This window comes from Capricornis sumatraensis, chromosome 3, assembly GCF_032405125.1.
Source record: "Capricornis sumatraensis isolate serow.1 chromosome 3, serow.2, whole genome shotgun sequence".
NCBI lineage: Eukaryota > Metazoa > Chordata > Mammalia > Artiodactyla > Bovidae > Capricornis > Capricornis sumatraensis.
Window position 1 is genome coordinate 14,694,763 of NC_091071.1, and position 126,436 is coordinate 14,821,198.

The 126,436-nt window shown below is 45.8% G+C and overlaps 2 protein-coding genes and 1 pseudogene across 2 annotated transcripts; 1 reads left to right on the top strand and 2 right to left on the bottom strand.

Moving 5' to 3' along the window:
* Nucleotides 1-16,251: 16,251 nt before the first annotated feature.
* LOC138077065 (large ribosomal subunit protein uL24 pseudogene) lies at nt 16,252-16,684 on the top strand (annotated as a pseudogene).
* Nucleotides 16,685-26,365: 9,681 nt separating this feature from the next.
* Nucleotides 26,366-45,333, bottom strand: ITGAX (integrin subunit alpha X). The gene is made up of 30 exons (XM_068968130.1): nt 45,297-45,333; nt 44,609-44,711; nt 43,734-43,837; nt 43,377-43,447; nt 43,110-43,224; nt 40,984-41,114; nt 40,711-40,856; nt 40,330-40,480; nt 39,874-40,024; nt 39,355-39,428; nt 39,063-39,192; nt 38,796-38,938; nt 38,497-38,637; nt 38,196-38,405; nt 35,847-35,977; nt 35,568-35,725; nt 35,270-35,424; nt 34,420-34,551; nt 34,257-34,330; nt 33,898-34,039; nt 30,792-30,908; nt 30,623-30,702; nt 30,449-30,532; nt 29,056-29,134; nt 28,839-28,946; nt 28,405-28,488; nt 28,077-28,190; nt 27,825-27,926; nt 27,441-27,551; nt 26,366-26,685 (listed from the first exon to the last, which is right to left on the bottom strand). Exons 1-30 carry the CDS (start codon nt 45,331-45,333, stop codon nt 26,587-26,589), a joined length of 3,477 nt encoding a protein of 1,158 aa, XP_068824231.1. The 3' UTR covers nt 26,366-26,586.
* A 15,302-nt stretch (nt 45,334-60,635) lies between these two features.
* ITGAM (integrin subunit alpha M) lies at nt 60,636-104,934 on the bottom strand. Its single transcript, XM_068967899.1, has 30 exons — nt 104,863-104,934; nt 102,249-102,354; nt 99,025-99,128; nt 98,471-98,541; nt 98,207-98,324; nt 96,804-96,934; nt 96,239-96,384; nt 95,072-95,225; nt 93,890-94,040; nt 92,387-92,460; nt 84,377-84,506; nt 83,713-83,855; nt 76,496-76,636; nt 76,195-76,404; nt 71,593-71,723; nt 71,347-71,510; nt 68,644-68,798; nt 68,416-68,547; nt 68,120-68,193; nt 67,765-67,906; nt 67,548-67,670; nt 66,051-66,130; nt 64,888-64,971; nt 64,487-64,562; nt 63,319-63,426; nt 63,054-63,137; nt 62,787-62,900; nt 62,597-62,698; nt 62,264-62,374; nt 60,636-61,627 (listed from the first exon to the last, which is right to left on the bottom strand). The coding sequence occupies exons 1-30, from the start codon at nt 104,888-104,890 to the stop codon at nt 61,556-61,558; spliced, it is 3,459 nt and encodes a 1,152-aa protein (XP_068824000.1). The 5' UTR covers nt 104,891-104,934; the 3' UTR covers nt 60,636-61,555.
* Between the last annotated feature and the right edge of the window lie 21,502 nt (nt 104,935-126,436).

The following is a 126,436-nucleotide window of genomic DNA, read 5'->3' on the forward strand; positions in this document are numbered from 1 at the left end:
ATCCTAACCACTAGGTCACCAGGGAACTCCCTGTGTGTGTCTTTAATATTCCACAATAAATGAATATCTCTCAAAAGGTACAATGTGTAAAAGCCCAGGAGGAGACCTAGAAGGTTAAAATATGTGACAAAAATCCCTAACTGGGGCATACTATCTCATGTATATATGTGACAGGCATTTGAAGCACTTAAAATGTAGACTGAATGTCGAGTACAGTAGTACATCCCTTACCTTTGGTTCGATTTCCAAGAAAATAGGAAATAAGAAATTTTAGAAATAATTCTTAGGTTTGAAATTGCACCCTTTTCTCCTACCATCTACCGCAACCCGCAAAGGACGTGAATCATCAGTGGTCCAGCGTATCTTGCCCATTAGTCACTTACTAATAGTAGCCAGCTCGGTTATCAGATTGATGAGGTATCCCAGGGCTTGGGTTCAAGTGACCTTTTTTTTTTACTAAAAATGGCCCCATTGTGCAAGAGGAGTGACACTGGCAATTCAGATGTGCCAAAGAGAAGCTGTAAAGTACTTTTTTAAGTGAAAAGGTGAACATTCTTGACTAAGTAAAGGAGGAAAAAAAATCATATGCTGAGGCTGCTAAAACCTACAACAAGTACACCTCTTCTACCTGTGAAATTGTGAAAAAAGAAAAAAAAAATCTGTGTTAGTTTTGTTGTTGCACCTCCAACTGCAAAAATTACGGCCATGGTGCATGGTAAGTCCCTAGTTAAGACAGAAAAGGCTTTTGAAAAACTCTGCAATTAGGGTCTTCCCTGGTGGTCCGGTGGCTAAGACTCCAATGCTCCCAATGCAAGTGGCCCGGGTTTAATCCCTGGTCAGGGAACTGGATCCCACATGCCACAACTAAAGACCTGGTGCAGCCAAATAAATTAAATAAATAAAAAGAATTTTAAAAATTGCTTTACCATTATGTTTTCTTTATAAAAGCTATGTTCCAAATAAAATGACTCCAAAAGACTTATAGGAAAGAAATTGGTAAGTGGAAACAAACAAATATAAGTTCTGTTACCGTAGGAGAAAGCATTGTGTGCCTAGTCCCTCAGTCGTGTCCAGCTCTTTGTGAGCCCGGGGACTGTAGCCCACCAGGCTTCTCTGTCCATGGGATTCTCCAGGCAAGACTACTGGAGTGGGTTGCCATTCCCTCTGCAGAGGATCTTCCTGACCCAGGGATCGAACCCAGGTCTCCTGCATTGCAAGCAGATTCTTTATCATGTGAACTGCAGGGAAGTTCTAAGACAAAGCATTAATATGGGACAAAAGTGATCATGAAGATGAAAAGTATAAGCCACAATAAAGAAGTTACACTCACCTTTGCAGGATAAGTGACATTGCAGTAAACGTTATCACTGGGAATATAAGGCATTAAATCTTAATAATAAGGTATTTTGAGAGAGGGAGGGAGACCATATTCACATAATTTTTATTACAGTAAAGTTAAAATTGTTCTGTTTTATTATTAGTTACTGTTGTTAACCTCTGTTTGGATGGCAATAAAATACAGTATTTCATTTGCATTGCATGACAAATGGTTAACATCCTCAGTCATAAGTGGGACTTATGGGACTTCTCTGGTGGTCCAGTGGTTAAGACTTTGCCTGCCAATGAAGGGGGTGAGGGTTCGATCCCTAGTCGGGGAGCTAAGATCCCACATGGCTCGCTGCCAAAAACCAAAGTATAAAACATAAATAATATTGTAACAAATCCAATAAAGACTTAGAAAATGATCCAAATAAAAAAAAATCTAAAAATAAATAAATGAGTTCTTAGAAACCAGTAACAAAGATATTGCTATTCCAAGAAAAATGGAAAAAAAAAAAAAACCAGAAGAAAATGAAATAACACAAATGACTAGTGTGGTTTAAGCATATGTGAAGATGCCTGAGCTCAACAATAACAGAAGAAAAGCAATTTCTTTGTAATATCATACTATCAAAGATTAAAAATCTAATGTTTGGACAGACCCCCATAAACACTGGGCACAAGACTGATGAGGTCCTGTCTATATAGTAGGGGAAACATTGTTAATCTCTTACTGGGCCTAATTTATAAATTAAACTCTATCGCAGGTACTAAAGTGAAAGTGAAAGTCTGTCAGCGTCTGACTCTTTGCGACCCCATGGACTGTAGTCTGCCAGGCTCCTCTGTCCATTGGATTCTCCAGGCAAGAATACTGGAGTGGGTAGTCGTTCCCTTCTCCAGGGAATCTTCCCAGCCCAGGGACAGAACCCAGGTCTCCCACATTGCAGGTGGATTCTTTACCATCTGAACTACCAGGGAAGCCCAACAAGTATGTAAGTGTAGGAAAAGCTTATAATAGAAGGTAACTCAGAACTCTACAAGATTGCAGGCAACCATGGGGGGGTCTTGGAACAGAACCCCCAGGGATATGAGGAATCCTGTAGAGACAATATCAAATAGTTTTTGAAACAAAATATTAGCTTTATTTACTTGAGCTGACATTTAACAGTCAGAAGAAATTAATTAGATGCTGAGAAGGGCATTGGTGATGCCCTTGTCGGGAATGGGGCTGAAGATCATGACTGCTGACTTGAGGCTTGACTTACTTACTTCCTACAAAGATGATCAAGGCCAAGTTGAGCAATAGCCTTCTCCCTCTTGTGCTGAGGGGTCAGTAATAAACAGCTCCCCGTCATCACTTCTGCAGATCTGGGAACTTCTCTCTGTGTTTGGAACCACAAAAATAATTTAATTTTTTTTTAAGTTTTTCAAATGAATTTATTTATTTATTTTTGCCTGTACTGAGTCTTCGTTGCTGCTTGAGGGTTTTTCTAGCTGCCGTGGGCAGGCTTTTCATTACAGTGACTTGCTGCACAGCATGTGCAGGCGCTGTCGTTTAGTTGCCCTGCACAGCATGTGAAGTCTTCTGGGACCAAGGATTGAACCTGCATCCTCTGCATGGGCAGGCAGATTCCTAACCACTGCACCACCAAGGAAGTCCAAAGATGATTTTTTGACAATTCTCCTCAATCCAAAAATCTAAAGTTCTCTTCATTTCCCCTGCCTTCACCACACCTCATGTTTTAGAAACATTCTTGAATGTATCACATTTTATATGTCACCTTTAATTTCAGACTTCTCTTCACAAGCAAGGCTTGAGGTTAATTGACTGTTCCAACAACTGTAAAATTTTCAATTTTGCTTCAATTGTATTCTCACTTGTATCAGCAGAAGCCTTTTGTTTTTCACTCAGTTTTAAACAACAATTAGGGCAACTGGCAAAAAGATAGTCAAGTATTTGTTTGAGTTGCCACCCACACGTTGCCATGGAAGTACTTTCTGCCAGGCCTGATGCTGTGGGTGCTAAGATAGTGAGAGATAAAGATAGTTATGTTAATGAGGCAACTTTTGGAAAGCAACTAAATATGGGGGCTGCTAGCCAGTGGAGCCAACCATGTGATTATAGGTTTGGAACTTCCAGCCCCATCCCTCAGTTTCAAGAGGGGAGAAGAGCTGGAGATTGAGTTCAATCACCAATGGTTAATGATTTAATCCATCATGTCTATGTAATGAGATGGTGAGGTGAAGTCGCTCAGTCGTGTCCGACTCTTTGCGAACCCATAGACTGTAGCCTACCAGGCTCCTCCGTCCATGGGATTCTCCAGGCAAGAATACTGGAGTGGGTTGCCATATCCTTCTCCAAGGGATCTTCCCGACCCAGGGATCAAACCCAGGTCTCCCGCATTGGAGGCAGATGCTTTAACCTCTGAGCCAACAGGGAAGTAATGAGATGGTGGCTCAGTGGTAAAGAATCTGCCTGCCAGTGCAGGGGACTCGAGAGACATGAGTTCCATCCCTGGGTGGGAAAGATCCCCTGGAGGAGAAAACAGCAACGCACTCCAGTATTCTTGCCTGGACAATCCCATGGACAGAGGAGCCTGGTGGGCTACAGTCCATGGGATTGCAAAGAATCAGACATGACTGAGCAACTGACCACACAAGTCAGCTGACCACATTAGCCTTCTGCTCAAGCAAGACTAGCTGCAAATGAGGGTAAAACTCCAGATACAGAGAACAAACTAATGGTTACCAGCGTGGGGGACATGGGAATGGCAATACAAGGGTGGCAGAGTGGGAGGTATAAACTACTAGCTATAAGGCTGCAAGAATGTATTTTACAACAGCAGGGAATAGAGTCAATATTTTGTAATAGCTGTAAATGGAGTGCAACCTTTAAAAATTGTGTTTTAAAAAAAGTAATAGTTCTTAAATCAAACAGAATATAATACCTATTTTAACTGGTATACAGACGCTCCCAGAAGAATACTTTGAAATCCTCAAATAGCTTCCTTGAAAGTTTTGTTGCAAGAAACTAATAAAATATTGAAGAAATGAGGTGTACTTAAAAGATTATGAGATGGATCCTACTGCTCCCCTTTCCCCTCCTTTAATTTTTTTTTTTTTCTTTGGGCCATGTGGGATCTTAGTTCCCTGACTAGTGATCTAACCCATGTTCCCTGCAGTGGAAGCATGGCGTCTCAAGCACTGGACCATCCAGGGGAGTCCCTTTCCTCCTTTAATTTGCTATCTCATTCTAATCCTCTATCTGAATTGTCTTTCCATTCTGAAGAGACTACAAGGCCATAAGCAAAAATCCACCAAGCTAATGGTGTTGAAGGAGGGCTCCTATCCAGAGTTGATGAGACCCTGAGATTTTTCTGCTACATTATTCTCTTAAACAGCCAAGTGGGAACTAAAATTAAAAGTAATATGTTTTCAAAATTGCCAGAGATTGGAAGCTGATATTCAGAAGCTGATAGGAATTTTTTTTAGGCCTTCTCCCCTAAACTAAAATAAAGCTATATAGCCAGAGGGGGTAGAGCAAGTTGGGGATAACGTAGTTGGGTGGGCTTATCAAGCTATGATGTCATTTAAGTGAAGTGAAGTGTTTGTCACTCAGTCGTATCTGACTCTTTGCGACCCCATGGACTGTAGCCCACCAGGCTCCTCTGTGCATGGAATTCTCCAGCCAAGAATACTGGAGTGGGTACCATTTCCTTCTCCAAGGGATCTTCCCAACCCAGGCATCGAACCCTGGTCTCCTGCATTGCAGGCAGACTCTTTACCGCCTGAGCTAAATCCTTGATAAAGTGAAAGAAGCTGTCTTTATCTTACACATCTTTATAAAACTGTGAATGCAACTCTAGAAAACTTTACCATCCCTCAAAGTCTTCTTTTTCATTTTTATTTATTTATTTTTAATTTTTTAGACCTTTTGGCAGTACTGAGTGGTCCATGGGATTTTAATTCCCGGGCCAGGGACTGAACGTGCACCCTCCGCAGTGAAAGTGTGGAGTCTTAATCACTGGACCATCAGGGAAGTCTGTCATCTTTAAATGCTTACAAATACTGTGAAAGATTGGGACACTGGAGACAGAATGTGTCCTACACTTAAGAAAAGAAGGAAAGTTTAAATAATAATTACTCTAGGACTTTGATAACAGGGAAATAAATCCCAAGATTTCTTGAAGAAAACTTGGACTTTTTTCTGTGCCTTTGTAATATAAATTTTCGGCCCCATTTTCTCTAGGACCAGATAGCCAATTCTTTGAAATAAAAACTGGGGAGAAACTTTTATCAGAAAGAGAACAGAAAGAAAAAGAGGTAATAAAAAAATCTTTTAAGTGTTTCTCCACAGATACTATTGAAAGGCTTTAGCCATCTCAGCTGGTAATCTTAACTTACTCTATCTGATAGAAAAATGACTTAGATCTCACTTGGTTTATAACTAGTACATTTTATATTCTTATGCCTGTTTCATGACTAAAATATTAAACTGAAACTGCAAGGTCTCTTTTTGCATGTCTGTGTGTTCATAAATATCTATGTATATGTGTTGTAAATATGTGCTATTTTTCGCCTGCAGTTGGTATTACTAAAATGAATTTGTAGAAGAGCTCTATTTAATTGGTTTAAAAACAAACAAGCACTAACTTGAGTTTAAATTTAACAGAAACTTGCCCAAATGACTTTCGAGTTTACATGATCTGGGATTAATCTTGAATAAATAAAAGCTGGTTTATGGTTTTTGGTTAAATTAAAACAAGCATGGCTTTAGAGTGATCAACAATGATCAACATGTATCATGTAGACATACAACTTTTATGACAACTGGATTCATTAATCAGAAAAGTTCATGTTTCTCTGTCACAAAATTTGTCAGCAAGAAAAATAACTTGGTACGACAATATTTACATAGATAATCTAAACAAATGAACTAAATGGTTGTCAGACAAAAAGTTTCTAGGTGAACTTTTAAAATAGTTTCCCCAAATCTTTTTGGTAACCTGAAACCTTAAAGATATGCTAAGTTAAATCAAATGATGGATGCATGCAAAATCACTTCAGTCGCGTCTGACTCTTTATAACCCTATGGACTATAGCCCACCAGGCTCCTCTGTCTATGGGATTCTCCAGGCAAGAACACTAGAGTGGGTTGCCTTGCCTTCTTCAAGAGGATCTTCCTAGTTCAAAGATGGAGCTCCTATGTCTCCTGAATTGGCAGGTGGGTTCTTAACACTAGTGCCACCTGAGAAACTCTAAGTGATGGCTAGTCATTGACTAGATCATTCTCAAATAAGATAAAATTCTGAAACACTGATTATCGAACACTGGTTTATATACTTTTGGCTTCCTTTTACATAAAAACTTATGATCTTTGGATGCCATGCTGAGAACTTTTCTATGAGAAAGCACCTGTTTCTAGAAATTATAAAAAGTATTTATAAGTCCTCCAATCCACAAAATGCTAACGGAGAAGACAGTTCACGATTGCTTACTTTTTCATTTTCAGTAAAAATTAAAGACTTGTAAAGGTTAGAAATTCTAATATATGTGATTAAAGCTAAAAGAAACAATAAAGAAAACATCTCTGTATGCAAGAAAAGTAGGATGTGTGTTTTGAGTAAAAAAAAAAGATTTATGAAAAAGAAATCTTTGAAAAGAGATTTTATGTGTGGTCAGGACTGGCTAAGATTGGAATGAAATAAAGTAAATGTGGCCCAGGTCCACCTCGCTTCTGCCCACTCCTCCTCCCCAGCCCCCACGCGGTCCTACTCCTTGGTGACCTCCTCCCATTTCTGCCTCCTCCCCAGATCACCTTCACGGTCACCTTTCACATCTCCCCCACGGCCACCCTGGGAGACAAGCTGCTTCTTGCCGCCAATGCGAGCAGGTGAGCTGGGCCAGGCCCAGGGCAGCGCCCGCTCCCTCTCAGTCTCCTCCCCTGGGGAACTTGCCAGCTGGGATCCTCGTCTTCTTCCAGTGAGAATAACAGCCCCAAGCCACCTTCAGCTGGAGCTACCCGTGAAGTATGCCGTCTACACCGTGATCAGTAGGTGCCACACCACGACCTCCAAGGGGTCCTTGCCCATGACGCTGTGGGGCGTGGGGAACTCTTTCTCTCCGTAGGAGCTGAACATCGGCCAAGTTTAAGTCTTATCGCCACCCTCTCAATTGGTAGAGGACACTACTAGGAGCACTTATCAATCGAGTGCTTATTGTGGGCTATTGATGATAATAATAATTGTGAAATTATTGTCAATAGAAAGTGAAAGTGAAGTCGCTCAGTTGTGTCTGACTCTTTGCGACCCGTGGACTGTAGCCCGCCAAGCTCCTCCGTCCATGGGATTTTCCAGGCAAGAATACTGCAGTGGGTTGCCATTTCCTTCTCCAGGGGATCTTCCCAACCCAGGAATCGAACCCAGGTCTCCCACATTGCAGGCAGATGCTTTAACTTCTGCACCACATCCTACATTTATTGGAGGCTGAAGTTCTCAGAAGCCTTTCTTAAAAGCCTCAAGATGAGACTTCCCTGGTGGTCCAGTGGCTAAGACACTGTGTCCCGACGCAGAGAACACGGGTTGGATCCCTGGTCAGGGAACTAGATCACACATGCCACAAAAAAAAGCTCACCTTCTGCAACATAGACCTGGTTCAGCCAAATTAATAGATCAGTGTTGTTTAAAAAGCCTCAAGATTGTCCCAGGTCCCCTAAGACACATGAGATGTGACCTCGTTTTCAAGGTTCTTATAGCCTTATTGGGGGAGCAGTGTTACCCTGATACAAGGCAGAATCTCATCAGGGGCTTCCCCGAGGTTCTGTGTCCTGAGGCTGTGTGAGTTTCCAAGGAGGCAGAGAGGGGGTCCCTGGGCCTCCTGTCACGGAGGTGGGGAGGCTTCAGCTACACATTGACAGGTCCGTGGCTTTGGGCTTAACCCTTGGCATCCGAGCAGGATGATTCCTCATCCCAAGAACAGATTGACACCCTGTGGGGCATTTATAACCACCAGAAGGAGATGACCTGCTCGTTGCAGAGGTTGGGGATCAGGGAAAAGTTGGATGAAAGGAAAAGGGCTTTTGTGCTGCCCAGGGAGGGGCGCACATGGTGTGTGAGGCTAAGGAGTCAAGTCAGAGGCTTGAGCAGACACCTTCCTTCAACAAATACCTTCCTAGCAGCTGCTATGTTCCAGGCAGGGTGCTGTGATGACTTTCTGTAAATTCACTTGTCATTCAGCTAAGAGTTATTGGGCCCCTATTTTGTGTCATCAACACTAGACGCAAACTCCTGCTTTTGTGAGATCTATGCACTCGTGACTTGAAACAGGCCCAGGTGGCTTAACCCGGCTCCCCCCACCCCCACCGCTGGTCCCACCCACAGGCCTCCTGGGTGACATCCTCCTGCCCAGGGTTTCACACTCTCCTTCAGTCCTGCACACCCCTTCAGCCCAGGCAGGTGCAAGCTGGGAGGCTGTTTGCTGGCGTGTGCGCTGGGGTTGTCACACTTGCTTGCAGGGGACCCACAAGCGGGACACACCATGCCTGTGACTCTGTGGCTCAGTGGTATTGTTCACTTGTGACTCTCTGGGTGGGGCCACTCAGGGGACAAGCTGAGGTGTCTGGGGGAGCCCTTCTGAGGGTCTAGAATTTGGATAATGCTGGCAAAGGAGTGAGTGGAGCAGAAGTGAGACCAGCCACCCAGGGAGGGGCCAGGCTGGTCACTGGGTCTCCAGATGGGCCTGGGCAGCCTCAGGTGGGGTTCCTACACTGACCCCAGCGATTTTCTTTCTCCTTCCTCCCTCAGCAGGCTGGCTTCTTCAAATGTCAGTGCAAGGAAATAACGAAGGGAGCAAACGGACAGACTGTCCTAGGAAATGAAACAGGAGACCACCAAGTTGTACAAAAAGAAACTATCTCCTGTTGTCATTTGGATCTGCTCTGCCCTGAGAGGTTCCCTGGCCTTCTTACTTTCATCCCAGGCAGGCCTGATGGGGAAGAAGCATTCCAAGCAAGGGGAGCTGGGATCAGCCACTTTCTGCCTTTGGGAGGATGAAGTGTATTTGCACAAATCACCTTGCCAGGGAGGGGGCATTGGTCTTATCAAGGCTCCAACTGGAAATCCCAGGACAGGATCCCTGCTGTGCAACCTGAGGACTTGACTTGGAATTTCTACCTAGAAATCCATGGACGAGAGCCTCAGTTTCCACTCTCCGTTTGTCTGCTAACCACTGATGACCTCTCTAAAATACAGTACTGAGCCAGGCGCACATCTTCATCCATCTTCAGTGGCTCCCTATCACTTGAAGTGTAACTTCTGAACTCGCCAGCTTGATGTTAGAAATCCAATTCCCTTTCTAAAAGTCTGGTTTGGAGCACACAGCATAAGCTTCTCTGTGCCTCTCTGTCACCTTCATTTCCACAGGTGAAAGGAAGCGGTACAGCTGAGAATCTGAGTCCAGATTTCCAGAATTGAGTTGAGAATGAAATGTCTGCATGTTGGAGCTCGTGAACATGAACTGGTCAGCGTTGGAAGGATGAGTGCCCCTCCCCCAAGAAGGGGCATGGCCTTGATGCCACTTGGGCGCAAACAGCTCCAGAATTTCCCAGAGATTAAAAGAGGCTCAGGGTTGGCCAGCCTGCAGTATCTTCTAAAGTTAGCCCTTCATTCTGACCTCAGACTCCATGCTGGGAACTGCTGGCAGTTTAGTCTTTTTTTTTTTTTGGCAGTTTAGTCTTTAGTTCCCCGTTTGTTTGGAATCTGTTTGCAGTCCCCATTCTTTGAAGACTGCTAGTTCAACCCTTTCCCCAGTCCCTATCTTTTTTTCTTTTTTTTTAAGAATCCTTCTTTAAAAATAAATGGCTATACTGGGTCTTCTAGTTGCAGCAAGCAGGCTTAGTTGCCCCTTGGAAGGTGGGATCTTAGTTCCCTGATCAGGGGTTGAACCCATGCTCCCTGCCTTGGAAGGCAGATTCTTAACCACTGGACCACCAGGAAAGTCCCCTCCACCAGTCCCTAATCTTTTGACTACTGGTGGTGTCCACAGTTCTAGGTCTTCAGTTACTGTCAGTTTCTGTTAGTGAGCACAAGAGATAAAGACTGCTGGGAATCTCAGAAGCCAAAAGTTGCAAAAAATGGTGGGAACGGATCAAGCAGTTTCCTGCCCCCTAACTCAAAGATCCCAGTGTCACAAGGAACACACATAAGATGGTCACAGAATGAGTTAATTTGACAGTAGGTCACCTGCCAAAACATCCAGAAAATTTTTATGCAGTAAGGCAAACTGTTAAATACTGTCTGATCTCCAACCAAGTGACATATCCTTTTAGGTACTCGTGTGGCTCTGAGACACCCAAAGGCTTAGCTAATAAATACGTACACTTGAGAGAGAGATGCATAGACTCAGCTGTGGCCCAGTATAGGCTCAGCTGTGACCCGATAGCTTGAAGGACTCCTTGGACTTTGTCTTGACCTTCCTGACCTCGAGAGTTTTTTAAAGTCCATTTGCGGTTCCTTATAAAATGTTCCAGCAAAGCAGTCTTAAACTTACATGATCAGTCACTACTGTTTTATTCATTCATTTTTGGCTGTGTTGGGTCTTCGTTGCTGCACCCCGGCTTTCTCTAGGTGTGGTACTCGGGCTTCTCACTCTGGTGGCTTCTCTTATTATGGAGGACCAGCGCTAGGGCATGTAGGCTCTGTAGCTGCGGCTCCCGGGCTCTAGAGCACAGGCTCAGTAGTTGTGGCGGGATCAAACCCGCATCTCCTGTATTGGCAGGCAGATTCTTTACCACTGAGCCTCTTGGGAAGCCCATGGATGCCAAACAAACACCCCCAAATGAAGCAGCTGATATATATGAATGTAACCCATGTGGGGTGGGCTTTGTGATGACTGAGATACCTACCTGATGAACATGCCCATTACCTAGGTCATGGTAAATGCTGTGGTTAGAAGGGACCCTTTCACATGGGCACCCCATATAATGCAATTATTGCAAAACCGAAAAACAGTGCAGGAAGCTTTATTGAATTTCCTGTCTCAGCTTTCCCTCATAGGTCTTACAGATGCAACCAAGTAAAGGGCTCAGGTACCCACAGCGCAGAAAGCCAAGCTGTGACAACAGGCATTTGCAGCAAGGTAAGGATTTATTGCTTGGGAATGACAGACAAGCCTCAGATCTACTCCAATCTGGCCTTTGAGTTAAAGGGTTTGGTTTTTTTTTATTTCCTAATGTAAGGAACAAAGAGGCTGGGATCAATCATTTCTTATGACATTTCTTTTTAAAAAAATAATTTAAAAAATTTATTTATTTTTGGCTGTGTTGGGTCTTGGTTGCTACACGCTCACTTTCTCTAGTTGTGTGTGAAGCCCTCTCATTTTGGTGGCTCCTCTTGTTTCAGAGCAGGCGCTCTAGAGTGCGGGTTTCAAGAACTGAGGCATACGGCTCCGCAGTTTCAGCTCCCAGGCTCTAAAGCACAGGCTCAGCAGTTGTGGCGCCCTGGCTTGATTGCCCCATGGCATGTGGGATCTTCTCAGACCAGGGATCGAACCCGGGTCTCCTGCGGTGGCAGGTTTCTTACCACTGAGCCCTTGCGACCCTTCTTAATCATAGCTTTGGAAGTTGGGATGTCTCTGGTGTAGGATTCTCTGGTCAGGAGGTCCATATGACTTGGGAGTCTGTTAGCTTATCTTGCCCTAGAGAAACAACCGGAGTTTGTACATTGATGATTTTATCTACAATAACAATTTAAGTACATGAACGACATTATCGATGGCAGCCAAATTTTAGTCATGTGACTCTGGCTGATTTGTGTTCAGTTAGCACAGAATTGAGGTTCTCTACTAAGTCCTAGAGGGCACGAAACGGGGAATAAAGTTTTGCATTAAGCGATTAATTGGTAAGGGAATTTGGAAGACTCAGTTTCACAGATGGTAATAAAAATATTAAGTTAATTAACAAGAGAATGAGAAGAGGCCAAGGGGAGATTCAAGGGACTTCCCAACAGAGTGAAAAATTTTAAATGGTTATTAAGAATTAAGATGAATAAGCAAATATTGATAGGAAACAAATGAAGAGGAAACAGAAAGGGGAGAGTCACGAGACTCGTGCCAGCAGAAGGAAATCCTTAGGAGATTTTGGAGAAATTGAAAAAGTCAGCAGCCATCTGGCCTAGAAACATTAAACATAAATTTTTCCATCTGTATTAAATATGTAAGGTCTTATCTACATGGATTTGATTATAGAAACTAACAAAGTATTCTCTAAATAATGAAAAGAGAAAAGAGGGAGAAAGGCAAAAGTCAGATTGCAGAAATGATGATGAGAAACCTGACCAACCGTTGCTTGGTACAGTGGTTAGATGGGTTTATCAGGTTAAAGACTGACAAAAGGGCCTTGGTTCAATCCCTCACCGATGACCAAAAGCCTTTGGCACAAGACTGGGCCAAGTGCTCAGAGGGTGGAGAAGTTTCCAGGGCTCCTTGAGAGGGAAGCCACATCCATTGGTGAAGCCCCTACACAGGCAGCAATTAGATGATGAAGATGTAAGCATGTAATGATTGATAGGATTATGAAAGTTGGAATGCTGAAACAGGCTTTACATAAAGAAGTTGTGTCTTCCTCTATGGCACTGGATACTATCTTTGGCAGGAGAGCACTTTCCCGATCTAATATTGTGGATGAAGTCCTAATGGAGGCTGCAGTTAGGAATGTAAGGCAGAGACACAAAGTGAGCAAATGCTGTTGGGAAAATGATGCCAATAAATGTATACCACACAGGGTTACCACAAACCTTCAATTTGTTAAAAAAACAACCAACCAAACCAAAAAAAAAAACCTTTCAATGTTTGCAATGCACAGTGAAGTACAATAATAATAAAACAAAAGGAAAGTAGGGTAAAAGTTTGTAGGAGAATTGGTGGGTTTGAACAGTCTTTATAGTGATTACTTTTTTCCCCCCATTTTTGGCTGTGATGGGTCTTTGTTGCTGCCCCCAGGCTTTTTCTAGTTGCAGTGAGTGGTGGCCACTCTCTAGTTGCGGCTCACACGGCTCCGTAGTTGTGACGCATGGACTTAGTTGTTTCACAGCATGGGGGATCCTCCCAGAGCAGGGATCAAACCCATGTTCCTGGCCTTAGCAGGTGGAGTCTTAATCGCTGGACCACCAGGGAAGTCTTCTTGTTTAAAAAAAAAAATGTATGTGTCTGGCTGTGTCAGGTCTTACTTGCAACAAATGAGATCTTTGTTGAAGTGTGCAGGCTTCTCTGATTGTGGCCTGTGGCCTCCAGAGTGTACAGGCCCTGTAGTTTTGGCTTGCAGGTTTAGTTGACCCGCATGTGGGATCTTAGTTCCTCTACCTGGGATTGAACTAACATCCCCCGAATCGAAGGTGGATCTTTAACCACTGGACCACCAGGGAACTTTCCAGTTGCATTTCTTATACTTGATTATATTCCAGGGTGGTATTCCCATGTTGAATCTCATGGGAGTATTTCCCCTACCTAGTATCATGTAAAATAGAAGACATGTAAATCTTCCCTTCAAGCAATGTTAATTGGACATGCTAAATGGAAACCGGGAAGATTCCCTGAGCCCAAACATCGTATAACAGAAGCCAGAGTGTGGGTGGGGACGGATTCTCCCTATGATAGCCCTGTGTGAGATAACCCTACATGGAAACTAGCTGGGGCTTATGGCAAAACGCTATGAGCAATGCCTACTGGGACTTAGGCCTAGAAAGTTAAAACAATCTGATGAACATGGCAGTGCCCAGGACAGTTTCCTCTGCTCAGTTCAGTAGCTCAGTCGTGTCTGACTCTTTGTGACCCCATGGACTGCAGCATGCCAGGCTTTCCTGTCCATCACCAACTCCCAGAGCTTGCTCAAACTCATGTCCACTGAGCCAGTGATACCATCCAACCATCTCGTTCTCTGTCGTTCCCTTCTCCTCCCGCCTTTAGTCTTTCCCAGCATCAGGGTCTTTTCCAATGAGTCACTTCTTCACATCAGGTGGCCAAAGTATTGGAGCTTCAGCTACAGCATCAGTCCTTCCAATAAATATTCAGGACTGATGTCCTTTAGGATGGGCTGGTTTGATCTCCTTGCAGTCCAAGGGACTCTCAAGAGTCTTCTCCAACACCACAGTTCAAAAGCATCAATTCTTCAGCACTGAGCTTTCTTTATGTCCAGCTCTTACATCCATACATGACCACTGGAAAAACCATAGCTTTGACTAGACGGACCTTTGTTGGCAAAGTAATGTCTCTGCTTTTTAATACGCTGTCTAGTTGGCCATAGCTTTTCATCCAAGGAGCAAGCGTCTTTTGATTTCATGGCTTCTGTCACTATCTGCAGTGATTTTGGAGCCGAAGAATATAAAGTCTGTCACTGTTTCCATTGTTACCCCATCTATTTGCCATGAAGTGATGGGACCAGAGGCCATGATCTTAGTTTTTTGAATGTTGAGTTTTAAGCCAGCTTTTTCCCTCTCCTCTTTCAATTTCATCAAGAGGCTCTTTAGTTCTTCTCTGCTTTCTTCCACAAGGGTGGTGTCTCTACATATCTGAGATTACTGATATTTTTTCTGGCAATCTTGATTTCAGCTTGTGCTTCATCCAGCCTGGCATTTCGCATGATGTACTCTGCATAAAAGTTAAATAAGCAAGGTGACAATATACAGCCTTGAGGTACTCCTTTCCCAATCTGGAATAGTTTCATAGTGAAATGGAAGTTGCTTATCCGGGGTCAGTTTGGGGGAGAATGCAAGGAAGAAATAGATACTCACCAGCAGGGAGACATTCCCCCACTCCGCCTGCTCCAGGATTGACTCTGGAACTGTGTGAGGAGCTGATGGATTCCACTGTCACTTGGTCAGTACCCCATACACAGCCCTCCACTGACAGACAAAGAGCTCTTTGGTTTGTGGGTGTCCATTCCGAGGTAAATGGACAAGATTCTTGTTGGAAGGCTACCAGTCTGACTGAAGAAGGTAAAAAGAGATCAGCGTGGTATGTTGAATTGCATGCTGTTTTCCAGGCAGTGATGGAGGAGTTGACCCATGTTAAAAGTCCCTATGTTTGGGTTTTTGTTTTGTTTTCTTAAATATTTATTTATTTATTTGGCTGTGCCAGGTCTTAGTTGTGGCCTGTGAGATCTAGTTCCCTGACCAGGGACTGAACCCAGGCCCCCTGCACTGGGAGCACAGAGTCTTAGCCACTGGACCATCGTTTGGGTTTTTAATGCCTCAAAGGCAGTGGTCAATGGCCTGTCCATTTGGTCAGGTGGTAGGTTAAAGGAAAGCTGGACTATTAAAGGGATGTTCCTAAGGGGTGGGGAGAAGGCAATGGCACCCCACTCCAGTACTCTTGCCTGCAACATCCCATGGACGGAGGAGCCTGGTAGGCTGCAGTCCATGAGGTCGTGAAGAGTCAGAAACGACTGAGCAACTTCACTTTCACTTTTCACTTTCATGCATTGGAGAAGGAAACGGTAACCCACTCCAGTGTTCTTGCCTGGAGAACCCCAGGGACGGGGGAGCCTGGTGGGCTGCCGTCTATGGGGTCGCACAGAGTCGGACACGACTGAAGCGACTTAGCGGCAGCAGCAGCAGCATAAGGGGTGTGATCCTATGAAAATTGGAGGAATGAATTAAATCAGGATATGTCTATGCCCACTGGAAGAACTACTTTCCAAGTCTGGAAAGTGACTGTAATTGACAAGCAGATATCCCCATGTGACCTCTTGATATGGCCACTGGGTCCAGAAATGAGGGGACGTGAGGGCACAGTATCAGTGCAGAGATGGGCTGGATCTAAACCTGTTTTTGCGCCTGTTCAATAACAAAAACTCCAACAAGTAAAATTTAAAGATCTAAATGACTTTATAAAGTGATTTATGAGTCTCTTCCCTCCTAAGTCCTCACTAAAATGGCCAAAATGAAGTTCAATCCCTTCGTGACTTCTGACAGAAGTAAGAACTGAAAAAGGCATTTCAGTGCACCTTCCCACATTCTCAGGAAGATGGTGTCTTCTCTCTCTAAGAGCTGAGACAGAAGTACAACGTTCAGTCCATACCCATCAGAAAGGATGATGAAGTTCAGGCTATAGAAGGGCGCTACAAAAGGCAGCAAATTGGCAAAGTAGTCCAGGTTTACAGGAAGAAATACAGCATCTGTACTGAACAAGTGCAGTGGGGGAAGGCCAGCGGCAGGACTGCCCATGTGGGCATTCAGCCCAGCAGGGTGGTTATCACCAGTCTAAAACTGCCAAGGACCACACAAAGATCCTTGAACATAAAGCCAAATCTTGCCAAGTGGCAAAAGAAAAGGGTAAATATAAGGAAGAAACAATTGAGAAGATGCGGGAATAAAGTCATCTTGTCTATAGCTTTCATTAAAAACGGTTAAAATGGAAAAAAATTCATGAATCAGTCAGCATCTCATCTAGCAATAGACAGGAGCTCCATCAAGCTGCAGATAAGAAAAGGTTTCAAAGTCAGAGAGGGAACAGAAGAAAGGAAATTATCATCAAAAAAAGCCTTGTTTTAGGCAAGGTCATCCTTCTAAAGGGGAACAGAAGGAGTTTATCAGCAGATTTATTCCTAATGCTGACCAGGAAATTCCAGTTTGGCTGGTTAAAGGTTAAATTCCTGGGGAAGATTGAAACTGTAATTAGTTATGTATTAAGTCTTGGTTTGCTGATGTGGGAACCTAACAAAGATGACTCCATTTGGGGACTCCTTTGTATCACACCTTCTAAGGCATAAAATGTCAAAAAGATTGTTCTGTCTACCAGCAAAGGAGACCAGAGACCGCAGATAGTGTTGCGACAACTTCCCTGGTGGGAAGGTGCTAAACATAGCCAGTAAATCAGATGAATGCTGGTAACCCTGGGGGCAGCAGGTGGGTCCTGACAAGAATAGACTCTGATTCTGGACTGGGCTTTGCTTACTCGGTGGTAGATGAAAATGCTTGCAGCATTATGAAAGAACTGGACGAGAAAGTATTGCATCAATATGGATGGCCAATTGTCATTTCCTCAGACCAAGGAACTCACTCTGGAGCCCATGATGTCCAACAATGAGCAGAGAGATACCCACCTTGGAGTACTAGTTTGACAGAGAATTGGAGCTGGCAATTAAAACATTGGTTATCAGAAATTTCCTGGTGGTCCATGGTTAAAACTTTGCTTTCCAATACAGGGGGCATGGGTTTAATCCCTGGTCAGGGAACTGAGATCCCACATGTCTTGCAACCAGAAAACCAAAATATAAAACAGAAGCAATATTGTAACAAATTCAATAAAGACTTTTAAAATGGCCCACATCCAAAAAAAAATCTTAAAAAAAAGTTGGTTGTCTAAAAACACCTGGTCTCGTCACTTCATGGCAAATAGAAGGGGAAAAGTGGAAGTAGTGAGATTTTCTCTTCTTGGGCTCCAAAATCATTGTGGACAATGACTGCAGCCATGAAACTAAAAGACACCTGCTCCTTGGGAGAAAAGCTATGACAAACCTAAACAGTATTAAAAAGCAGAGACATCGCTTTGCCAATGAAGGTCTGTATAGTCAAAGCTATGGCTTTTTCCAGTAGTCATGTACAGATGTGACAGTTGGGTCATAAAGAAGGCTGAGTGCCAAAGAACGGATGCTTTCACATTGTGGTGCTGGAGAAGACTCTTGAGAGTCCCTTGGATAGCAAGGAGATGAAACCAATCAGTCCTGAAGGAGATCAACCCTGAATATTCATTGGAAGGATTGATGCTGAAGCTCCAATACTTTGACCACCTGATATGAAGAACTGACTCGTTGGAAAAGATCTGATGTTGGGAAAGGCTGAGAGCAGGAGGAGAAGGGGACGACAGAGGATGAGATGTTTGGATGGTGTCACCGACTCAATGGACGTGAGCGAAACTCTGGGAGATAGTGAAGGACAGGGAAACCTGGCATGCTATAGTTCATGGGGTCGCAGAGGGTCAGACACAACTTAGCAACTGAACAACAACAAAACAGAGTGGAGGGTGGGGATAAAGGCATGAAAAGCTAGCTAACATGCCTTCACCAGTGTGTACTCACATTCAACACGAATATGAGTGGGGCTAAAGTTGTGTCCCCACTGGATAGATTTCTCTGCTCATCCAACACACAGCAAAGCCAGTCTGTTGACACTGCGTTGTGGTGGAGGGAAAGTACAGCATTTATTGCAGGGCATCAAGCAAGGAGAATGGACAGCTTGTGCTCAAAAGACCTGAACTCCCTAATGGCTTTCAGGCAAGGGTTTTAAAGGCAACAGCTGGGGCGACGGGTGCAGCTCCTGCACTTTCCTCCAACTGGTTGGTTATGAGGTAGCAGGGTGATGTTTCAGGAATCTTAATAATCAGCCTTCTGGTTGCAACCAGCTGGAATCTACATGCTTCTAGTCAGCATGTGGTCACCGTCCTCTACCTGAGTGGATGTCTTAGTTTCTGCAGAACAACTCAAAAGATATGTGTCAGACCATTAGGTATATTCCTTGAGGAGAGACAAGGATTTTCACTGAATGACTGTTTTACTGTTGTTGTTGATTTTTAAGATTTATTTATTTGGTTGTACCAGGTCTTAGTCGTGGCATGTGGAATCTTTTAATTGGGGCATGTGGGATCTAGTTCCCTGATCAGGGAGTGAACCCAGGCCCCTTGCATCGGGACCACAGAGTCTTAACCACTGGACCACTAGGAAACTCCCTAAAATGTGATATATATAATGGAATATTATTCAGCCTTTAAAAGGAAGGAAGTTCTGACAGTTGCTACAACATGGGTGAAGCTCAAGGATATTATCCTAAGTGAAATAAGCCCAGTCACGGAAAAGACAAACACTGCTGTGACTCCACTTATGGGAGATACCTACAGTAGTCAGAGCCACAGATACAGAAGGCAGAATGTTGGTTGCCAGGGTCTGGGGAGAGGGGGGTTATGGGGAGTTGTGGGTAAATGGGTATTGAGGTTTGATTTTACAAGATGAAAAGAGTTCTAGAGATGGATGGTGGTAACAGTTGCACAGCAAAGAGCGAGCACTTTGACACCGCTGAACTCTACGCTTAAAAACGGCTAGAGGGCAAAATTGACCTTCTGTGCACTTCACCACAACTTAAAATAAAAACAAGACTTCCTGGTGGTCCAGTGGTTAAGAGTCTGTCTGCTACTGTAGGGGACACAGATTTAGTCCCTGCTCTGGGAAGATTCCACTGGTCGAGGAGCAGCTAAGTCCGTGTGCCACAGCTTCTGGAGCCTGAGTGCCCTAGAGCCCGGGCTCCACGACGAAGGAAGCCACAGCAAAGAGGCAACTAGACAGTTGCCCCAGCTCACTGCAATAGAGAAAGTCCAGTCACAGCAACGAAGGCCCAGGGCAGCCAAAAATTAAAAAAATAAAATAAAATCTCAAATGACTATACTTCTCCCTGACGTCACTTTAATATGAAATACCCATCTCTCCTCGCAGCACTGCAAAGATGAACACAGTGGCCATGACTTGATCAGATTCACAATTCTCTTTCCTTCAGCACCAAATCAAGGTCGAAAGGTGTCTTGTTAACTTCATCCCCTCTCCGGCCTCCCCCCACCCCCGACTCTCTGCCAACCAAGTGCACATAGACCACCTGCTTCAGGCCAGCACTCCATCAGAAGTGATCCTACATTAATTAATGTTTTAAAGGAAACATTAATTAACAGGATGAATATTAGTTACAAACAAATGAATCTCATTTTCAGGTACTCAGGTTTTCAGTGATACAAATTTAGCAGGCACATCTCCCCCATAAATGCACTGCAGAAAAGCCCAGGGCTGATTCAGACTTTCCACATCAGTGACTTCATCCAAGTATAAAGTGATACGGTTCCTAGGTCACACACGAGTTAGTCATTGCTGCCTCACTGTACAGGCTTCCCACGTGGTGCAAGTGGTAAAGAACCCTCCTGCCAGTGCAGGAGAGGCAAGGGACTTGGGTTCAATTCCTGAGTCGGGAAGATTCCCTGGAGTAGGAAATGGCAACCCACTCCAGTATCCTTGCTTGGAAAATTCCGTGGACAGAGTTACTGGTGGGCTACAGTCCATGGGGTCACAAAGAATTGGACACAACTGAGTATACATGCAAGCACCACTGCATATAAAATAGATAAAAAAACAAGGATTTACTGTACAACTCAGGGAACTATATTCAATATATGGCAATAATCTATATGGGAAAGAATCTAAAAATATATGCTGCTGCTGCTAAGTCGCTTGAGTCGTGTTCGACTCTGTGCAACCCCATAGACGGCAGCCCACCAGGCTCCCCCGCCCCTGGGATTCTCCAGGCAAGAACACTGGAGTGGGTTACCATTTCCTTCTCCAATGCATGAAAGTGAAAAGCGAAAGTGAAGTCGCTCAGTAGTATCTGACTCTTTGCGACCCCGTGGACTGCAGCCTACCAGGCTCCTCCATCCGTGGGATGTTCCAGGCAAGAGTACTGGAGTGGGGTGCCATTGCCTTCTCCACTAAAAATATATATACCTACATAAATAACGTAATCACTTTGCTGTACATCAGAAGCTAACACAATGTTGTATATCAAATATACTTCCATAAAAAGGAACAGAAAAGAGTGCTAGTGCTGGCTTGTCCTTCCTTAATGAACTGCTTTCGGGCCTTCCAATCCCCTCCCTGGAGTGGTGATACTCACCATGCCAGTCTTGACAAGCTGAGAGGGGCAGCTGCCCACATATCCACCAAGCAGATTGATTCCTTTGCCAGGTATCAGGAGGGCCCACGGTAGAAAGGTATTTCCATCAGGTGCCCATCCCACGACCGGAAACCACAGGAGCAGCAGAAGACTAAAGTCAAGAAGACAGAAACATAGTAGGAACTGACGTGGGGAGGCCTTCCTCTTCTCTGAGAACTACACCTGTGGCCTGAGCCTGGGATGTTGATGTGGCTGCAGCTTTAGGAACTTGAGCAGGAGGAGGAACTTGCCAGGGGAGGCAGCACCGTCAGGTGTGAGGAGATGGATGGGCTGGGTGGGTAATGCCAGACCAGGACCCCACCTTCTTCCCTCCTTCCATGGTGTACATTCCATGCCAGGGAGGGCGCATTTCAACTGGTCCAGCTTGCAGCAGGACGACAAGATTCCAGCGGAGAAGCAATCCACCCATCCCAGTGGGGCATCCCATCACAAACTCTAGTAGATAACACCTCTCTCAGGAGCGATGCGGCTTGGTGGTCCCAGCAGCGCCCCATGATCCATGGTGAGAATCGAGGTGATGTCCATCTCTCATGACTCCCATACATTTAAGGCGTTGGGTGTCTCAGCAGGGTTCTTCAGTCTGGCAGATGGGGTGACAGTCCCTACTGGTTGTTATTCAAATGTATTAAAGGCTGGAACAGTCCTTTAATCACGTGACCAAGGTAGTTTTCAGTTCAGTTCAGTCGCTCAGTCGTGTCCGACTCTTTGTGATCCCATGAACCGTAGCACGCCAGGCCTCCTTGTCCATCACCAACTCCCGGAGTCCACCCAAACCCATGTCCATTGAGTCAGTGATGCTATCCAACCATCTCATCCTCTGTCGTCCCCTTCTCCTCCTGCCCTCAATCTTTCCCAGCATCAGGGTCTTTTCAAATGAGTCAGCTCTTTGCATCAGGTGGCCAAAGCTTCAACATCAGTCCTTCCAACGAACACCCAGGACTGATCTCCCTTAGGATGGACTGGTTGGATCTCCTTGCAGTCCAAGGGTACTTGTTAGTAATTTAGTCTGCTATTTTAATATTTCATTCTTCCATTTCTACCAACATTTCTGCCTGCAGTTTGTAAAGGAGACAGAACCTTCATTCAGTGTCATGTTCCTTCGCCCAGTCTTGCATTTCATGACCTTTGAAATGTGACCCCCATCCCTGCCTACTCAGTGAGGGTACCTGTCCCTGGTACTCAGCCTCTCTAATTCCGTAACTTTCTGGTTTATGCGGCCACCAGGGAAAGCTCGGGTCACATTAGATGCAGTGTCCACACAAACTAAGTCATGTTTGGACCTCACTCAGAGGGAGGGGCCAATATAATCAATTTGCCAATTCCTCACCAGCTGGGAGCTCCCTCCAGTGGATGGCCCCAGGATCCTTTGGTTATTTAAAACATACAAGAAGTGCTGTTTCTGCATTAACCAAGTCAGTGTATTTCAAGGGCAATCCAGCATCATTGACAACACACCATCCCACGCGGGCACCACAACTGATTGTGCGTTGCTAGGGCTCATATCCGGGCTATAGCATCAGCTTCCTGATTGCCAGGGGTGTCAACATCCTCTGAGCCGGGACGTGGAAGACAGTGAGAACTGACTCAGGCTCTTGCAGCCAAACCCAGATGTCTTTCCACATATCCTGACCCCACCAGTGCTTATTCATGATCATCCACCCTGCAGCTTCCCATTTTCTAAGCCGTAGGGTGAATTCCTTTAAAACAGTCCAACTGTCAGTGCAAAGTGTTAACATCCAGAGCTCACGAGCTCTCTGAGTTCAGCCCCCTGGTAGCTGTGGTTCATGCCTGTTTCCCTCCAGATGGTGTCAGTGTTGAGCTGAACTGTGACTGTAGACCGGTCACCCCAACCAGTACACCAGGCGTCAGAGGGAATCTCTCCCACTTCCTCCCTACAGGCCACAGGGGCAGAATTAGGGGCAGGGGAGTTTGGAGGGCAGGGTCTCCTCTGCTGCAGAGGGGTAAGACCCTTAGTCAAAGTGGGACTTAGTGCTACAGCAGACATGGGTAGGTGACACATAGTTATCAACCGGTCCCTCAATAGGAAGGGAGGGTCTTACCATGATTGCTGATCCTTCGTGAGAGACTTTACCTGGAGGAACGCTGTGTGCAGCGCTAGGAACTGCTGCTCTCTGCGGGTTTATGGGGTTTGTGCCTCCTTTCAGAACCGGGACCAAAAATCCTAGGGGTACTCCCTCTTGCTGTCTCTGTGACTGTCCCCACCTCATACCTTCCAGAGTCACAGAGGCATCTACCTCCCAGGAAGCCCTGCTTGGGGGATGCCCAGAGCTTTAATCTGCTTCACTAGTGTCTTGCCTTCTCAAAGGCGGCTCATCCCTCTGATCCCCAGTCCCATACGTGCCCTTACTTTCAGTTCAGTTGCTCAGTTGTGTCCGAATCTTTGCGACCCTGTGAACTGCAGCACGCCAGGCTTCCCTGTCCATCACCAACTCCTGGAGCTTGCTCAAATTCATGTCCTTTGAGTCAGTGATGCCATCCAACCATCTCGTCCTCTATTGTCCCCTTCTCCTCCTGCCTTCAATCCTTCCTTTACCAGGCAGTATAAGAGATGGAAGCACTGTGCCAGGTGGGGAATATAAGTCCTCCAAAACTCAAACCCCCACAAAATCTTGCACCTCCTTTGTATTCTTAGGGGTTGGAAAGGGTTGCTCCCCATCAATCACAGCTTCTGGGACAGTATGCACCTTACCTGACCGAAGTGAAAGTGAAAGTAACTCATTTGTGTCCTACTCTTTGCCACCCCATGGACTTTATAGTCCATGGCCCTGGAATTCTCCAGGCCAGAATGCTGAAGGCTTTCCCTCCTCCAGAGGATCTTCCCAACCCAAGGATCGAACCTAGGTCTCCCGTACTGCAGGGGTATTCTTTACCAGCTGAGCCACAAGAGAAGCTTACCTGACTAAAGGACTCCCCAGAACTACATGTTGATGCCTGGGCTTGACTTTTCTGTGGGTTCACCACCTATCGTCTTTCTCAAACATGTTCCAGCAGAATCTGCAGAGTGTCCTGAGCAGAGACAAGTCTTCCTCTGTTAATACTCTATCCTCGGTACTTCCCTGTTGGTCCAGTGGATAAGAATCTGCCTGCCAGTGCAGGGGACATGGGTTTGATCCCTAGTCTGGGAAGATCCCACATGCCTTGAGGCAACTAAGCCCATGCACCACAACTACTGAGCCCTCAAGCTGCAACGAGAGAAAGCTGTATGCAGCAATGAAGACCTAGCACAATCAAAAATTTTAAAAATAAGCAATAAAAAGATAGTCTATCATCAATGTAATGAGCCCATTTTACTAATGTAGGGAAGGAGAACAGGAACAGACCTTGGGCTACCAAAGACATACAGTGAGGCTGTGCAGGCAGCGCACTGTGGCCCCTCCCATGTGAAATCAAATTGATTTTGAGACTCAGTGGCCAGGGGTCTACTGGACCTCTTATGTGAAGTCCTTTTATCAGTATGTGCCTTTATGCACTTTGTGGGCTCCTGTTACTTGCAGCCAAAAGCAACTTTCTGATACAGACGTTAACCTCACAGGTTGGTTTTATAAGCTTCTTGGAAATTACGTTACTTGCACATGCTTTTGCTACATCAGCAACTTTGATTTATGCATCTGGGGTTTTTCTGTCTTCTGTATCTTCAGATGAAATTAATTGATCTTAGATGCGGCTTATGTTGCAGTCATTCTAAGAAATCTCTGTGGCTTTATGTGAGAGGCCATTATACTTTGTTTGAAAATGACACAACAGCTTTGATAAAATTATGGTACTACTATGGTGGATGACTGTCCAGCAGTCAAGACTTGGAGCTTCCAATTCAAGGGGTGCAGGTTCGATCCCTGGTCAGGGAACTAAGATCCTACGTGCCATTCAGGCAAAAAATAAAATTAGTAAATAAATAAAACTAATTCTTGGTTGCTTAAAAAATCCTTTAAAAATTATGGTATGACTGGACAAAGTTTCATAATGGACAACAACCTAGGAGCAAATAGATACCTGATCCAATAAAATCCAATTTTCAGATGTTATATTTCCTAGACACAATTTAATTTCTCAACTCACAATCACTCAACCCAGCATTCATACATGTCTATAGTAATGTGAAGTGCAATCTCGCTCAGTATTGATTTTGATGACATTGTTCTAGTTGCACCAATTCTTTTTTATTTTTTAATCACAATATTTATCCCTTGATGAATAATTTTTGAGCCATTGATCCATTTTTGTGATTTTGGGATATAACACAACACAATGGAAACCATGAAAATTGCACATATAATGAAGGGAAACAATCACACACACAGGAAAATTAAAGGAAAATAGCACCATTGCCTGAATGTTAAACTACCATCCTTGGAGCCCAGTGACAAGCTTTAGGAGCACAATTTTAAGGATATGGCAGGATTTCTGTGAAAGTCACTGGGATCAAATGTGTGAGATGCACGGGTTTAAAATTGTTTCTTGTCTTTTTTTTCCCCCCTCTAAAATAGCATTTAGGAAACCTTTGGAGGTTTGTGGAGCACATTTTGAAAAACAGCACTCTACAACCCAGTTCTCATAAGGTCTAAATTGGAGCCCAGCTTAATGAATTTCATCATAACTGGTCGTTCTGGAGATCCCCAAACTTCCAAATTCAAAAGGGTTTGGGACCCTATGGTGGATGGGGTGATAATCCGGGGTGGAGGTGAAGGAACGGCTTCCCCTCAAATCACATGGTCAACTGCCCCCCCCTTCTGTTTTTCTAATTGAAACATCCACGTGGCCCGAGCACCTTATTGGAGGCAGCAGTAGGATCTGTCCAGGGAATGGCCTGCTGTGTGTTGACCCCCAGCTCGGCACCAGGCACCACATTGACCGTTATGCTGAGATAGGTGGCATTATAATAAGAGTCACCTTATTTGGGGGCACAGGTGCCTGAGAGAGGACTTCAAAGTGCTCTCCAGTCACCAACGATATGCAAACGATGTCATCTTCAGGACATCCCAGGGTTTGTAAGAAGCATCTGTGTATTGCTTCACAAGCTGGGGAGTTCCGAAGTTACACTGTGAGTAAGGGGGAACCACCGAGGATGGATGAGGATGTGTGCCAGGTTTAGTACTGTATTTTAGGAAGATCGTCGGTGGTTAGTGGAGGAACAGAGACTGGAGCCTGAGGCTTTTGTCCATGGATTTCTAGGTAGAAATTCCAAGTCAAGTCCTCAGGTTGCACAGCAGGGATCCTGTCCTGGGATTTCCAGTTGGAGCCTTGACAAGACCAATGCCTCCTCCCAGGCAAGGTGATTTGTGCAAACACACTGCATCCTCCCAAGGACAGAAAGCAGTTGATCCCAGCTCCCCTCGCTTGCAATGCTTCTTCCCCATCAGGCCTGACTGGGGTGACAGTAACAAGTCTAGGACATCTCTTAGGGGAGAGCAGGTTCAAAGGAGAACAGGAGGTGGTTTCTTATCGGGCAAAAGTGAGAAGGCCAGGGAACCTCTCTAAGACAATGGGAGGCAGTATCTTATTGGGCAACTTGGGGGTCTCCTGTCTCATCTTCTGGGACAGTCTGTTTGTTTGCTCCTTCCATCATTTCCCTGTACTGACGTTTGAAGAAACCAACCTGTTAGGGAGGAAGGAGAAAAAATATCAGGAAGTCCAGTGGACGAGAAGAAAAGAGATGATGGAGGGGATCAGTGATCACCATCTCTGGAACCCTATGTCCCAGCACTGTACTAGGAACTTTCAATAAACAGTATCATTTAGACTCTGCCATAGTTCTGTGAGCTGGGTAGAACCACCTTCAAAATGAGAAACCAAGACCCATCATGAACCAAACATGCCGATGGCCAAGGAAAGAATCAGTGGTGGCATCAACATTAAATCCAGGGCTTTCACGTTCTAATTTGCCTTCCAGGGAAACATGTAAAGAGGTGAAGAAGAGCGGAAAAGAAATGGAGACAGATTAGAGGAGGCTTGAGAATCAGACAGAAAGACACGGAGTCCACTGGGGACAGGTGATGTCACCAGCGGCTTCCCTGGTGGCTCAGCAGTAAAGAATCCACCAGCAATGCAGGAGATATGGGTTCGATCCCTGGGTTGGGAGGATCCCCTGGGAGAAAAATTTGGCAACCCATCCCAGTATTCTTGCCTGGAAAATCCCGTGGACAGAGGAACCTGGTGAGCTGCAGTCCATGGGGTCGCAAAAGAGTCAAACACGACTTAGCAACTAAACAACAACAGATGTCACGGGGGGAAGGGATCTCTTTAGGAAGAATTGGGGGTCACAGGATTGACTCCACGGTGAGCTCTTTCTTACACTGTAGAAAGAGTGGGATCAAATGCTGGCGGTCTCAGGAGTAGGATAAAGACACTCACCTTGTACAGTAGGGCTGTGATGAGGGCCAGGAGCAGCAGTCCTCCCACAGAGCTGCCCACAACGAGGGGGATGGGGTTGTAGACCTCATACTTCTCCAGCACCAGTTCCGTCTGGAGTGGAGATGACCCCATCAGAAAGGCTCAGGACTCCTGAGGTCCCAGACTCCTCCCAGGTCCTCTTGAACTCCCTCCCCTCCTTCATCAGGCTCCGTTCCAAGGGGTGGGATACAGAAGGACTCATGGGCTTAGGAACAACCGTCCTGCCTGGGGCTCTCCATCCATCCTGCCTCTCTCCAGGCTTGCAAGCCCCCCCACTCAGCATCATGGATTTAGCATCAGGAACTGTTGGACCAGCCTGGCCACTCCCTGCCACATGGTCACTACCTGAGCTCTCAAAAATGTCTCCTGTCCTGGAAGCTGAGAATACACAAGTCTGTTGAAGGTGATTTCAGCCATGCTCACGACCAGCACCTTCTTCTGCTGTGTCTGCAAAAGAGAAGGGGAGAGCTGGGAACTAGCTGTAGTTGGATGGGCAGGAGGGCTCGGGGATAGAGAAACGCCCTGGCTTGAGGTAGGCACAGACACATCAGGCTCCACCTGAGTCTGGGAAGGGACTCTGCTCTTAGAATCACACACCTGGCTGACCCAGCGGAAGCTGAGGTTGCCCTTCAGGATGAAGTCAAGTTCCTCCTGGATGCCGAAGGAGGGGATGTCACAGCGGAACCTCAGGCAGTCAGCGATGGAGCAGTCCTGGAGACAGAGAAGTGGCGTCAGGCCAGGGAAAGATGGTTTGAAGGTAGAAGGCAGCGTTCAACTGTCTGATTTGAGAGGAGCTGCCACATTGGAGCTCAAGCAGGCTGTTCAGCAGACATCCATCTGATATAATATGTATTCCTGAATCAAATCCCTCTATGGAAGTGTGGAAGTGTGGCTTCCAGTGGGGGACCGCCCAGGGCCCTCTCACCAGGACAGGCTTCTTCTTAAAGTGGGTCAGGAAGTCAGACTCTGTGGGCACTGTTCTCTCTGAAGAGCACTGAATGGAGGGGTTCTAGGGAAAAGGCACAAGGAGAAAGCATGTGAGGGGTCATCAGGGACTCACGAAGACCGAGGAGTCCAGGCAGGGCCTCCCTGATGGCCCAGTGGTAAAGGGTCCGCCCGCCAATGAGGGAGATGCAGGTTCGATCCCTGCATCGGGAAAGATCCCCTGGAGGAGGAAATGGCAACCCACTCCAGGATTCTTGCCTGGAAAATCCCACGGACAGGGGAGCCCGGTGGGCTACAGTCTATGGGGTCGCAAAGAGTAGGACACAAGTGAGCCATTAAAGAACAACAACAAAGAAGCCACAGGGAGTCCAGGGAGAGGGCGTGAATGGAGCGCCCATAGAGCCTTCTGAGTACCTGGGGGTTGAGCACCTCTATGTCCTTCCACACGGCCACCTGGTTCAGCTCCATGGGCACTGAGATGGCGATGCTGACAGGCAGCTCCCTCTGCCCCAGGTTATTCACCTGCATGGAGGACAGTGAGGGCCAAGATCACGCTGAGCCCCCTGCCCTCCTGGATCTCTGGCTCCTGGGCCCCCCGCCCCAGGCCATGTTCCCAAGTCAGCACACGTGCCTGGTATCTGTGCTGGGCTTCCCTGCTGCCCTCCTCCCGTGAGGCCGAGAAGTTGAGGTACTTGGTGGATTGTTCGTGGCTGTGGGGAGAGGAGGCAGGGGCGGATGAGAAGTTCCGTTAGGGCCTCCTGAGGAGACTCGGGGTGGGAGTGTGACAGGACGGGTGGTCAGAGGGCCCCCGGGCTGGTCGGGAGTGACTTGGGGTAACGCGATGGTTCAGGGAGCCGGGCTGGGCTGCAGGCTGGGTGCAGGCTTCCTGCAGAGGCTGTCCAGAGAGGAGACCGCCAGGGCAGCCAGGCAGGGGGCTGGGGTCACAGGGACTGCTGAGAGCTCTGTCTGACCCGGGGGGAGGGGGCCAGGGCCTGCCCTCTCTGTGCCTGGGTCTTCCTTTCAGGCCTCTGTGGACTCGGAGGAGGCCAGATGGGCAGGTGGGACACGACGAAGGCGTAGGGAGATTCAGGCTGATGCTGCTGATGAACGTCTACCGGACCCACCCCTTCTGGCTCCCTGGGGCCTTCCCTGGTGCCCTTCTCTCAGTTTTTCTTTCTTTCTTCCTTCCTTCCTTTCTCCCTCCCTCCACCCCCACCCCCTCTTTCTTCCTTTCTGCTTGTGAGCTCTTAGTTCCTTGACCAGGGATCAAACCTGCAGCCTTGACAATGAAACCTCAGAGTCTTAGCCACAGGACCACCAGAGAATTCCCTCCTCAGCTTTTCTAGGCCTGGAGTTTGGAGGTGGTGGGGGTGAGCCCAACACGGACTGTCCACTGGGTATCAGTGTAACCACACCTCGAAGCTGCCCTTGGTCCCCAGCCTGGCCCCTCACCAGGGGGCTGCTCTCACTTCCCTGCCCCTCCCCTGCCCCACTCCACTCCTTACACACCTGCCCTTCACCTGCACCACAGAAATTCAAACCCCCACTCCTACTCTGAAGTGTCATCCTTCTCTAAGAAGGGCCCCTCCAAAACACCCCAGCTTGTCTTGGGGCCTCTATTAAATGTGGGCTATAATGATAATAACATCATAATTATTGTTATCAACAGCCACAAAAAGCACTCGATTGATTAGTAAGTGCTGCTAGTGGTGTCATCTACTTATTGAAAGGGTAGTGATAAAGTTTAAATTTGAGGGACTTCCCTGGTGGTCCAGTGGGTAAGAATCCACCTTCCAATGCAGGGGACACAGGGAACTAAGATCCCACATGCCATGGGGCCACTAAGCCCGTGAGCTGCACCTAGAGAGAGCCTGAACACTGCAATGAAGACCCAGCACGGTCAAAACAAAACAAAACAAACAAACAAACAAACTCAGCAGAGGTTCAGCTCCTACAGAAAGAGAGAATTCCCCACGCCCCACAGCGTGATGGGCAAGGACCCCTTGGAGGTCGTGGTGTGGCACCTGCTGATCACGGTGTAGACAGCATACTTCACGGGCAGCTCCAGCTGGAAGGCGGTCTTGCTTGTCTTGGGGCTGTTATTCTCACTGGAAAAAGAGGAGGATCCCAGCTGGCAAGTTCCCCAGGGGAGGAGACTGAAAGGGAGCGGGCGCTGCCCTGAGCCTGGCCCAGCTCACCTGCTCACATTGGCAGCAAGAAGCAGCTTGTCTCCCAGGGTGGCCGTGGGGGAGACGTGAAAGGTGACAGTGAAGGTGATCTGGGGAGGAGGCAGAAATGGGAGGAGGTCACCAAGGAGTGGGACTGCGTGGGGCCCGGGAAGGAACAGAGGGCAGAAGCGAGGCTGACCTGGGCGCCCTCACGGAAGATGAAGTGGTTGACGCTACAGCGGGTGCTTCGGGTGCCCTGGGTCCCGGCGGGGGCGCTGTCACAGGTCAGGCGCAGGGATCGCGACTGCAGATGGTTCTGGGGAAGCACGGATGAACCAAGGCAGCTGAGAACTTGTTAGTGTCCCGACAAAACTCTATACAGAAGTGACAGTTACCTGCAATTTACCTTAAGGTTATGTTTTGTTTTAAATTTTTGGGCTTCCCTGGTGGTCCAATGGTTGAGAATCTGCCTTGCAATGCAGGGGACATGGGTTTGATCCCTGGTCCTGGAAGATTCCATATGCCTCGGGGCAACTAAGCCCATGTAATACTGAGTCTGTGCTCCGGAGCCCAGGAGCCACAACTTCTGGGCCCTGGCGCCCTAGATCCCATGCTCCACAACAAGAAAAGCCACTGCAACGAGAAGCCCAAGCACCTCAACCAGAGAGTAGCCCCCGATCACCATAACAAGAGAAAAGCCCTCCCACAGCAATGAAGCCCCAGCACAGCCAAACATAAAGAAATCGGTGTGACTTAAAATATTTTTTTTAATCCTTAAACACTATCTGGTCAAACTTCATCCTAAGGTAGAAATCCCAGATTTATTGTTAATAGCATTTCCCCCTTTTTAAATTCACAGTTCTTTTTAAAAGATTTGTATTATGAAAATTTCAAATCTCCTCAAAAGTGGAAAGACAAAAATCCACCCCATATCCCCATCACTCAGATTAAATTACCAACATTTTTCTACTCTGTTTTGTTCACCTGTTTTCCACTTTTTCTCCCCTGAATTATTTAAAGCACATTCCTAAGATCACAGGGCTTCCCTGGTGGCTCAGAGGGTAAAGCGTCTGCCTGCAATGCAGGAGACCTGGGTTTAATCCCTGGGTCAGGAAGATCCCCTGGAGAAGGAAATGGCAACCCACTCCAGTACTCTTGCCTGGAAAATCCCATGGACAGAGAAGCCTAGTGGACTACAGTCCATGGGATCGCAAAGAGTCGGACACGACTGAGCGACTTCATTTTCTTTCTTTCACTTTCCTAATATCACATACTTTTGATCTGGAAAGACTTCACTGTATACCACCAACAGATAAGGGTGTTTTTTAACATAAGCACAAGACTCAACAAAATTAACAAAAACTCCTTAAGATCAGCTGATATCCAAGTCATGTTCTAAATTGTATCCAAAAATGTGAATGTTATAGCTCATTTTTAGAAGCAGTATCTGGTACTTCCCTGGTGGTCCAGTGATTGTGACTCTACACTCCCAACGCAGAGGGCCTGGATTCAATCTCTGGTCAGGGAAGTAGAGCCCATATGCCACTACTGAGAGTTCCCACGCGTCAACTAAGAGATCCCACATGCCACAAATGAGACCCAGCGTAGCCAAGTAAATAAATATTTTCAAAAAGCCAATAAAAGCCGGATCCAAAGAAGGTCCACACGTGGCATCCAGTTGGTATGTCTAGAAGTACCTCCAGTGACAGGGTGTTCACCCTCACAAGGCAGCCGGAGTTTGTCATTCCTAGACAAACTCCTAGACAAACATTCCTAGAAATACATTCATCATGTATTTCTTCATGCATTGATCAAAGTAAGCTTCCATTGGGAAGACTGGCTTAAGAGACACATGGGAGAACAACCAAGCATAAAATGTGGATCTAGTTTAAATGCTGGTTCAAATAAACCACTTAAAAGGATATATGTGAGACAATTAAGGAAATTTGATTATGGTCTAAATACCAAGAAATTATTTATTTCATTGGGTGTGATCAGGGCTATGGGGTCATGTAAGACAGTTCTACTGTCCAGAACAGTGAAACAGAAAGGTGTATGATGACAGGGTGTCTGGGATTCGTTTTAAAATATTTAAACCAAGAGAGGGTAAAAACAGGTGAAACAATGTAGCAAAATGCTGATGATCATTGAATCTGGGCAATAATTTAGGAGGAGGTTTGTTGAACCACTCTCTTCTTTTGTAAATGTTTAACACAATTTTTCATAATAAAACATTTGTTAAAAATCTCTCTTTGACTCCCTGTGGCCCTGGTTCTGTCTTCTAGAACAGGGATTACCATATGGCAGCCCAGCACCAATTTGTATAAACAAAGTTTTATTGGAGCACAGCCATGCTCATTTATATACATATTGTCAATGGCTGCTTTCACTTTAGATCAGCAAGAATGAAGACATTGTGTGGCCCACAAGACTGAAATATCTACTCTCTAGTCCTTTATGGATTGGAGAAGGCAATGGCACCCCACTCCAGTACTCTTGCGTGGAAAATCCCATGGACGGAGGAGCCTGGTGGGCTGCAGTCCATGGGGTCGCTAAGAGTCGGACATGGCTGAGCGACTTCACTTTCACTTTTCACTTTCATGCATTGGAGAATGAAATGGCAACCCACTCCAGTATTCTTGCCTGGAGAATCCCAGGGACGGGGGAGCCTGGTGGGTTGCCGTCTCTGGGGTCGTACAGAGTCGGACACCACTGAAGCGACTTAGCAGCCCTTTATGGATAAAGTGTGCCAAGCTCTCATCTACAGTAACCAATAAATCCAACTCACTCTTCCACAGGACGGTATTTTATTTAATTTTTTCTTTTCTATTTTATTTTCTGAGCCACAAGGCTTTTGGAATCTTAGTTTTCCTCGACCAGGGATTGAACTTGGGCCATGGCAGTGAAAATCCTGCATTGTAACCACTGAACCACCAGGGAATTCCCCAGAACAGTGTTTTAAAATATTTGAAGGCTGAGATATGTTCTCCTTTAAAAGAGAAATAGTTATACCATGCAGAATACAAAAAAATAGAAGGCAGGGTCCCTGCGGTTCTCACATTAGCATCCTCCTGGGAACTGATTCCTGACTGTCATTCTTAAAATGCCAAGCTCAGAGCTGAACACAGAATGAGTTGAGGCATGCCACAGCAAACACAACCACATCCATCTAACCATGATCAGTCCAGCCCTCTTGGCTTTCAAGAATGCTAAACAGATGAAGACCTGCCTGAGCACTGAACCCAACACAGGAGTTTCTGCTGGCCCCTTGCCATCAGCCTTTCCTTCCCCAGAGGGGACAGTACCTGGCCCCCGGTCACACGTCGGTAAGACAACCCTGGAGGGTAGAAGAAGGTGACTGCGGTTCCATAGGAGTCCTCGCCATCATTCCACACTCTCACTTTCAAGTTCAGCTCCAGGTTACTCCCCACCATCAGGGTCTTCAAGCTAGCATTGGGGCAGAGGCGAGAAGGTGATTCTGTGACTGAGGCTGAAAATGGAGTGGGGGTGAAATGCAGAGCGGGGAAGTGGGGCGAGAGACAGGGACAGTGTGTCTGGGTCCAGAGCCCTGGGTAGAGACATTAGGAAGAGCCAGGGACAGCAGCCCTGGGTTCCAGGAGGGGGCCTGGGGAACCAGGGTGGGTCTAAGGGGCTGGACACTCACTCTGAGACCCCAAAGGAGATGCTGAGGTCGTCCTGGCAGACGTGATCCGCGCCACAGTTCTTCTCAAAGGGGAGCTGAGAGGGAAGGCAAAGCAGGGTTTTCCCTCAAGATCTAGAGTCCACCCCCTCCAACCCCTCTGGAAAAGGCCAACCCCAGGACTCACAGAGGTTGTGAAGTATCTCTGGGCGTCCACTGCCAGCATAGGCTGGAGGTTTCTTAGGCTCGAGATGGGCTTGCCCACGAGGGAGAAGTTGAGACGCAAGATGATGGGGGTCACCGAGTCCTCCACACAGTCCTGGGGGATGGATACAGGAGGAAGCAAGAAACGCACCCTCGCAGCCACCAGCTGGGTCCTGTCTCCTCATTCGTAAAATGCAGTAACAATGGTACCAACCCACAGCCCCTCGTAAATGCTCATCGCCAGGATCTGCACGTGGAACTGCTGCTGTGATTGTCCTTTATGTTGAGTATCCTTCCCCCAGCCTCCCACGGGCTCCCTCACTCTACTCAGGGTCTCCCCAGACTGTTCTCCATAGCCCCCTGAAACCCTCTCTGTTCTCTCTCCAGCTTTATCTCTCTTTCATCACTATTATCTATTATGTAGGAATATTATCAACATCTATTATCTAGGAATTTGATTTGCTTCTGATCTTCCCCCATAGCTCCCCGTGGCCACGATCATTTTGTCCTCTGCTGGCTCCCTGGTGTCGAGGACAGGACCTGCCTCAGAGCAGTGGCTGGATAAAAGAATCCCAGCCCAATGCCCCATGGCTCTCCGAAGCAGCCTCAGGCTTCTACCTGAAATCCAGCCCTGTAGCCTCCTGCTGATGCAGCCAACCTCATCCATCCTTCACTCCCTCAGTTATTCAGCTAACCTGTGTTAAGCCCCTTCTGCTTTCCACTTGCCGTTTGGGGGCAGAGCCAAGGCGAGGACCAGAACACATCCCTGCATCCCTGCCCAGCCACCACCCCCCACCAGCCTCAGAGTCGCCTCCCTCCCCAGGACCCCTCACCGGAAGGAGCAACCTCACAGCCTCGCAGTGCTGCTTCAGCCCCAGCTCTCGAACACGGGTCAGATTCCGAGTCCCCGTCTCTTGGAAGACGGCACGAGGACTCAGGCGGCCAGGGTCAAGGGTTAGGTCAAAGGTCACAATGCTTTGGAGGTTAACTGTAGGGGAAACTGGGGGATGGAAAAGGCTGAGAGAGAAAGAGGAACTCCCCAAGTGGGCAAGGGGCAAGGGAGGAGACAGGAGCCCTAGGCCTGGGGACTCCCAGGGGCAGGTCATCTTGGATCGGGGGCAAACGACTCACCCAGCTGGTTCTTGGGACTTTGGGAAACACGCAGGCAGACAGTGGCCTTGCCCAGATCATGGGGAAAGGTCGCCAGCGGCTCACACTCATACACAGACCTGGCGATCTCCGCGGGCGTGATGTGAATATTCGCCCACATCCTGAGCACAGGTCTGGTCCTGTGGGCAGAACACTGAGCTGAGGACAAGCCTCTGGTTCCGGGACGACAACCAGGGAGGGTGGTTAGAGAGGATGGTGTCCTCGCAGACCTGGGACCATCCAGCAGGTATGTGTTCTCACCTGAGCAGCAATGCGTGCCCCTGGGCCCCCACGGCCAAGTCTGCCAGTCCATCCTGGGTGAGGTCCTGACCCCCGCTCAGCGACTGCCCGAAATACTGGAGGCTGGGGGAGAGCTGGGCGCCTGTGACCCGCTGGCCGGAGAGGAAGCGGCAAATCAGGTTGTTATCGTTTAGTCACTCGGTCGTGTCTGACCCTTTTGCGACCCCATGGGCTATAGCCCACCAGGCTCCTCTGTCCATGGGATTTCCCAGGCAAGAGGAGTGGAACGGGTTGCCATTTCCTTCTCCAGGGGATCTTCCTGACCCGGGGATCCAGCTCGCCTCTCCTGAATTAGCAGGTGAGTTCTTCACCACTGAGCCACCAGGGAAACCCAAGTCGGGTTGAGGGAGAGAAAAGCTGAACAGAAGCAATAAGAGGAACAGGGAAGAGGGGATGAGGGAGCCAGAATGAAGGAGTGAGCCGTAAAAAAAGAAGTACCTAAAAAGAGGGAGTGGGGGTAGGGAAATAGTGAGTAGAGACAAAAGATTTCTAGGACATAAATGAAGAAGGGAGCTGGAAAGGCTGGCCTGGCGACCTGACTTTCAGTCATTCACCTGGCTAGTTCATCTCGGGTTCCTATTCTGGCTCCTTCACTTATGAGCCATGAGATCTTAAGCCAGGAGTCAGTCTTTCTGTACCTCAGTTTCCTCATCCCTCATCTAGGATGATAACACCTCAGAGCACCAAATGAACTAATTTATGGAGTTCTTAGAGCAGCACCTGGTGTATGATCACTACTCAGTAACTTTATCATGGTGAGCATCAGGGCTAGAAGGGCCCCTTAGCAGTCACCCCCATGTCCCTCATTCTCCTCTACCCCTTGCCCCTGACAACCAATAATCCACTTTTTGACTCTGTGGATTTACCTGTTCTGGGCATTTCATGTAAACAGTATGACACAATATGTGGTCCTTTGATGGATCTAGCTTCTTTGACTAAGCATAATGTTTTCAGGGTTCGTCCATGTGGTAGCATGTTATAGCATGTTGTGTTGACACATGTAACATGCGTCAGTGTTTCATTCTTTTCATGGCTGAATAATATGCCACTGTGTGGGTATACCACATTTTCTTTATCTGTTCATCACTGGATGGGCATTTCGATTATTTCCCCCTTTTGGTTGTTACATATAACACTAATACAAACAAGCATGTGTAATTTTTTTGTGTATGGACCTGTTTTTAATTCTCTTGGGTGGAACTTCCGGGTCACCCAGTAATTCTAGTTTAACCTTCTGAAGAGCTGTTTTCCAAAGTAGCTGCATCATTCTACAGTCCCACTTATAGTGGTTGAGTATGCCACATACTTTCACATCCTTATCAACACTTGTTATCATCTGTCTTTCTGATTCCAGCCATCCTAGTAGGTGTGAAGTGATGTCTCATTGTGGTTTTTACTTTCTGATGACTGATAACTAGTGATGCTAAACATCTTCTTATGTGCAAATTGATCCTTTGTATATCACCTTTGAAGAAAAGTCTTTTCAGATCTTTTGCTTATTTTTTTAATTGAGACTTCCTTAACTTTTGCCCTCCTTTCTCAGCCTCCCCCATCCAGTGAAGGGCTCCTGCCTACGGGTATCTGGCAGGATTACTGATGGCAGGAGACAATAACGTCATGACATCCAGGGAGACGAGGGGGTAGGTGGACAGGCAGGCTGAGGTTCCCAGAACTAAACCGATTGGCAAAGCGAGCCAGATAGAGGTGGAGCACGTGGTCAGAGACAAGAGGTTGGAACCTCCCTCACCACGATTCTTGATCCACTATAAACCTTGGACAGGTCAAGGCACTTCTCTTCTCCATGCCCCAGATTTCATCTTTAAAATGTCTTTGCTAATGCCTGGTGTATGTACAGGGTAAAACTGCTAGGGGATTAGAAGACTTGGAGGGAGAAAGTATCAAGTCACCATACCAAGTAATGTTAGTCGCTCAGTCATGTACAACTCTTTGTGACCCAGTGGACTGTAGCCCACCAGGCTCCTCTGTCCATGGGATTCTCCAGGCAAGAATACTGGAGTGGGTTGCCTTTCCCTTCTCCAGGGGATCTTCCTGACCCAGGGATCAAACCCAGGTCTCTTGCATTGCAGGAAGATTCTTTACCATCTGAGCCACCAAGAATCCGTCTATACAAATTAAAGAATAACCAATGTTTCCATTCTGAAGCTCCACAGATTTTGCTTGATTGCCTACTAGGTACCCAGTTCTAGGCAAAAGAGGTAAGATGAGGGAAAGAAGAATTTTCCAGGTGGCAGTGTCGAAGACAGAAAGGTGCCAGGTTTTGTGGCAAAAGGGACTGTGACCAAGCCTCACCTGGCTGTGGGAGGGGCTGATGCCCAGTTCTGAGGTTCCGTGGAACAGGTAGACAGCACCCCGGTTCTCCTGCTCTCCCGGGGCCCCAATGGCCACATCCGCCAGCCTGTCTCCATTCACATCCCCCAGCACGGTCAGGGCTGCCCCAAAGCGGCCCCAGGGGTGGCCCGGCTCCCCTCGCAGGACAGCATCACACTTCCACTTAGTCCTCTGCAGAATGAGAATGGTGTCAGGTCCTACCCCAGGGACCCCTCCATCCCACAGCCAGACCCCACCCAGCGCAGGTCTCATCACTACTCACCCCCTGGGGAAAGGGGCACACGGACACCTGGCCCCCATGGGTCTGCTCGTAGAAATGAGGGGCCCCAATGAGGACCAGGTCAGAGCTACTATCTCCATTCACGTCCACAGAGCAGAGGGAGGCCCCGAAGTAGGAGCCGATCTGGAGGGCAGAGTCAGGAGTCACCCTGTTTGCCCGCTGCCAGGGGCATACCCTGGGCCAAGTCCCGCCTCTCCCCAGACACCAACACCTCCCCCAGAGGCCCTGCACCCCCTTCCTCTCCTCCTTCTCTACCCCTGGAGACCCCCTGCACACTCAACCTGGGTCCCTGTGACTTCAGCCTTCGGCCTCCATTGCCCGGACACCTGGGTGAAGAGGACCACCTTCCCGGTGTGCTGATGGCGGGGGGCCCCCAGGATCAGGCTCTGGACCCCCTTCCAAAGGGCCAGCTCTGTGGAGTAACCTGAAGGGGCCAGGGTCAGCACCGAGGCTTCCCCACCCCTGTCCCCTCATCCCCCAGCCCCAGGCCCCTGTCCTTCCCAGGCAGCCCATCTCCTGCCCAGCCCCCAAACACAGCCTTGTCTCACCCAGGTAAGAGTCCCTCATGTCCACGTGCTCCTGGGACATGTTGATGAAGGTGGGGGTCTTATTTTGGGGGTACAGGAAAGCACCTCCAGACCAGCTGAAGCTCCCCACAGCCCCCAGAACTGGTCCATCCTGGGAGGAAAGGATTCCAGGGTGAGCAGGTGGGAAGAAGACAGCCTATTCTGAAGAAATGCCTGCCACTGACTCCGCCCACTCATCAGATATCCACTCTTGCCTTCCCTCCTCCATCTCTGCCTAACCCTACATCAACGGGCTGAAAGGGGCCCCACTCACAGGCATGAACACACCACTGAAGCCCTCCTGAGACATCTCCAGTTCGAAGGAACTACTGCTTATGGTCTGCGTACCTGAGGAAAGGTATGACACCTAGGTTCTATGGGGGAAAGACAAGCTTTGCCAGGTTTAAGGAGAATCTCAGCTTTAAGAGGATCTCATGTGTGTGCTATGTGCTAGATCGCTTCAGTCATGTCCGACGCTATGGGACCCCATGGACTGTAGCCTGCCAGGCTCCTCTGTGCATGGGATTCTCCAGATAAGAATAGTGGAGTGGGTTGCCATGCACTCCTCCAGGGGATCTTCTTGACCCAGGGATCAGACCCACGTCTTCTGTGGCTCCTGCACTGCAGGCGGATTCTTTCCACTGTGCCACTGAGGAAGCCCGAGAGGATCTCATGTTGGAGACTAAATACCCAAAGAGAGGAACTGGCCCATGACAAAGGAGTCCAGGCTCTAGAATAAAAAAGGATTTATAGGTGAGGGCTTCTGAAACGAGTAGTTCCATCTCTGACTTACCCTCAATGGCAAAGATCTTCTCTTTCAGTTGTTTCTGAATGTCTCGCAAAGCGTCAAAGTTCTCCACTTGAAATACATGCTCTTTAGAGGGTGTGGAGGCAATGTCGATTAATTCTTGCAAGGAATTTCTGTATCGAAATGCTGATCCCACCTGTCCCCAGCAAAGACCAACTCAGTGAAAATAATCCGAACTATAACATGCCTGCTGGATGCTGGGCTCCTCCAGTAACCCTGCAAGGTTAATATAATTACAGCCAGCGAACAGGCAAGAGAAATGAGGCTCAGACAGCATGGAGGCGTTTAAGGAAAAGGATGAAAGTCCCCCAGGCTGGGACAAAGCTTTCATCCTGAAGGCAAAAGAAAGCTAAGAGAGCTGGGGGCTTCTGTCCTAAAAGGGAAGGTGCCTTAAGAGGACTTGAAGGGACGAGGTAGAGTAAGGGAATCCCCCCATCCTACCCCAATTGCATATCGGATGATGCCGGCGGCCTCAGCCCGGGGAATGACCTCCTTGTAATCCACCTTTTCTGTTTTCTCCCCATCAGTGATGACGATGAGGATTTTGGAGGCGTCTTTTCGGGCCCCGTAAGCAGCACTGAGCAGTCGATCTCTGTCAGAGAAGATGAGGGTCCAGAGGCCAGTGAACAGAGCCGCTGCTTGGCCCTTGATGCCTTTGTGAGAACGAGGGGATGCTCTGTCCCACCCAGAGGCCCCTGGCTTGGTCGGGAGACCACGGACTGAATTTCAGTGCCCACCTCTCCCTTCCTCGCCGAGACAGATAGGGCCCTGAAGGAAGACTCAGATGCTTTAGGGGAGGACCAGGGAGGAGTCAGGACTCACGTGACGAATCGGATGGCTGAGGCCGTGAACGTCCACCCTTGCAGCTGCCAGACGGAATTCAGGAGGTTTAGTGGGTCTGAGCTGGTAGCGAAGTCTTTGAAAGTGAAGTGCTCCTGGAACCGGTTGGAGAACTGCACCAGGGAGAACTGGGAGAACCAAGCAGCGTTGGGGGTCAGGCCGAGGCAACGCCACCTCGAGGCTCCTCCCACAAGCCTCTCCCGGGGCGGGGCGGGGCGGGGCTACACCCCAGCCTTGCCGCCCTTGAGGGCACACCTGGGAGCTGGGACGCTGGAACTGGCTCATCACGGCCTTCACGAAGCTCAACATTTTGTTAAAATCGCTGGAGGAGATGCTGCCTGAGCCGTCGATCAGAAAGGCGATGTCCTGATCCTGTCTTGGGCACTCTGGTGGAGGAGATGACACCAGTCCCCAGAGGGACACTCACAAAGCCCGGGTCTCCTGGCCACAAGACGAGGAGTTTCCCTCCCAGGAGCTGCCCTGACTCCTGCCTAGAACAGGATCCCTCGGTCTCCCAAAGTCTCTAAAGAGGCCACATCTGTGATTCAGCTGCTCACACCTGGTTGATAAAAAAGTGACAATTCGTCCAGTCCAGATGGTGAGATGCTGGGGCCCCTCCTTCTACCTCGACTGTCCGTGCCCCGCCCCCTGGCCTTTCTCCACCTTCTCTCCCACCGTCCCCACTGTCCAGCAATAAAAGGACACTGCTCCAGCCCCTGGCTCGGGGTCAGCACCAAACTACTTCTGTTAAATATTTAAACAAAATCCATCCTCAGAAGAGACAGCTCGGGGACTTCCCTGAGGGACCAGTGGTTAAGAATCTGCCTGCCAATACAGGAGACACGGTTAGATCCCTGGTCCTGGAAGATCCCACATGCTGTGGGGCAACTAAGCCTGCACACCGCAGTTACTGAAACCGGTGCATCCTACAGCCCTTGATCCACAAGAGAAGCCACTGAAACTGAGAAGCCTATACACTATAACAGACGGTAGCACAACCCTCCGCCCCCCCGCCACGCCCCCGCCACGCCCCCGCCACGCCCCCACCCTCCCCGCCGCCGCCACGCCCCCGCCCGCCACAACTAGAGAAAGTTCTTGAGCAGACACAGGGCAGACAAAAATAACATAAATACTAAATCAATATTTTTTTAAAAAAAAGAAGAAGAAGGAGTCCCGCTTGACTTGGCTCTCTGATGGAGATTCCTGTCTAGCCCCTAGCTTCCCCCTTCTGCCCCTGAGGCTTCCCAGCAGAAAGAAGGGTGTCCTGGTGGAAGCCCAGGGGCCTAGGAGGTGCCGGGAGGGGCGCCCCAGTCAAGGTCCCGGATGTCAGTCTCCGCAAGGGCCTGAATGTGAATGTGGAACCAGGAAGGGGTCTTGGTCTGCCCCAGGTGGTGTCTGAGAAGCTTACTGTTTCACCTCCTCATCCCCCATCCCCACCAGCACAGGGGAAGCCGGGTCCTCAACCGGTACTCACACACACATGTATACATATACACATATATCACACACACACACATACACACACACAACACAAACATACATACAACATACACAAATACACACACACACTCATGCACACACATATCAACACACACAAACATACACAACATGCACAAACACATATACACACAAACACACATGCAAACATACACACAACATGCACAAATACATGTAAACATCACACATACATATACATACACACAGATGAATAAACATACACACAACACACACAAATACACATATACATTACACACATACACACACATACAAACACACACATATGCACAACATACACACAAACACACATAAATATATATATATATACACATCACTCTCATACACATACATATACATATACACACGTACACACACACACACACACACACACACACACACATACATGCACACTGCTCAGACTGCCTGTATCCTCATCTCCCTTTCCCAGCCTGCTGCACAAATCAATTGGTTATATACCACAGGGTACAATGGGTGAAAATAAATGTCCTTCACTCTCAAAATTGTAGCAGCTGGCATAAACTGAGCCCTCGCCGCTGAAGCACTGTGCTAAACCTTGGCCGAGGACCATCGATGTTATTCACAGTGTCTGGTGTGCTATTATTCCCATCAAACAGACAAGGGCATCGAAGCTCAGAGAGAGAAAGGCCCTAGAAAGCCCCTGCACTGGGATAGTGATGAGGCAGGTGTAAAAGCAGGTGGCGACCTCTCCAGGCATGTTTGGAATCACTGTGCCCTCCAGCGGAATTTTTTTTTCCGGATCCCACTGGTTTATCCACTCTGGTAAGAGCATTCCTGGCCCTACGGCAAGCCTCTGTCGGATGTGTGTAGGTTCCTCAAAGGACTCAGTGGCCCCAAACACTCACCCTGCAGGGCAGCCGGGATCCTCTTGACCTGCTGGAACGGGGAGGCCAGCAGGAAGCAGATCCCGGTCAAGTGCGTGTTCTCCCGGCATTCGTGGTGCACAGTGGGGCCACAGGCCTGGGGACAGAGGGGCTTGGTGGGAAGGGCTGTCCCTGCTACTGTCGCACCCTCCCGTCCCAGTACCTCCACCCTCCGTGAGACCCCCAGCACCAGAGCCCTAGATCCCCATGCATTCTCTCAGGATGCTCCCGTGACCCAGGGCAACTCACCAGCAGCTGAAAGGGGTCAGTGGTAGCTGCCAGGGACAGGCCCAGGGACATGTTCACAGCCTCTGGAGGCACTAGGACACAGGTGTATGCATGGTTACCTTCAGGTCAGAGGAGGCGGGGGCACCTCAACTCTGGGAGATGAGGAGGTCTGACAGGTGAAGGGAGCTTTCAGGTCTTGATGGAGCTATGGGGGCACAGGGGTGGGATGGGAGGGGAGACTGGGAGGGTCAGGAGGCCTGTCTGAGGCTCAGGGTCTGCAGACAGAGCTGAAGCCAGGGAGTGAGTCTCCTGTGTTCCCCACAGACCCTCAGAGCATGGGATCCTGAGCGTGGGTGCCAGCCATGGGCAGCCACTCACCCTTCAGGGGGATGGCCTCACACCGGCCCATGCTGTAGTCGCACCAGTAGAGGCCGCCTGTTTGGTTGGCAGCCTTTACCTCCTGGGGGGCTCCAACCACCAGCCTGGGGGGAGAAAAGAACACGGCAGCTAAGATCATGGATGCTGGAGCCAGACTGCCACTTGGCCAGTTTGCTTTCCCTCACTAAGCCTGTTTCCTCAGCTGTAAAGTGGAGATTCATAACAATCTAAATTCCACATGAGAGAGATTTTGGTTTCTTTCATTCTCTAGTGTATGTCTGGCTCCTGAGACATATAGTAATAGGTGCTCAGTAAACATTTGTTGAGTGATGGCTTCCTACATCATATGGTTGCTGTGAGGATGAAATCAGTGCCCGTCCAAAGCTGCCTGGCACTTAGTGATTGCTCAATTAAAAAATGAAGTTAGCTGTGGTCATTGACATGGCAAGGTAGCCCTTCTTCAGTCCAGTTCTTCATAGCCTTAGGGGAAATTGCCATGGTAGACAGAGGAGCGGAAAAGGCAATGGCACCCCACTCCAGTACTCTTGCCTGGAAAATCCCACGGATGGAGGAGCCTGGAAGGCTGCAGTCCATGGGGTCGCTAAGAGTCGGATACGACTGAGCGTCTTCACTTTCACTTTTCACTTTCATGCATTGGAGAAGGAAATGGCAACCCACTCCAGTGTTCTTGCCTGGAGAATCCCAGGGACGGGGGAGCCTGGTGGGCTGCTGTCTATGGGGTTGCACAGAGTCGGACACAACTGAAGCGACTTAGCAGACAGGAAAGTTTGTGAATAGAGGGAGGGATGTGGGGAGAAACCAGCCTTGTGCAGGGAAGGAGTTGATAAAAGCCAGAGGCACCACGCTGTCCTCACCATTGGGCATACTGGACCACACTGTGTCCAAACCCAGGGCTGTCCACACGGAAGGTTGTCGGTTGCTCCATGTCCAAGTTGAAGCAGAGAGAGGACACCGGGGCTGGGAAGGAAGGCGGGGAGATAAGCCTTGAGGAAGGGTCTCCCACCTTCTCCATCTTCCTGGCTCCCAGGCTACCTCCCCCCACTATCCCCTCCAGGCATAATGCCCCAGCATCTCCTGAGCTTCTGGACCCCCAGGCTCAGGCCTCTCTCAGCTCGGTTTGCCTCCTTCAGATGGTCCAGAGATAGCTGTTCCTCCACTAGTCTGCTACCAAGTTTCATTTCTCCATTGCACAGAGCAACGCCCAAATAGACCTCTTTCCCCATACCTCCCTCAGGGCTCCCTTGAAGGAGAATTCAGGAAAACTTGGGGCCGAACAGATGTGGCAGACAGAGTACACGATTGACTTCTTCTGCCTACTTCAGACACCTCTGCATTGTCCAGGCAACTGGCCTGTCTTCCAGCATTTTCTCTTGAACACCCCTAATATTGATTCAGTATCCTCTTGACCTCCACAAACCCCAGATCCTCAACCTGGTGTAACTCCAGATCCCTCCACTAAAGTCTGAGTTCGAAAAGTGCATTCTTGGCTCTCTCCCTAGCTCTACCCCCATCCTCTCCTCCCCATCATGACCCTTGGCTTACCCATCAACAGGAAGAGAAAAACCTGGGTCACCGTCATGATAAGAAGGTCAGACATAGGCATCAGAGCACTTGAGCCCCAAAGGGAAGAGCTGGACCAAAATGCCAAGGAAGCCAGTGAGCAGAGAGAGGCTCAGGAGGCCAGACGTAGGGAGGGAAGTCGTCAGCATGACTCAGAGGTTGGGGGTGGAGAATACAACTGAAATAAGCAGAGAAAGGTTCAGGCAGCCCACACACACTGTGTCCAGGAGTCTTTCTAAGCAGAGATGATATGACTTGCTTCTCTTGTCTCTGCAACCTAGGCTGGGGTGGATGCAAATCTCCTGCCCCACCCCACCTCTCCCATGTTCCCTTATTGTACAGAAGAAAGTTTCCCCCTGACCTTGAAATGTCAGTGAACCAGGGGATGGGAAAGGGTAGATGCCAGGGTGTCTTCAGACCCCTAAGAGAGGCTCTGGGAAGAATCTTCCACTTTGGACCTAGAAACCTCTGGACCCTAGGAGGAAGGCAGAGTGGGTATTCATTCATCATTTGTTTATCACTTATTCAACAAATCGAATCTGAGGATGATTGTGCAAGCCATCTCTCAGCAGAATGGGAAAACACAAAGCACAAGGCCCCAGCTTTGGTGTCAGTGGAGAAGGCAAACATGTAAACAGCCAAGACATTGCTATGAGAGGAGAAGATACTTATTGGTCACAAAGTACCATATTCAGATTGGAAGGGTGTGAAGTTTCAGGAAAACTTCCTGGAAGAGGTGACACTTGATCTGAGTCTTGCAAGCAACTTAAACAGAAGGGAGCATATTTCAGAAGGAGTGGCCAAATGTAGAAGAGACACGAGATAAGAGGGCTTCTTAGGACATCAGTGGTAGAAACCAGAGAGTAGGAGGTGGGAAGTGGCAAAAGATGTGGTCAGTCGGGGAGGTGGGGGAAGCGGAAGCAGGCCTCAGGCCTGGAAAGCCCCCTTAAGGCCTGTCAGTTTTTTATCTTGAGGACAGAGGAAGGCATAGAAGCAAATTGCAAAGACTGAGATCTTCAAATTTGAGCTTTAGAAAACGAGAAAAAGGGGCTGTGTGGGGCATGGATTCCTTGGGAGCTGGTTGGAGACGGGTTGGTCAGGAGAGAGGTGATGAGGGCTTCTGGGTGAACTGGTGGCCGTGGGGACGAACTGAAGGCTGACTGGTCCGTAAGGCGTGGACGCCGATGACAGTCCCTGAGCTGGAGGGGGAGGGGTGGGGGGTGCAGCCAACTTCCGTGTTAAGGGAACCAAAATATGTTGTTCTAAGAGTTTGGGTTTATAAAAAAGAATGAAATGTCATTTGCAGCAACATGAATGGACCTAGAGATGGTCAGACTGAATGAAAGAAGTCAGACAGAGGAAAGCAAGTATCATGTGCTATCACTCATATATGGAATCTAAAAAAAAAAAAAATGGTACAAAGGAACTTAATTGCAAAACAGAAATAGAATCTCAGATGTAGAAAACAAACTTACGGTTACCAAGGGTAAAGGGAGGGGTGGGGAGGGATAAACTGGGAGTCTAGGATGGACATATACACACTACCATATATAAAATAGATAACTAATAAGGGCCTACTGTTTAGCACAGGGAACTCTTCTCAATACTCTGTAATGACCTATATGGGAAAAGAATCTTTTAAAGAGTAGATATATGTATAACTGATTCACATTGCTGTACAGCCGAAACTAACACAACACTGTCAGTCAACTATATGCCAATACATTTTTGAAAATCATAAAAACAAATTAAAATTTAAAAATAAAAGTTTGGCCTCTTTCATTGAAAATAACTACTCCCAGAGAGGAAGGTGTGGAGGGGAAGGATAAAGGACAGCTATTTTTCATAGCAAAGCTTGTGAAACAATTTGACTGTGCCTAAGAATAACTGATAAAAATACAAACTAAAAAAAAATAAAATTTTTTAAAGTTAAAAAAAGTTTAGGTTCTTCTGACCTCTCTCTGACCATTTCCTCCTCTGCAAAACGAGGTGATAATAAAAATACACACTTCCTATTGTTGTTGGGGCAGTTGAGTTAGTAAGTGTGAAAATGCTCAGAAGAGTATTTGTGAACTTTTATTATTGATGGTTAACTTACTGTTCGGAGAAGGCAATGGCACCCCACTCCAGTACTCTTGCCTGGAGAATCCCAGGGACAGGGGAGCCTGGTGGGCTGCTGTCTCTGGGGTCGCACAGAGTCGGACACGACTGAAGCGACTTAGCAGCAGCAACTTACTGTTGCATGAGTGATAAGTCACTTCAGTCGTGTCCGACTCTTTGCAACCCAATGGACTGTAGCCTGCCAGGCTCCTCTGTCCATGGGGAGTCTCCAGGTGAGAATACTGGAGTGGGTTGCCATGCCCTCCTCCAGGGGATCTTCCCAATCCAGGGATGAAACCTGCGTCTCTTACGTCTCCTGGATTGACAGGCGGGTTCTTTACCACTAGCGCCCCCAGGGAAGCCTTAGCTTACTATGCTATGATGATTACTGTGTTAGGTAAGCGGACTTTCCAAGTGGAGAAGCCGCCACATCATGAAGGGTGTGTGGGGCTGGATCTGGGAGAAAAGCCTGGGCTGGAAACGAGTTCTGGAACCATCAGCAGAAGTGCTGGGTGAGATCCTGATGGGAGTGAAAATGAAGGAGAAAAATGGGCCTGGCCTGGGTCCCAGGAAAACACCCTTGATGGCCACAAGGAGCTGAAGAAGGTTGGGAAGAAAAGTGTTCAAAAAGGAGAAGAGGGACTTCCCTGGAAGCCCAGTGTTTAACGGAGGGTGTGCAGATTCAATCCCGGATCAGGGAGCTAAGATGCCACATGTCTTGCAGCCAAAAGATCAGGGTGTGAACAACAGAAATAGGACTTTCCTGGTGGTCCAATGTTTAAGAATCCTCCTGCCAATGCAGGGGACAACAGGTTCGATCCCTGGTCCGGGAAGATCATGCCATGGGGCACCTAAGCCCCTTGGGCCACAGGTACTCAAGCCCATGTGCCACAACTACTGAGCTACTGAGCGCGCATGCTCCAGAGCCCGTGACCCACCAAAAGAGAAGCCACCACCCCGAGAAGCGCGTGCACCGCTGCTAGAGAAAAGCCCGCTCAGCAACGAAGACCAAGCACAGCCAATAAATAAATAAGTAAACAAATCTTACAAAATAAAACAGAAATAATATTGTAGCAAATTCGACGAAGACTTTTAAAATGGTCCACGTTAACAAAATCTTCAGAAAAGAAAGAGAGAGAGAGGGACACAGTGAAAAAGCAGCCTGGAGAGAAGGAGTGTGAACAACTTCACAGGCTGCCGTCAAGGGACACAAGTGAGGTAAGAAATGAGAAGTCTCTGAATCTGGCTACAGAGGCTGTTGGTGACCCTGGAGTGAGTGGTCCCAGGGCAGTGGGGAGGGACCGGGGGCAGCAATATCACCCAGAGAGAGGAGCAGCCCTGGAGAGACCTCAGACAAAATATGGCTGGAGAAGGGCCTTGGAATTCTTGGTGATGAAGAAAATTTGAGAGTGAGTGAGTGAGGGTTTTTGTCATTTATTCACTTAGTCGTGTCTGACTCTTGCAACCCCATGGACTATAGCCCGCCAGACTCCTCTGTCCATGGGATTTCCCAGGCAAGAATATTGGAGAGAGTAGCCATTTCCTTCTCCAAGGGGTCTTCCCTACTTAGGGACTGAACCTGAGTCTCCTGCATTGGCACATGGATTCTTTACCACTGAGCCACCAGGGAAGCCCCCTGGAATTTTTCGCCATGAACGAAATTTGAGAGCAAGTGAGCAAGGGTGCGGGGGTTCAATTCCAAGAAGGAAATGGTGGCAGAAAAACCCAACAAAGAGAAAAGAGAAGTGGCCCAGATCCTGAAGATGATAAAAGACAACTAGAAATGACTCAAACCAGAAGTCTGGGAGACTCGGGGCTAGTGTTATGGACAGAGGCCACCAGCCTTCAAAGAAGGCTGGCCTCTTTGAAGTGAGGTAAGTGAGTCCCTCTCCCACTGCCCTGGGACCACTCACTCCAGGGTCACCAACAGCCTCTGTAGCCAGATTCAGAGACTTCTCATTTCTTACCTCACTCTTGAACCTGACCTTACTGTCACTCTCTTTCCTTAGACATGGATTTCACCCTGGACAGGTGATGATGGATAAGATAAGAATCCTGGACCAGTAAGACTCCATCCCCTCTCTCACTCTGCTCACATACTTCCATGATGCTTCAGAGAAGAGCCAAGATAAGGTACCTTGCCTTTGGTAAGGAAGACTTGGATCATAAAACTGTAGAACAGAATGCGTCTTTAATTCAACCCACCCATTTTACAGATGAGGGCTATGAGACTCCAGCCAAGACCTTAGGGTGTCTAAAACTCAAAGCCCCATTTCAATGATTCACGACTTTGACATTTCCAGAAAAAAGGATGACCATAAAGGAGATGATATAAGCAAGGAAGGGGTGGGCAGCCCAGTTACTCATCTCTTCAGTGCAGTCAGTCACATCCAGCTTTGTCCACTTGGCTCCCCCAGGGTGTTCAGAGTCCTGGTCAAACTTAGGGCAGGCAGTCAAGGGCAGAGGGGTGGTCTGGGGAGGTTTGAAGAACAGCCAGCCTTCCCACTGCTGACATTTCTGACTCCATAAGTTTCTGCTCTGTCTCTGAGCTCAGAGGGGCTGAAGAAGATTCCAGAAGCATGGTAGGATAGGAGAGGCTGCATCTGATCTATCATGTATGGGCGGGGGATGGAGGTGGTTGTGGGGAGCGGGTTAGAGAAACCAGGACAAAAGCTGTTTTAATTCAGGTCTGATATTTCCAAGCTAAGTGGAACTGAATAATCTGCAGTCTGTCTCCTGAGTTGTTTTTTTTTTTTTCCCCATGGAAATAAGAGAACAGAAATGTAGTGGGCAGAAACCCTCAGATTTCTCGTGTGTTTCTACCCTATGCTCGCCCACAGGGTTTGACCAGATTTTCCATAGTTTCAGCCTTTCCTCTTGCTGCAAACAATCCATCTCACTTCTCTGTCTTCAAAAGAACACCTGTCTACCTCACCCCTGAGTTTTCTCAGAACAGAATTTATTTGAATTCTGTCGTGTGGAAACACACACGGGCACATAGCTACTCAGGAAGGTGTGTTTGTGTGTACATATGCTCAATTGCTCAGCCGTGTCCAACTCTTTGTGACCCCATAGACTATAAGCCCAACAGGCTCCTCTGTGGAATTTTCCAGGCAAGAATACTGGAGTGGGTTGCCACTTCCTACTCTAGGGGACTTCCCAACCCAGGGATCAAACCCATGTCTTCTGCATTAGCAGGCAGATTCACCACTAGTGCCAACTAGGAAGCCCCGTCAGGAAGATGCTTCTCTTCAAAAGCCTCTGGTTCTCCCTACACTGGGCATGGAGTTCCAATGTGATGGAAGATTTGGATCAATGGAGGATTTTAGCCAATGCCTGCAAAGGGTGGGACATGGAAGAGAGAAGCAGGCATAGGGTAGTAACATCTTGGTTGCGCTGGGTCTCCGTTGCTGTGCTTGGGCTTTCTCTAGTTGCGGTGAATGGGGTCTGCCCTTCCTTGTGGTACATAGTCTTCTCATTGTGTGGCTTCTCTGTTGTGGAGCTCAGGCTCTAGCGTGGACTCAGTAGTTGTGGTGCACAAGCTTAGTTGCTCCACGGCATGTAGGAGCTTCCTGGACCAGGGATAGAACCCGTGTGCCCTGCATTGGCAGGTGGATTCTTAACCACTGAACCACGAGGGGAGTCCCAGGTAATAACATCTTGATGGCAGAACAAAGGAGCTCTGATAATCCTAACATTTCTGTCAGTGTGAACTGGACATGGAACAACAGACTGGTTCCAAATAGGAAAAGGAGTACATCAAGGCTGTATATTGTCATCCTGCTTATTTAACTTCTATGCAGAGTACATCATGAGAAACACTGGGCTGGAAGGAGCACAAGCTGGAATCGATTGCCAGGAGAAATATCAATAACCTCAGATATGCAGATGACACCACCCTTATGGCAGAAAGTGAAGAGGAACTCAAAAGCCTCTTGATGAAAGTGAAAGTGGAGAGTGAAAAAGTTGGCTTAAAGCTCAACATTCAGAAAACAAAGATCATGGCATCTGGTCCCATCACTTCATGGCAAATAGATGGGGAAAGAGTGGAAACAGTGTCAGACTTTATTTTGGGGGGCTCCAAAATCACCGCAGATGGTGATTGCAGCCATGAAATTAAAAGATGCTTACTCCTTGGAAGAAAAGTTATGACCAACCTAGATAGCATATTCAAAAGCAGAGACATTACTTTGCCAACAAAGGTCCGTCTAGTCAAGGCTATGGATTTTCAAGTGGTCATGTATGGATGTGAGTTGGACTGTGAAGAAGGCTAAGCGCCGAAGAATTGATGCTTTTGAACTGTGGTGTTGGAAAAGACTCTTGAGAGTCCCTTAGACTGCAAGGAGATCCAACCAGTCGATTCTAAAAGAGATCAGCCCTGGGATTTCTTTGGAAGGAATGATGCTAAAGCTGAAACTCCAGTACTTTGGCCACCTCATTGGAAAAGACTCTGATGACTCTGATGCTGGGAGGTATTGGGAGCAGGAGGAGAAGGGGACGACAGAGGATGAGATGGCTGGATGGCATCACTGACTCGATGGACGTGAGTCTGAGTGAACTCTGGGAGTTGGTGATGGACAGGGAGGCCTGGCGTGCTGCAATTCATGGGATCACTAAGAGTCGGACATGACTGAGCGACTGAACTGAACTGAACTTTTTTTCCCAGTTTTATTGAGATATAATTGACCCATAGCACTGTGTGAGTTTAAGACATACAGTGTAATGATCTGACTACTGTACGTCATGAAATGATGACCATAAGAGGCTTAGTGAACACCTATCATCTCACGTACGTACATCATTAAAGATGCAGAAAAAATTTTTTCCTTGTAGTGAGAACTCTTAGGATTTACTCTCAACAATTTTCATTTATAACATACAGCAGTGTTAATTATATTTATCACATTGTACGTTACATCCCTAAGACTGGGTCCAGTGGTTAAGACTCCACAGTTCCAATGCAGGCGTCACGGGCTCAATCCCTGGTTGGGGAACTAAGATCTCATATGCCCTGCCGCAGGACCAAAAAACAAAATCCCATAATACTTATGTGAAGGTTTGTACCTTTTGACTACCGTCATCTGATTCCCCAGCCCCTACTCCCTGCCTCTAGTAGTAGCCACAAATCTGATCTCTTTTTCTGAGTTTATCTGTTTGTTTTTGGAAGTGTAATTGACCTATAATACTATCCTGCCTGGTACAAAACATAATGATCTGATATTTCTATACATCAAAATAATCACCATGATAAGTCTAGTTGTCATCTGTCCCCATAAGAAGACATTACAAGGTTATTGATTATACCGCCCACACTGTACATTTTACACCCATGACTCAGTTAGTTTGCAACTGGAAGCTCACACCTCTTAATCTTTCTCACTTATTTCTCTCTCTCCCATTTCCTTCCCCTCTGCCAACCACCTGTTTGTCCTCTGTGTTTAGGGCTCTGTTTCTGTTTAGTTACGTTTGTTCATTTGTTTTTTAGATTCCACATACAAGTGAAATCACCAAGTATTTGTCTTTGACTTATTTCACTTAACATAATACCTTCTAGGTCCACTGGTATTGTCACAAATGACAATATTTCATTATATTTATGGCTAAGTAGCATTCCATTGCGGGGAAGGCAATGGCACCCCACCCCAGTACTCTTGCCTGGAAAATCCAACGGACGGAGGAGCCTGGTGGGCTGCAGTCCATGGGGTAGCTAAGAGTCGGATACGACTGAGCGACTTCACTTTCACTTTTCACTTTCATGCATTGGAGAAGGAAATGGCAACCCACTCCAGTATTCTTGCCTGGAGAATCCCAGGGATGGGGGAGCCAGGTGGGCTGCCGTCTATGGGGTCACACAGAGTCGGACATGACTGAAGCAACTTAGCAGCAGCAGCAGCATTCCACTGGCATTATATATATATATATATATATATATATATACATATATATATATATATATATATATGCCACTTCTTTATCCATAAATCTGTTGGTGGACACAGATTGTTTCTGTATCTTGACTATTGCAGATAATGCTTCAATGAACGTAGGGATGCATTTTTTTTTTAATTAGTGTTTTTGTTTTCTTGAGATAAATACTCAGAAGTGAAATTTCTGGATCACCTAGTAGTTCTGTTTTTAATTTTCTGAGGAACCTCCATAGTGTTTTCCAGGTGTCAATATACCTTCCCACCGCCCACAATAAGAGCAAAAACAGTGCATGAAGCTCCCTTTTCTCCACATCCTCCTCACCACTTAATTGTTGTCTTTTTAGTAGTAGCCATTCTGACAAGTGGAAAGTGAAATCTCACTGTGGGTTTGATTTGCATTTTCTGATTATTAGTGATGCTGACTATCTTTCCACATGCCAGTATTCCATTTATATATCTCCTTCAGGAAAATGTCTACTTAGGTCTTCTGTGCAGTTTTCCAATGGGTTATTTATACCACTGAGCACTTTCCATCTATTAGTTCACTGAATCTTCACAGCAGTCCTAAGTGGATGGGGCTGCTATTACTCCATTTCACAGATGCAGAAGTGAGGCAGAGAGAAGCTGAGTCATTTGCATCTGTTTGCCCAGCTAGTACAAGGTGAAGACAGCTTTCAGGATGCTGAAGGTTTCCCCACATTGCTGATAATGTCACTTCCCTTCTCTCTCCCTGACCTCCAGCCTGGGTAGCATTGTTTCACTCAGCCATTCATCCCATACATCAGAGCTGCTCATGTGATTCAGGCTGCAGGCTGGCTGCTGGGGAAGCAAAACACACAGGAAAGGGAGCCAGCCTTCAAAGACATCATACCCTACAGGGGAGATAGTAGTCTGATGCATTCAAATAGAAGTTTTGCTAGACTTCAGAGTGACCTGGAGAAAGTGGTTAATTCTGCTTCTCAGAAGAAGCTTAGATCAAAAAACAAAAAAGGAATAATTTGATGTGCCAGGACTGAAATGGGGACTTTAGACCTCTTCAATGAAGGGATTGTGCTCTTCCAGGAAGTACCCCATCAATATCTGATGCATGCATGAAGTTAGAGAAAGGTAGTGCTGGGCCTTGCCCAGCACTCCAGTGTTGAAGCCCTCACCTTCCAGTGCAGAGGGTGTGGGTCCGATCGCTGGCCAGGGGGCTGAGATCCTACATGCTTGGTAGCCAAAAAACCAAAACAGACGCAATATTATAACAAATTCAATAAAAACTTTTAAAAAATGGTCCACATCAAAAAAAAAAATCATTAAAAAGAAGAAGTGGCAGCACTGATTCTCAGCAAGGGGAAAGTGAATGAGTTCCCTTGAAAAGAATCTGTAGCAGTTCCCCTTCTAGGCTTCCCTTGTGGCTCAGCTGGTAAAGAATCCGCCTGCAATGCAGGGGACCTGGGTTCGATCCCTGGGTTGGGAAGATCCCCTGGAGAAGGGAAATGTTACCCACTCCAGTATTCTGGCCTGGAGAATTACCTGGACTGTATAGTCCATTAGGTGGCAAAGAGTCGGACATGACTGAGCGACTTTCACTCATTCACTCACTCTCATCCTCACCCAAACCCTAACCCTAACTCTAGTCACTGCTGCAGCTCAGTTATATGAGAGGAAAATAGCACTGCTTCCCTCTGATGCTGCAGTTGCTATTAGCTGATGGGGAGGGGAGGGTTCCCAGTCTGTCTTCCTTTGTGGAGAATCAAAGGTGATGCCCTCTGGCTGGGAACTGAGAGAAGATGTTCTTTCTCCCTGTCTCGCCAAGGATGGGCATCAGAACTGGAGGAGGCCCTACTGTTGAGTGTGTGGATGGATGGGTAATGGAAGGGCAGGCAATTTGCCCATGGATGGGTGGGCGGGTTGGAGGGTGCACACCAGTGGCATCTGTACAGATTTGAAGTTCATGGACCGAGTGCTCAGCCCAGATCCCCCTGAGGCCTGTCCAGTAATTGGAAAAATCAGAAAGCTGCCTCTGAACAAGCCAGAAGCAGCCTTTCCAGGAAGCAGACTAACTTGAATTTGGGGGCAAACTTGGGATAAAACAGTGATATGTTTAGGCTGAGTTAAGGCTACCGCAATTAAGTGGAGGAATAGAAGGATGTTAGGGGACACAGCAAACACGCACGTGGTGGAGGAGGAAAGCACCAGAAAGATAAGGATGAGTGAAGAAAGAGGAAGAAGCTGGGCACTCGTGCATTGGCAAAAAAACAAAACAAAACAGAAAGCAAAAGGATTGTCTTTGCTCCAGTTTTCACAGCTGACAAGAGATTTTGCTGGAATAAAAACAAAATCTTCATATTTCATTTATAGCTAAATTCTGTGGGGAAAAAAGGGGGGGAATGAAAACCTGCCATTGGGAAACAAGAAAGAGCAGAAATGAGGTGGTCTGAGTAAGAGGGGTTGGGTCTGAAGTGTCGGTGATAAGCCTTATCTCCTGAATTTCTCTTCAAGAGACCATTGCAACTCCCATCTAGATGCTCCACGGTCAGCCCTCAGTTCCCAGCCATGGCTGCAGCCCACAGAGGTGAGATGGCATGACTGTCTAGTCTGACGGACAGGTAGCAGGCTGGCTTCCTGAACTGGTCCCTCTAGATGCTGGGTGAGTTTTTTGAGCCGGTTGCTACAGACTGTGGGGTCAGAGTTCTGTGTCTACCCACTGTCCATTTGTGAATTCAGTCTCTCTGTTTAGGAAATGTGAAGTGGTCACATATAGTAGGGTTTCCCTGGTGGCTCAGATGGTCAAGAATCCGCCTGCAATGCAGGACAACTGAGTTTGATCCTTGCTGGGGAAGATCCCCTGGAGAAGGGAGTGGCAACCCACTCCAGTTTTCTTGCCTGGAGATTCCCATGGACAGAGGAGCCTGGTGGGCTCATGGGGTCACGACGGAGCAGCTAAGCACACACGCATACAGTCAGATACTATATGAGCCTGAAGAAATGTGTTAGAGTGCAGGAAAACAGGTTTTACTTACTTCTGGCTGCTTTGTGTCTTCACTGCTGCACGCAGACTTCCTCTGGTTGCGGTGAGCCGGGGCGACTCCCTAGTTGCGGTGCACGGGCTTCTCATTTCTGTGGCTTCTCTTGTTGCACGGCTCACGGGCTTCAGCAGTTGTGGCACACAGGCTTAGTTGCCCTGCAGCATGTGGAATCTTCCTGCAGCAGGGGTGGAACCCGTGTCCCCTGCATTGACAGGCCACTTAACCACTGGACCACCAGGAAAGTCTGAGGAACAGATTTTTTGAGAGCTCTGTCTCCTGGTAGAGAGCTTGAGAACAGGAAGCTGGGTAATCCAGGCCTATTCGTTCATTTACTCAACACATATATTTAGCAATTGTTTGTTCCAGGTTCCAGATCTTGTCCTAAGAAAGTGAGTCTGGTGCTGTGTGGGCAAAGACTGGGACTGAGAGAGAGTATGGGGGAACCCAGAAACATGCTGATCTGTCCCAATAGATCATGTTGAGGCCTCAATCCCAATGTAATTACTAATCACATTCCCTTTCACGTCTTCCCTGGTGGCTCAGATAGTAAAGAATCTGCCTGCAATGCAGGAGACCTGAGTTCTATCCCTGGTTTGGAAAGATCCCCTGGAGAGGGGAATGACAATACACTCCAGTATCCTTGCCTGGAGAATTCCGTGGACAGAGGAGCCTGTTGGACTATAGTCCATGGTGTTGCAAAGAGTCAGACACGACTGAGCAATGAACACACCTCACTTTCCAAAGGGTCCTAGTTGGTCAGCCTAAATATGGTGCCTTTGAGAAATACGAGGTTGAGAGGGGAGGGCAGCAGCAGGTAAGCTATAGAGGTAAGCAGAGGCCAGTGCACGCAGGGCCTCAGAGGTCCCTTTAAATATAACAGGCTCGGCCTCAGAGGCACGAGCGGTCCATGGAGTGAGCTGTCCTGCTTACAGGGTGACTCTGCCAAGCGGTCACCTTGTTTTGTCAAACATTTCCCATTTTTCAAGAGAAACTATAAACCTGAATTTCCGTGAGAAACCTCTCCCTTTTAAAAGGTCAGGAACTAATCAAAAACAAGGAGACAAAACCACGAGTGCTAAATAAAACCTGAAGTCTGGATTTGGCCCAAGGATTGTCAGTTAGAAATCTCTTTTCTAAACTGTAAGTATTAATATCACAAGCTAGAATTAAGATTGCCAGGAGAAATATCTACAACCTCAGATATGCAGGTGATACTACTCTAATGGCAGGAAGGGAAGAGGAACTAAAGATGAACAACCTCTTGATGAGGGTGAAAAAGGAGAGTAAAAAGCCTGGTTTGAAACTCAGCATCCAGAAAACTAAGATCGTGGTATCTGGTCCCATCACTTCATGGCAAATGGATGGGGGAAACGTAGAAGCAGAGACAGCTTTTATTTTCTTGGGCTGCAAAATCACTGTGGACAATGACTACAGCCATGAAATTAAAAGACACTTGCTCCTTGGAAGGAAAGCTATGTCAAACCTAGACAGCGTGTTAAAAAGCAGAGACATCACTCTGCTGACAAAGGTCCATATAGTCAAAGCTATGGTTCTTCTAGTAACCATGTATGTATGTGAGAGTTGGACCATAAAAAAGGCTAAGCAACAAGGAACGGATGCTTTCGAAGTGTGGTGCTGGAGAAGACTCTTGAGAGTCCCTTGGACTGCAAGGAGATAAATCAGTCAATCTTCAAGGAAATCAACCCTGAATATTCCTTCCTTGGAAGGACTGATGCTGAAGCTGTAGCTCCCATATTGTGGCCACCTGATGCGGAGAGCCAACTCATTCAAAAAGACCCTGATGTTGGGAAAGACTGAGGGCAGGAGGAGAAGGGGGCAACAAAGGATGAGATGGTTAGATACCATCACCGACTCAATGGGCATGAATTTGAGCAAACTCCGGGAGATACTGGAGGACAGAGGAGCCTGGCATACTGCAGGGGTCACAAAAAGTCAGACTTCGCAACTAAACAACAGCTAAGTAAGAAAAGGGTGGAGGTTGCAGAGATTTATTCTGAACCAAGGGATCCCCAAAAGTAAAACCAAGGACAGACTTTCCCAGGTTTATCTGATTCTTCACCAGAGATTTATGGTCCTGTTTATTAGTAACTTTGGGGTCATGCTAGGGTAATTTGTCACTAGAAATAATTTACTTTTTAACCCATCATTAAGCTCCTCCTAGCTGGCTGAATTCAACACAAACTTCCAACTCAAAGAGGCTATGTGGACTTTGAGCCTTGATTGCTTGTCCAAGGACTGCTGCCTGGAGGTACAGAGGCCCTCTCTTTTCCTGGGTCAGTTAAGGACTCTGGAGATCTTGAGGTCTTTTTTCTTTCAATTTAAGGCGGAAGAAAGTCATTTTAAGGGTTCTGAAGTCAGAAAAAGAAATTGTGTAGAACCATTTCAAGGTGGACTTCCCTGGTAGCTCAGGTGAAGAATTTGCCTGGCAATGCAGGAGACATGGGTTCAATCCCTGGGTCAGGAAGATCCCCTGAAGAAGGAAATGGCAACCCACTCCAGTACTTTTGCCTGGGAAATCCTATGGACAAAGGAGCCTGGAGAGCTAATAGTCCATGGGGTTGCGAAGAGTCAGACATGATTTAATGACTGAATAGCAACAAAGATACAAAGTGCCATTGTCTTATGGGTCACCCTTTGATGACATCTTATTGCATTTTGAATAAAACTGAAACTCCTCACTCTGGCTCACAAAGCACATATGCCCAGGCTCCCGTCCACTCTTCCAGCCCTGACTCTGCTGCCCTCTAACTGGAAGGTTCCTGCCCCTACTTGAGTCAGGGGTCACCTCCCCCAGGAATCTTCCCTCACCTGTCCTCTGTCCTATCACATCTGGAACAGATGTCCATCTAAGCCATAACTTCCTTGTCTCTCAATGAACTGCATGTACTTGCCATTTTTATCAACCTCCCTCACTCCTGCTGCAGGCTATTCCTCTGAGGCCGTCAGGACAGCAAAAGAGAAAAGCTACGGAACCAGACTGTGCCAGGTTTGAATCCCACCTCCATCCCTTCCTTATCTGTATGAAAAGTGAAAGTGTTAGTTGCTCAGTCCCATCCGACCCTTTGTGACCCCATGGACTGTAACCTGCCAGGCTCCTCTGTCCATGGGATTCTCCAGGCTGGAATGTTGGAGTGAGTAGCCATTCTCTTCTCCAGGGGACCTTCCTGACCCAGGGATGGAACTGCAGACTCTTTACCATCTGAGCCGTCAGGGAAGCCTCACTTAGCGTATGACCTCAAGCAATTAGGATAATCTTGCAAAGTGAAATTCAGAGTAAATACCAAGATATGGCCACTTAGCAGGACTGGTGTGACAAGTAGGGTGGGTGCTAAGGGCCGAGTGGTGGGCGCTGTATTGGCGAAGGTTGGGAGAAGGGCAGCGGGAGAACTCCCCAGAGGAGGGAAGGCTACCTAGAAACAGGTAACAAAACTTCACGTCTACACACTCGGGAAAGCAAGTGCTATTGGTGCCCTGCCCTGATCCCTGCAGGCCGTGCCAGGGCACGGCTATGCTCCCTTGGTGGACTTCCAACCGGCAGCATCTGCAGCCCTTTCTCTGGCCACCAGAGCCCGCTCTGCCTACATTCAGAGCTGGCTGGAAGTGTCAGGGAATTAACACTTCCTTCTCAACTAACAGCACTCTCAGCCAATAACTATGGGGCATGGTATATCCATTGAAAAAGACCCTGATGCCGGGAAAGATTGGAGGCAGGAAGAGAAGGGGACGACAGAGGACAAGATGATTGGAAGGCATCACTGATTCAATGGACATGAGTATGAGCAAACTCCGGGAGACGGTGAAGGACAGAAAAATCCTGGTGTCCTGCAACCCATGAGGTTGCAAAGAATCGGACAAAACTTAGCAACTGAACAACAGCATGGTACATCTGTCTGTGTACCTTCTCTGCACAGGTAGGAACTGTTGAGATGGGTGTTCTGCTTTATCTCCCAGACCTCCTCAGCCGAGTTACACTTGACAAGCTCATAGTGGTACCTCTGTTGATAATACACCCTTTACTGTCTGCCTTTCCCTCCCAGCTCATGTTCCTTCCCTACTGGTATTCGCTGGGGTCTCTCTTAAATAAGTATCTTTCACTCAAATTCTTCTCTTGGGATTGCCTCTCAGATAACTCAAATTTTTGGGAATGTATCTTATAAATTAGCTTACACATACACAAAAACCACATACATTCAATTTATTAATCCACCATTTTTGTCACTGTGAGATTGGAAATAATATATCTCCCGGGCTTAGGATCCACCCACATAGTAGAATACAGAGCCACTATATAAAAGAATGAGAAAGTACTTTATATTTTGATTAAAAAAACAATGTCGGAGCCATATTCATGAAAAAAGCAAGATGTAGAACAGTATAAATAACGCATGATGCCATTTGTATCAAAAAAGTTGTGTGTGTGTGTTTGCATATCCCTAGAATCATTGTATAAAAAGAGGGAAAAAAAAGAATCTTACCGAAGGAGACCTCCAAACACATAACCTAGACTACCCTTTACAAGAGACCTGAATGGCTGGGAGATCAGAGTGGAAAGGAGAATCTTTTCATCATACACCTTTGCACGTTTTTTGACTTTGATACTACAGACAGGTTCATCTATTCAAAAAATAAAAGTGCCATTAAAATAATAAATAAGTGAGTACACAAAGAAAAGTGCACCATTGTGCACTGAACACATCAGCTCTAGTGTGGAATGGCTCAGCCCCAGCTGCTCGGGCTCCTGCCAGCCTGCAGGCTCACCCACCAAAGTAGGTCCGACCTCCTTCAGGGGAAAGCGCGGGAGGATTTGTTGGCCTTCCCTTTGTGTTTACCGGCAAGAGCTACCATCACCTCTGCCCCCAAGGAAGAACCAGTGGCACCTTCATCCACACACAAGGATGCCCAAGCAACTCGCTTTGGCCCCAGACTTTGTGCCGAAGGCACTTATCTTGGTTCAAGAGTGATCTAAGCCACACACACAACTCACACTCATGAGCGCACGCACACACACACACGCCTGTGCACACAGATGAGAATGGCAACCCACGCAGGTCGCTCCTGAGTGAAACGTCACAGCCCCGATTTCCTAACAGAGGTGTCCACCCAGCAGCCTGGGCACCCGCTGTTTGGTCGCATCATGTCCTGTCTGCTGCAAGGGAGGCCACTTGTGGGGAAGGAGCTGCTACTGGGGGGTGGCCACATCGGGACCAGCTTCAGTCATCATGTCCTTGTACTGTCGTTTGAAGAAGCCGAGCTGTGGAGGCAGAAGCAAGTGAGTGAGGGCACCCAGGCTAGGGGAGGGGGGTGGGTGAAAGCCACGCAGGACAGGCAGGGAGACCGCGGGACCAAGAGATGCAAAGAAAAAACACGGCGGGGTGTAGAAGAGCCCTGGGGAAAGTGGAGCAGGAAGGGCATTGCTATTGGGAAAGGAAAGAAATAGAGAACATAAGAAGGACTACTCCTTATATAGTGATTGTACCAGAGACCATTCTAAGTTCCTAGAGTAATGAAGCCAATGACCTCCACAAAATGGGTATTTCCCTAGTGACTCAGACGGTAAAGAATCTGCCTGCAATACAGGAGACGCAGGTTCAATCCCTGGGTCAGGAAGGAGAAGGAAATGGCCACCCACTCCAGTATTCTTGCCTGGAGAATTCCATGGACAGAGAAGCCTGGTGGGCTACAATCCACGGGGTGGCAAAGAGTTGGACACAACTGAGCGACATTCACTTACACTTAGTCTCATTGTACGGTTGAAGAAACTGAGGTTCTGTGACACCCCCCACCCCAGGTCACCCAACTGGCAGCAGAAGGGGGAGTTGACAGTGCTGAGTGAGAAGCAGCCGGGTGGGGAGGGGAGCAGTCAGGAAGAGGGTCCCCGGGGAGTTACCTTGTACAGACCGGCAGAGATGAGGGCCAGGAGCACAAGCCCCCCTACCGAGCTGCCCACGATCAGCGGGACAGGGTTATGTATTTCGTAGGACTCCACCTTGGTCTCTGTCTGGAGCAGGGAGAGGGGGAGGGGTACACCAGAGGAGAAAGACTCTGGGTTTCTGGGGGTTCCCCACTCAGACCTTGTTGCTCCCTGAACCCCATGCCTAACCCCTCCCTGTCCCCTGTCCCCTCTAGGCCCAGCGCTCACTCCTGCCCACTCTTCTCTCTCCCCCACAAGCCCAGCCTCCTCTCCTGCCTCTAATGGTCGCTCTGTGTCCCAGACACACACCTGGGCCATCACAAACGCGTCCTGCCCTGGAAGCAGGGTGAACTCTGACTCATCAAATAAGATCTCCGCTTTGCTCACAACTTGAAGGTGGTTGTGTGAAGTCTGTGGGAGAGAGAGAGGATGGGAGCTGGACCCCTAGGCCCTGAAGGATCATGACTCATGCCCAGCCGAGCCTCGGGCCCCCACAGACCTTGATGTACCAGTCAAATGAGAGGTTGCTCTGGAGGGTGACCTTGAACTCCTCCTGGACGCCAAAGGAGGGGATGGCACACTGGATTCTCTGGCAGACGGCAACGGAGCAGTTCTGGGGAAGGGGGGGAAGAGACAGGTGAGCATGAAAGCTGGATGCGGGCCATGCCCTGTGAGCCCAGGCTGCTCAGTTGAGAGGTGGTAGTGAGCACAGGGAAGGGGTGGCCCAGAGTCTGCGTGCAGCCCCGAGGCCGGGGCTTAGTCTCACCAGCACCGGGCTCTTCTTAAGCTCCGCCAGGAAGTCAGAGTGACGAGGGGCAACCTCCGTGGTGTGACATCCACTGGACATGTTCTGAGGAAAAGGGACACGGTGAGGATGGGATTGAAGTGAGGCTCCTGGGTCCACCCTCCAGGTCAGGAGAGGGTCGGGAATGGCTCCACAGTCCAACGAAGAAGCAGAAACGATTTTAGGAAAGACCAGGGGGCTGTGGAGGGAGGAGCTGGGCCCACTCCTCAGAGCCGGCTGGGCTTACCTGGGAGAAGGTGACTTGGGGCTGGGACCACACGGTCACCTTGTTCAGCCGGATGGGGATCCAGAAGACCACACTGATGGGCAGTTTCTTCCGGCCCAGGTTGTTGAACTGTGTGGTGGGGGAAGGGTGGGTATTGGGGCTCTGACTTTTCCACCCCCACCAGCAACTAGAATCAGGTTCCCCACTCCCGAACATCAGGGGAGTCCTGGGAGGGGGCCCAGGACTGAATAAGGCCTCACAGACCCAAGCACCCTGCCTTCTGATGCTTTCTGAGAGGCAGGAGAGTGTAATGGTTAAATACCCACTCCTGAGCCAAACAGGCTGTCGTAAGCAGCAGCTCTCCCACTTACTAGGGGTGACACCGGGGGACGCGTTCTGTTAAACTCTCTGAGCCCCAGTTTCTTCATCTATAAACTGGGGGAGACCACAGTGCCTCCGTCACAGAGTCATTAGGAAGATGAAGAAAAACGTAATTACATGCATGTGTGTATAAACATGCGTGCTCAGTCACTTCAGTCCTATCCGGCTCTTTGTGACCCTATGGACCGTATCCTGCCAGGCTCCTCTATCCATGGGGATTCTCCAGGCAAGAATACTGGAGAGGGTTGCCGTGCCCTCCTCCAGAGGATCTTCCCGATCCAGGGATTGAACCTGGTCTCCTCCACTGCAGACAGATTCTTTACTGTGGAGCCACCGAGAAGTCCCATGTATATACATATGTGTGTGTGTACATGTGTGATGCACGTGCTTGTGTGTGTGTGGAGTCAGAGCAAGCTTAGAACAGAGCCTGGCCCAAAGCAGATACCTTATGCGTGTTTCCCATCATTATTATTTTTTGTTTTGACAACACAACATGTGAGATCTTTGTTCCCTGACAAGGACCGAACCGGTGTGCCCTGCAGTGGAAGAGTGCAACTTTTTTTAAAGATTTTTTGATGTGGACCATTTAAAAAAGTCTTTATTGAATCTGTTAAAATACTGCTTCTGATTCACGTTTGGGTTTTTTGCCCTGAGGCATGTGGGATCTTAGTTTCCTGACTAGGGATCAAACTTGTGTCCCATGCAGTCAAAGCCCGGAGTCTTAACCACTGGACCCCAGAGAAGTCCCTCCCATTGTTCTTTCCTGTCATCCTGGTTTCCCTCCCCAGGCTCCTTCTCCACTCCCCACCTGATACTGATGCTTCATAACGTGTCTGGTCTTCTCTGAGGCTGTGAAGTTGAGATATTTGGTGGAGGCCTCAAGGCTGACGGGAGAAAGAAGAAGGGGCAGGAGGTGACAGAACATCAGGGGAGTCCTGGGAAGGGGTCTCGGGCTAAAGGTGTTAAGGGGAGAACAGGCAAACAGGAAACGCAACTGAGAGAGCGAAAGCACGATGGTGTGCAAGGACTGTGTCAGGGGACCTGCATCGTGTGCCAGTTTGGCCCCCCAACACACACACAAATGCACACGTGTGCACACATAACTTCAGACACACACAAGCACACGCGCACAGACTCGCACACAGATGCTCGATGCACCATGTCCAGCCCTGGGGTGAAAGCAGAGCAAAAAGCCCCGGAAGCCAGTACCTGGTGACCACCATGTACACAGCGTATTTCACAGGCAGCTCCAGCTGAAAGTGAGTTTTGTTGTTCCCCGGCATGTTGTTTTCACTGAAGGGAAACAGAGAGCTCTGACCAGCTCTTGAGAATTGAGAATCAGCCTTTCCTTCTCCTATCTCTCCCTCACCCTCTAGCACCAACCAACCACTGAGTCCTGTCCTCTCAGCATCTTAAACACTGTCCTTAAAATCCTAAAGAGGAAATAGAAATTGTAGGGAAGACCAGGGCTGCCCCGTGGAGTTCAGGCCCATCCCAGCTCACCTGGATGGATGCCTGGAGCGCCTTCTTTTTCTCACTGGTCCCCTGAACTCAAAACCACTCCTGCCCTAATCCCCCGCCCTCCTGGAGAGAGATCTTTCTAGCATGCAAAGGTGATCACATCCGTCCCTCCCAAGTTCAACTGCAAACTCCCTAATAGCACCTGTTGGTCATTACATGAAATGGGCCATATCTAACCAAGTCCTCCAACTCTGCCTCCTGAGCTCAAACTTAGCCTGACGTTTGCCGTATCCAGGCATGGCTTGGTTCACACTTTCTTCTCTATATATTTCTGCCTACCTTCAATTTGTGCCTTTGTTGGGGTTCCCTGGTGGCTCAAATGGTAAAGAATCTGCCTGCAATGCAGGAGACCCGGGTTTGATCCCTGGGTTGGGAAGATCCCCTGGAGAAGGGAATGGACAGTATTCTTGGCTGGAGAATTCCATGGACAGAGGAGCCTGGTGGGCTATAGTCCATGGGGTCACAAACAGTTGGACATGACTGAAAGACTAACACTTTCTTTCACTTTTTTTGGCTAACTCACAGCCCAAATGAATCTTCCTCTCGGAACACCAAACTCCCAACAACACTGGACATCCTTCATCTCATACTGTATGGTAACCCTCAACTTTCCTGTCCATCCTTGCCACTAAATTATAACCTCCATGAGGCAGGAACCACAGCCATCTTGTCTGTTGCTATCCCATCAGCCTGGGCAACATGCCTGGCATGTGCTGGGTGCTCAGTTGGCATTTCTTGAGTGAATGAATGAGCTGAAGGGAGAACCAGTGGGGAGAGGGCAATGGTCCACCATCAGCAAGGGGCTGGGACCTCAAAACTGATGATGTGGTGGGAAGCCAGGCATAGCTCACCTGGTAACATTGGCCTTGAGAAGTAGCTTGTTTCCAAAGTAAGTATCAGGGTTCACGTCAAATGTGACGTTAAAGGTGATCTGGAGTTGGAGAAAGGAGAGACAGTGACAAGAGTAAGAAGAGAAAAAACATCCCAGATGTTCACCAGCTGAAGAATGGGTAAATAAAATGTGGTACATACGTACACCAGAGTGTTATTCAGCAATAAAAAGAATCAGAGTATTAATACATCTTGCAACATGGGTAACCCTTGAAAGCGTGATGCTCAAAGAAGCCATCATATTGTATGATTCCATTTATATGAAATATCCAGAACAGGTGAATCTCAAGACAGAAAATAGATTAGTGGTTGCCTAGAACTGGGACAGATGGGAAGACATGGGCTGATGGCCAAAGGGAGCAAGGTGTTTGGGGCGGGGGCGTGGTTATAAAATACTCTAGAACTTCCCAGGTTGTCCAGGGGTCAAGAATCTGCCTTGCAATGCAGGGAACTCAAATTCAATACCTGGTTGGGGAATTAAGATCCCACATGCCTTGGAGCAACTAAGCCCAAGTGCTACAACTACTGAGCCTGTGGACCACAACTAGAGAGTTCATGAGCTGCAGCGAAAGATCCTGCATGATGCAGAGAAGACCCCACATGCTACAGCTAAGACCCAATGCAGCCAAACAAATAAGTAATATTTTAAACATTAAATTAAAAATATAATACTCTAAAATTGATCACGCTGATGAATGCACAACTTTGTGAACATTTCAAAAGCCACTGGATTGTATACTTTACTCAATTTATTTATTTATTCATTTTTGACTGCATCAGGTCTTGGGGTGTGTGGGCTCTCTAGCTGTGGCACTTGAGCTTAGATTGCCCAGTGGCATGTGGCATAGGATCTTTGTTCCCTAATGCGAGATCAAACCTGTGTCCCCTACATTGCAAGTCAGATTCTCAACCACTTGACTGTCAGAGAAGTCCCTGGACCATATACTTTAAATGTTTGTGTGAGTTGTTCAGTCGTGTCTGACTCTTTGTGACCCCATGGACTATACAGCCTGTTAGGCTCCTCTGTCCATGGAATTCTCCAGGCAAGAATACTGGAGTGGGTTGCCATTCCCTTCTCCAGGGAATCTTCCCAACCCAGGAATCAAACCCAGGTCTCCTGGATTGCAAGCAGATTCTTTATTGTCTGAGCTGCCAGGGAAGCCCAGTGGGTGTAGCGTAATGGTAGATGGATTTTATCTCAGCAAAGCTTTTTTTCAAAAAAAAAAAAGGAGAGAGAGAGAAAGAAAGATCTACTTTTAAAAAGAAGAAGAAGAAGGGAATTCCCTGATGGTCCAGTGGTTAAGATTTCACATTTTCATTGCCAAGGGCCTGAGTTCAATACCTGGTCTGGGAACTAAAATCTCACAAGCCATGCAGTGTGGGAAAAAGGAGAAGAACTAGGGAAGAATTCAGAAGAAAAGAAAGGAGAAAAAGGGAGGAGGAGCCAGCAGTCTGACCTCCGAGTTGTCTGGGAAAATGGGGTGGTTTATGCCGCAGCTTAATCTCCTCAAGATTCCAAACCCTTCGGTGGAGACATCAGACTCACAGGCCAGGCGCCAGAATCGATGTGAGCGCTGGTTCTGGAAGGCCAGGGAGGCAGAGCTGGTGAAGTCAACCAGCAGCCACGGGGCAGGGCAAGCAAAGTCAGATAGAGCCTGAGAAGGGTTTGGCTACCTGGCTGCTTGACACCCTCCGGAAGGACAAGCCAGATGGGTAGAAGAAGGTGACCTGAGTTCTGTAGGAGTCCTCGCCCTCGTTTCTTACAGTCACCGTCACGTTCAAGTCCCGGGGACCACCCACCACCAGGGTGTCCAGGCTGTGGAAGGAAGAAGCCAGGCCATGAGAGGCTGGGGGCTTCCCTGCAGTGAATGTGCTCTGTAGGGAAGGAGGCGCAGACACTGGGGGAGAGAAGATAGTGGATGAGGCGGCAGCAGCTGCTCTGCACCAGGCTCCCTTGCGGACCAGGAGGAGAACAGAGCACCAGCTCACAGTGCAGGTTTAGGGGTAAAAACGAGGACAGAGAACTCACCCCATAAAATTGAAGGTAATGCTGAGGTCATCCTGGCAGACGGTGTCATTGCCACAGTTCTTCTCAAAGGGAAGCTGCCAAACACGGAATATGAGAAAAACAAAAGGAAATTGGGACAGGATGTGAAACGAAACAGTAAAGTGAAATCTTGAAATAAAGTGAAAATGTTAGTTGCTCAGTCGTGTCCGACTCTTTGGTACCCCATCCTGCCAGGCTCTTCTTGCCTGTGGGATTCTCCAAGCAAGAATACTGGAGTGGGTTGCCCTTTCCTGCTCCAGGGGATCTTCCCGACTCACCGAGGCTGTGAAGAGTCTCAGAGCATCCACACCCAGCACTGGCCTGAGGCCCCCATAATTGTGCGCGGGCTCCCCCACCAGAGAGAAGTTGAGGCGCAGAGAAATGGGGGTCACTGAGTCCTCCACACAATCCTGAGAAACAGTGGGGGGTTGGTGATCCAGCCTTCTCAGCTTCACAAGCCCACCCCCTGCTTGGCAGACCCAGGAGGGTGGTCACCCCCTGCTCACCAGTAACCGGAGCGTCAGGGTCTCGCATTTCTGACTCAGCCTCAGCGTCTCTACATGTCTACGTGTGTTGTTCTGTGTGTCATCAAAGATGGCCAGGGAATGGGGGCGACCTGGGTCCAGAGCCAGGTCATAGGTGATAGTGCTCTGGGTATCTCCTGAAGGGGCGGGGAAGAATGGTGGTAAGGAGCCTGGCTTTGGAGTCAGACTGGCAACAGGTGGAGGCCCTGTTCCTCTGCTTCCCAACTGACCAACTTTGGCCACATTAGCTGACCTCTCTGTGTCTCTCAGTTCCTTATTTTAAAAAATTATTTCCATATTGATCTGGCTGAGCCAGGTCTTAATTGCAGCACACAGGATCTTTTAGTTGTGGAAATAGTGGCAACTTTTGTTTTCCTGGGATTCAAGATCACTGCAGCCATGAAATTAAAAGACACTTGCTCCTTGGAAGAAAAGCTACGACAAACCTAGAAAGCATATTAAAAAGCAAAGACACCACTCTGCTAACAAAGGTCCATCTAGCCAAAGCTATGATTTTTCCAGTAGTCATGTATGGATGTGAGACTTGGACCATAAAGAAAGCAGAGCACTGAAGAACTGATGCTTTTGAACTGTGGTGCTGGAGAAGACTCTTGACAGTCCCTTGGACTGCAAGGAGATCCAATCTGTCATTCCTAAAGGAAATCAACCCTGAATATTCATTGGAAGGACTGATGCTGAAGCTGAAGCTCCCACATTTTGGCCACCTGATGCAAAGAACCAACTCATTGGAAAAGACCCTGATGTTGGGAAAGATTGAGGACAGGAGGAGAATGGGGCAACAGAGGATAAGATGTTCAGAGGGCATCACCAACTCAATGGACATGAATTTGAGCAAACTATGGGAGATGGTGAGAGACGGAAGCTTGGCATGCTGCAGTTCATGGGGTCACAAAGAGTCAGATACAACTTAGGGATTGAACAACAACATGGGGTCTTTTTGCAGCATGTGGGATCTAATTCCCTGACCCAGGATCAAACCCTGGCCTCTGCATTGGAAGCGCAGTGCCCTAACCACTGGACAGCCAGGAAAGTTCCTCCTTATTTTTAAATTGAAGATAATAATTTTATCTTCCCAACAGTGAAAATAAAATTGTGCCTATGAAGCATTTAGCATAGTGCCTGCCACATAACAAGTGCTCAGTAAATAATAGCTATTCTGTTACAAGCTAGAAAATTAAGTATATTTTTAAAGTATATTGCTTTTCACTTTTTTCTCTTTGTCTTTGTTCTTCAGAAGTTTGTACCTTGGGATGCTACAGTGTCTAGTGTTGTGGGCATTGGTGTAATGTACCAATTTATGGTTCCTTTTATATTTATCTTGCTCTGTCTTGGTAGAGAATCTTGATGTGTTTCACCAGTTTTAGAAAAGTCTTTACCACCATTTCTTTTTTAGAATTCTATTTTATATTGAAGTATAGATGATTAACAGCGTTGTTTTAGTTTCAAGTATACACCAAAGTGATTCAGTTATACGTATATATATTTTTCAGCTTCTTTTCCATTATAGGTTAAACAAGATATCGATTGAATATAATTATCTCTGCCATACGGTAAATCTTTGTTTACCTATTTTATATATAGTAATGTATATCTGTTTGTTCTGCTCCTAATCTGCTATTAAATGTATTGAATTCTCAATTCCATCCCATGTGTTTTTCAGTGCTAGTGTTTCCATTTAACTCACAAAATCCAAATTTTTTTAATGAAGTTCTCCATCCTTTCCTCTTTTTTCTTGAAGATATTTATTTTAGTTATATTTTAAATTCTGATTTGATAATTCTAATATCTGAATCATCTGTGGGTCTATATCTATTGTCTGTTGTTTCTCTTGCTTGCCCGTCTCAATGGACATTTTCCCAACAGAAGGACCAAGGTGTTTTTCAAGGCCCCACTCAAATCTCTGCTTCCCCAGCAGCTGGATTTCTTTTCAACTCATTAGCTCTCCAGTTGCTCTCTTCCACTGAGTCTCTGGAAGTATTGACCTGGACATGCATGACTTAGAAGTCAGCCAATGACTTGTATGGAATTTCCGTGTAGATTTTGGGGGATCTTCTCTGTAATTCTCTACTCTCCAAGACTTCACTCTCAATTTCTAGCCGTGTTGTTTGCCCCAAACCCTGACCACTGACTCCTCAGTCCAGTAAGATTATTGCTAGAAAACTAATTTTATCTCCTCCCCTTGTTTCTCTCTAGAACCACCATTACTCTTTCTCACCCCAAGCACAATGCCACTCAGAATAGAGACAAGGGAGGAAGTCAAGTTAGTTGTGATGGAATACATGTCTGAATGCTTTGTGAGTTTGTGTTTAGCTTCATCAACTCAGTCTCCCCTTTGAACAAATTATTGTTGTTGTTTAGTAGCTAAGTCATGTCCAACTCTTTGCAACCCCATGGACTATGTAGCTTGCCAAGCTCCTCTGCCCATCTCTCAGTTAAAAAAATATATCTGGTTAGTTCACAGGGTGGGGCCCTTCATTCTATAGGGAACTGAGATTGTAAAGAACTGCCAGAGACTTACTTCTTTGGTGGTGTTTTCTGGGCCTCCCCACCCATGCCCTAGCAGGGGAACCATCTGCTTACTCCATCCAAGCTTGAAGAAGGCTATTAGAGCCCATCAATGTCCCCAGTCATTTAACCTCTTGAAATTCACCCACCCAGCCTCACCTTCTCCCAGCCGGTCCCATGTGCTCTTGCGAACTTGGAGGCAGACTTTGACCTTCCCAGCAATCTGGCCTTTTACCACTGGGTCACGACATTCATACACATTCCTCTTCACTTCCTTGGGTGTGAACTCCATCGTCGCCTCAACTTTCAGCACAGGCTGTGACCTGGGGGGAAGCCAGAGGGCCATCAGGGGCCATCGTGCAGCAAACACACTCCTTAAAAAGAAGATACCTGGTATGTTCTCACCTGAGCAGCAGCACATGCCCCTGAGCCCCGACAGCCAAGTCTACCAGTCCATCCATTGTGAGGTCCTGGCCCCCGCTCAGTGACTGCCCAAAATACTGAAGCCTGGGGGAGATCTGTGAGCCTGTGATCCGCTGACGGTAGAAAAGAGGAGGAGAGAAAGAGGTGGGAAAGAACAGAGAAGAGAGTAACTCAGTCTCCCAGGGTGACCCAAGGAGAGATTGTCTGGGCTCCACTCAAGTCACACCTCCCACAATTTCTTAAAAAATTAAGGTAACTATTCAGCTTTAAATCACAATCTTGAGATGATATCAAAAATTTCCATAATTGCTGGGTTTTCCAGGGAAAATAAGAAGCTTCACAGGAAAGAAGAGACAGTATACTATTTGACTCAGCTGAATCTCTTGATTCAGTTGGATCTCTCTTACATGGTCAGGAAAATGCAAACACTCTGTATTGATGTAACCAAAAGTATCATATAAATTTAATGTGGGGGTGGGTTGCAAAGCATGTGAATATCTGAAAAGAGAGGCCTCAAAGAGAGCTCAGTCCTCACCTTCCACAGTAGGAAGTCAATGCAAAAACAAAAATCAAGCAGCAGCAATATAATTGTGTCCTTGGCAAGTACGGAGAATCATTGAAAGAGCTGAAAGTGGTTTCCTCAAAAGGAGGAAAAACAAAGAGGAAATCACAGTGTGGGTAGGAAAATTGTTACTTTTCATAATAAGCTGTTAGGAACAATTTTGACCCTTCAATCTATGTGGAAAATTAACACCGAAAGGATCAGTTCAGTTCAGTCACTCAGTCGTGTCCGACTCTTTGTAACCCCATGGGCTGCAACACACCAGGCTTTCCTGTCCATCACCAACTCCTGAAGCTTACTCAAACTCATGTCCATAGAGTCAATGATGCCATCCAACCATCTCATCCTCTGTCGTCCCCTTCTCCTCCTGCCTTCAATCTTTCCCAGCATCAGGGTCTTTTCCAGTGAGTCAGTTCTTCGCATCGGGCGGCCAAAGTATTGGAGTTTCAGCTTCAGCATCAGTCCTTCCAATGAATATTCAGGACTGATTTCCTTTAGGATGGACTGGTTGGATCTCCTTGCAGTCCAAGGGACTCTCAAGAGTCTTCTCCAACACCACAGTTCAAAAGCATCAGTTCTTTGGTGCTCAGTCTTCTTTATAGTCCAATTCTCACATCCATGCATGACTACTGGAAAGATCATAGCTTTGACTATACAGACCTTTGTTGGTGAAGTAATGTCTCTGCTTTTTAATATGCTGTCTAGGTTAGTCATAGCTTTTCTTCCAAGGAGCAAGCATCTTTTAATTTCATGGCTGCAGTCACCATCTGCAGTGATTTTGGAGCCCCTCCCAAAAATAAAGTCTAACTGAAAGGATAACAGCCAAATATATTAAGAAATTTTAAAAGTGACATTGTCATGTACTTAATGCCGGTGAAGTGTGTACACTTAAAAATGGTTAAGGTGGTGAGTTTTAGGTCATGTTTGTTTTACTGCCATTTTTTAAGTGAATTTGTCAACTGGAAAGAAGAATGAGGAAGTGCAGGATGCTGGAAATGTGCTATATTTTCGTCTGGGTGGTGCTTACTCGGGTTCACAGATGTGAAAATTCAACACTTAAGATTTGTGTGTTTACTGAACATACATTATACTGCAAATTTTTTGAGAAAAAATTATTTTATCCTATTGGGAGGAAGCTTTGTTTTGAAATTATATAATATGGTAGTTGAGAGATCCACAGGACATTTGCTTGTTGAAATACTGACTACCCCAGGTTCCAGTCATAGAAAAAGAACAAGTAAAAATTACAAACAGTAGAACAATAAGCTTGCATGATCCTTTTTGCATTTATTTTTAATTCCAAAGTCTGTGGTGTGGGAGAGGAGAATGTGAGTGGAGTGGGAGTGTGTGTGTGGGCGTGAGTCGATGTGGGTCTATGGGGGTTGTGGGTGGGTCTGAGTGTGGATGTAAGTGGATGTGGGGACGGGTGGGGAGGGTGTATGGGGGTGTGGGTGAGGGTGGGTGAATGTGTGGACCCTCCCCTTACTCTTGTTTTCCTTTCCAGGGCAAGTTCTGGTAAAGATAAAAGGGCAGAAGGAGCTAGGGCTTTCACTGTTTACTTTAGATCTTCAAACTTATACAAGCATGTAAAGTGTTGTAATAAAAATAAAGTAAAACCAGACCCTTCAAATCCCATTTACACAAAGAAACAACAGATGCCAATGAGAAAAAGGCTTAACTATAATATTTACAAAATTGTGGAAAGAGGTTCCATGACCCAGAGGGGAGAACGTGAGGAGTGCTGGGCTGTAAACTAAAGAACGTGTGTCTGCTGAAGCCCTCAAGCCCTAGAAGCCTGTATTCTGCAACAAGAGAAGCCATTTCAATGAGAAGCCCATGCATCGCACCTAGAGAATAACCCTTGCTGGCCACAACTAGAGAAAAACTGGAAAAGCAATGGAGATTCAGTGCAGCCATAAATAAATAAGTAAAATTATTTTTTTAAAGGTGTGAAAAATACTAGGGCTGACATAGCATAATAGTCCATACACTAGAATGGGCAAAATTGATTTATGGTTGAAAATAATTGGAACAGTAGCTTCCTCTAGGATGGAGTGGGGTCAGAAATTGACTGGGAGGGAGCAGGTGGGAACTTTCTAAAGTGATAATGATGTTCGGTACAGTAAGTGAAATTCCTCAGTTGGGTCCGACTCTTGTAACCCCATGGACTATAGCCTGCCAGGCTCCTCTGTCCATGGAATTTTACAGGCATGTACCTTCATAGAATTATTGGGGGTTGTTTGTTTGGTTTTTGTTTGTCTGGTCATACCACACAGCTTTCAGGGTCTTAGTTCCCCAATCAGGGATTGAACCCAGGCCATGGCAGTGAGAGCACTGAGTCATAACCTCTGGACAGCCAGAGAATTCCCAGGATTGTGGGTTATATTTTTCAAAATTCATCGACTGGCCAAAGATCTGTGCATTTCCTGTCTATACATTTTATCTTAAAATAACGGTAAACAAATATTAAATTCTAGTTAATGATATACATGGTGAGACATTTAGGGGTGAAGTTGGACTGGTGTTGCAAATTACTTTGAAATGCATTTTAAAATGTGATGAACTGATGAACAGGTAGAAAAGGATGACTACAAGGATGGAGATGTGAAAAAGTAAATTTAGTAAAATATTCATAGTAGATTTTAGCTTATAAATACATGGATGTTCACTGTACATTGACATTTTTCTTAATAAAATGGACAAATTTTACTGATGCCTGGGGCTCTGTCCATACATGCTTCAGTCATGTCTGACTCTTTGCCACCCTATGGACTGTAGCCCACCAGGCCCTTACATCCATGGGATACTCCAGGCAAGAATACTGGAGTGGGTTGCCATGCCCTCCTGCAAGAGATCTTCCCGACCCAGGGATCAAACCCATGTCTCCTGCACTGGCAGATGGGTTCTTTACTGCTGGAGCCACCTGGGAAGCCCCTGGAGCCCTGACCTCAGATCAATTAAATCAGAACCCTTACTGGCAGGGCCTATGCACCCATTTTTTAAGAACTTCAGGTGATGTTAGTGGGGTTGAACCTTGTGAGGGATTTGGCAGGAGTGATGAAGAAACAGAGAAAGGACATAAGAAAAATTTCGGGGGGGAAATGCTGGAAAAAAAGTCAGAGACCAGAAGACTGGATGGCCTCAGTGGGCTGTAAGGGAGAAAGCCAGACTGTGGGGGTCCCTTTAGACAGTGGGCTTCATCTGGCAGGAAAGAGGAAGCCTCTTCAGGAGGAAACCCGTTGTGGCAATCAACATTTCAAGTGACCAGCCATCAGGATCAGCTACACAATTTGCAGGACTCCATGGGGGGGAAACAATGTAGGATTCCTTATTCGAAAGTTGTTAAGAATTTCAAGATGGCCGGAGCAGAGCATTAATCTAAGCACAGCACCCTCCTGAGAGAGGAGCCCTGAGTGACTACACAGGTCACACACCCGTGAAGCATGTAGTCTTGGTAGAATGACCAACCACAGGGCTTCCTGTGTTGTGAGACTTTCACTGCTAAAATCAGGAGGTTAGTTAGTTACTGTTAGTTGCTCAGTCGTGTCTGACTCTTTGCAATCCCATAGACTGTAGCCCACCAGGCTCCTCTGTCCATGGAATTCCCCAAGCAAGAATACTGGAGTGGGTTGCCATTTCCTCCTCCAGGGGATCTTCCCAAGCCGGGTCTCCTGCACTGCAGACAAATTCTTTACCTTTTGAGCTGAAAGGGAAGCCCCAAACTAGGACAGATGTGGTGCAAACCAGGTCTGTTGGTCATCCTATGAAGACTGAGATTCAGAGAAGAATGTCTACATCCTAACACTTCTGGCTCACCATTCATTACCTCTGAGCCTTCATCTTCCCTCCTGTAGAGTGGCAGCAGTGATGCTGGCCCTGTGCACCTCCTCTAGTTGTGGTCAGAATGGATCTTTTTGTGAAGTGTGTATTAGTTTTGAAGGTTCTGCAAAGGGCTTGTGGGAGAACTGACCTGGCAGCTGAGGGAATGTTGGTTTAGAAAGGGACAGATGATCCGGCCTCACCTGGCTGTGGGAGGGGCTGATGCCCAGTTCTGAGGTTCCGTGGAACAGGTAGACAGCACCCCGGTTCTCCTGCTCTCCCGGGGCCCCAATGGCCACATCCGCCAGCCTGTCCCCATTCACATCCCCCAACGCTGTCAGGGCTGCCCCAAAGCGGCCCCAGGGGTGGCCCGGCTCCCCTTGCAGGACAGCATCACACTTCCACTTAGCTCTCTGCAGAACAAAAATAGTGTCAGGTCCTACCCCAGGCGACCTTCCATCCCACAGCCAGACCCCACCGAGCCCGGGTCTCATCACTACTCACCCCCCGGGGAAAGGGGCACACGGACACCTGGCCCCCTCGCATCTGCTCATAAAAATGGGGGGCCCCGATGAGGACCAGGTCGGGGCTGCCATCTCTGTTGACATCCACGGAGCAGAGGGAGGCCCCAAAGTAGGAGCCAATCTGAAAGAGATAAGGCCAAGATCACATACCTCTTCCCACCTAAAACAGGGCATGAGGGTTTTCTCCCTGTGACGTAAAATCACGCCTGCTGAGGAAGGCCCTTTGGAGTGGATGAGATCCTCTCCCTGTTTCTTGATCAATCCTTGTTTCAATGTACTGCCAGCTGAAGAGCCTGTTATAGAGTTGATGGGTGGTGGTGAGGATTCACCCCAAACCATGTTCCAGGGAGATGATTAAGGTAGCAAAGAAGCTGGATATGAAAATACAGACAGGGGCTTCCCTGGTAGTCCAGTAGTTAAGAATCCACCTTCCAATGAAGAGAAAGCAGGTTCCATCCCTGGCTGGGGAACCAAGGTCCCACACGCTGTGGGACAACTAAGGCTGAGTACCATAACTACTGAGGCTGCACACCACAACTAGAGAGAAGCCTGCACCTGTGACCAAGAGTCCTCGAGCTGCTATGAAATATTCCATGCACTGCAAATAAGCCCTGGAGCAGCCAAAAATAAAATAAAATTGTTTTAATTTAAAAAAAAGAAAATATGGAGAGAAAAGCCTGGAAGACCACATGGGATATCCTTTCAATACGTTGGAAGTCTTTAGGGGGTAAATCAAAGTTGGCAGTCTGGCTAATAGGGAATCGACTGGCTTGGATTAAAAATAACTATTGTTACAGGAATTCTTTTTGCATGATATTGAGAAATAATGTTTACATTTTAAAAGAGTTTTAAAATATGTTCAAAAAATATCAAGATATGTTCTCTGTAAATGGGTAGACTTCATCCCATAGAAATCACCTGTTTAGTCATTCATTCAACAAACAAAGCGTTGCTCTTTGCTAAGTGTGAGGCTGGGTGGTGGAGACGGTGCCTTCAAGGCTTTCAGTTCAGGAGGTTGGAAGGGAGAACAGTACCAGATAAAAGGGAGATGTATATGGAAATTTCAAATTTGTGGGGCAAGTTCAAGGAAGGAAAAGTGCAGATGGCATCAAGACAGTGACTCACTACTGTCTGATTTCTGCCCCACACACCTCTGAGGGCAGCCTCCTGATAGTCCGTGTATGTGCATGCTAAGTCCCTTCAATTGTGTCTGACACTTTGAGACCCTATGGATTGCAGCTCGCCACGCTCCTCTCTCCATGCAGAGGAGACTCTTGCCTGGAAACCCCAGGAGATCTTAATAGATTCTTGCCTGGATTTCTCAGGCAAGAATACTGGAGTGGGTTGCCATGCCCTCCTCCAGGGGATCTTCTCCACTCAGGGATCGAACCCATGTCTCCTGTGTTTCTTGCACTTCAGGAGGATTCTTTACTTCTGAGCCATCAGGGAAGCCCCACCACCAAGCCCCCACCTGCTCCCCCATAGTTCAATAAAGGCATTTAAGCTTCATCATAAAGGCAATAGGATTTTTTTTTTTTTTTTGCTTTTAGGTCAAGTTTATTGGGTATAATTTCCACATAATAAAATTCAACCTTTTTACTACAGTTTTATGAGTTTTGACAAACACATAAATTCATGTAATTACCACGATGGTCAAGATTCAGGACAGTTTCCTCACCCCCAAAATATTCCCTTTTGCCGTAATCAACCTCTTTCCTCAGTCATCAGCCCCTGGCAACCACTGATCTGTTTTCTGTCCCTATAGTTTTGCCTTTTCCAGAATGTTATATAAAGGGAATTATACAGTAGGTAGCTTTTCAGATCTGGCTTCTTTCAACTAGAGTAAGCATTTGGGATTCATCCATATTGTTGTATGTATCATTAATTTGTTCTGATTTATTTCTGACCAGTATTCCATTGTACAGACGTACCACAGCTTGTTTATCCATTCCCCAGTTGAGGGATATTCGGGTTGATTCCAATTTGGGGCATTTATGAATAAAGCCACTAGAAACATTTATATATAGGTTTTCATGTGAATGTCTATTTTTATTTCTCCTGGATAAATACCTAAGAGTGTTATGGCAACTGTATACTGAACCTTATAAGATACTGATGAACTTTTCCAAAGTAGTCATTTTTCCAATGCCATTTTTCCATTCTGACAGCAATGTATGAGTGTTTTAGTTGCCACACATCCTTGCCAGTACTTGATATTGCAAGTTTATTTCTTTTTTATAGTAATCATACTAATAGGTGTGCAGTTGTATCTCACTATGATTTTAATTTGCATTTCTGTGATGATTTAATGATATGGGACATTTTTTCATGTGCTTATTTGCCATTCACATATCTTCTTTGGTTAAGTGTCTGTTCAAATATTCTGCTCATTTTTTAACTGAATTATTTGATTTCTTGTTGTTGAGTCTTGAGAATCCTTTATGTATTCTGGATATATCTTTTGTCAGATATGTAATTTTATTTCAAATATGTCATTTTTAAAAAGGAAAGAAAATTTGCAAATATTTTCTTCTAGTCTGTAGCTTATGTGTTCATTCTTTTAATAAACAGAGCAAAACTTTTCTTAGTTATCATTTTTTTTTCTTTATGGGCCATGTTTTCAGTATTATATCTAAGAATTCTTCGACTAATGCAAGGTCACAAAAATTTTCTCCTAATGTTTTCTTTCACAAGTATAATAGTTTTAGATTTTACACTTAGCTCTATAATCTATTTTGAATTAATCTTAACATGGATCAGTTGACAAGATATGTGTAGAAGGTTTTGTTTTCTTCCTATGGGTGTTCAATTGTTTCAGCACCATTGAACTCTCCACTGAATTATCTTTGTGTCTTTATTGACAAGCAACTGACTATATATGTATCAGTTTACTTGAGGCCTATTCTGTTTCTCTGATATTCCTGCCACACTGTTCTGCTTACTGCAACTTTTACAGGAAGTCTTAAAATTCAGGTAGTCTATGAATCTTCCAGTAAATACCTAATAGTATTTACCTAAGATCTTTTTCAAACCTGTTTTGAATATTTACTTTCTTTGATTTTTTCATATAAATCTTAGAACCAGCTCATTAATTCTACAAATAAATTAGAATTTTGATTGGCATTGTGTTGCATCTATAGATCAACTTGAGAAGTAACATCTTAGCAATATTGAGTCTTCCAATCTATGAACACAGTATATCTTTCCATTTATTTAGGTCTTTGATTTCTCTCATCAGTGTTTTGTACATTTCAGGATAAAGATACTATACACATTTTATTAGATTTATACGTAAGTATTTCATGGTCTGGGCTTCCCAGGTGGTACTAATAGCAAAGAACCCACCAGCCAGTGCAGGAGATTCAGGAGACACAGGTTCAATCCCTGAGTTGGGAAGATCCCCGGAGAAGGAAATGGCAACCCGCTCCAGTATTCTTGCCTGGAGAATCCCATGGACAGAGGAGCCTGGCGGGCTACAGTTCATAGGGTCGCAAAGAGTTGGACATGACTGAAGCAACTTAGCATGCATGCATGCATTTCATGGTCTTTGGTGCTACTGTAAATGATGCTGTTTTGTTTTTTTTTAATTTAAATTTCCAAATATTCACTGCAGGCCTAGAAACACAACTGATTTTTACATGTTGATCTTGTATCCTGAGAAATTACTGAAATAACTTATTAGTTACATAATTTTTTTTAATAGATTCTTTGGGACTTCCCAGGCAAACAGCCGTGTCCTTGGTAAATAGAGACAGCTTTATTTTTTCCTTTCCATTCTGCATGCTCTTTTTTCTTTTCTTTTCTTGCCTTATTGCACTGCTATGTCTTCCAGTATGATATCGAATAGGAGTGGTGAAAGTGGATATTCTTGCCTTGTTTCCAATTAGGAAAAATATTCTCTTTTACTTTTAAATATGATGCTAGTTGTAGGTTGCTGTTGTTCTTGTTTTAAATGTTCTTTCTCAGGTTGAGGAAGTTCCTTTTAATTCCTAATTTGCTGGTAACATCATGAAAGCATGTATTTTGTCAAATTCTTTTCCATATCTGTTAAGATTATTACTTTTTTCTTCTCTAGTCTGTTGTTATGGTGAATTACATTGATTTTTTTTTTCCCCAGAATGGCTCTTTTAAATTGAGATAAAATTTACATTAAAAAATTAATCATTTTAAAGTATAAAATTTAGTGGGTTCTAGTATATTCACAATGTTATGTAACCATCGCCACGAATTCCAAAACATTTGCACCACCCTAGGAAGAAGCCCTATGTCTGTTAAAAGTCACTCCCAATCTGCCCCCTCCCTTTATATCCAGGCAAACACTAATCTACTTTCTGGCTCAATGAATTTGTCTACTCTGGACATTTCAGGTGAATTAAATCATATAATATGTGGTCTTTTGTGGCTGGCTTTTTAAATTTAGCATAAAGTTTTCAATGTTTATCCATGTTGTAGCATGTATCAACACTTCATACTTTTTATGGCTAAATAGTATTCCACTATATGATCTACCCCATTTTGTTTATCTATTCATAAGTTGATGAACATCTAGGTTCCTTCCACATTTTAACTATTATGAATAATGCTGCTGTGAACATTCATGTATAAGCTTTAGTTTGAACAACTGTTTTCATTCTGGGAAAGGGTATACACTTAGGAGCAAAATTTCTGAGTCATATTGTAAATCTAGGGGCTTCCCCAGTGGCTCGGTGGAAAAGAATCCACCTGCCAATGCAGGAGAGGCAGATTCAATCCCTGTGTTGAGAAGAACCCCTGAAGGAGATGGTAACCCACTCCAGTATTCTTGCCTGGGAAATCCCATGGACAGAGAAACCTGGCAGGCTACAGTCCATGGGGGGGTCACAAAAGAGTCAGGCATGACTGAGCAACTAAATGACTAAACAACAACAATGGTAAATCTATAGTGAACTTAAACTGCCAAACTGTGTCCCATCAGTTCAGTTCAGTTCAGTTCAGTCGCTCAGTCGTGTCCTACTCTTTGCGACCCCATGAATCGCAGCACACCAGGCCTCCCTGTCCATCACCAACCTCCAGAGTTCACTCAGACTCACGTCCATTGAGTCAGTGATGCCATCCAGCCATCTCATCCTCTGTCGTCCCCTTCTCCTCCTGCCCCCAATCCCTCCCAGCATCAGAGTCTTTTCCAATGAGTCAACCCTTCACATGAGGTGGCCAAAGTACTGGAGTTTCAGCTTTAGCATCATTCCTTCCAAAGAAATCTCAGGGTTGATCTCCTTCAGAATGGACTGGTTGGATCTCCTTGCAGTCCAAGGGACTCTCAAGAGTCTTCTCCAACGCCACAGTTCAAAAGCATCAATTCTTTGGCGCTCAGCACTCTTCACAGTCCATAGGAGCTGTATTATTTTACAGTCCCAGCAGCAAAGTATGAAGGTTTCAGTTTCTCCACATTCTCACCAACATGTTAGTTTTCATGGTTTTTTTTCTTTTTAAATAGCCTTTCTACTACTATTGCTATTGTGGTTTTTGACTTACATTTCCCTAGTGACTAGTAATGTCAAACATCTTTTCATGTTCTTATTGGCCATTTGTATATCTTATCTGAAGAAAAATCTATCTGAATCCTTTGCCCATTTTTAAATGAGGTTGTCCTTTTATTGTTAAATTGTAAAAGTTCTTTATATATTCTAAATACCAGATCTTTATCAGATATATGACTTGGAAATAGTTTCTCCCACTCTTTTCATTTTCTTTACAGTGTAATTTGATGCTCAAAGGTTTTTAATTTAATGAAGTCCAGCTTACCTATTTTATATTTGCTTGTGTTTATGGTGGAATGTTCAAAAACTCATTGCCAAATCTAAGGTTACAGAAATTCACCTAAGAATCCCTCTAAGAGGTTTATAGGTTTTATTCTTACATTTGGGTTTTTGATCCTTTTTAAATTAATTTTTGTATATTGTGAAGTAAGGATCCAAATTTATCCATTTGAATGTGGATATCCAGTTAACCCAACATTTTTTTTGAAAATCTTTTTTTCTTTAGTGAATGAACTTGACACCTTTATTGAAAATCAACTGGCTGTAGTTATATGGGCTTATTTCTGGACTCTCAGTTCTATTCCATTGATCTATAGGTCTGTTCTTAGCTGTACCATCCTGTCTTGATTACTGTAACTTTAAAGTAAGCCCCAAATCAGAAACTTTGACTCCTCCAAAACTTAATTCTTCTTTTTCAAGATTATTTTGGCTACTATGGGTCTCTTGCATTTTCATATGAACTTTAGAATCAGTTGGCCCATTTCTGCAACATTGTTGAACAAGCCTTATGTTCCTGGGATAAACCACACTTGGTCATGATGTATTATTCTTTTTATAGATTGCTGAATTCAAGTTGCTAACACTTTCTTAAAAACAGTTTTTGCAGGGGTGATATTCAAAATATTGAATTCCTAGGACTGCTCAGGTAGCAACCACAGGCTTAGCTGAAGTACATCCTAGAAGTCTTCTGAGTCAGGTCATATCTGGTGTCATAGTTGCTAGATTATGGCGAAGTTCAAAGAGTACTGGATGAGGGGACCAGAGTGCATGGTGGGGGTAGGGAGAGAGAAGGGGAAGGATGTCTCAATGAAGCAGCTATTTATTGACAGATATAGAATTATTTCAATATTTTAATAACTAATATGGTTTAATTGTTAGAAAAAGTGAAAGTGTTAATCACTCAGTCATGTCCCACTCTTTCCAACCCCAAGGATCAAACTCAGGTCTCCCACATTGCAGGCAGATTCTTTACCGTCAGAGCCATCAGGGAAGCTCATCCTGGCTATGGACTGGTCAAATGCCAGTTTTGTGTACAGATAGACTCGTAGAGAGCTCTGGACAGGTCAAGTGTTGGTATTTACTATTATCAGAAAAGTGAGGACACAATATTCTCAAATGCAAGTTTGTCCCAAAGTTGGTCCCCCTGCTCTCTAGCTTAAAGTCCTCTGAAATCTGCTTTACAAAACTCTGCCACACCTTATATGTATGACTGAATCCCTTTGCTGTTCACCTGAAACTATCAAATATTGATAATCAGCTCTATTCCAATACAAAATAAAAAGTTAAAAAAAAAAACAAAAAACCTCTGCCCCATTGGCACCTGGTGATGCCCATCCTGGAAGCCTTTAGTCCCCAGGGTACTTCTGTTGGTACATCCGTGCCCCACACACTCGGCACTCACCTGGCTTCCCTTGATTTCAGCGTTTTTCTCCCAAACACCTGCATTCTGTCTGAATATCACCACCAGGCCAATGTGCTGATATCGAGGTGCTCCCAGAAACAAGTTTTGCACCCAGTTCCGCGAGGTGACTTCGGCAGCATAACCTGAAGATGATGAATTAAGAGGAGAAGGTGCTTTCCCTTAGAGACTGCCCCCACCAACAGGACTGTCCCGTGAGTAGGGGCAACCGTGAGTGGTTGTGAGACTGGGGTAATTGAACCCGGCACTCTATTCCTCTTCATTTGTTGTTGTTGGTAGTGGTATTATTGTTTAGTCACTAAGTCATATCCAACTGTTTTTTACTCCATGAACTGTAGCCCGCCAGGCTCCTCTGCCCAAGGGATTCTCCAAGCAAGAATACTGCAGTGGGTTGCCATTTCCTTCTCCAGGGGATCTTCCCAACCCAGGGATTGGACCCAAGTCTCCTGCATTGGCAGACAGATTCTTTACCTCTGAGTCACCAGGGAAGCCCATTCCTCTTCATTAGCATAATTAAAATGAAGTTTTGATATTTCTGTCTTTAAACCTATCCCAAGAGCCTGTGAAAGATCCAAGGACATCTACACTGGTTGAATTATGCCATATCCTGACCTCTTCTTAGAGTAACTCTGCCTTCTCTACTTACCCAAGTAAGCATCATTCATGTCTGAATCTATCCTGCTTGTATTGATGAAGGTGATTTTATCCTTTGATGTATGCAGAAAGGCTCCACCAGCCCAGTCAAAGCTCCCCACAGCACCCAGCAAAGGACCATCCTGGGAAAGAAGGAAGAATAAGATTAAGAAATCTAGAGCTTCAGTGCCATCAAAATCCCAATGGCATTTTTCACAGAAATAGAACAAACAATCCTAAAATTTGTATGGAATCACAAAAGATCCCAAATAACCAAAGCATTTTGAGAAAAAGAACAAGTTAGAGGCATCACACTTCCTGGATTCAAACTATATTGCAAAGCTATAGTAATCAAAACAGTGTGATATTGTCATAAAAATAGACACATAAGTCAATGGAACAGAATAGAGAGCTGTTTATATATGAATGTATATAAACCCATACATATGTTGTTCTTATGTACTGTGGGCTTCCCTGACAGCTCAGTGGTAAAGAGTCTGCCTGCAATGCAGGAGACATGGGTTCAATCCCTGAGTTGGGAAGACCCTCTCGAGAAGGAAATGGCAATCCACTCCAGTATTCTTTTCTGGGAAATCTCATGGACAGAGGAGCCTGGTAGGCTAAAGTCCATGGGGTCAAAGAAGAGTAGGACATGACTTAGTGAATTTACAACAAGGGAGAGAATAATATACAGAGGTGAAAGGATAGTCTCTTCAGTAAATGGTTTTGGGAAAATTAGACAGCCACATGTAAAAGAATGAACCTGGACCACTATTTTACACTATTCATAAAGATCAGTTCAGAATGGATAAAAGACTTGAACATAAGGTCAGAAACCATAAAACGCCAAGAAGAAAACATAGGTAGTAATCTCCTTGACATCAGTCTTGGCGATGATTGTTTGAACTTAACACCAAAAACAAAATAAGCAGTGAGACTACATTAACTAAAAAGCTTCTGCATAGCAAAGGAAACCAACAACAAAATTAAAAGGTAACCTATAGAGCAAGAGAAAATATTTTCAAATAATATATCATATATCCATATTTGGGTTAATACCCAAAATATATAAAGAACTCATACAACTCAAAAGTTTGTTTTAAATCCTGACTTTAAAATGGGCATTTACTTTATTGTTTTGGGTTCGGGTTTATACGCCCTTTTTGTGTTTCCTGTCTAGAGAATATCCTTTAGTATTTGTTGGAGAGCTGGTTTGGTGGTGCTGAATTCTCTCAGCTTTTGCTTGTCTGGAAAGCTTTTGATTTCTCCTTCATATTTGAATGAGATCCTTGCTGGGTACAGTAATCTGGGCTGTAGGTTATTTTCTTTCATCACTTTAAGTATGTCTTGCCATTCCCTCCTGGCCTGAAGAGTTTCTATTGAAAGATCTGCAGTTATCCTTATGGGAATCCCCTTGTGTGTTATTTGTTGTTTTTCCCTTGCTGCTTTTAATATTTATTCTTTGTGTTTGGTCTTTGTTAATTTGATTAATATATGTCTTGGGGTGTTTCACCTTGGGTTTATCCTGTTTGGAACTCTCTGGTTTTCTTGGACTTGGGTGATTATTTCCTTCCCCATTTTAGGGAAGTTTTCAACTATTATATCCTCAAGAATTTTCTCATGGTCTTTCTTTTTGTCTTCTTCTTCTGGGACTCCTATAATTCGAATGTTGGAGCATTTCATATTGTCCTGGAGATCTCTGAGGTTGTCCTCATTTCTTTTAATTCGTTTTTCTTTTTTCCTCTCTGATTCATTTATTTCTACCATTCTATCTTCTATTTCACTAATCCTATCTTCTGCCTCCGTTATTCTACTATTTGTTGCCTCCAGAGTGTTTCTGATCTCATTTATTGCATTATTCATTATATAGTGACTCTTTTTTATTTCTTCTAGGTCCTTGTTAAACATTTCTTGCATCTTCTCAATCCTTGTCTCCAGGCTATTTATCTGTGATTCCATTTTGATTTCAAGATTTTGGATCATTTTCACTATCAATATTTGGAATTCTTTCTCTGGTAGATTCCCTATCTCCTCCTCTTTGGTTTGGTTTGGTAGGCATTTCTCCTGTTCCTTTACCTGCTGGGTATTCCTCTGTCTCTTCATCTTGGTTATATTGCTACGTTTGGGGTGGCCTTTCTATATTCTGGGAATTTGTGGAGTTCTCTTTATTATGGAGTTTCCTCGCTGTGCATAAATGGCAACGGGATCACACTTATCAATAATTACCTTAAACATAAATGGGTTGAATGCCCCAACCAAAAGGCAAAGACTGGCTGAATGGATACAAAAACAAGATCCCTATATATGCCGCCTACAAGAGACCCACCTCAAAACAACGGACACATACAGACTGAAAGTGAAGGGCTGGAAAAAGATATTCCACGCAAATAGAGACCAAAAGAAAGCAGGAGTAGCAATACTCATCTCCGATAAAATAGACTTTAAAACAAAGGCTGTGAAAAGAGACAAAGAAGGCCACTACATAATGATCAAAGGATCAATCCAAGAAGAAGATATAACAATTATAAATATATATGCACCCAACATAGGAGCACCGCAATATGTAAGACAAATGCTAACAAGCATGAAAGGGGAAATTAACAATAACACAATAATAGTGGGAGACTTTAATACCCCACTCACACCCATGGACAGATCAACTAAACAGAAAATTAACAAAGAAATGCAAACTTTAAATGATACAATAGACCAGTTAGGCCTAACTGATATCTATAGGACATTTCACCCTAAAACAATGAATTTCACCTTTTTCTCAAGTGCTCATGGAACCTTTTCCAGGATAGATCACATCCTGGGCCATAAATCTAACCTTGATAAATTCAAAAAAATCGAAATCATTCCAAGCATCTTTTCTGACCATAATGCACTAAGATTAGATCTCAATTACAGGAAAAAAAATTATTAAAAATCCCAACATATGGAGGCTGAACAACACGCTTCTGAATAACCAACAAATCACAGAAGAAATCAAAAAAGAAATCAAATTATGCATAGAAACGAATGAAAATGAAAACACAACAACCCAAAACCTGTGGGACACTATAAAAGCAGTGCTTAGAGGAAAGTTCATAGCAATACAGGCATACCTCAAGAAACAAGAAAAAAGTCAAATAAATAACCTAACTCTACACCTAAAGCAACTAGAAAAGGAAGAAATGGAGAACCCCAGAGTTAGTAGAAGGAAAGAAATCTTAAAAATTAGGGCAGAAATAAATGCAAAAGAAACAAAAGAGACCATAGCAAAAATCAACAAAGCCAAAAGCTGGTTCTTTGAAAGGATAAATAAAATTGACAAACCATTAGCCAGACTCATCAAGAAGCAAAGGGAGAAGAATAAAATCAATAAAATTAGAAATGAAAATGGAGAGATCACAACAGACAACACAGAAATACAAAGGATCATAAGAGACTATTATCAGCAATTATATGCCAATAAAATGGACAATATGGAAGAAATGGACAAATTCTTAGAAAAGTACAACTTTCCAAAACTGAACCAGGAAGAAATAGAAAATCCTAACAGACCCATCACAAGCACAGAAATTGAAACTGTAATCAGAAATCTTCCAGCAAACAAAAGCCCAGGTCCAGACGGCTGGGTAGAATTCACAGCTGAATTCTACCAAAAATTTCGAGAAGAGCTAACACCTATCCTACTCAAACTCTTCCAGAAAATTGCAGGGGAAGGTAAACTTCCAAACTCATTCTATGAGGCCACCATCACCCTAATACCAAAACCTGACAAAGACACCACAAAAAAAGAAAACTACAGGCGAATATCACTGATGAACATAGATGCAAAAATTTTCAACAAAATTCTAGCAATCAGAATCCAACAACACATTAAAAAGATCATACACCATGACCAAGTGGGCTTTATCCCAGGGATGCAAGGATTCTTCAATATCCACAAATCAATCAATGTAATTCACCACATTAACAAATTGAAAAATAAAAGCCATATGATTATCTCAATAGATGCAGAGAAGGCCTTGGACAAAATTCAACATCCATTTATGATAAAAACTCTTCAGAAAGCAGGAATAGAAGGAACATACCTCAACATAATAAAAGCTATATATGACAAACCCACAGCAAACATTATCCTCAATGGTGAAAAATTGAAAGCATTTCCCCTAAAGTCAGGAACAAGACAAGGGTGCCCACTTTCACTGCTACTATTCAACATAGTTCTGGAAGTTTTGGCCATAGCAATCAGAGCAGAAAAAGAAATAAAAGGAATCCAAATTGGAAAAGAAGAAGTAAAACTCTCACTGTTTGCAGATGATATGATCCTCTACATAGAAAATCCTAAAGACTCCACCAGAAAATTACTAGAGCTGATCAATGATTATAGTAAAGTTGCAGGATATAAAATCAGCACTCAGAAATCCCTTGCGCTCCTATACACCAATAATGAGAAAGTAGAAAAAGAAATTAAGGAAACAATACCATTCACCATTGCAACGAAAAGAATAAAATACTTAGGAATATACCTACCTAAATAAACTAAAGACCTATATATCAAAAACTATAAAACACTGATAAAAGAAATCAAAGAGGACACTAATAGATGGAGAAATATACCATGTTCATGGATCAGAAGAATCAATATAGTGCAAATTAGTATACTACCCAAAGCAATCTACAGATTCAGTGCAATCCCTATCAAGCTACCAGCGGTATTTTTCACAGAACTAGAACAAATAATTTCAAGGTTTGTATGGAAATACAAAAAACCTCGAATAGCCAAAGCAATCTTTAGAAAGAAGAATGGAACTGGAGGAATCAACTTGCCTGACTTCAGGCTCTACTACAAAGCCACAGTCATCAAGACAGTATGGTACTGGCACAAAGACAGAAATATAGATCAATGGAACAAAATAGAAAGCCCAGAGATAAATCCACACACCTATGGGCACCTTATCTTCGACAAAGAAGGCAAGAATATACAATGGAGTAAAGACAATCTCTTTAACAAGTGGTGCTGGGAAAACTGGTCAACCACTTGTAAAAGAATGAAACTAGATCACTTTCTAACACCACACACACAAATAAACTCAAAATGGATTAAAGATCTAAATGTAAGACAAGAAACTATAAAATTCCTAGAGGAGAATATAGGCAAAACACTCTCCAACATAAATCACAACAGGATCCTCTATGATCCATCTCCCAGAATACTGGAAATAAAAGCAAAAATAAACAAATGGGATCTAATTAAAATTAAAAGCTTCTGCACAACAAAGGAAACTATAAGTAAGGTGAAAAGACAGCCTTCTGAATGGGAGAAAACAATAGCAAATGAAGCAACTGACAACTAATCTCAAAAACATACAAGCAACTTATGCAGCTCAACTCCAGAAAAATAAACAACCAATCAAAAAATGGGCCAAAGAAATAAATAGGCATTTCTCCAAAGAAGACATATGGATGGCTAACAAACACATGAAAATATGCTCAACATCACTCATTATCAGAGAAATGCAAATCAAGACCACAATGAGATACCATTTCACACCAGTCAGAATGGCTGCGATCCAAAAGTCTACAAGCAATAAATGCTGGAGAGGATGTGGAGAAAAGGGAACCCTCTTACACTGTTGGTGGGAATGCAAACTAGTACAGCCACTATGGAGAACAGTGTGGAAATTCCTTAAAAAACTGCAAATAGAGCTGCCTTATGACCCAGCAATCCACTTCTGGGCATACACACTGAGGAAACCAGAATTGAAAGAGACACATGTACCCCAATGTTCACTGCAGCACTGTTTATAATAGCCAGGACATGGAAACAACCTAGATGTTCATCAGCAGATGAATGGATAAGAAAGCTGTGGTACATATACACAATGGAGTATTACTCAGCCATTAAAAAGAATACATTTGAATCAGTTCTAATGAGATGGATGAAACTCGAGCCAATTATACAGAGTGAAGTAAGCCAGAAAGAAAAACACCAATACAGTATACTGACACATATATACAGAATTTAGAATGATGGTAATGATGACCCTGTATGCAAGACAGCAAAAGAGACACAGATGTATAGAACGGACTTTTGGACTCTGAGGGAGAGGGAGAGGGTGGGATGATTTGGGAGAATGGCATTGAAACATGTATACTATCACGTAAGAAATGAAGTGCCAGTCTATGTTCGATACATGATGCTTGGGGCTGGTGCATGGGGATGATCCAGAGAGATGATATGGGGTGGGAGGTGGGAGGGGGATTCAGGATTAGGAGCTCGTATACACCCGTGGTGGATTCATGTCAATGTATGGCAAAACCAATACAGTATTGTAAAGTAAAATAAAGTAAAAATAAAATTAAAAAAAAATAAAATAAAAAATAAAATGGGCAGATCTGAAAAGACATTTTTCTGAAGAAGGCATACAGATGGCTAAGACATACATGAAAAAAATGCTCAGCATCACTAATCATCAAGGAAATGCAAACCAAAATCACAATGAGCTATCACTTCACACCTGTTGGAATGGCTATCATCACAAACAGAAGAAATAAGTGTTGCTGAGGATGTGAAGAAAAAGGAAACATTATATACAGTGGAAAAGTAATTGGTACAGCCACTATGGAAAAGAGTAAGGAGGCTCCTCAAAATTTTTAATTAAAACTACTATGATCCCAGCAATCATACTTCTGGTTAAATATCCAAAAGAAGTGAAAATCCTAACTTGAAAAGGTATCTGGAACTTTCCTGGTGGTTCAGGGGTTAAGAATCCTCCTGCCAGTGTAGGGGACACAAATTCAATCCCTGGTCTGGGAAAGTCCCACATACTGTAGAGCAACTAAGCCCATGCAACTCAGGTACTGAAGCCCATGCACCTAGAGACCATGCTCTGCAACAAGAGTAGCCACTGCAGTGAGAAGCCTGTGCACTGCAACTAGAGAGTAGCCCCTGCTCTCAGAGTAGCCCCCGCTCGCCACAACTAGAGAAAGCCCATGTGCAGCAGTGAAGACCCAGCACAATCAAACATAAATAAATTAGCTTTTAAATGATACTACTGAACTTGTTTTCAAAGCAGAAACAAACTCACAGACATAGAAAACATATTTATGATTACCAAAGAGGAAAGTGGGAGGAGGGATAAATTAAGAAATTGGGATTTATAGATACACACTACTATATGACCAACCTAAATAGCATATTGAAAAGCAGAGACATTACTTTGCTGACTAAGGTCCGTCTAGTCAAGGCTATGGTTTTTCCAGTGGTCATATATGGATGCAAGATTTGGACTGTGAAGAAAGCTGAGCACCAAACAATCGATGCTTTTGAAATGTGGTGTTGGAGAAGACTCTTGAGAGTCCCTTGGACTGCAAGGAGATCCAACCAGTCCATTCTAAAGGAGATCAGCCCTCGGATTTCTTTGGAAGGAATGATGCTGAAGCTGAAACTCCAGTACTTTGGCCACCTCATGCGAAGAGTTGACTCATTGGAAAAGACTCTGATGCTGGGAGGGATTGGGGGCAGGAGGAGAAGGGGACGACAGAGGATGAGATGGCTGGATAGCATCACGGACTCGATGGACGCAAGTCTGAGTGAACTCCGAGAGTTGGTGATGGACAGGGAGGCCTGGCGTGCTGCGATTCATGGGGTCGCAAAGAGTCAGACACAACTGAGCGACTGAACTGAACTGAACTGAACTACTATATATAAAACAGATGAACAACAAGGTCCTACTGTGTAGCACAGGGAACTGTATTCAATATCTTATTATAGGCTATAATGGAAAAGAATATGAAAAGGAATATAAATATATATATACATATATATATATGAGAGAGAGAGAACTGAATCACTTTGCTGTACACCAGAAATTAATACAATACTGTAAATTAGCCATACTTCAATTTTAAAAAAAGAAAAAAGATGTACCTCCCAACAGGTACCCATCACAGAGAATAGCCCCCAAACCTTCGCACCTCTTCTCCCGCTTTGTCTCACCCCTTGACTGCAATTAAACAAAAGACCACTTACGGAGGTGAAGGCAGCACTTAAACCTTCCTGAGACATCTCATATTCAAAGGAACTGGTACTTCCTGTCTGCGTACCTGTGAAGAAAAGAACACTCTACATTAAAGAAAGCAGAAGAACCGAGAACAGGGGCTGGAAACTCAAATGCTATAGCAACCAGACAAAAGGAGCCTCAGATGAGAGCCATACAACCCACTCTCCTTATTTTTACATTTCCTCTGTTATGCTTTTGTTTTTCATTTAAGTTACAGTTAATCTACAGTGTTAGTGTCAGTTTCAGGTGACAGCATAGTGATTCAGTATTTTCACAGATTATCCTCCTTTATAGGTTATTACAAGATAATGGCTATAATTTATATCTTTGTTGCTTATCTAGCCATATTGCTGTTGTTCAGTCACTAAGTTGTGTCCAACTCTTTGCACCCCCATAAACTGCACCACAATTTATGGTTTCTCTGTCCTTCACTGTCTCCTGGAGTTTGCTCAAATTCATCTCCATTGAGTCTGTGATGCCCTGCAACTGTCTTATCCTCTGTCACTCCTTTCTCCTGCCCTCAATCTTCCCCAGCCTCAGGGTCTTTCCAATGAGTCAGCTCTTTGCATCAGGTGGTCAAAGTATTAAAGTTTCAGCTTCAGTATCAGTCCTTCTAGTGAATTTTCAGAGTTGATTCCCTTTAGGTTTGATCTCCTTGCTGTCCAAGGGACTCCCAAGAGTCTTCTCCAGCACCACAATTCAAAAGCATCGATTCTTTGATGCTCAGCCTTCTTTATGATCCAACTCTCACATGACTACTAGAAAAACCATAGCTTTGACTATATGGACCATTGTCGGCATGTGGCCCCTTTTTGATACTTATTTTTATTTATTCGGCTGCACTGGCTCTTCGATATGGATGCAGGATCCAGTTCCCTGACCAGGGATCAAACCTTGACTCCCAGGATTGGGAACATGGAGTCTTAACCACTAGACCACCAGGGAAGGCCGCATATGCCCCTTTTAAAGGGATGGTGGCTCTTTGGTTCCAACTATTTTTTGTCCAGTGGGTATACGGTCCTCAAGGTGTCTAATCTTCCAAATTTTCAAGAGAAACCATAAATCCAGACTGTATGTGAACATTCCCCCAATTTTTAAATTCTTTCCTTAAACAAACATTTATTGAACATGCTTCATGCACCAGGCATTATTCTAAGCACTGGAGATGCAGCAGTGAACCAAACAGACAAATGTTGGCAACACATCCAAATTTGGGGAAAATACCACATGGGATTTGTCTCCCCTACCCCCTAATTTTGCAGCCTGTAGCCAAGACTTGCAAAATTAGATCTTTCTATTTCAAAGAAATGGAGCGAGAGGCCAGAGTTGTTGAGAACTGGAGGAAGAAGAGAGTTGATGATGAGGGTCAGAATGCCAAGGGTTAGGAGGTCCTTGTTTCTAGAGGGAAATACGTGTTTGGGGGTAAGGGGCTGCCTTTGGAGCTGCTCCAGGACTACAAAACCTTAGCTTACCCTCAATCGCAAAGATCTTTTCCTGAAGCTGGTTCTGAATGGTCTTCAGAGCTTCGAAGTTATTCACCTGGAACACGTGATCAGCAGGCGGCTTAGATGCAATAGTATCGAGCTCCTTTCGAGATTTCTTACTGTTAAAAGCATCTCCCACCTGTTACCAAAAAACAGAGGTCGAATCAGACACTTTCTGGAAGTAGCACTCTCCTCCCGCAAAGAAAATTCTACAGGAAAAGAATCTTAAAATATCTGTCCAAGGAAGGAATGTACTAGAAGGCCCCAGGGACAGGGCTGCCAGGTACAGTGGAGCGGGTTGTACACTCTACATTCTGTCAAGGGGGAAATTGGGGCTGAAATTCAGCCTTTGGTGCATTTTCTGTGCCATGCCTCCTGGCATGGAACTGACCTCTTTTTAGAGGACAGGGAGCTTTCTCCTTCATATGAAGTTGTTTCCCACTTGGCAAGCCAGGGACCCCAGATGATACATCTTTCTATGTCATACAAAATACTGTAGTAGTTTGATGACACTGATGCTCCCAACCCATTACCCCTTCCTGTATCCAAGCCCTTTCCCCAAAACTTTGCTGTGCCCTCCTCCTCCTGGAAGACTATTCTGCTCCATTCATTGTCTCTGGGCTCTGCCACATGTATTGCTTTAGTTCTCAGATGTTATACAGAGGAGGCTTGAAAAAATGTTATACAGAGGCTGTGATACAGAGGCTTGATAAAATGCTTGCAACATTTCTACTTGCTCTTTTTCTCCTCTGCTTTCACCATGAGAACATGCCCAGGCTAGCCCACTGGAGGAAGAGACACATGGAACAGGAGCATCAAGTTACCCCAGCCCCAGGAGACAAACATGGCAACCCTCAGACATGGAGAGAGCCCAGTCAAGATCAGCAGAACCACCAACAAGCCTGCAGCTGATTACAGACACATGAGTGAGTCCAGCTGGGACCAGAAAAACTGCCCAGCCTGACCGACAGACTCACTTACCATTTTAAGCCACTGAATGTTGGGATCATTTGTTATACAGCATCATTGCAACAATAGTTCACTGAGACAGGTGCATCTGTGCTAGCAGAGATTACTCTGGCCCCCTTTATTGATGCTTGCAAGTTCAAAGGAGGGTGAGTTTGAGTAGAAACCCACACAAGTATCAAGTCAGAGAGCCACATTTCCTACCCCAATGACGTAGCGAATGATCCCTTTTCTATCAGCTTCAGGGATGACATCCCTATACTCCAAAGGATCGAGATATTTTTCCCCATCTGTGATGACAATCATGATCTTCAGGACATGATTCCGGGCTCCATTGCTGCTGTGAAACAGTTCTCTTCTATCCAGGGTAAAGGAGAGAAAAGTCAAATTTGAGCAGACAGAGAGATGCGCTTAATACCAGGGGAGGAGCATCAGCAGTTACAGATGTAACTGGACTCTGTCTAGAAGGTGCTTGTGCTTCCCTGGGACAAACACTGAACTGTAGGTCTGCCAAGATGTGGAAGAGCAGCAGAAGAACAGGAAAGTGGAAGGAAAAGAAGCCTTCATTGCTTTTATATTCTTTGGCATAGGGTGATTTTTTAAATTGAGTATTATTCCTTCTAAATTAAAAAGTTCATAGCTTATTTATGCCTTCATCACACCTCTCCTACTGGCTCTCCAGCTCATCTTCCTGTACTTTTGTCTCAACTCCTACCCTTGCCTCTAAACACACACACACACACACACACACACACACACACACACACACATATATATATATAGATCAGAGGGAACTTTCCAAAACAAGATATGGGTACATCTTCCCACTGCTGAAAACATCAATGGATCCATTGGCTTTTCAGTTGCCTTGCTAACCTGGCCTCAACTGATCTTTCTACACTCCCTCCAGCCTTGCTCTCTCTCCCCCTAACCCCTGCCCTGTTGTTGTTGCTTAGTCGCTCAGTCGTGTCCAGCTGTTTGCAACCCCATGGACCATAGCCCACTAGGTTCCTCTGTCCAGGGATTTCCCAGGCAAGAACACTGGAGTGGGTTGCCATTTCCTTCTCCAGGGGATCTTCCCAACCCAGGGATGGAACCCATGCCTCCTGTGTTGGCAGGCGGATTCTTTACCACTGAGCCTCCAGAGAAGCCCTTACTCTCACCTTTACTCACAATTTGTATGTCATGACCATACCAGGCACAGTCCCTCCTCCACACCTAACTCAAACCGCCCCATCCACTGGAAATACCCTCTACCCCAGCCCTTTCTGAACAATACCCCTTTATCCTGCAAAGCTCAGCCAAAAAAACAAAAAAACAAAAAACAAAAAACCTCCTCCTTTCATCCTAAGCAAAGAGGGAAGAGCTTACACTACTTTGCGGATCCCCGTGGCTGTGTGCGTCCTCCCGAACAGCTGTCTTATTGGCCTCACCAGTAATTCCGGGTCTGAGTTTCTCTTGAAATCATTGAAGGTGAAGTGAGTCTGGAAGTCATCCGAGTACTGCATCAGAGCGAACTGGGAACAGGCACCTGGTGTTAGACTGGAGCAGGCCCCCCTCCTCCCACTTAGCTATCTCCCAGAAAGCTCTCCATAAATCCTGAAATACTCCAGGCTCCAAATTCTTCCAAATTCTGCCCCATCCCAGCCCTTCTGCCTCACCAGGAGGACAGCGATTGGCCATCCGTTCCCACTTCTCAGCACTAGAACTTAGCCAGAGATAACATATGGGTTTCATGTCCCACACCAACCCCTATCAATTACTGTGCCTGCTTTCCAGAGAGCTGGGAAAAGGCTGAAGCTGCATCCAGTCAGAGCAAGACAGCAAATCATGAAAGAAGATGCTGATCAGCTGGCAATTTGGCACCATCTGGACAGGAAATAGGACAGGACCCACCTTAGGCAGGCTGTTCCCTAACCTACCCATTTGCACTCACCAAGGTTTTGGACTTTTGGAATCGACTCATCACAGTTGAGACAAACTTCTTCATCCGCTCAAAGTCTACTGGGTCAATACTACCAGAGCCATCAATCAGAAAGGCAATGTCACTGTCTTGCTGAGGGCACTCTGGGGGAAAAGGAAAAAGAACTGATTAAGTACAAGAGACTCGGGTTCATTTTGTTTTTTTAATCAGCTGTCTGCTGAGCAATGAGAATGAAAGGTAGACAAGATGACAGCCATGCACTTAACTAAAGGAAAACATGGGACAAAGTGGCGTGGGAAACTTTAGTTCATTCTGCTCAAGGCAGGGAAAATAGAGTTATCACAGCTACCTCATCAGTTCAGTTCAGTCGCTCAGTCGTGTCCGACTCTTTGGGACCCCATGAATTGCAGCACGCCAGGCCTCCCTGTCCATCACCATCTCCCGGAGTTCACTCAGACTCGCGTCCATCGAGTCGGTGATGCCATCCAGCCATCTCATCCTCTGTCATCCCCTTCTCCTCCTGCCCCCAATCCCTCCCAGCATCAGAGTCTTTTCCAATGAGTCAACTCTTTGTATGAGGTGGCCAAAGTACTGGAGTTTCAGCTTTAGCATCATTCCTTCCAAAGAAATCCCAGGGCTGATCTCCTTCAGAATGGACTGGTTGGATCTCCTTGCAGTCCAAGGGACTCTCAAGAGTCTTCTCCAACACCACAGTTCAAAAGCATCAATTCTTCTGTGCTCAGCTTTCTTCACAGTCCAACTCTAACATCCATACATGACTGCTGGAAAAACCATAGCCCTGACTAGACAGACCTTTGTTGGCAAAGTAATGTCTCTGCTTTTGAATATGCTATCTAGGTTGGTCATAACTTTTCTTCCAAGGAGTAAGCGTCTTTTAATTTCATGGCTGCAGTCACCATCTGCAGTGATTTTGGAGCCCAAAAATGAATAAGAAATAATTTGCAGACTTCCCTGGTGGTCCAGTGGTTAAGAATCTGACCTCCCAGTGAAACATGGATTCGATCCCAGGGGCAGGAAGTTTCCACATGCCGCGGGGCAAGCGAGCCCATACGCCACGACTACTAAGCCCACGTGCGCTAGAGCCCATACTCTGAAACCAGAGAAGCCACTAGAATGAGAAGCCTGAGCCCCACACCTAGAGACTAGCCCTTGCTCGCTGCAGCTAGAAAAACACCCCCAACCAGCAATGAAGACTCAGCACAGCCAAAAATAAATAATTTTCCTAAAAAAGAAAGAAAAGCCTGGAATGTTTAAGAGTGAAAATTGAAGAGAAACACTGGAACCCAGTTTCCTCACCCTTCTGCACCAAGATTTGTAAATAATCCCCCAGACTACAAGTCCCTCAGCCCAGTCCTGCCCAGGGCCCTCGTCTCACACTGCTCCTCTGTACCCACCTCTGAGGGCCGCTGGGATCCTCCTGGGTTGCTGGAGTAGATTGGATCCAAACAAGAAGCAGAGTCCATTTGCATAAGTGTTCTCCTTGCAAATTTGGTGCACTGTGGGGCCACAGGCCTAAGGGGCAGGGAAACAGTGGGAGAGGCTGTCCCTGCTCCCTGTCCTTTCAACCCAGCATCTCCACCCATCAAGACCCCAGGCCTAGCAGCCTTGGGCCCCCAACTCCTTCCCTTGGAACACTCCCATGACCCAAGGCAACTTACCAGCAGCCGGAAAGGGTTGGCAGCAAATGCAATAGACAAGCCCAGGGACATGTTCACAGCCTCTGGGGGAACTGAGAGGACAGATACACACATGGTCAGCCTTGGGGGATGGAAGGGGCTCTGTAAGAGCTAGATGGGCTTCCCTGGCAGCTCAGTGGTAAAGAGTCTGCCTGCCAAGGCAGGAGACCAGGGTTTGATCCCTGGGTCAGGAAGATCCCCGGAAGACTAAATGGCAACATACTCCAGTATGCCTGCATGGGAAATTCCATGGACAGAGGAGCCTGGCAGGCTACAGTCCATGGGGTCTCCAAGAGTTGGACATGACTTAGTGATTAAACAACACGAGTGGGACAGGAGTCACCTCAACCTGGGAGATTCGGAGGTCTGACAGATCCAAAGAGGCACGTAGGTCATAGAAAGGGACAAGGAGGGGGGTGCCTGACAGTGATTGCATACAGCTCAGAGGCGGAGGAGCTGCCCCCCTGAGCCACCCACCACAGACCCCAGGACAAAGGCCTGACAAGTCCAGGTGTGTGCAGAGGTCGAGGACTCACCCTGCAGGGGGATGGCCTCACACCTGCCCGTGCTGTAGTCACACTGGTAGAGGCCGCCTGTTTGATTAGCAGCCTTTACCTCCTGGGGGGCTCCAACCACCAGCCTGGAGAGAAAGGGATAAGAGGACATGAGGACAACTGGGGAGGAGACCAACGATGGAAGTTCTGCCACTCAGAGGAAAAGTGGGGAGCCCCCTCACAGGGATTCCCCACCTCCCCCCAACAGGAAGAAGGCTCAGCAAAGAAAAAATGAGGACTTTCTTTTTTAACCATTGTTTGTTTATTGTGACTATTCTCGTAATCCAGTCATTTGCATTTATGGTCCCAAGGGTCACTTCAGTAAGTTCAAGAATTTCTAAATCGTGAAGGTAGACAGTCTACCTCCCTAACTTGAAAGCATGTCCCTCTTCCCGTGTCAGGCAAGGATGCAAGACTGCAGAGTGGAAAGGAACAGGGGCCGTGGAGTTTTACTGTCTGAAATCAAAATTTAGTCCCACCTGTACTTCCTGTGTGACCTTGAAGGACTGAATTAATTACCTTATTATTCTTCAATGTTCTCATCTCTAAAATACAGAGAACAGTAGTACCTACCTCAAAGTTATTATCATGATTAAACAAGTTAGTCCATGCACAGTTCCCAAACAGGAAAATGTCTGGGGACTTCCCTGGCAGTGCAGTGGTTAATATTCTGCACTTCCACGGTAGAAGGCGTGGGTTCAATTCCTGGTCAGGGAACTAAGATCCTGCTTGCAATATGGCACAGTCAAAAATTTTTTTTCTATTTTTTAAAATAGGAAAATGTTTAATCTTGGAGTGAGAAGAGTCCCTCTAAGGAGGACATAATATATCCAGAAGTCATTTTTAAATGAATACAGTCAACCCTACAAGTTTTTTATTTTTTTATTTATTTTTTGATCATGCCACAAGGCATTGGAGATCCTAGTTCACCAACCAAGGGTCAAACCCATGCCCCCTGCCACAGAAGCTCAGCGTCCTAACCACTGGACTGCCAGGGAAGTCTCCCCAACAGTCATTTAAAATAAATTTCTGTATGTGATCTACTACCAAAAACAAAGTCAAAAAATAAATGATAAACTGGGGGAGGGAGATGAACACCCAGACTATTTCCTCAGTAGTCAGATCTCCTGCAAATCAAGAAGAAAAAAAAAAAGAGAGAGAGAAATGGACCACAGATAAGGAGGGAAAAAAGTGTTCACAGAAAAGGAAATAAATCTCTCTTAAAAGAAGAAACGCAATTTAAAACTAAATTGAGATACCGTTTCTTCCCTATTTGATTTACAAAGATCGTTAAGTTTGCTAACACTTTAGGTTGGCTAATTGGTGGGGAAGTAAGTGTTTGCACAAATTTCTGGTGCTAGTGCAAAGTGTTGCCACCATCATAGACGGTAATCTGGAAAAATCTATTAAAATTACATATGCACATGTACCCTTGGATCCAGCAATCCTAGTTTTAGGAATTTACTTCCAAAATATATTTGCTCATGTACAAAATGCCAGCATTGTTTATAGAGCAAAAGTTTAGAAACAATCCAATGTCTGCTCAGAAAAGATTTAAGTGTAAGAAAAAAGTAAATTACAGTATTTCCAAATAATAGATAATAATAAAAATAGAATATGATGTCAGCATAAAAAAGAACAAGGAAGCTCTTACTTATTCAGTAAAATCAGCAAGCTCTGCTAATTTAAAAAAAAAATTGCAAAAGACAGTTTAGAGCAGAAGCTGGCAAATTTTTTTCTCAAAAAAAGGCATTATTTCCATAAATATTATTTTTGTAAAAGTAAATATTTTAGGCTTTGCAGGCTATAGAGTCTGTGTCCCAGCCTCCCTGTTCTGCTACTGTGCTCCAGAGCTGCCATAAATAATAAATGAATAGAGATTGTCTTACTAAGTGAAGTAAGTCAGGAAAAAAAAATACAATATCACTCATATGTGGAATCCAGTTTAAAAAAAAAAGGTATAAAAATGAACTTACAAAACAGACACAGACTCACTGATTTCAAAAACAAACTTATGGTTACCAAAAGGGAAATGCAAGCGGGAGAGATAAGTTCGGAATTTACTATTAACACACATACACTGCTGTATATAAATTAGATAACCAAAACAAGGACCTATGGTATATAGTACAATGAACTCTACTCAGTTTTCTGTAATAACCTATATGGGAAAAGAGTCTCAAAAATAATGAATCTATGTACATGTATAACCAAACCACTTTGCTGTACATCAAAAACCAGCACAATATTGTAAATCAGCTATACTCCAATAGAAAATTTAAGTATTAGAAAATAATAATCACAATAATAGTAATAATAATAAATGGCAAGTAGGGGGTGGAGTGGCCAATTGTTAATAAAATGTATTTACAAAAATAGGTAACAGGCTGTGGTTTGAGTACAACATGTGCTACAAATTATGTGCAGGATGGAGGTTAGAAAACTGCAGTCTGTGCAGTGTAAACACCCCTGAAAGAACACATGTGAAACCACTTACCAGGAACCCTGCTGGGGAGGGAGCTGGGGGATGAGAGGGAGGAAGAGGTTTTCTATCACACTCTTTCATATCTTTTGAATTTATTACTCTGATAAATTAAGAAAAAAAGCAAATCAAGGAAATTTCTATTTTTTTCAGGTATGTTGTCTTTTTTTTTTAATTGGAGGATAATTACTTTATATTATTGTGTTGGTTTCTGCCATACATCAACATGAATCAGCCATAGGTATACATATGTCCCCTCCCTCTTAAACCTCCCTGCCACCTCCCAGCATATCCGATCACTCTAGATTGTCACAGAGCCCCAGTTTGAGTTCCCTGAGTCATACAGCAAATCCCCACCGTCTATTTTACATATGGTAATGGACATGTTTCTGCGTTACTCTCTTAACTGTCCCACTCTAGCCTTCCCTCGCTGTGTCTGCAAGTCTGTTCTTTATGTCTGCATCTCCTTTGCTGCCCTGCAAATAGGTTCATCAGTAATTGTCTCTATAGATTCCATATATGCATGAGTTAATATAAGATCTGTGTTCCTCTCACTTACTTCACCCTGTATAATAGACTCTAGGTAATATTCCATTGTATACGTTTACCACATCTTTATCCATTCATCAGTCGATGGACATCTAGCTTGCTTCCACGTCCTAGCTAAGTATGTTAAATCTTGGAGGGAAAGCGTGTGGGCAGGGAGTGCCCCTGCAGCCCTTACCGGGATCCCTGAATCTGGACCACGCTCTGCCCGAAGCCCCTTGCGTTGTTTTGGAAGATGACTGCTTTTTCCGTGTCCAGGTTGAACCCATGACATAAGGCCAAGGCTGGAGGGAGAACAAGGGGGTAGAAGTCAGGAGGTGATATGGAAACAGTTAAGAAAGCAGCCTGGGACTTCCCTAGTGGTCCAGTGGTTAAGACTCTGAGCTTCCAATGCAGGGGCACAGGTTCCATCCCCGGTTGAAGAACTAAGATTCCACATGCCACAGAGCTTGGCCAAAAAATTAAATTAAATTAAAAAATAAGAAAGATTAAAAAAAGAAAGAAAGCAGCCTGCTCTCTTGCCCCAAGTATATTCCTGTCAGGATTCACCCTAACCCCACATGGAGATGGGTTCCCCTCAGGTCCCAGCCTGGAGCAGAGGTCACCACACTCTTTCTATAAAGGGGAACATGCTAAGTCCCTTCAGTCATGTCCAGTTCTTTGCAACCCCATGGACTATAGCCCACCAGGCTCCTCTGTCCATGAGATTCTCCAAGCAAGGATACTGGAGTGGGTTGCCAAGCCCTTATTCAAGGGATCTTCCTGAAGCCGGGACCGAATCCATGTCTCTCACATCTCTTGTATTGGCAAGCAAGTTCTTTACCTCTAGCGCCACTTGGGAAGCCTTCTATAAAGGGCTCAATAGTAAATATTTCAGGCTTTGTGGACCAAGAGGCAAATGGAATCTAGTTATGTATGTATTTATATAAGAAAAGAAGGGGTTTCCCTGGTGGCTCAGACAGTAAAGAATCTGTTCACAACGTGGGAGACCCGGATTCAATCCCTGGGTCAGGAAAATCCCCTGGAGAAGGGAATGGCAACCCACTCCAGTATTCTTGCTTGGAAAATTCCATGGGCAGAGGAGCCTCTCAGGCTACAGTCCATGGGGTCACAAAGAATTGGACACAACTAAGCGATTACACTTTCACTTTCACGAAAAGAAAAAATGCATTTTTCATGAAGGAAATTCAAAATAGAATAATTGAGTAAAAGTTCTTTTAATACGATTTTGCTGATGAGACAGATGAAATTTTGCAGGATTTAAAGTTAGTGTTCCTTGTCATGGATTAATACAAATATTCATCTGGATCTCATAACTCCAAACATTCATCTGGGGCCCATGTACAAAAACACATAATGAGTCCTCACATTATGCCCCCAGACCACAGTTTGCTGACTCCTCGCCTTAGAACACCAATATCGGGTATAACGGAAGAAATTTTTATATACTGAGCTATGGGAAGTCATTCTGGCTTCTGTGCATGATAAGTCACTTCACTTGTGTCCGACTCTTTGTGATCCCATGGACTGTAGCCCACCAGGCTCCTCTGTCCATGGTATTCTTGCAAGGGTACTGGATTGGGTTGCTATGTCCTCCTCCAGGAGATCTCCCAGTAGGAGGTTTGATCCAGGAGACACAGATTTGACCCCTGGTCCGGAAAGGTCCCACATGCTGCAGGGCAGCTAAGCCCAGGCGCCACAGCCACAGGAGCCACGTGCCTTACAGCCGGCGCTCTGCCTCAGGAGAAACCACCACAATGAGAAGCTCGGGCACCACAGCTAGAGAGTGGCCCCTGCTTGCTGCAACTAGAGAAAGTCTGCATGCAGCAGTGAAGACCCAGTGCAGTCAAAACTAAATAAAAATTTTAAAATAAAAAAACAAAGGTGAAATACTTCCTTTCCTGGGATGCCAATGCTGTTCCTGCTTTGATGATAAGACTTCCTTCCCAGGTGCCACGCCCATACCAACTTTCTGTGTACCTGATGATCTGTTTGGCTTTCATGTCTTTTGAAACCTCAAAAGAATGCATCCCTGACTTGTTTGATGTGCTTTCTTCTGACAAGATATAAAACTATGCCCAAAACCCTGCTTCTCTGGAGCAGTTCCTCCGAATTCTCAGGAGGCTGTCTCCTGGGCTATAGTCCTCAGTTTGACTCAGACAAACAAACAAACCTCTTTTCTTGTTTATTGATTATGTCCATCAACAAGTACATTCAGCCCCTCTCTGAGCCCCACCCTAGGTTCCCACTCCACTGATTTGCCCAACAGTAAGTTCCTAAAGACTCCATTAGGTAATTTCCTCCCTGTGCAACTCACAAGCATTTCTTTCCCCGTCTTTGACTCACACGCCACAAAACAGACAAAAAAGGAAAACGAACTTGAATCATTTCAGTCAGTCAGTCATTCGACAAACATTTACACCTGGGTCCTTGGAAAAGAGGAGACAAATAGGAGGTGAGATGGAATCCAAGAAAAAAGCACTCTGAGAAGAGAAGCCAAGATATACTGTGCACCCTTCAATATGTCTTTTCACCTCTCTACACCTCAGTTTCCTCATTTGTGAAGACAGGACCAACGAAACCAGGGCATACTCTATGAACCAAGTCATTTATCCAAGCCTCTGTGATCATCCCATTTCAGTCTAGCTCTACTTCGTGAATCCCTTTACCTTCCTCCAATCCCCTTTGGCTCTCCCCAGTCTCACTCCTAAGTATTCTGGACACTTTGTCTCCACTCACAAACTCACAAACTCCCCTCCTCCTCCCCAGAGGACCCCCAGCTCCAGGCACACCTGTTAGTAGAAGGATTCTGTGATTCATAGCTGGAAGCAGCAGGAACCGTGAGGCCGCAGGCACCACTGAGCCACTTCAAGGAAGCCACTAAAGCCAGGAAGGACAAAAACAGAGAAGTAGGAGGCAGAAGCCTGTCAGACTCAAAGGAAGAGGGCGGAGGCTCAGTGAGCATACAGTCCCGCCTGACCTTCCTATCCAGGCTGTGTGCGCACAGCCTGGGCTTCTTCCCTGCCCAGCTCCCTGGCCCAAACCATCAAGGTCCATATCCCAAAGTTATCTTTGTTTGCCCACCTGCTTTTAGAGTTGGCCAAAACGTTATGAAAAACAAAGAATAGACTGAGGACCTACCTCCCAGAACATGTCTCCCTGAAGCACGGTTTGCAAAATGTCCCTCCCTCCCGCCCAAGGAGCTGTCTTCTGGTGTGGCCATCAATAAGGACAACTCAGGTACAGGGACATCTGGTGATTTTTGAATATTATTTTGCTTTAAAAAAATGTCTCAAATGCTTTTGCCCAGGAATTTCCACTTCCAAGAATTTATCTTGGGACTTTCATGCTGGTCCAGTGGCTAAGACTCTGCACATCTAATGATGCCGAGGGCCCAGGTTTGATCCCTGGTCAGGGGACTAGACCACATGCCTCGACTAAGGAAACGTGTGCTGCAAGTAAGACACGGCACAGCCAAATAAATAAATGTGTTTTAATTTATTTTAAGTTTATCCTAAGAAATAGCTGAGAAGTACAGTCAAAGATGTCTGCACAAACTGTTTTCAAGGACACAGGAGCATAATTTTCATGAAATATATAGAACCCCAAACCATACCTTGTGTCTATCTGCTAATGTGGTCCCCAAGCCAACCATTTTTCAATCTCTCTCAAATATATTCTCTCTTGCCCTTGTTCTGCTTTAATAACCAGTGCAAAGAAATGTGTGTTAGTCACTCAGCTGTGTCCGACTCTTTGCGACCCCATGGATTGTAGCCCACCAGGCTCCTCTGTCCATGGAACTCTCCAGACAAGAATACTGGAATGAATGGCCATTTGCTTCTCCAGGAGGTCTTCCTGACCCAGGAATTGAACCCGAGTCTCCTGCATTGCAGGCAGACTCTTTATCACCTGAGCCACCAGGGAAGCCTACTCTCTGAAAAAAATTCCATTAAAATTCTTGACATTTTGTTTTCAAATTACCTGTTTAAAGATACGAGTGTGGGAGCTTCCCTGGTAGCTCAGCAGCAAAGAACCCATCTGCCCAGGCAAGAGACACAGGTTCGATCACTGACGCAGGAAGATCCCACATGACATGGAGCAGCAGTCCTAAGCCCGTGCATCAGGACTACTGAGCCTGGGCTCTAGAGCCAAGGAGTTGCAACTACTGAAGCCTGCATGCCCTACAGCCTGTGCTCTGCAACAAAAGAAGCCACTGCAATGAGAAGCCTGGGCACTGCAACCAGAGAAAGCCCCAGAAGTGAAAGTTGCTCAGTCATATCCAGCTTTTTGTGACTCTATGGACTCCTATACAGTCCATGGAATTCTCCAGGCCAGAATACTAGAGTGGGTAGCCTTTTCCTTCTCCAGGGGATTTTCCCAACCCAGGGATCAAACCCAGGTCTCCCACATTGCAGGAGGATTCTTTACCAACTGAGCTATCAGGGAAGCCCAGAGAAAGCCCATACATAGCAACAAAGACCCAGCACAGCCAAAAAGAAATTAATTAATTAAATCATTTTAAAAGATTTTAGATACATGTGTGTAGGAAAACCAAAACGTTTACGGCATTTGTTGCCTGATCACAGGACAATGAGTCTGTTCTTCTCTATTGCCACACAGCAAACTACTCCAAATCTTACCAACTTCAAACAGCAACTTCTCTTTTTTAAATTTGTTTAATTGAAATATAGTTGATTTACATGGACAGCAAAGTGACTCAGTTTTTCATACATAGAATAGCTTGCATCTGCCAATCCCAAAGCTCCCAGTCCATTTCCTTCCCTCTACCCCCTCCCCATTGGCAACCACAAGTCTGAAATAACATCCTCTCATTGTATCATGGTGCTGTGGATTGTCTAGCCCCAGCACCTCCCACCAGGGAATCTCAGATAACTGCAGTCAGATCATGACTGGGGCTGGAGTCCTTGAGGGCTCAGCTGGGCTGGACTTTCAAAATAGATCACTCCCATGGCTGGAAGTTGGTGCTGGCTGTAGGCACGGAGCTTGGTTGGGGCTGTCAGCTGTAGGACCTCCATGTGGCTTCTCTGTGTGGCTTGGGCTACTCACAGCAGAGTGGTTAGACTTCAAGGGTAAATATTCCAAGAGATAAAAATGGAAAGTTTCCAGTCTCTTAAGGCATTGATCTGGAAACTGTCACAGAGTCACTTCCACCATATTCTATTAGTCAAGCAGTCATAGACCTCAACCTCCAAGAGAGGGAGCACAGATCTCATCTCTCAACATGTTAAAGAAATTGTGATCAACTTTTAATCTGCCACAGGGTGATTTTCATTTCCTTCTCTATATATTTTCATACTTAAAACTTTCATACCAAAAAAAGGATGATGCTTAAAATCAGAAAGAAAAGAAAAACACCAATAAATAAATGACACCATGTCTGTACTTTTTAGCAGGAAGAGGACCTGAGGGAAAACAAATACAGCCATCAGCTCAGGATGAGAAGATACCAGCAAGGGTGTGGGGACATAGTTTAATAAATCAGCTGGGTTTATTTTGAGTGAAAGGCTTTCATACTCTGATTACCACAAGAAGTTGCTTGGCCATCACAGACCCTCCTTTCCCAGAACAGTGGCCAAGGGACCACTTTAAAGGCCAATGGAAAAATCACAGAAAGATTGTCCAACTCCCAGAGCCTTTCTTAATGACCCATCTAGATGTGCACCTGACCAGGTGATCACAGGTGGGCATCTAGCAACATAGGCTTTTATGCATTCCCTCCCACCCATCCCCTTAGTCCTACTCTTGACAAAATCTTAGCTTGGTTCTGCTGTAAACGGACCCTGAGACAAGGATTTGAGTGCAAGTAATTCATTTGAGAGGTGATCTAGGAAACACTGGTGAAGAAATGGGGATGGAAAAGAACCATAAAAGTGGTGAGACGAAACAAGTTCCCTCTGTAAACAATTAGAATTTAATATACTGAGGAAATCTGAAATCCAGAGTAGAACATGCCTCAGAGTTATCCACTTGAGAGAAGGGGGAGATTGCAGGACTTCCCTGGTGGTCCAGAGGTTGACTCTTTACTTTCAATGCAGGGGGTTCAGGCTCCCTTCCTGGTTGAGGAACTAAGATCCCACATGCCCTGGGATATAGCCAAAAATCTTTTTTTTTTTTTTAAAGAGGAGAGGGGACCATATTCTTATCCACAACCCACATCAGCTATTAGTGCAGAACTGCTGTCTGGGAAAGCCTTACTTCTCTAGTGCATCCAACCTGCCCTACCCCAAGACAGAGAAGGCTCCAGGAGCCATAGAGAGCCTATAGGCAGGCAGGTGCTGGCAGCTAGAAGCCTGGGCAGCTTGCATGAGAATGATAAGCGCTGATGGGATGTGAATGGAGCGATTGCAGCACCTGCTACAGATACTCAGATGCTTTTTCATTAACATTCATCATTATATTAAATTATATATTTATTTAGTTTATCTACTGACTCCCCAGATAGAATGTAAAAGCTCCAGAGAGTAGAGATTCTTGTGTGTCTTGCTAATCACTCTGGTTCGTATGAGTTCTTCCCCCTAGGAAATTGATTTGACCAGGGAGAGAATTCTGGGAAGAGGGCAGAGTAGGAAGCACCAAGAATCCCTCCTCCCCATCGAGATGGCAATTGTGCCAGCAGAATCTTGCTAATGTAATCATTTAGGATAGGAGCTCTAGAGTCTAGTCAAAGACCTGTGCTTCACTTCAGTGTATTTCTGCTCTTAGCACCGTAGCAGCTACCAAAGTGTAGTTGCACCAGTTGTGTCCAACTCTTTGAGAACCCATGGACTGTAGCCCACCAGCCTCCTCTGTTGATGGGATTCTCCAGACAAGAATACTGGAATGGGTTGCCATTCCCTTCTCCAGGGGTTCTTTCCCACCCAGCAATCAAAACCAGGTCTCCCTCATTGCAGGCAGATTCTTTACTGTCTGAGCCATCAACCCTTCACCAACAACCCTTCAGGCCCTTTGCAAGCTTCCCAGGAGCAGGTTGTGTACAACTATTAGGAACCAAGGTGAATGATAAGAACCTGTCCATTGATAATGCCTATCATGGAATTCTAATTACCAAAGCTTCAAAACTTCAAATAATTTGAGTGAATGGATGTTCCTAACATCAAATCCATCTAAACAGAAAAGAAGGCACCTTGTTGGGATAGAATAAAGAAACAACCACCATTTGCCTGGTGATTCACAGGTCACTTTCACAGACATAATCTCTTTTGATACTCACATTCAAACTATGAGTTATTATTAATTATAACTGTCATTTCTCTTGTGAAGAAATTCTTATGTTTGATGCAACCAAATTTATTATTAGCCTTTTCTGTGACTTGCTTAAAAAATCTCCAGAGTTAGAAAAACTTATTTTCATCAATATATTCTTCTCATATACTTCTGTTATTTAATTTCTTACTTTGTGTAGAGTTGAATTTTTTGTGGGCAATGTGAAATAGGAAACCCAATTTCAGTTTTGTCCATAATAATAATTTTGTTTCCTCTTTTTTATCTATATATTCTTCTCAAATACTTCTTTTACTTCTGTCATTTAATCTCTTACATTATGTAGAGTTGAGTTTTTTGTGTACAGTGTGAATAGCAAGCCAAATTTCATTTTTGTCCATATGAACAACAAATTTCCCAGTTCCTTTTTTTTAATCCATATATTCTTCTGAAATACTTCTTTTACTTCTGTTACTTAATTTCTTACTTTGTTTAGAGTTGAATTTTTTGTACACAGGTGAAATAGGAAACCCAATTTCATTTTGTCCATATGAACAAATAATTTTCCAGTTCCTTTTTTTTTTTTTTTGGCAATGCTGGGTCTTCGTTGTGGCTTGATGCCACAGTAGTTCCTGCCTGCGGGCTTAGTTGCCCCACAGCATGTGGGATCTTAGTTCCCTAACCAGCAATCCATCGAATCTTCATCTCTTGCTTTGGAAGGTGGATTCCTAATCACTGGACCACCAGAGATGTCCCTCCAGTTCCACTTATTGAAAAGAGCTTAAAATAAGCTTTTAGAAGGAAATTTGAATTTTCTACATTTGGCAAATTTTTCTTTTACTGTTCATCTATTTTCTATTCAAGTGAATATAATGGAAGATTCCAGTATTATATATCAACCCTATGTAATTATTTTCTCTGTGAGTCTGAGTAAATTGAGGTATCCAGAACCCACAGCCCAACTCTGTGGAAACCATTGCAAAGAGAAAAAACTTTTCTTGCCTCTCCAAGAGTGAAAACAATTGGCAGGAAGAACATCCAGTCAAAATTCTATTTCCTACAAAAGAGGAAGAAGAATCAATGGGCAAAAGAGTCATCATGTGCAGAAAGTATGAAAACCCAGGACCATTCACTGATAACTTGAACTTAACCTTATTCAGCAAAACCAACATATAAAAGTCTTATTTCTTATTCATCTAAGACTGATTAATTATCTAATTAGAAAAGATAATAGGAAAAACATCATTCATAACACCAAAAAGCTATAAAACACCTAAGCAGAAATCTAAAGCAAAACAGGTGAAACTATATATGTACTTTTTTAACTGTTAGTCTTTCCTGAAGGACACAGAAGAATAGAGAGAGATGCCATATTCCTGGATAATAAGGCTTCAGTTCAGTTCAGTTCAGTTCAGTTGCTCAGTCGTGTCCGACTCTTTGGGACCCCATGAATTGCAGCACGCCAGGCCTCCCTGTCCATCACCAACTCCCGGAGTTCACTCAGACTCACGTCCATTGAGTCAGTGATGTCATCCAGCCATCTCATCCTCTGTCGTCCCCTTCTCCTCCTGCCCCCAATCCCTCCCAGCATCAGAGTCTTTTCCAATGAGTCAACTCTTCGCATGAGGTGGCCAAAATACTGGAGTTTCAGCTTCAGCATCATTCCTTCCAAAGAAATCTCAGGGCTGATCTCCTTCAGAATGGACTGGTTGGATCTCCTTGCAGTCCAAGGGACTCTCAAGAGTCTTCTCCAACACCACAGTTCAAAAGCATCAATTCTTCTGTGCTCAGCTTTCTTCACAGTCCAACTCTCACATCCATGCATGACTACTGGAAAAACCATAGCCTTGACTAGATGGACCTTAGTTGGCAAAGTAATGTCTCTGCTTTTGAATATGCTATCTAGGTTGGTCATAACTTTTCTTCCAAGGAGTAAGCGTCTTTTACTTTCATGGCTGTAGTCACCAACTGCAGTGATTTTGGAGCCCCCAAAAATTAAGTCGGACACTGTTTCCACTGTTTCCCCATCTATTTGCCATGAAGTGATGGGACCGGATGCCGTGATCTTTGTTTTCTGAATGTTGAGCTTTAGGCCAACTTTTTCACTCTCCTCTTTCACTTTCATCAAGAGGCTTTTGAGTTCCTCTTCACTTTCTGCCATAAGGGTGCTGTCATCTGCATATCTGAGGTTATTGATATTTCTCCCAGCAATCTTGATTCCAGCTTGTGTTTCTTCCAGTCCAGCGTTTCTCATGATGTACTCCGCATAGAAGTTAAATAAGCAGGGTGACAATATACAGCCTTGACGTACTCCTTTTCCTATTTGGAACCAGTCTGTTGTTCCATGTCCAGTTCTAACTGTTGCTTCCTGACCTGCATACAGATTCCTCAAGAGGCAGGTCAGATGGTCTGGTATTCCCATCTCTTTCAGAATTTTCCAGTTTATTGTGATCCACACAGTCAAAGGCTTTGGCATAGTCAGTAAAGCAGAAATAGATGTTTTTCTGGAACTCTGTTGCTTTTTCCATGATCCAGCAGATGGTGGCAATTTGATCTCTGGTTCCTCTGCCTTTGCTAAAACCAGCTTGAACATCTGGAAGTTCATGGTTCACGTATTGCTGAAGCCTGGCTTGGAGAATTTTGAGCATCACTTTACTAGCGTGTGAGATGAGTGCAATTGTGCGGTAGTTTGAGCATTCTTTGGCATTGCCTTTCTTTGAGATTGGAATGAAAACTGACCTTTTCCAGTCCTGTGGCCACTGCTGAGTTTTCCAAACTTGCTGACATATTGAGTGCAGCACTTTCACAGCATCATCTTTCAGGATCTGAAACAGCTCAACTGGAATTCTATCACCTCCACTAGCTTTGTTTGTAGCAATGCTTTCCAAGGCCCACCTGACTTCACATTCCAGGATGTCTGGCTCTAGGTTAGTGATCACACCATCATGATTATCTGGGTCATGAAGATCTGTTTTGTACAGTTCTGTGTATTCTTGCCACCTCTTCTTAATATCTTCTGCTTCTGTTAGGTCCATACCATTTCTGTCCTTTATAGAGCCCATCTTTGCATGAAATGTTCCCTTGGTATCTCTAATTTTCTTGAAGAGATCTCTAGTCTTTCCCATTCTGTTCTTTTCCTCTATTTCTTTGCATTGATCACTGAAGAAGGCTTTCTTATCTCTTCTTGCTATTCTCTGGAACTCTGCATTCAGATGCTTATATCTTTCCTTGTCTCCTTTGCTTTTCACCTCTCTTCTTTTCACAGCTATTTGTAAGGCCTCCCCAGACAGCCATTTTGCTTTTTTGCATTTCTTTTCAATGGGGATGGTCTTGATCCCTGTCTCCTGTACAATGTCACGAACCTCATTCCATAGTTCATCAGGCACTCTATCAGATCTAGGCCCTTCAATCTATTTCTCACTTTCACTGTATAATCATAAGGGATTTGATTTAGGTCATACCTGAATGGTCTAGCAGTTTTCCCTACTTTCTTCAATTTGAGTGTGAACATGGTAATAAGGAGTTCATGATCTGAGCCACAGTCAGCTCCTGGTCTTGTTTCTGTTGACTGTATAGAGCTTCTCCATCTTTGGCTGTAAAGAATATAATCAATCTGATTTTGGTGTTGACCATCTGGTGATGTCCATGTGTAGAGTCTTTTCTTGTGTTGTTGGAAGAGGGTGTTTGCTATGACCAGTGCATTTTCTTGACAAAACTCTATTAGTCTTTGCCCTGCTTCATTCCGCGTTCCAAGGCCAAATTTGCCTGTTACTCCTGGTGTTTCTTGACTTCCTACTTTTGCATTCCAGTCCCCTATAATGAAAAGGACATCTTTTTTGGGTGTCAGTTCTAAAAGGTCTTGTAGGTCTTCATAAAACCGTTCAACTTCAGCTTCTTCAGTGTTACTGGTTGGGGCATAGACTTGGATAACTGTGATATTGAATGGTCTGCCTTGGAGATGAACAGAGATCATTCTGTCGTTTTTGAGATTGCATCCAAGTACTGCATTTCGGACTCTTTTGTTGACCATGATGGCTATTCCATTTCTTCTGAGGGATTCCTGCCCGCAGTAGTGGATGTAATGGTCATCTGAGTTAAATTCACCCATTCCAGTCCATTTTAGTTCGCTGATTCCTAGAATGTCGACATTCACTCTTGCCATCTCTTGTTTGACCACTTCCAATTTGCCTTGATTCGTGGACCTGACATTCCAGGTTCCTAATGATAAGGCTTAATTAACATTATAAAGATATCAGTTCTCCATCAGATTACTCAGCAATTCACTGTAACCTCACCCAACAGGATTATTATCAATTTAATGTGCTAATTCTAAAATTCACCTAGGGACTTCCCTGGTGGTCCAGTGATTAAGGATTCACCTGGCAATGCAGGAGATGCCAGTACAATCACTGGTTGGGGAACTAGGTCCCACATGCCTCCAGGCAACTAAGCCATTGAGCCATAACCACTAAGCCTGCTCACCACAACTACTAGAGTCCATGTGCCACAATGAAAGACTCCACATGACGCAACAGACATCCTGAGTGTCAACACTAAGACCCAATGCAGCCAAATAAATAAAGAAACTCCTTTTTAAAAATAAAAATGTAAATAAATAAAATTCACCTCAAAGAGAAAACACACAAGAATAGCCTAGAAAATTATGAAGCATAACCTATTTACATAACTCTGTGTCATAGCCAAACATGCCCTATCACAGTAATACCCTAAAATCAGATAAGCAGAAGTTAAAGGTATTGGTTCTGGAAGAAAACACATAAGACCGATGGAATGAACGTTGGATGTTTATATAGAAATCTGATATCCACCAGGCTAACGTGTTTCTCAACGAAAAAGCAAACAAACTTTATCTGATCCCACTTTCCTCGCCAACCATTGCCCCAGTCTTTTTGTTTGTTTTTGGTTTTGCTTCCATTTTACAAAACAGTTTCCAAAACATGTATCTGTATTTTTTGCTGTGCCTGCCCCTCCCACTCACCCTTGAACCGGTTCCAATCCAGCATTTGCTCCACCCCATCTTTCACTGCACCAAAACTGTTTTGACACCAAGGATACCTGATTGACTAGGGAGTGGGTTTGTGATCTTCATCTTAAGGGATTCCACAGCAGCTTTTGAGCTTCACCCACTCCTTCCTTTTCATACTGTTAGGCAGGTAGAATAGGGGAAAGGAGTCCAAAATGGCGGTGGCTAAAAGACACGGAAGCTCAAAGGAAGGTCCGAGGACCAGAGTGAAGACTTCAGGTAGAACAAACAGTACTCCTGGCTAAGTCCAATTTGCACAGGGTAGGCCCAGGTGGAGGGAAACACATATAAAAGGAGGAGCCAAAGAGCTTTCTCCCTCTCTCCCGCGTGCTTGTGCTCTTTCTCTCACTCTCTCTCTCTCCCCCTCCCCCACACGCTCCTCCACTCTCTTCTCTTCAAGTCTTTGGGTTGGCATGCCCTCACGCTTCAAGGATGGATTATCCTGCTATCTTCTAAATAAAATAGAGCTGTAACACTGATTTGCCTAAGAGCTATAACACGGTTTGTCCAAAACCCGAGAGCTGTGACACACCGAGGGCTTTAATGTCCATCGCTCCAAATCTTTGCTGTGATGAGACAAAGAACCAAGGAACATTCACTTGCATGACAATACTGTTCATGGGGATCTCAAGGCAAGAATGCTGAAGTGATCTGCCATTCCTTTCTCCATGAATGTGAGAGTTGGACCATAAAAGAAGGCTGAGTGCCAAAGAATTGATGCTTTTGAACTGGGGTCTTGGAGAAGACTCTTTAGAGTCCCTAGGACTGCAAGGAGATCCAACCAGTGCATCATAAAGGAGATCAGTCCTGAATATTCATTGGAAGGATTGATTCTTCACAACCCTTGGGTCTTAGACAAAGAGAAGAGAGTGGAGGAGTGCGTGGGGGAGAGAGGCGGGGGGTGGGGGGCAGGGAGAGAAAGAGTGCATGCACGCAGGAGAGAGAGAGAAAGCGCTTTGGCTCCTCCTTTTATATGTTTTTTTCCTCCACCTGGGCCTGCCCTATGCAAATTGGGCTTAGCCAGGAGTGCTGTTTGTTCTACCTGAAGTCCTCACTCTGGTTCTTGGACCTTCCTTTGACCTTCCTTGTTTTTTTTAGCCACCGCCATTTTGGACTTATTTTCCCTGTTCTACCTACCTAACATTCCCCCCTCTAGAGATGGGAGGCCCAATTCTTTGGGAATAGGGGCATCAAGGTCTTTCTGGCTACTTCCTGCTGAACTGGGATGGCAAGGGGTATTGGGCCTCCCCCTCTTGCTAGTCTCAAGCCTCAGAGTCCTTATAGTGGTGTCCATCTAAGGGTGTGTGATATTTTTCATGGTTGGCTGGAGTTTTATATCTTTGTTGAACTGGCACTGAATGTTGTAGCTTGTTGACCTGGGCAGAGACAAAACAGGTTAGACAATTGACAGCATCATCAATATAGCCTAACAAGGACTAGTAGGGGCATTAGTCAATTTTAAATTCACATCGCCAGGATGGCTCAAGTCCCTCCTTGTTCAGAGATCAGAAGATCTATCTCCTGTCTGTTTTGGAGTACAATCTCTGTCAAGCTATGTTGGCTATTTAGAGCTATCCTGAGAAATCTTAACCCCAGAAACTAGACTTTGGGGGTGTTCATTAGGATGGCACTCATCTGCAGTCCTGAATAGGTATCTGAGATCTCCCAGGGGCTCACAGGTGTATTGAGTGTCCTCTTCTGTTTTTTCCCATGGCTTGACTCGTGAGTAGTGAATCCAGGAGTCATGTCCTGGTACCTTGACTGCTGTGGGGGTAGAAAGTATTACAGGGTAGGGGCCCTTCCATGTGGGCTGGAGTTGAGCCTTTGGGGACCCATCTTTCCAGACTTTAATTAGGACTTGAGTTCCTGGAGCATATAGTGGTGACTCCTTAGAATCTTTTGGGTCCTGGTTCATATCTCACAAGCATATATCCTGTTGGAATTTCCCAATGGCCATGATATAAGACTGTAGGGTCTGAACCTCTGGATCTAGGAAGAGGTCATTGACATAAACAAAAGGTCTCCCATATAGCATCTCATAAGGGCTAAGACCAAGCTGTTCCTTAGGGGCAATGCGGGTACGGAGGAGAGCTATCGGGAAAGCCTCCTTCCACCCCAGGGAGGTCTCCTGGGTTATCTTTTTTATCGCTGATTTTAAGAATTGATTGGCTCTTTCTACTTTTCCCAAAGATTGAGGCCTCCAGGCAGAGGATATAATAAGTAATGGAGATAATAAGTAAAGCCCAATGCTTTTGAGACCCCTTGGGTGACCTTAGAAGTAAATGATGTCCCATTGTCACTTTGTAATGACCTGGGCAGACCAAATCTTGTAATGATTTCATGGAGCAGTTTTTTTTACCACCTTCTCAGCCTTCTCAGTCTGGGTGGAAAAGCCTTCAATCCATCCTGTGAATGTATCTATCATGACTAATAGGTATTTATACCCTTGAGAAACTGACATTTGGGTGAAGTCCATCTGCCAATCCTCTCCTGGGTAGGCCCCATGTCGTTGGACGAGCTGGGCCAGCTGGTGGCTTCGAGCTCCTTGGGGGTTGTTTAATTGGCAAGTGGGACAAGAGGAGACCACCTGTCTTATAGTTGTTTGGAAGCCTGTTCCTCTGAAGGACCTTTCTAGTAATCTTTGGAGGGCCTTTTCTCCTAAATAAGTAGTGGCATGTAAGGAGTTAACCAACTTCCATTGGAGGTTCCCAGGCAGAAAAACGAGTCCCTCCTTTTGGAGCCACCCTATGTGATCTTCTTGAAAACCCTCACTCTTAGCTTTAAGAGTCTCACCTTCAGTATATGAAGGAGTTTCTGGCAAATTAGTCTGTGGAACTAAGGTGGCAACCCCTATTAGGTCATGGTTCTGTAATGCTGCTCTCCTAGCTGCCTGATCAGCTGCTTGGTTCCCTCGTGCCATTTTTTTCTGTGCTCCCTTTTTGGTGTCCATTACAGTGGGAGTCTGAAACCTCAGTGGGCAGAGGGACTGCCTCCAAGAGTCGAAGAATCTGATCACCATATTTGATTGGGGACTCTCGGGTGGTCAAGTGGCCCCTTTCTTTTCAAATAGCCGCATGTGTATTTAGCACCAGAAAGGCGTACTAGGAATCAGTGTAAATGGCTATTCTTTTTCCTTTTCCCAGCTCTAAAGCTCGAGTCAGGGCTATGAGCTCAGCTAATTGGGCTGAAGTACCTGGTGGCAGAGGCTTAGCCTCTATGGTCTCAAAATTGGAGACTACTGCATACCCGGCTCTTCTTTTTCCATCCAAGACAAAGCTGCCTCCATCAGTGTACCAGATTGCCTCAGGATTGGTCAAAGGATCTTCTGACAATCCCTCTTGGGGTTTTGTCCAGTGGTCCAAGGTTTCTAGACAAAAGTGAAAGGGGAGAGAGCCCTCGAGGGTAGGCAGGAGGGTGGCTGGGTTAAGAACCTCACAAGGTGATGTAGTGAGGCCTGGATTTTCCATCAGCATTGCTTGATATCTGAGGATTCTTTGATCAGACATCCATAAATGGCCTCTCCCATTTAGGAGTTGTTTTACTTGGTGGCTGGTAAAAAATAGTTAGTTTGCCCCCAAACGAGAGTTTTAAAGCATCTTCTATCATGATTGCAATAGCTGCAAGATTTCGAAGGCAGGGGGTGGGCAGCCTCGGGTAGTTGGATTGAGCTTTTCGGACAAGTAAGCTACAGGCTGGGGCTCAGATCCCAACCTTTGAGTTAACACTTCCAAAGCTATTCCCTCTCTTTCATGGACATAAAGTTGGAATGCTTTTTCTGGGTCTGGCAACCTCAAGGCAGGTGCCTGAGTTAAGGCCTGTTTTAGTGTAGCCTCTGCCTTCTTTTGAGGAGTTCCCCACATCAGTGGGATTGAATCATCTCGTCCCTTTAAGCTTTCATATAAGGGCTGGGCAATTAGACCATAGTTGGTTATCCAGATTCTACAATATCCAGTTAGCCCCAGGAAAGCTCACAATTGTTTTTGAGTCATGGGGGAGGGCAACTGGAGGATTCCTTGTACCCGATCAGAGGACAGCCTCCTGGACCCGTGTGTAATCTGAACTCCCAGGTAAGTGACCTTGGTCTCGATCATCTGTGCCTTAGCACGGGAGACTTTATATCCCCCTTCTGCCAAGAAGTTTAGAACCTGAATTGCATGTTGTTGGGCACTTTTCTCATCTGGAGAGCAGATTAGTAGGTCATCTACATATTGTAATATTTTCCCATTAGGTCCCAGGTCCAGATCTAGGAGATCTGGCTAAGGGCCTGTCCAAACAGGTGGGGGCTATCTCTGAACCCGAGGTAATACTGTCCAAGTCATCTGCTGGTGTTTTCCTCCTGGGGCCTCCCACTCAAAGGCAAAAAGATATTGGGATTCTTTAGCCAGTGGTATGCAAAAAAATGCATCTTTGAGATCCAAGACTACTTGGCACTGGGTGGGATTTCTCCCAAGATTACATAGGGATTGGGTACTATGGGATGGAGGGGGACTACAGCTTCATTTATGATGCGGAGATCTTGATCCGCTCGCCAGGTTCCATCTTTTTTCTTTACTGAGAGGATTGGGGTGTTACATGGCGAACTGGTGGGGACCAATAGCCCACAAGCAAGGAATTTATTTATTAAAGGCTGTAGTCCCTCCCGAGCCTCTCTTTTGAGAGGGTATTATTTCCAGTTAGGAAACCGAGTGGGATCTCGGAGGACAATGATGACCAGTTCAGCTCGGTGGGCTCGTCCAGGAATCCCCTTGTCCCACACCTGGGGGTTAATTTTGTCTTCCCATAGTTTTTGGTCCCTCTCTATTGAAGGTGTAATGGGTTCTTCAGTAGTAACCAGGAGCTGTAGAGCTCTAGGGGCTGAAAAACTTCCCATCACAAGGGTGGTCCCCAGTTTAGTGAGTATATCTCTTCCCAATAAGGGAGTAGGACACTCAGGGACCACCAGAAACTGGTGGGAAAATATTTGTCCATCGCAGCAACAAAGAAGTGCTCGGGTGAATCTTTTAGCAGTTGCTTTTCCTGTAGCACCCAAAATGGTACAGGTTTGGGAGGAGAAGGGTCCGGAGTAGGGGATCAAGACAGAGTAGGTAGCCCCCGTGTCAACCATTCCAGTTGCACCCTTGGCTCCAGCCCCGTGATGGTTATCTGTGACAGGCGGGCTGGCTGGAGCAGGCCGCTTCAGTCCTCTTGAACCATCGTGAGGGTAGGCTTGGCGCTTGACCTTGAGGCTCTTGGGTCCCGAGAGCAGAGTGCCGCCCAGCGTCCCAGTTGATGGCATTTGTGGCAAGCCGTTCTAGGAGACTTGTCACGGTTTGGACACTCTTTGGCCCAGTGCCCCGCCTGTCTACAGATCAGGCATTTGTCTCGTGCCTTGTCCTTCAAGGACTCAGGGTTTGCCATAGGGCTTCTCTGGAGGGCAGCCAGCATCCGGGCATGCCTTGTCTTTCTTTCTCTCCTTCTCCTGGGCCTTGGCCTCCTTCTCCTGTTCTCTGTTATAAAAGGTATTGGTGGCTGTCTGGACCATTTCATCTAAAGAGGCAGCAGGGTCCTGTTGTTGTAGCTGTTGTAACTTAATTCCGATATCTGACGCACATTGGGACAGGAATTTGTCCTTTAAAATCACCTGTCCCTCGTAAGAGTCTAAGTCCTGATTGGTAAACTTTTGGAGGGCCTCTTTTAGCCTTTCCAGAAAGGCAATGGGGTTCTCATTGGGCTACTAGGCTTCCTTCTGTTTCCATGGGTGGACTTCTTAGGGATGAGTCTTTCTGAAGCTTATCCTACCCAGAACTGTTGCAACCTGAGAGCCAGGCGTCCCCAGGTCAGGGTGCAAATCTCCAGGCAGGCTGAGGCATGACAGCCTCCTAGAGATCGAATCCCCGAGGGGGTTGAGGCGTGACAGCCTCCCGAGAATTGGTCCCTGGGCAGGTCGAGGCGTGATAACCTCCTGGGACCCCTGGGACTAGTGGATCCCCAAGCAGGTTGAGGCGTGACAACCTTTCAAGGACCAGATCCCTAGGCAGGTCAAGGCGTGATGACCTCCTGGGACCCCCAGACTGGAGTTGGGCATCCCCAAGGTCTCCAGTGTGACCAGTACTGGGTAGGATTAGGGGGTTGGATATTATAGAGTATTTCCCTCCCAAGGCCAGCTATTTTCTGGTTGCCTCTCCAGAAGATTGTAGAGGCAACCTTGTGGGTCTGGATGGGGCTCAGGCAAAGAGCATGAAACAGGAGGGAAGGGGGCAGAGCACAACCTTTGAAAGAATGACATAGCACAAGGGTATAATGTAAACCAATTAAAATCAGTTGGGTCCAAGATGACAAGTCAAATTCAAGTAAACCTTAATCCCCAGTCTATAAACCAACAGACACACCCAGAGGTGGCAGGACAGCTCCAAGGCACTGTGAAAAAGATGGAGGAGGGGGTGGTTCCCCAATGGTAGGGATGATCCTCCCACTCCTTAGCATATGAATTCCACCCCCTCACAAAACCTAGCCAGGCCTAATTCCGTGGCCCCAGCCCTTGCCCTTGGCAATGGTTCACACCCTGAAGAGTGGCTTCTCTCTGGATCCTAATAAATCCACCTCTTATGCTTTGTCTCTCAATGAATTTTTGCAGTGAGACATCAGGGCCTGAGTTTCATTAGTTTTGGCCGAGCTTGAGTCCCGGGAGAGAACTGAAGGACAGGAGGAAAAAGCAGTGGGAAAAATGTGCCAAGGAATCCCCTTCATAGCCCGCCGGAAAATTTGCTAAATATCTGACCGGTGTTCACAATTTCATTGGTCTGATCCTTGGCACAGAGAAAGGACAGAAGAACCCCCACCGGCTTGTGTAACAGCTCCTGGGGCTCAGCAGATAGCGCCTTTGGGACATGCTGAGGAGTAGCCTCTCCAGAGTCCCTCAGTCGTGCCCCCTGCCGCCGGCCTGTTCGTGGGAGATTTGAGGGAACAAGAAATAAGAGATTATAAAGGAATTAAGATTTTGTTAGGCATCTCCCTGCAGCCATAAGAGCGAGGACCTCTTACCTTAACCGGAGGTCTTCTGGAATCTGAGACTGGGCCACGTGACCTTTCTGTTGAGCTTGTTTTTCGCTGTCCCAGTTTCCAGCACGATGGGCCTTCCCCTGAGCTGGGTTTCTTTGCCTTCCGCTTCGCTGAGTTGGGCTCCTGCTGTGCTTGGCCTCTTCTGCGCGGAGGTTGTTTCAGCCAGGTTAAATCCAAGTCAGGGCACCATAGATGTCATGCAAGTGTATGTTCCTTGGTTCTTTGTCTCGTCACAACAAAGATTTGGAGCGACGGACATTAAAGCCCTCGGCGTGTCACAGCTCTCAGGTCTTGGACAAACCATGTTATAGCTCTTAGGCAAATCAGTGTTACAGCTCTATTTTATTTAGAAGATAGCAGGAGAATCCATCCTCGAAGCGTGAGGTCATGCCAACCCAAAGACTTGAAGAGAAGAGAGTGGAGGAGCGCGTGGGGGAGGGAGAGAGAGAGAGAGGGAGAGAGAGAGAAAGAGCTCACGCACGCGGGAGAGAAACAGAGAGAGAAAGCACTGGCTCCTCCTTTTATATGCTTTTTCCTCCACCTGGGCCTGCCCTATGCAAATTGGGCTTGGCCAGGAGTGCTGTTTGTTCTACCTGAAGTCTTCACTCTGGTCCTCGGACCTTCCTTGTTTTTTTTTTAGCCACCGCCATTTTGGACTCCTTTTCCCTGTTCTACCTACCTAACATGCTGAAGCTGAAGCTACAATATTTTGGCGACCTGATGCAAAGAGCTGACTCATTAGAAAAGACCCTGATGCTGGGAAAGACTGAAGGCAGGAGGAGAAGGGGATGACAGAGGATGAGATGGTTGGCTGGCATCACCGACTCAATGGACATGAGTTTGAGCAAGCTCCAGGAGATGGTGAAGGACAGGGAGGCCTGGTGTGCTGCAGTCCATGAAGTCACAAAGAGTTGGATATGATCGAGGAACTGAACAACAACCACTCCTTCCAGGAACTAATCTGCAAATTGACCTCTAGGGCCCTGTTTGTTCTTCCTTCACCTCCATCGCTCATCCCAGGTTCTTTGACCAATCCCTCCTTCTCTCCCCAACCTTGTAGAAGGATTCCAGAGCTCAGTCCTTGGGGCCTCTTTTTTACCTACAATCTGTCCTTAAGTGCCACATGGTGGCACAGACAGTAAAGAATCCCCTGGGGGCTTCCCGGGTGGCACTAGTGGTAAAAAAAAAAAAACCTGCCTCCCAATGCAGAAGACATAAGAGACACAGGTTCGATCCCTGGGTGGGGAAGATCCCCTGAAGGAGGAAATGGACATGGCAACCCACTCCAGTATTCTTGCCTGGGAAATCCCACGGACAGAGGAACCTGGTGGGCCACAGTCCATGGGGTCGCAAAAGAGTCAGACACCACTGAGCGTCTAACACATACTGTCCTTAAGTGGGCTCTGGGCTCTAAACATCATCATATGCCGATGTTCCTATGTTTCTGTCTCCATCCCAGACCTCTCCTGAACTCCAGACTCAGGTGGCCAACTGCTTGAGCCCTGTCTAACAAGTCCGGTAAAACAAGTACATCTAGACCTGAACTCCTGATCACTCTTGATCATGCTTCTGCATCTGGGCCCATCTGAGCCTCCAGCAAACAAGACAAGTCTAGGCCAAGGCCACCAGTAAAGATACAATGAGCCACTGTTAGGTTCAGACAGTTTATTACTTACATAGACAGCAAACATAGGGTGGCTTCCCTGGTGGCTCAGACAGTAAAGAACCTGCCTGCAATGCCGGAGACCTGCATTTGATCCTGGGACAGGAAGATCCCCTGGAGAAGGGAAAGGCAACCCACTTCAGTATTCTTGACTGGAAAATCCCATGAACAGAGGAGACTGGCAGGCTTTAGTCCATGAAGTTGCAAAGAGTCGGACACGCCTGAGCAACTAACACTTTCAGACAGCAAAACCAATCACTCCATGGTTGTTGTCCCACACATCAAAAAGGATGATACTTCAAAAACAAGGAAGGCTATATCCTAGACTAACAGACAAGCAGTTTTAATCTGGGGCTCTCTTGGCAGGCAGAGGGTGGTGGGTGAGGCAGAAAGCCCATACGTACCCACAACCTGGGACATGAGTCATGACGCTTGAGAGAGAGCCCAAGAGAGGAAAGAAGGCAGGCAGGATGTGGCCGCAGAGCAGCTCCTTATCCTCTGTTCCAGGAAGATCACAGACGTCCTGCAGAAACTCAGATGAGCTGTGGTTCAAGCCTTTGCCTGTGTGGCCATATGGTAGTACCAGGTGGCTGGGGCACCACGGTGGAGCTGTTCCCCCACTTTCAACCGACAGCAGCAGTGTCCTTCTAGATAGGAAGGGGTCTGGCATCCTTTGCTGCAGTGCTTGCACCTGTGCAAACATCCCCTCGAGCAACAAAATACAAAGGATCTATACGTGCCTAAAAATAACTGCTTGCATGGCTGGAGCAAATTCTGAACAAAAGACCAAAAAAAAAAAAAACAACCCCAACTGCCACTTCTGAAGAGCTAGGAGCAAAAACGAAGTGTTGGGAGCAAAAGAAAGCAGGGTACTGTGCATGCCCCCTGCACTCAACACCACCAGCTGCTGCTGCTAAGCCACTTCAGTCGTGTCTGATTCTGTGCGACCCCATAGACGGCAGCCCACCATGCTCCCCCATCCCTGGGATTCTCTAGGCAAGAACACTGGAGTGGGTTGCCATTTCCTTCTCCAATGCATGAAAGTGAAAAGTCAAAGTGAAGTCTCTCAGTCGTATCCAACTCTTAGCCACCCCATGGACTGCAGCCTACCAGGCTCCTCCATCCATGGGATTTTTCCAGGCAAGAGTACTGGAGTGGGGTGCCATCGCCTTCTCCAACTCAACACCACCAGAGGGGTGGGCAAAACACCTAAGCCACCCCTCTGGCCTGACCCCTGAACACACCCCTACCCTCATCCCTCATAAGAAACCAGCTCACCTGCCCCCTCAGGGAGTGAGCAGGGAAAACTGTTGCTTGTTTTCGATCCCTCTTGCGGCCACAGGAGCCCCAATAAAGCTTCACCTGAGTTTCCTGACTGGCCTCTTCTCAATCTCAGTTGACTGGGGAAGACTGAGAACTCTACTCAGTAACACTTCCAGTTGTTCAGTCTGAAAATCACAAGGAAATCCTACGGGTCTACCTTCAAACATGTTAAAAAATGAGCATTTTTTTTTTTTTTAACCAGCTTTCTGTTACCAAAACAGTGGAGGCGCCCCCGCTTACCTCTCTAAGCTCCTCTCCTTTTCCTTGAGCCCTTGCTCCTCCCCCTGCAGCCACAGTGGCCTCCTTGCTGCTCTCCGAGCGCCCCAGACACACTGCTACCTCAAGGCCTGCACGCTAGCTGTTCCCTCGGACTGGACAATTTCCCCCCAGATATCTGCATGGCTCACTCCATTCTCTTTCAAACAAGTGGGTTTGGTATCACATGACTCTCTATACTCAACTTTACAAATCCTCTTTGCCATGTTTCGTCTCCCAAGCTTTTCTGGCTTTGCGCCCGAGAGAATGAAGATAGCAGGGTCTCCAACTCCCATTGCCTCACAAAGCACCCAAGATCGTGGCTCTTCCCTTTCCAACACAACTTCTTAGACTAGTCTCTCCAAATCTCTCTTCCCTCACCTACTCAGATGATTTATCTCTGTCGAAACCCCTCTAATTTACCTGACATACCACATTCAAAGGAACTGGCCTCACAGGATCTACCCTCCCAAGAAGGTTCTGGCAAGAACCAACAACAGAATATTGTGTTTGGTGGGGGGACTTTCCTGGAGATCCATCCAGCGGCTAAGAGCCTGTGCTCCACTGGGGCCCAGGTTCGATCCCTGGTCAGGGAACTAGATCCCCCATGCCACAACCAAGAGTTGGCATGCTGCAGCTAAAGATCCCATGTGCTGCAACTGAGACCCAGTGCGGGCAAATAACTAAATGTAAATTTTTTAAAAAAGAATAGATGGCAACCTCACAGAGATGGGAATTATGAAAAGCTTTTTCAAAAAAAGAATATTGTTTTTCCATTACACTGAACTGCCAAGGAAAGTTCCACTTGAACATCATCTTCAACAAGTTAGTTGAGCCTTTGATGTCTGGGGCTAGTCTGGGGAGTTAAATTCTAGGTCTATAAGCCTGCGACCTTGAGCAAGTTATTCTCTGGACCCCATTGTCCTCACTCAACTGGGAAATGATGGTAATAATGGTACTCACCCCTTGGGGTTGTTGTGATGATTAAATAAGATAATAGATGTCAATGTGCACCTAGTGAATATTTAGTCAATATGAGCTGTAATTATTCTACCTGCTGGGTCTTAGGTTTATCATGATATAGCTGTCATGGCCCCAATGACACATAAAGGGTATATGGGCCACAGAGTTGCCTATTGCCCAGTTCAAAGCCCAGTTCTGGAATTTTCCACCTGCTTTCTCAGTTGTCCAAGCAGGAAGCCAAATGTCTGGCAGATTCTGAGAAAAATTCTTACCATAGGCTTGATGAGAGTCTTGAGCATTTCCACCAAAATCACACTGACAGCATAGTTGGCCAAAGGTCAGTCGCAGGGCAGGGACAGATGTTCACTGCCACAGTCCCTGGAATACTTCCTCCACCCTTTTCATCCTTGAAAGCAGAAGTGGCTCAGGACCTGACCTGAGCAAACAGAGGTGAAAACTACTAGTTCTTGAAATTGGTCAGAAAGGAAGTTGTGCTTCGGTCACTGGAGAAGAACCAGGAACTCTGGTTGTGAGGCTTCTTTGGCTTCCAGGGGTGAAGAAAGTGGAGGCAAATGTCAGAGGGCAAAGACTTCCCCAACCCTAAAGGACAGGTCTTTTTTTTTTTTTAATATTTATTTATTTGGCTGCCTCAGGTCTTAATTGCGGCAAGAAGGATCTTCCTTGCATCATGCAGGATCTTTAGCTGTGGCACACAGGGGCTTTAGTTGCAATGTGCTGGCTTAATTACTCCCTGGCATATGGGATATTAATTCCCAGACCAGGGATCAAACTTGCATCCCCTCCATTGCGAGGTGGATTCTTAACCACTAGACCACGAGGGCAGTCCCAGGACAGGTCT

What these genes read in the sequence shown, in the direction of transcription:
- ITGAX (XM_068968130.1), bottom strand. Translation starts at nt 45,333, where the DNA reads ATGACGGTGACCCAGGTTTTTCTCTTCCTGTTGATGG. An exon ending in GACGTGTGACCGGGGGCCAG is followed by an intron (nt 30,909 to 33,897) that starts GTACTGTCCCCT and finishes GTGCTTCCCCAG; the next exon opens with AACCATCTGCAGTCGCGATC. An exon ending in CTTGCTGCCAATGTGAGCAG is followed by an intron (nt 30,533 to 30,622) that starts GTGAGCTGGGCC and finishes CTCTTTTTCCAG; the next exon opens with TGAGAATAACAGCCCCAAGA.
- ITGAM (XM_068967899.1), bottom strand. Translation starts at nt 104,890, where the DNA reads ATGAATCACAGAATCCTTCTACTAACAG. An exon ending in TAAGTGCTGCCTTCACCTCC is followed by an intron (nt 84,507 to 92,386) that starts GTAAGTGGTCTT and finishes CTTCTTTCCCAG; the next exon opens with GATGGTCCTTTGCTGGGTGC. An exon ending in TTATGAAGCATCAGTATCAG is followed by an intron (nt 63,427 to 64,486) that starts GTGGGGAGTGGA and finishes CCCACCACACAG; the next exon opens with TTCAACAACCTGGGCCGGAA.